This window comes from Arvicola amphibius, chromosome 12 (assembly GCF_903992535.2).
Source record: "Arvicola amphibius chromosome 12, mArvAmp1.2, whole genome shotgun sequence".
Classification (NCBI taxonomy): Eukaryota; Metazoa; Chordata; class Mammalia; order Rodentia; family Cricetidae; genus Arvicola; species Arvicola amphibius.
In genome coordinates this window covers 83,954,351-84,077,322 of record NC_052058.2, presented here as the reverse complement: position 1 = coordinate 84,077,322, position 122,972 = coordinate 83,954,351, and the positions used below count along the sequence as shown (strand labels likewise).

General features: G+C 49.6%; 3 protein-coding genes across 9 annotated transcripts; all 3 read left to right on the top strand.

The window, feature by feature from the left end:
- Positions 1-18,847: 18,847 nt before the first annotated feature.
- On the top strand, positions 18,848-37,826 carry Tmem9 (transmembrane protein 9). Of its 5 annotated transcripts, none has more exons than XM_038350004.2 (6): positions 18,848-18,868; positions 19,318-19,419; positions 20,422-20,513; positions 26,565-26,673; positions 29,749-29,880; positions 36,848-37,826. In XM_038350004.2, exons 2-6 carry the CDS (start codon positions 19,354-19,356, stop codon positions 36,998-37,000), a joined length of 552 nt encoding a protein of 183 aa, XP_038205932.1. In that variant the 5' UTR covers positions 18,848-18,868; positions 19,318-19,353; the 3' UTR covers positions 37,001-37,826. The 5 variants fall into 5 exon arrangements, with proteins under 5 accessions (XP_038205932.1, XP_038205930.1, XP_038205929.1 ...); XM_038350002.2 differs by having other exon boundaries at positions 18,862-18,897; XM_038350001.2 differs by lacking the exon at positions 18,848-18,868 and adding an exon at positions 18,883-18,897 and having other exon boundaries at positions 19,318-19,428.
- Positions 37,827-53,645: 15,819 nt separating this feature from the next.
- On the top strand, positions 53,646-54,218 carry Ascl5 (achaete-scute family bHLH transcription factor 5). Its single transcript, XM_038348485.1, has one exon. It carries the CDS (start codon positions 53,646-53,648, stop codon positions 54,216-54,218), a length of 573 nt encoding a protein of 190 aa, XP_038204413.1.
- A 1,547-nt stretch (positions 54,219-55,765) lies between these two features.
- On the top strand, positions 55,766-120,855 carry Cacna1s (calcium voltage-gated channel subunit alpha1 S). Of its 3 annotated transcripts, none has more exons than XM_038348672.1 (44): positions 55,766-55,917; positions 57,351-57,456; positions 70,696-70,835; positions 72,409-72,551; positions 72,684-72,836; positions 75,742-75,947; positions 77,143-77,246; positions 78,826-78,971; positions 79,646-79,727; positions 81,417-81,577; positions 85,443-85,668; positions 86,429-86,636; positions 87,711-87,831; positions 89,080-89,194; positions 90,614-90,707; positions 91,367-91,436; positions 93,323-93,455; positions 94,372-94,501; positions 95,046-95,105; positions 97,164-97,270; positions 97,708-97,795; positions 97,985-98,092; positions 100,364-100,416; positions 100,618-100,764; positions 101,195-101,396; positions 101,812-101,970; positions 103,641-103,751; positions 104,266-104,349; positions 107,379-107,435; positions 108,261-108,389; positions 108,603-108,668; positions 109,203-109,294; positions 109,797-109,956; positions 110,862-110,989; positions 113,605-113,701; positions 114,317-114,419; positions 115,196-115,297; positions 115,575-115,699; positions 117,363-117,491; positions 118,184-118,434; positions 119,552-119,637; positions 120,063-120,154; positions 120,385-120,537; positions 120,682-120,855. In XM_038348672.1, the coding sequence occupies exons 1-44, from the start codon at positions 55,766-55,768 to the stop codon at positions 120,853-120,855; spliced, it is 5,553 nt and encodes a 1,850-aa protein (XP_038204600.1). The 3 variants fall into 3 exon arrangements, with proteins under 3 accessions (XP_038204600.1, XP_038204599.1, XP_038204601.1); XM_038348671.1 differs by having other exon boundaries at positions 120,063-120,164; positions 120,389-120,537; XM_038348673.1 differs by lacking the exon at positions 107,379-107,435.
- The last annotated feature ends 2,117 nt before the right edge of the window (positions 120,856-122,972 follow it).

Sequence of the window (122,972 nt, the reverse complement as noted above, 5' to 3'; positions counted from 1 at the left end):
CCACCTCTTGTCTCCACAGGCTCATGGCCGTCTCCTCATGCAAAGTATATTCAGTCCAACTCATAAACACACACAGTCCTTTTGTGAGATTTATTTTTAAATGTGCTTGTGTATGTCGATGGGATGTATGCCATTTGTGTGCAGGTGCCTGCAGAGGCCAGAAGAGGGCGTTGGATCTCCCAGAGCTAGAGTTACAGGTTGTCACGGGCTACCCAACATGGGTGCTGGGATCCAAACTTGGATCCTCTGGAAGAGCAGCAAGTGCTCCTACCAGCTGCGCTATCTCTCCAGCCCTTTCTGTCCCCGTTGCCTCTAACAAGTTCTAATATTGTTCAAATGTGTAAGTCAAGAGTCTTTTTTAAGACTCAGGCAATCTCTTAACTGTGATCCTTTATAATATCAAAAACAAGTTACACACTTCAAATATATAATGGCACACAGTAAAATTCTCATTCTGAAAGGAATTACAAGAAAATTACAAGAAATATCAGAATAAAGAAAAAAAAACAATTCAGTAAGGCAAACATGAAATTCCACCTATTATCCAGGGCTCCCGATAGAATAATCATCTAGATTACAAAAGGCCAGGCATAGTGGACTGATGTAGGAGTGTTTCTATCTGCTCTTTCATTGGTTAATTAATAAAGAAACTGCTTGGCCTGATAGGTTAGAACATAGGTGGGTGGAGTAGACAGAACAGAATGCTGGGAAGGGAAGTGAGTCAGATGCAATGAAGCTCCAACCCAAGATGGATGTAGGCTAGAATCTTCCCGGTAAGCCACCCCTCATGGTGCTATACACATTACTAAATATGGGTTAATCAAAATGTGAGAGTTAGCCAGTAAGAGGCTGAAGCTAATGGGCCAAGCAGTGTTTAAAAGGATACAATTTGTGTGTTGTTATTTCGGGGCATAAGCTAGCCAGGCAGCCGGGAGCCAGGCGGGAATGCAGCCCGCAGCTCATCACTATAGTGGACACACCTTTAATTCCAGCACTCAGGAGGCAGAGGCAGATGGAGCTCTGTAAGTTCAAGACCAGCCTAGTCTACATAGTAAGTTCCAGGCCAGCCAGGGCTACAAAGTGAGACCTCGGATAGCCCTACCCTTGCAACTCTCTGCCCACACACACATATCCTATTTCTTCGGCCAGCTGCACTTCATGTCTACAGCTTTCTTTAGCAGATATCCCAGGGTTCTTTCATCTCCAACATCCTGGCATCTCCATTCTAACTTAAGCTACATCTTCCTAGCCCCATACAATGTCTCCTCAGGGCCTTCTTGCATGGAACCTTGGCAAAAAAAAAAAAAAAAAAAAAAAAAAAAAAAAAAAAAAAAAAAAAAAAAAAACCACCCACAACTCCCTTGCTCTTCTATTCATCATGACTATAAACCTAGTACCACATGGACGTGCCTAAGCTCAAGACTCAGCCTGACCCCTTGGATCTTAGTAGCATTGGCCTCTGTGTTCCTTTCATACTGACTGTGGGAAAAAGATTCCCCGGCGTGGCTGTTTTGGGGTCAGTAATGCCTTCAGTAGTCTTCAGTTTAGGCTCTGTCCTTTCAAATAACTTTGGCTTTCAGAAGGAGTCTTCAACACATGGGGTTCTGTCTTTTGAAGAGCTTTCCTGATGTCTCAAAGCAGCTCGGAAAGGGTCTCAAGAATGGTGCTAGTCTCCTTAACAAGTATAGCTTCTACCTCAGCGTCAGCCATCTCTGCAATGTCAGATTCCACCCTCTCCCCTCCAAAGGGCACATGCTTCATATCTGCCTGCTGTTCCTACTGCTTTCTCACCGCAGACCTGTGTAAGCACAGTGAGGGATAAGAGTTCCTCTGCCCAACGCACTAGCTGATTACTTTAAAGCTCTGCCTCAGTCAAAGTCTCAGGACACAGGCAGAATGTACCCAGATTCTTTACCACACAAATGGCCTGTGACTCAGTTCTTAACAATCCCATTCCCTTCTGAAACCCCATGTTCACACTGTCAACATTTCTTCCAACACTGTGGCTTTCTAAACTACCGTCAGAAAGGCCTGTTAAGTTCAGCTTATGGCATTCTAGGGCTTTTCGAGCTCCAAGTTCCAAACTTTTTCACATTCTTCCCATTAACCAGTTCGAGCCTGGTCAGATTTATTCCAGCAACAACCTCACTCCTGTTAGTAGCTACTTTTCTTGTTGCTGGAGCAGAGCATCTGACTAATTTAGAAGAAACCAAAGGGGGGGGGGCTTACTTTGGCTCACAGTTTGAGGGTGTGCATCCGTCATGGCATCAGGGATGACACACGAAGTTACATTGTATCTGCAGCCGGGAAGCAGAAAAGCTGAAGGCTAGTGATCAGCTTGCCTTCTCCCAGACTCAGGGCCACAGAATGGTGCTACCCACGGTTACTATGGGTTTCTCCACCTCAATCAGTTTAGAGAATCCCTCTCAGACATGTTGAAGGTTTGTTTCCTGTGATTCCAGATCCTGTCAAGATCAATGTTAGCCATCATAACTACCTAAGAGTCTTTGGGGTATTAGAAACCTAGTCCACCTGAGTCCTGGTCTGGACTCTAACAGATCCAAGAGGGGTCTGGGATCTACAGTGGCAGGTGTTATGAATGTGTAAGACTTAGAGAAGTATAGATACCAACAGAGGTCACTGAACCAGAAGCATGCTTAAGGAAGAAATAAAGGAAGAAATTAAAGACTTCCTAAAATTCAATGAAAATGACCACACAACATACCAAAATTTATGGGACACAATGAAAGCAGTGTTAAGAGGAAAGTTCATAGCACTAAACGCCTACATAAAGAAGCTGGAAAAATCCCACACTAGTGAGTTAACAGAACACCTGAAAACTCTAGAACAAACAGGAGCAAACTCACCCAGGAGGACTAGACAGCAGAAAATAATCAAATTGAAAGGTGAAATCAACATAATAGAAACAACAACAACAACACCAAAAAATACAAAGAATCAATAAAACAAAGAGTTGGTTCTTTGAGGAAAATCAACAAAATAGACAAACCTTTTACAAACAACCAAAAAGTAGAGAGAGAATATCCAAATTATCAAAATCAGAAATGAAAGGGGGACATAACAACAAACACAGAGGAAATCCAAAGAATCATCAGGGAATACTTCAAAAACCTGTACTCCACAAAATTAGAAAATGTAAAGGAAATGGACAATTTTCTGGATAAATATCACTTACCAAAATTAAATCAAGACCAGATAAGAAAATTAAATAGACCTATAACTGCTAAAGAAATAGAAACAATCATCAATAGTCTCCTAACCAAAGAAAAAAACAAAAACAAAAACCCAGGATCATATGGTTTCAGGACAAAATTCTACAATATTTTCAAAGAAGAACTAATACCAATACTCCTCACATTGTTCCATACAATAGAAACAGAAAGAACATTGCCAAACTCTTTTTACAAGGCTATGATTACCCTGATAACCAATCCACACAAAGACATTACTAAGAAGGAGAATTACAGACCAATCTCACTCATGAACACTGATGCAAAAATACTAAATAAAATACTGGCAAACCGAATCCAAGAACACATCAGAAAAATCATACACCATGACCAAGTAGGCCTCATCTCAGAGATGCAGGGATGGTTCAACATACAAAAATCTGTCAATGGCCGGGCGGTGGTGGCGCATGCCTTTAATCCCAGCACTTGGGAGGCAGAGGCGGGCGGATCTCTGTGAGTTCGAGGCCAGCCTGGTCTACAAGAGCTAGTTCCAGGACAGGCTCTAAAAAAGCTGCAGAGAAACCCTGTCTCAAAAAACCAAAAAAAAAAAAAAAAAGAAAAGAAAAAGAAAAAAAAATCTGTCAATGTAATCCATCATATAAACAAACTGGGGGGAAAAACCATGTGATTATCTCATTAGATGCTGAAAATGTCCTCAACAAAATACAACATCCCTTCATGATAAACGTCTTAGAGACATCAGGAATACAAAGAACATATCTAAACATAATAAAGGTAAAAGACCCCAACCCTAGTCTCCATCTTAAGATGTTTTTGTGATCAACTAGGCCAGGTAAAAACAGGAAATCTATGAGCGGCAGAAGCAGCCAGCTGTACCTGCCAAGGGGGCAAAACAGGATATCTGTGGGTAGCAGGAGCAGTCTTGAGAAAAACACCCAGTCCTTTGTGTATCAAAGCTCAGGAGGCACAAACTGGCTGAAAACTGGCTTAATTTAGACTTGTTTTCGTTCTTAAGGTTCTGACAACTTGGTAATAGCTTTAAGTGCACAATCTACACAATTAATACAGGTTATATATGAACTATAAGGTATGCTGAACCAGAGAATACTGATGGTATACTGTCAATAGTCTTACCAGTTAGTGCTGTGAACCATTTCTACCAAAAGGAAATGCACTTGTTTCTATCCTGTTAGACTTGTTTTCGTCCTGTTAGACTTGTTTTCCTCCTGATGTTGATCCTCCCCATATGTTAATTTGAGTTGACCAATGATATTGCTGTTGCTATGTTTCCCTGTTATGTAACCCTGAGACCCTATAAATGCTTGCTGGAAAAATACTAAGGGGGCTCAGTCTCACTGGAGTATTAAGTTCCCCGTTGGTGCCTTGGACATTAAAGAATCCTCTTGCTGTTTGTATCCATTGGCATGGATTATTGAGTCTGAGGGATCCTTCCCTGAACCCTAGGAATTAGGGTCTTTCAAAGGTAATATACAGCAAACCAACAGTCAACATCAAATTAAATGGAGAGAAACTCAAAACAATCCCACTGAAATCAGCAACAAGACAAAGTTGCTCCATATCTATTCAATATAGTACTTGAGATCCTAGCTAGAGCAATAAGACAACAAAAGGAGATCAGCGGATACAAAATTGGAAAAGAAGTCAAACTCTCAGTATTTGCTGATGATATGATAATTTACATAAGCGACCACAAAAATTCTACCAAGGAACTAATACAATTCATAAACACCTTCAGTAATATAGCAGGATACAAGATTAACTTGAAAACAATCAGTAGCCCTTTTTTAGACAGATGATAAACGGGCTGAAAAAAATCAGAGAATCAACACCCTTCACATAGCTACAATAGCAAAAAATATCTTGGAGTAACTGTAACCAAACAAGGGGAAGATCTGTATGACCAGGACTTTAAATCTTTGAAGAAAGAAATTGAAGAAGACACCAGAAAATGGGAAGATCTCCCATGCTCTTGAGTAGGTAGGATTAACATAGTAAAAATTGCAATCTTACCAAAAGCAATCTACCAGTTCAGTGCAATGTCCATCAAAATCCAAGCAAAATTCTTCTCAGAACTCAAAAAAAAAAACAATATTCAACTTCATATGGAAAAGCAAAAAAACTAGGATAGTCAAAATAATTCTGTACAAAAAAGGAACTTCTGGAGGCATCACAGTCCCTGACTTCAAACTCTACTACAGAGCTACAGTACTGAAAACAACCTGGTACTGGCATAAAACCAGACAGGAGGACCAATGGAACTGAATTGAAGACCCAGATATTAAACCATATACCTACAAACACCTGATTTTTGACAAAGAAGCAAAAAATATAAAATAAAAAAGAAAGCATATTTAACAAATGGTGCTAGCATAACTGGATATCAACATGTAGAAGAATGAAAATAGATCTATATCTATCACCATGCAAAAAAAACTCAAGTCCAAATTGATCAAAGATTGCAACATAAAGCCAACCACGCTGAACTTTATAGAAGAGGAAGTGGGAAGTACATTTGAACACATTGGCACAGAAGACCCCTTCCTAAATATAACCCCAGTAGCACAGACACTGAGAGAAACAATTAATAAATGGGACCTTTTGAAACTGAAAAGCTTCTATAAACAAAGGACACGGTCAACAAGACAAAACAGCAGCCTACAGAATGGGAAAAGATCTTCACCAACCCCACATCGGACAGAGGGCTGATCTCCAAAATATACAGAGAACTCAAGAAATTAGTCATCAAAAGAACAAATAATCCAATTTTAAAAAATGGGATACAGACCTAAACAGAGAACTCTCAACAGATAAATCTAAAATGGCCAAAAGATACTTAAGGAAATACTCAACATCCTTAGCCATCAGAGAAATGCAAATCAAAACAACTCTGAGATTTCATCCTACACCTGTAAGAATGACCAAGATCAAAAACACTGATGACAGCTTATGCTGGAGAGGATGTGGGGAAAGGGAACACTCCTCCATTGCTGGTGGGAGTACAAACTGGTATAAATGCTTTGGAAATCAGTATGGCAATTTCTCAGAAAATTAGTAAACAACCTACCTCAAGATCAATCAATACAACTTTTGGGTATATATTCAAAGTATGCTCAATCATACTACAAGGATATGTGCTCATCTATGTTCATAGCAGCATTATTTGTCATAGCCAGAACCTGGAAACAACATAAATGCCCCTTGACTGAAGAATGGATAAAGACAATGTAATATGTTTACACAATGGAGTACTACACAAGAGAAAAAAATAATATCTTGAAATTTGCAGGCAATGGATGGAGCTAGAAAACATCATATTGAGGGAGGTAACCCAGACCCAGAAAAACAAATATAATATGTACTCAGTCGTAAGTGACTTTTAGACATAAAGAAAAAACAGCCTACAATTCACAGTCCCAGAGAACTTAGACAACAAAGAGGACCCTAAGAGAGACATACATGGATCTAATCTACATGGGAAGTAGAAAAAGACAAGGTCTCCTGAGTAAATTGGGAGTGTGGGGATCATGAGAGAGGGGAGAAGGGGAGGGGAGAAGAAGGGGAGGAAGTGGAGAAAAATACATAGTTCAACAAAAAATTTTAAAAAGTAAATTAATAAAAGATAAGAACTTTTAAAAAAAGAGAGAGAAGCATGCTCTTGGACATGAAACTGACATCTTGAGCCCAGTGACCTGGCTGTTTATCCCACTACTGTCCCCTTACCAGGAAAAACTTGAGTGCACAGTGACAACCTGCACTGATGTGGAAGACTAATCATTAGGTTCCTCCATGTATCTAGCTACTAGGACTAGCGAACTCTCCCTGCAGCCCCTTGATATTTAGGGTAGAGCCCTCCAAATTCCAGGCTCTATTTCTTTAAAAAACCAATTCCATTCTTATTTTTTTAGCTGTGTATCGGAAGGCATATGTGCACATGAGTGCAGGTATCCATGGAGACCAGAAGAGCTGGATCTCCTGGAACTGGATTACAGATGGTTGTGAGAGCAACCTGGTATGCTCAAACGAGTCCTCGGTGCACAGTTTTAACTGCTGTGCCATCTCTGCAGCCCCCAGACTCTTTTTGTTTCTTTGCAGTGATAGGGAGCAAACCCAGGACCTCATTCATATAGACTAAGCCTTGTAAAGGAAGCTGTATTGCAGCCCATTCTCTTCTTTGGGGTATCCATTAAATAAATAAATAAATAAATAAATAAATAAATAAATAAATAAATAGTTTCTTTTAAAAACACAGAAAAATAAAGCAGCTAATGTCTACCAGACACTGTGTGTTTGGTCTCTCACTCATGCTGGGACATTTAGAGGAGGATTTGACCAGACTGGATAAGACACCAATTATAAGTACTTGTTTCATCAAGTCATGTGTCTTCCAGACTGATGTTCATGTGTCAGGGAAACTGTAGGAAACCCTTCCTTACGTAGCCCCTCCTGCCTGTCCCTCCCAAGGACGGCAAGCCAGTTCCTTATCCAGGCTGAACCAGCTGCAGTTGGCTATGATTAACGGCCTCTATTAGCAGCAAGCTGTAAACTGATCAGGTACACAGTGCCCATGAAGATCTCACCTCCCCAAATCCCTTACCACCTAGTGACTTCTCTAACTCCCGAGGCCCCTGCCTCTCCCAGCTTGAGAAACATGGTCTAGGGAATGGCTTTATACTAGAAGAGTTCAAAATGTTTTGGAAGTAGAAAACAATCTATGGGGGAATGTCCAAAATCCTATAATTGATTTCAGTGAGGGTGGCCCTTTAGGCAGCAGGGTGAATGTCCAAGCCAGGGAAGACGATTTGTAACAGTCTCAATAAAAAAATAAATAAATAAAATTTAAAAAGTCAGAGCTACCTAGCTACCTGGACTTGGGCAAATCACCTCCCACATCTGGGCCTCATTTTCCCTGTTCAGTGAGTGATTGGCTCAAGACAGTTCCCAGACTCCTGCTGAGGTCAGCAGAGTCAACAATGGCTCTGGTCACCAGGATCCTTATGAGAATTACTATCCAGGCCTCAGTCTCTGCAATGTGAGCAGAGAGTCTACCTGACCACTCACTCCACCTGCCTGAGCAATTAGTCCAGTTTTCTTCTGGCCAATTACAACCGACTTTCAAACCAAACCACAATTTCTTAGGGTAGCATCCAGAGAAGGGTGTGAGACCCTCAGTCCAGGGAAACCCATAACTTTCTAAAGACCATCTCCCCGCTTTATCCCACAGGGTAAGGTGATTCCTATGGATCAGCTTAACGCATTTGAACAGACAAGAAGACAGCCCCATAGAGACACCTTGGAGGGCTAGTGGCAGCTTGGAGAGATTAGGATCAGTAAGTCTGGGTCAGCCTCTGTTTTCTCAATGCTCCCCAGAACGCGAGCTGAAAGCCTTTAAAGCCAAGAGACCTAGCCAGCTATGAATGCAATCTGAGGTAGGTAATCTCTGCGTGTGAAGTGATTATGTGTAAAAACAGCGGCTTAGTGTGTCCGTGCTGCTATGTCTCCTGGGATCAGCAGGACCCAGCCTCCTACCCCGCCCCCAGGACGCAGAGCGGTGACCTCTGAGCGCAGTGCTCAGCCGCCAGCGCACTCAGCAGTAAGCGTCCAGCCAGCTTTCCACAGCCACCTTCTGGGCAGGGACGCTGAGTGCTGAGGTCCTGACCTGGGGCCCCTCGCAACCCCACAGCAGGAAAACACAAGGCTCTGCAACCATCCCTTCTCAGAAACCCTCCCAGGCTCTGGGAAAGGCCAGGGCCAGCAGGCAGGAGGCTGCAGGGCAGACGCCCGGGAGATGTGTCACATTTTTCTCCGGGTTAATTACCTCAGCCTGGGAATCTGAGCTGTATCTGTCTCGGGCACAACAAGCCTTGTCACCTGGTGGGAGAATCTTAATCTTTCTCAGGTGACAGTTGCTGGCCTGGGACAGAAATGTCCTTATTCTGGGGGCGCCACCTGTCCCACCAGGCTGCAAAAGTCTAGATCTGAGGTGGAGTATCTCTGAATACGGTGACCGGGATTGGACAGACGGAATGTCAGGTCACCCGTAGGCGGGGCTAGGATGGGACTTGGCCTAAACGGAATTCCCCCCACTGGAGAGCCCCACCCTCTGCCCTTTTCGTCTACACGGGCAGCTATTTAACCTTTCCATTTTTGCAGTGGCTTGTGAATCTGGGTGTCTAGCAGAGTTTGACACATAGTAGGCACCCGATACCTGTTTGTTGAATGTGTAAGTCCTTTAGTTTGTCTGTCTCCTAGGGAAGTGCTGTTCCCAGACTAGTAGGTATTTCATCACGCAGTTATGACCTGTCACGTGTGCTGCTAAGCATCCAGATGGGCGTGTTTATTACTTTGAAAGAGAAGTTAGACGAGATCGACACTATTTCTAACCGACATAGTAACTTAAGCAGGTAATAGTGGAGCCTATGACACCAGCTAGTTGGAATTTTGAGATAGTAAGATTGCTTGAACCCAGGATTTTGGAGCTAGCCTGGGCAATATAGTGAGACTCATCTATTAAAAACAAACACAAATAAAACAACCGTCTTTCAAGTGGGAGAGAAAAGGGTGGAGACTTGAGGGGGCAGGGGGGACACTTGTTTCTTCTGCTACTAATAACAGTTTCTGTTGGCAACTTGGGAGATGACCTTGGGCCTACCAAGGTGCCCTGACCTGAGACCACGTCCAGTGCATGCAACTGTCTCTCTTCTAGACTTTGCTCTCTAAGCAGGGTGGGGGAGGCAACCATCACTGCAGATATACCCCTGTGGAATGCCGTGAGTGAGTGCTCTCGCCCGCCATCTTTGTGCCTAGTTCCTTGGCCATTTCTTAGGTGATATGAATTTCACCCTTCAGAGTTTAACTATTCAGTTACTATTGCAAAGAACTGGAACCCCCGACTGTGGGGGTCACAACCACTCGTCCCCGCATTAGACAATCTGGTAAACTTCTTCCCAGAACTAAAACCGAAAGAATTCTGTGTCTCCTTTAGGCACCGTGTACGACAAATTCTATCCCTCTTCCATAGGACATCTCTCCCAATGGGTCAAGATGGTTGTCATTCAAGATTCTCATAAGGGGTCAAGGCTCTCATTGCGCTGGCCAGTGTTGTATAGGGCATTCTTGTATGTGTTCTTCACAGCATGTGTCCCTAAGTGGAACGCAGCACCCAACTATGTGGGTGAATTCCTTAATTCAGATCCAGTTCTCAACATGTGGGTTGAGTTCCCCTTGCAGAGGGGGGTCAAACAACCCCTTTACAGGGGTCACCCAAGACCATTGGGAAACACAGATGTTTACATTACAGCTTACAACAGCAGCAAAATTACAGTTAGGAAGTAACAATGAAAATAATGTTGTGGTCGGGGGTCGCCACAACAGGAGGAACTGTTTTAAAGGGGAGCAGCGTTAAGAGGGTTGAGAACCACTAATCTAGATAGAATTTTTTAATTTAAAATAGAGTTACTAGGCTCTTGGCTTTATTAAGTAAGCCCGAGGTCAAATGTGCTTGTTCGTTTGCTCATTCACATTGCGCTGTGCTACCCACTAGCGCAGCCTCAATTACTCATCTCTCATAACTTGTATAAGTGGGAAACACACTCAGCCTTCGCTTCAGCCACGCAGGATTTGGGGGGGGGTGTCCAATTTTCCTTTCTCCTGTATTCTTCTTTTTTAATATTTATTTATTTGTTTGTTTATTTATTATGTATGCAATATTCTGTCTGTGTGTATGTCTGCACGCCAGAAGAGGGCACCAGACCCCACTACAGATGGTTGTGAGCCACCATGTGGTTGCTGGGAATTGAACTCAGGACCTTTGGAAGAGCAGGCAACGCTCTTAACCACTGAGCCATCTCTCCAGCCCTCCTGTATTCTTCTTATCTGTCCTTATTATGGTTTAGATAAGAAATGTCCCCAACAGGCTTATGTGGTAAGTGCTCCAGTTCCCAGCCTGGCTGGAGGTCAGCAGGAGCCGAGCAGGGAAGGTGGTAGCCAGTGCCCAGCCCTCAGCCCTGCTTTCGGTTCACTCTCCACGCACGTCAACAATCTTCTCCTCTACACAGCCGCTCCGCTGCGACATTTTACTTCACCACGGGCCACACTTGGTGGGACTCAGGACCGAGGCATTGGGACCTCTGAAATCATGAGCTAAAACTGACCTTTTCCACTTTTACATATTTATGTCACATGTTCTTGACAGCGATGTCCCGTCTGAGTAGCACAGAAAGCTGGTACCATGGCCATTCCTGTAGCTTTGCTTGAGGATGTCTTTCAGACGCCATTTGAACTTACTTGGATTTACTCAGAAATGCAGACTAGAGAAGTCCTAGAACGTTGTTGAATATAGTTTAATTGGCGGTTCCAGTGGAAGTTCCGAAGGCAGAATCAAGCCAGAGTGTGGCCAGCGGAGATGGCTCATGCGGCTGGAGGGATGACTCAGCAGTCAAGAGGCTTGCTGCTCTCCCAGAGGACTTGGTTTGATTCCCAGCACCTGCAGAGTAGGTTCACAGCCATCTGTAACTCCAGTTGCCGAGACTCCAGTGCCTTCTACTAGCCTCCAAGGGCACTGTAGACACATAGTGTACAGGCATACATGCAGGCAAAACACACATACACATAATGAACAGGCATACACGCAGGCAAAACACACATACACATAAAATAAAAATAAATAAAGTGGCCTTTGACGATGGGAAAAGCTCATGAGGGTTTGGACCACATGAATTAATTAATCCAATCCATATATTAATAAATAAGTCTCAAGCAGGGTTTTGTTAGAAAAGTTAGCTCATGTACTCCCTCCTTCGCTCCCTCCCTTCCTCGCTCCCTCCCTCCCTCCCTCCCTCCCTCCCTCTCTCCCTCCTTCCCTCCTTCCTTCTCTCCCTCCCTCCTCTCTTCCTGACCATAAGGAGAACAGTTTCAGTCTGTCACACACACCCTGACACGGCATTCAGTGTCACCACAGTTCCCAAAATGATGGAATCAAGAACTCAAGCACTTAAGCCTTTGCAATTGTGCGCCAACGTCAGCACTTCTTCCTTTAAGTCAGCTTTTTCCTCTCAGAGGCTCTGTCACTGGAAAGGAAGCCAGGCCAGCACATGCATTTTATTGTATGTTTGTTATGTCTCCATGAAGAAAAGTTAAAGAAAAAACAAAACATGAGGGGCTGGAGAGATGGCTCAGAAGTTAAGAGCACTGGCTGCTCTTCCAGAGATTCTGCCTTCAATTCCCAGCACCCACAGGATGGCTCACAACCATCTAAAACATGTATAATGGGATTTCAGTGCCCTCTTCTGGCCTGCAGGTGTGCTTGCAGGCAGACTGGCCTGCAGGTGTGCTTGCAGGCAGAACACTGCAGACATAAAAATAAATAAGTAAATTTTAAAAAACAAAACAAAAACCCATGACCCCTGACTTGGTTTTCTGTGCCGCCTTCAATGACTGAGCAGCAAAGAGTTGGGGCTGCGTTAAGCATTAAGGTGTGTGGTAAATATGCAAACTTTCATATCGTTTCCACATCCGTTTTAAATAGAAGACGGCTGTTCACACACCAGAAGCAGGGCTCAGTGAGCCCCTCAGACAGTTTCTAATTTTCTTCAAACCAAGTTCCTCAGGGTCCCATCCAGACACCTGCCTTGTACCACCACCTACTGGTGGCCACTTCCCTATAGGACATCTACGTGTGATCTACTGGCTTACTTTGATGGCTGTGAGACCCTGCATGTGTACTGTGCAAACACACCACAGTGGCTGCCTCCTAAGAAATCCTAGAATTCCTGTCTGCTTGCTTCTAAACCATCAGTTAAAACTCGGTAGAAGACATGTTTGAATCATGGACTAAAGGTGCTGGCCACAGCACACTTGTGCCCCACCCCCTCCCTGCTTGCCCATGCTTCCGACTTTCCATGTGTATGTGCAAGGGGTGTCTCTACAAACACTATTTTATATTCCCTTCAGTCTGGAAGGAGTATGTCTGAAAACTTCCCTGTCTGGTCTCTGACAGTGGGTGGTCCTGAGGTGGACCCCTGCTAGGATTCTCTGTTTGATTGGATTCTTTGGTTCCCGTTATCAGCTAAGGTAGAAAAATTTAAAGAATTTCATTCAAAACAAGGCGTAGCTAATATAGAGATATTAGTCATTTGCCCATACAAATTGTATTTTTATAAGACATGCCAACAGCTGTCTGAACAGCCAATCCCCCTATTAAATCATGTGTTAGTTGATCCCTGTTGACACCGTGCACCTGTGATCTTCCAACAGCAAGGACCCAGCTAGAGTTCACGTGTAAACACATCAAGGCTAAATTAAAATTAAAAAAAAAAAAAATAGAATCCTAGCATAGTGGCACACGCCTTTAATCCCAGCACGCGACCTCTGAGGTAGGCAGATCTCTGTGAGTTCAAGGTCAGCCTGATCTGCATAAGCAAGTTCCAGGACAGCCAAGGCTATATAGTGAGACCCTGTCTTAAAAAACAAACAAAAAACTCAAAAATAAATATATGCGTGCATACATATACACATACAGTTAATAAAAAAACTATAGGAAAACACTACGGTGATGTAATAATATACCTTAAGAAATTTATAATGTGTTCACCACACTGAAATATCTAAAAAGTTTTAAAGCAAAATACGTGTGTGGAATTTACTTTAAGGGTTTCCCACACTAATTTACGCATCCCCACATGGGCTGCATCCAACCTACAATAACACTCCTTGATCATATTTCTTGGAGCATGTTTTCTAAAAGGCACTTTGAAAACCGCTACCATGCAGTAGTCTCAGAAAGGCCATAGATCATCCTCTTCCATAGGACACACAAGCTTTCTCAGTCAGCAGCCTGGGGACCTTTGTGAGTCTCTAGAGACTCTCAGGGAAATCACAGCTGAAAACTTTACTTCCCTAGAAAGAAGGGACTTGTCCTTTTCTGTCTCTTTCCCTCCAAGCACACAAAGGAGTTTTTCTTAGGTTGGATGCATCACAAGGGACTAAACGCAGAAGCAAATATGGGAAGCCAGCTCTCCATGCAACCAGATGTTATGGGGCAACAACAATAACAAAACTGTAAACCAACGCTACTCTTGTTCCTCAGATTATTACAAATGTGCAATTTGAAATATTTGTGATTTTTCTGTTTTAGTTTTGATAGTGAAAATAAAGCTAGAACCTTCACAAACTGTCTTTGGAGTCCTAAATAATTTTAAAGAGTGTAAGAGGATGTGAGACCGTGATGTTTAAAAACTACTGTTCTAAACAGCTCTCCACTGAGAGAAACTGAGGCTCTGTGGGTAGTGATCCCGCAGGAGCCCCTTCACGTAGAAACAGACTTTGTGAATCTGATTCCATGGACTCAGTATAACAGCACTCTCGCCTACTGCCATGAGCTAATATGCAAACCAAAAATCAAAATAAATTGGAACCGCAAAGTAAGCAGTTGTCTCACACTTCTATACTCTACACCCATGTGCACATGTGCAGAGGTGGGAGCTGAGCCAAAAAAATACAACGGAAAAGGAAACATTGACCTAAGGCCATGAGCATCATGATGTCTGGTGCATGATTGCAAGGAGAGTGCACAGCTGAAATGCACGTGTGTGTGTGTGTGTGTGTGTGTGTGTGTTATGTACGACTCTGTGTATGCATACACAATAGACTGGAGGGACCACATCATTTATTAAACTTTGGGCAGAATTTATCCCAAGATTTCATAATTTGGATGATTATTTCTTTTGTAAAGATCACTTTAGTGGCTGGGTGGTGGTGATGCACACCTTTAATCCCAGCACTTGGGAGGCAGAGGCAGGCGGATCTCTGTGAGTTCGAGGCCAGCCTGGTCTATAAGAGCTAGTTCCAGGACGGGCTCTGAAGCAACACGGAGAAACTCTGTCTCAAAAAACAAAACAAAACAAAAAAGTAAGGTTTTAACTTTAACACAGTAAAACTAGTATAACAAAAACAGTTATCAAATAAGAATTACAGTTACACTATCCAGTCCATTTGTATTTGGCAAAATTGGAGAAAATACTCTATTATCGATTATATCTTTGTGAGTCTAACATTTTATACTTAATTTCTTTTATCATAACTAAGGAAAACTGTAGTGTGAAAGCGGCAGGGCTGCGTCCTGCCACCCGGCCGCCGGCTAGCTTTACACCCGAAATAATTACACGGAAACTGTATTCTTTTAAACACTGTCTGGCCCATAGTTTTAGCCTCTTATTGGTTAATTCTCACATCTTCCTTTAACCCATATTTAGTAATCTGGGTAGCACCACGAGGTGTGGCTTACCAGGAGAGATCTTAACCTGCGTCCATCTCGGAGAGGAGCAGCATGGAGACTCCCTATGGAGACTGCCTGAAGCGTCTCCCCAACTCTACTTCCTTGTTCCCACAATTCTGTTCTGTCTACTCCACCTACCTAATTTTCTGTCTCTTAAAGGGCCAAGGCAGTTTTCTTTATTAATTAACCAATGAAAGAAACATAGACAGATAACTCTCCTCCATCAGAAAACTTTGAGTCTGATTATTTAGTGTTAAACTCCATCAAAGACCCCAGAAGGGTCTAATATTACCTAATGATAAGGACATCTATAACAATGGTCCATGATGGATGCTAGATGCTACATTTATCTAATTATTCTTTATAAATAAAAAATCGGGAGTCAGATACTGGGATAAGAACCTGAATGATCAGAGAAGTGGCAGAAAAGTGACCAGAGACCTCCTATCCCTGTTCTTCCGTTCAAAAGGACTGAGATCCTAAGCCCTACCTACTACTTCCTGTCTCTCTATCTGTCCTCAGTCCTCCAAAACCTCTATGGTTAATTTTGGTGAGCTAGGAGCTCCACCCTCTGATTCAAAGCAAATTTTATTGTCAGAATGTGATCAAAATATCACACAACAAGCAGAACACTGCTACAGCTAAAGAACTTTAATTTATGCTAGGTATCCATCTTAGAGCCCACCAGCCATTTGTCACTGACGCCAGTCCCTGGAAGGTAAGTTCTCTGTAACCCTGACTCAGTGACCCCCACCCAAAACTGTATAGCCTTGACATGACTATCTGCTGGTTATGATATGACTAATTCCTGTTTTTGTTTCTGTAACTTGCTACTCAGATACCCAAAGGTTGTTTCGAGTTGCCTTAACCACTTACCTTGGCAGAACAGAACAGTTTTTACTTGCTTATGTAGATACTGAGGGTCTTCTTGTGGTTTTTCCCTTTAAAAGTCCTTCCCCATATCCCTCCTGCATGACAACCTCAAATTTTGCTCAGAGATTGTTTGTCCTATTAGCAGTTAGTCAATAAATCTTTTAATTATAATTGGATTGAATCTATGGTCTTTTCCCAAGGGTCACAAACTCCTTAACAACATCTCTGCCCTTCTATCTCAGTGTTCCAGTTTCTCAGATGCTTGATAAATCCTGCTTTGGTTAGAGACAATACATCTACTTAGGATATCTGAGCGTGGGGCACCATCCATATCAAGGATGGCCCCCATGCACCCGACCTGCCATCAGTGGGCAGAATGGCAACTTCATATAACAGGTGGATCAGAGACTACTATGTCCCCAGTTATTGACCTTTTGACATCACACAAATGGCTGGCATCCATCTGTTGGGCTTTACTCTGTATTTGTGTTGGATGATGCTGTGGTGTGGCTCAGGTGAGGTTGTTAACGTCATCTTTGGGAGGTCATCATCTCCTAGGAGCCTGAGACCATGGGGCACTGGACAGATGAGCTTTTCTGGGTACTGGAGGGAAAGTAAGGGCATATAGCTGATGCCGGTGAGAGACCCACAGTTCAGAGGCGATGACAGCCATCAGGTCCCTACACAACAGTAGGGGCAGGGGTGGGAAGAACACAGACCCTCTGTTCTAGCATGGATTCCAAACTTAGCTTATACTGGCAAACTTATGCGAGGTTGTTAGGGTGGAAACAGGTGCAAGAAGACCCGTGCTGAGACATTTACTTTCTTCCTGCAAGCATTTCCACCTGTTTGCACCACCCTGCACCTTACCTCCTCTGCCTTTACTGTTGCTGTGGTAACAAAATGCCAACACAACTGTTGTTCATCTCTGCAGGTCTTAAGTCCGGCATGTATGACAGTGAACTAAAATCAAGGTATATATCTATGGGGCTTCTAGACATCTACAGAAGACCACTCTTTGCTTTTTCTAAAGCACCCACATCCCTTTTCTTGAAACTCTTTCCTCTGCCTTCAAAGGCAGCAACAGACCACCAGACACACAGCCACATTTTTCTTGACCACAGTCAGGAACAAAACTCCCCTCTTAAGGCCTCACCTGATTAGATTGGACTGGCCTGAACAGTCCAATATACTCTCTCAATATACTCTCTCAATCCTAACGGCCTCAATTCGTATCACATCTGCAAAGTCCTTTTGCTAGATAAGATAACACAGCACAGGCAGTAGCACGCGGACCTTTGATAGCGGTGCTGGTATTCTTATCACACTCCGCCAGCTCAGAGAGCCCCTTGCCATCTTCAAAGCTTCGCCAACAGCCTGGGCTCCCCTGGCTCTTGGTCTAAGTTTTCACTAGCTTTTGTATTCTTTTCTTAACAAAGCTCTTGTATCCTAAATTGTATCCTAAATTGTAACAGCTGGGTGACCACTTTCTTTGTAATACATATCAAGTTCTACAAGAGCATTGTCAAGGTTTGCCTTCCCCCTCCCCTAAACAGCCTCAGTGTCTAGTACCTGACACAATAGTGCTCCAATAACATGCCAGGGAAACTCTTCTGTGGCACATGGATTTTAATACTAAATTACACTTTGTCCGTATGACTATTCCTCCCTCTGGGAACCCCAGTCCATCAAAGCTGAAGGGATTCTTAGCGAAAGAAAGAGTAGGTGTAACACAGGTACTGAGTTCCATGAAGGTCTGAGGCCAAAGCTCAGATGTCTTCTCCGCAGTGGCCCTGGGCTCAGATGACTCCGCTTTCCTTCACAGTTTGTAAGAAGCTCACATCTGTCCTTCTGCAGCCTGCAACCTACCCCTCTCCCAGCCCAAGTCTTGTACACTTTGCCTCAATTTGCCAAGCCTTGTATACTTTGCCTCAATTTGCCAACCCTTTCGAAGCAGTGTAGAATAATGAGGCACAGCCCCCTCCAGCCCCAAACCTATTACTAATCCTGTTTCAGTCCCTCAGGTTGTCTTTGCGTGCAGGAATAGGGATTGTCCCTTGAATTCCCTGTTAATATATATATATATATATATATATATATATATATATATACATATATATATATGGCTATTTAAATATTTTCAGACTGTGAATAAACACAATCGTACTTGATCTTGTTTTTAAATCGTTATTGCTGTGACTAGTTTCATTTCTAAGTTGCTTTCGCTAAAACAGGAAGAGAGTATAGCACTAGGAAGAACAAAGGCTTTGGGAGGAGTTGGCAGGACCCACCGGGATGGTTCTCTGTAGGAAAGGTAGAAGGTAGACAGTCCCTTTTCTTGTTAGGTCTTGGTAGAGAAATGCCTTCCTCTCCCTAGAGTGGGAGCCTCCCGGACCAAGCGAAGGTGGGTCTTGTTGTCTTGGCAACTAGTGAGGTTGCGTTGAGGGGCAGCTCTGGCAGCCAATAGAAACTGGAGGGGTGGGACCTGCTGGTATGTGGCGGCTGCGGCGGAGCGTGCAGGTTGGTGGACCGGGCATTGGGGGAGGGGTGCGGGGGGTCGCAGGGACCCTGGGGGTTCCCAGCTGCCCCAAATCCTTAGGCAGGGTGTGCGGTGCCCTTGGCGGTCTGAATCGGGGCTTCTCGTTGGGCCCTATGGTCGCTACGGGGGCAGTGGAAGCAGAGAGGTGGGAGGAGGAGAGGCGAGGGTCGGAGCAGGGCCTGGTTGACAGGATCTGGGGGCTCCGGGCGGCTGTAACCCCAGAAGACTCCCTCTGCTAGCACACGGGAAGCTTCTGAGAGCCGGACTTTAGAGCTGGCTCAGGAATCCTGGAACTCGGCCCCCTTCCCTAGTCCAGCAAAGCTGTAATGGGGCCAAGGGTGCTGGCTGTCTTGTGACCACCTTCCCTTCTTCCGACTCCATGTTTCTTTTTAATCCCCCAGGCATCTAGTCTTGCTGGCTCAACAAGCCTGATAAACATGAAGCTGCTGTGTCTGGTGGCTGCGGTGGGGTGCTTGTTGGTACCCCCAGCTCAAGCCAACAAGGTGAGGGAGGTGAGCCAGCAGCATCTCGTTGCTTTAGCCCCAGGCCTGCGGGACTGCCACCAAGGTAGCCGCAGCGCCACCCTTGCCCCTCACCCACCCGAAGACCATACTTGAAAGCTCCTACCTGGGGCGAGCTGCAGGCCTTCCTAAGGATGTAGGGAGCACTGGGTTCGAGGCATACTGCCGTAGGTTTCAGACCAAACTGGCCCTGGGAGGAATGCCCCACCAGCAAGAAAGTTTGTTTAGAGAAGTTTCCCAAGTTCTCCATGTCTTCCTTTGCCCTAAGTAAAAACAGCTGTGGCAGAATCTGCCGCTCAGTTTGGGGATAATCAAATCACATAATGTAAAATGCTCTGAGTGTAAAGGCATGCAGAGACGGGAGCTTTTGCTTCAAACCTGACCCAGCTTCGTGCTGGTCTTCTGAGACTGCTCCCGTTCCTTAGGGTAGGGGACCAGCAGTGGGGGTTAGATTCTGAGGCTCACTAAGACCCTGAAGTGAGCATGAGTGGCCTGCCTTGCTTCTTTCCTTTAAGGAATTCCTGGAGGGGGCCTTCTCACGGTAACACCCCGTCTTTTTTTATTCACCTGTTCCCCAGTCTAACCCAGGGAGTTAAGATAGAATTGGGAGAAAATCTGGCCACCTACCCGACCATACAGAAAACCCACAAGTGTGTGGGCCCCAGAGTTGAAGCCTGTCCTTGGCTTGCTGTGTGCCTTGCACACAAGCATACCACTCCCTGAATGGCAGCCTCAGGCAGCTTCTGTTTCTTTTGCTACCAGAGAGGTTCCTATCCTGAGGACCCTGTGATGGGACAGCCTTCCTCTAGATCCAGTCCTCAGTGAGCTGGGGATGGGAAAATTCAAAAGCAGACATACCTCACAGAACAGGACACAACACAAAAATTTGCTAGCATGGCTAGAATCTGAACCCAGGCAGGCATCTTTCCTGCTATTTTACTTTCTTTTTCTTTTCTTTTCTTTTTTTTTTCTTTTAAATTCCAGAGCTCTGAAGATATCCGGTGCAAATGTATCTGTCCACCATATAGAAACATCAGTGGGCACATTTACAACCAGAATGTGTCTCAGAAGGACTGGTAAGACATTGCAAATGACTGGCTCCAGCGCCTGGTTGAAATTGCCAGGGCTTACTAGACTTCCTAGTCTAGAGATAAATTACCCGTTTCTGTGGAGAGCCTACGAAGTCATATTTTGTCCTTAACTATTTGATAACAAAAACCAGGTATCTTGAATTCCAGTTAAGGGAGTCGAATTTCGTAATTTGGGGCATGAAGAAGGGTAAGAGAGAATGGGAGAGGTAGAGGTATGTAGTGTGTACCATTCGGTGCTTTCGCAAAGCTGTTACCTGTATTCTGTGCTAGTTTGATAGCAACCTTCTAAGGTAAGTGGAGTAGATTATTGTTCCCATTTTGCCATTGCATAGACTTATATCTAAACAAAGATCTTACATTATGTTCCTTGTGTCTCTGGTCTTGAATTCATTTCTTATCCCCTTACTTTAAAAAAGCACAAATAACCAAGAATTCATTCAGGTAGAGAAAACCAGTGAAAAGAGGTATAGATACAGTGTTCTAGAAGCTATTATCTCCCTAAAAAGGGAGAGACTGGGACATTCAGTGGATATTCAAGAGAGGGAGAACGGCTGCCATGCCCAGGGGAAGGAGTGTTTGGGGTTGGAACCGAGAAGGCTTGGGATGGTCACATAGTATAGAGGGAAGGATTGGGGTGGTCGCACAGTGTAGAGGGAAGGATTGGGGTGGTCACATAGTGTAGAGGGAAGGATTAGAACCTGTAGTGATGAGGCGAGCAGGCCTGCTTTTTGTCCCTCCGGGCTCCCACATGCCTAGCTTAGCCCCGGAAATAATAACACAGAAACTGTATTCATTTAAACACTGCCTGGCCCATTATTTCTAGCCGCATATTGGCTAACTCTCACATCTTGATTAACCCATTTCCATTAAATCTGTGTAGCACCACGAGGCTGTGGCTTACAGGAAAAGATCCGGAGATTCATGGCATCTGCCTGACTCTGCTTCTTTCTCCCAGCATTCTGTTCAGTCTACTCCACCTATCTAAATCCTGCCCTATCAAAAAGCCAAGGCAGTTTCTTTATTAACCAATGAAAGTAACACATAGACAGATGACCCTCCTACATCAGGAACCAGAAAGGCTTAGGATGGTCACATACATAGTGTAGAGGTAAGGCCAGTGGATGAAAGAGCTTCAGGGAAATAGACCTCAGTGTGAGTGAAGGAAACATTCCCAGTACTGGTAGTTTTAGGGTGGGATGCTTCATCCTTGAAGTCATCAGACACATGTGGGGTAAGGTCAAGACATAGGCATTGAATGGGGTGGGTCAAGGCTGCCGCCACGTGGACATCAACCATTGTTAGGTGAGTCTTGAGAAAATACACAGTCCTGGACTATCCTGCCAGGATTTTGACTCAGCAGATATGGTAGTGTCTGTCAGAAGAGTAACCTTCACTTAGAGTCCTTGAGGTGCCCATGATGCCATTGTCCAGAGCACTCCTGAGAGTTTCCAGACAGGAGCAGCTAGATTCTCTGAGATGTCGTCTGTGTGGATGGATGGACTCTGCTTCTACCTTTCTGAACCCAGCCTAGATTTGCCATTTGTTAACCATGTTTCAGGTTGCTTAATCCCCACTGTGCTTTGATGTACTTTTTAAATTTTTATTTATGTGTTTATATGAGTGGATGTGTTTGCTACTTGTATGTCTGGTCACTGTGTGCATGCAGTTCCTGTGAAGGCCAAAAGAGGGCATCAGATCCCTTGGAAGGAATGTTATAGGAAGTTTTGAGCAGTGGTGCTGGGATCAAACCCAGGTCCTCTAGAAGAGAAGAGCAGGCAGTGCTCTTAACCACTGAGCCCTCTCTCCAGCCTCATATTGATTTCCTTGAGAGTAATGTGTGGCAATATTTTGAGTGTGAAGAGTGTGTGTTTATGTGAATTTATATAGCCCTTAGAGTGATACCTGAACATACTAAGTGCTATATAAATGTTAGCTGATGTTAATAATAATAAAATAATAATAAAATAAATAAAATAATAATAATAATAATAATAATAATAATAAACATCCCTTCCTAGAGTTAGTCAAATGTATGCTGTAGCCCTGAAAAATGTAGCCCCCTTCTGAAGCACTAGTCTAATTTTTGTGCTTCTGTTAACCTGGTGTTACTAAAATAATGGAGGTCTGGGAGGGACCCCAATAGTTTCCTGCCATCAACAAAGATACTACACTGACCCCACTTCCTTCACGCATGCAAATTCTGCTACTGCAAATTTTAGCAACATTGTCTTGGGGTTTTAAGGTGTCCTGGAAACCCAAGCTTGCTTGCCCAGAGAATGAGGTCCAGCCTAAACCTTTCCAGCTGTAGTTTATCCTCCCCTTTAGGGGCAGACTCCGGAGCTGTCTGCTGAGCAGTCTCGCGTGAAGGACCTTAGGTCAGAGCAGTTCCATGACAGATGTTAGGATGTTAGGTAGAAGCTGAAGCTTGGCCGTGAGACCCCAGGGTTTTAGGGCCTGAGAGCAATCACATATTTACTCAGCATCCCTTGGTGGAGTGTGGATTGACATTGTTCCTGGCACCTTAGTGGTAGGGCTAGAACTAGAGATCTCTTTGAGTTTTCAGGTCCTGTGTCTCATGGGTTCCCTGCTGGTGTTTAGACTGAGGCCAGCACCCAGTGTCACAGCTGTGTGTATTCCTGTGTTGCTGGCATTATGCCATGTAGTGTTGAAAGTCTATAATCACAGGCATGTAAAAAGGCCCTCTTGGCTTTGTTAAATGTTGCAGCAACAAGTCCCAAGGTTAGCTTGTTAAAGTAGGATCCTTCTACACACACGATCTGTTCGGGAAACACAAGCTTTGTGAGGTGTGAAATCAGAACCGCACTGACAGAGAGGCTCTGCAAACCCTTCTTTACCTACCACCTGCCTCCTACGTGGGATTTCTAGTGCTACCCAATAGGGCGCAGCTGGAAAGACACAATCAAGCTTAGCTACTATAATCGATGAAGAAACTGAGGCCAGAGAGGTTAAGAGACTACAGTCTAAGTAGAAGGGTGGAGAATTACACCCAGCTTGTCTTCCTCTTTCCCTTTCTTCCCCCAGTGTTCCCTACCCAGCCCCCAGAAGGTAAATGAAAGTCTTTCTTAGGAAAACAAAAAGTATGTAGGATTTCAGTGGCTCTCTAGGGAACCAGAAAGGACAGAGACATTTCACCTTCTTATTCTGTTCCCCGTCCCCTCCTGCAGCCTCTTTCCCTGGTACAAAGATCCCAAATCGAAGAGCAAAAGACCGTGGACTCCCAGGGGCTTTCGCAGAGCTCATGGCAGCCATAGAGCAGTAGCCCTGCTGACCCAGAGTCCCGTGTAACTCAGGAAGGAAGGCCCAAAAGCTTAATTTGCTGGAGAAGGGAAGGCAGGAATGAGAGATTCATGTTTGTTTGTTTGTTTGTTTGCTTTAGTTTTTATAGACAGTCTCACATAGCTCAGGACAGCCTTGAACTCAAGATGCCCTGGCCCTCATTTCTGAGCACTGGGATTACAGGTGTGCACCACTGAGTCTGGCTCATGGTGACCAATGGTCTTGTCTGTCTGCGGGCGATGCCCAGAGAAAGCAATGTGCAGGGCCTAGAAGTGGTACCCTGAAGTACAGCAAAGAGGCACCTGAGTGTTAGAGCTGTTACCCAGAGGTGGAACCAGGATCCTCGGAGGTCTAGAGAACTAATGGGGGCTGCATACTGGACTTGAGGAGAAGCAGAGACTCTGAAAGGACCTTCCGTTCTTCCGTCACTGAATGGTCTTGCATACCCTTGGTGCCTCCCAGAAACCCAGCCTGACAGCTTGGACTATCAGGCCTGATTGTATTCAGGAAGCCATGCATGACTTCTGCAGAATTTTCATTCATTAGTGCTAGAGGAATCTTTCTTTCTTTTAAGTTTTTTTTTAAAAACATTTATTTATTTATTATGTATACAATATTCTGTCTGTGTGTATGCCTGCAGGCCAGAAGAGGGCACCATACCCCATTACAGATGGTTGTGAGCCACCATGTGGTTGCTGGGAATTGAACTCAGAACCTTTGGAAGAGCAGGCAATGCTCTTAACCTCTGAGCCATCTCTCCAGCCCCTAGAGGAACCTTTCTAAAGCGACTTGGGTCTCCATGTTTTAACCCCAATGTCCCACACGAAAGGACAGGGGACACAGTGGCAGGCAGACTAACTACCCACTATACCATGATGCCTGGTTCACCTCTTTGAACCTCAGAGGAGCTTATTTTCTTCCCAGTGATAGTAGTTTTCCTTTGGGGTCTTTTGGTTAGAAATCTGCGGATCCCAGGAATCTGGGAATGAGACCCAACTGCACAGACTGGCTCAAGGCCAGCTGAGACTGAGTCAACCACAGGTGGTGGCCAGAGCCTCACAAGCGTGGTGGGGCTGTCACCTTTGCTGTCCTGGGATTGTTTCCCTCATTTCAATGCAAAACTTGCCTACATTGCTCAGGAGTGCTGCTGGTGACAGTGGATGCTGGGGGCTCACCCTCAGCATGTGATGGGTTTGACACTCACTCGTTGAGCCCTGGCTAGCACCATGCTCAACACAAGGGATATGGAGACGTGTAGATAGAACTTCTGTTTTCATGGGACTTCAGCATCCGGGTGGAATAGTACAGATCAAGGGTTAGGAGCTGTGTGCTGGGGATGAGGTCGGGGAATTGACAGTACGAATGGGAGGTCAGGCCTTAGGGCTGAAACATCTGTGTGGAGAAGGATATGCATGAACCACACAGACCACGCTTCGTGTGACTCTTCTGAGAACAGTCACAGGTCAGCCTGGCTCTAAGGTGGGATGGGGAGAGTGGCAGATTGGGCTGCGGGTAGGGCCTGAGAGAGGCTGTGAAGCCCTGATGGAACAGTTTGTTTGCCTAGGCCTTGGATGAGCTAGGGAGGCACCAGTTGGTTTTAAGTTGAGGATGATGTGACAGGAGACCCATTTTGGTATGGTCACTTGGTACTATCACTTGGCTGTTGGAGAAGGGAGCTTGCTTGTTGGTTCCCAGCCGCCCCGCTAGCTTAGACCTGAAATAATCACATAGAAACTGTATTAATTAAATCACTGCTTGGCCCATTAGCTTTAGCATTTTATTGGCTAATCTCTTACATATTAAATTTACCCATTTCTATTAATCTGTGTATCGCCATGCAACAGTGACTTACCCGCTAAAATTCCCAGCCTCTGTCTCTGGCAGCTTTATTGCTTCTCTTGGACTCCGCCTCCTTTCTCCCAGCATTCAGTTTAGTTTTCCCCGCCTAGTTCTGTTCTTCCCTGTCATAGGCTCAAAGCAATTCTTTATTCGTTAACCAATAAAAGCAACACACAGACAGAGGGGCCTTTCATACCACTTGGCCACCATGGGAAGGTAGTTCTAGGCAGGGCCGAAGAGCTGAACTTTGCCAGGGGAAGATCATGAGCACTTCATCTGAGGTGTGCCAGTGGGAGGGAACAAAGAAGATGGATTTTAGACATTTTAGGAAGAAAATCATGGGTATGTGGTGGCTTTGCAGGTGAAGAATAAGTATTGTCGCAGAGGACTCCCAGGTTTGACTTGGCTGGCAGAAGAGGTGCTGCAAGTTTCTTGTCTGCTATCCCTGTCTCGGAAGTGTGTGTCCCATAGCCAGTGTGCAAGACTGAGGACCGGGGGCAGAGTGCACAGATGTGCATTTATGGCTCCTCTGGGGCAGTCAGGTGGTGATCACAGCCATCAGTGGACCTAAGGAGTACAGTCATGATAGCATAGAAGGCCTGGTCAGAGATTCAGATTCAGATTGAGTGCAACCTGCTGGAACAGATGCAGCCTTCAGGGAAACCAGCACAAGAGGAGAAGGCGGCTGAGGGTGGGGCTTTAGGACCACTGAGGCACATGGTGCTAGCACAGAGATTTGCAGGACAGTGGCCAGGAAGGAGGCTGTTGGCTGGGAAAGAGCTTCTGCCCTTCCTGGCAGTGCCTACCTATGGGCTTTTCTACCTCTTTAGCACCCTGTCACCTGCTTGCTGGACCCCAAGGCGTGAGAACAGTCAGCAGCCCTGTCTGTTTGTGTTTCAGCAACTGCCTGCATGTGGTGGAGCCCATGCCAGTGCCTGGCCACGATGTGGAAGCCTACTGTCTGCTCTGCGAGTGCAGGTACGAGGAACGGAGCACCACCACCATCAAGGTACTGCCGGGGTTTGGGGACCGCATACATGTGCCCCGTCCCATGCATGACTTTTGTTAACATTCCAAAGCCAATATGCAGACGTGGGGCCCCATTCCTTCCTACACCTTTGGGTGGGCCTGAGAGATGGGCTTCTTGACATCTCTGCAATGGCTCCTGTGTGGTAAGAAATGAGAACTCATCGCCGCTTGAGACTCCATATTTCCTCTAGAGAGAGGACGCTGGTCCGTCTCTGGGTGCCTGACTGTCTGGGTTTGATGCACCGGTGCTGGGAGTTGAAGTGGACTCCTAGGGAGCTTGCAGGTGATTGAAGATGACGTCACCCTCCTGGAGACAGCCTCCGTGACCACGTGAGGCACTGGACGTCACACTCTAGTTTTCTGCTTTTTCCTGAACCTCGTCCTTGTTAACCATCTGGGTGAATTGAAGACAGAAGTGATAGATACGGCCACCACCCGGGGAATGAAGAAGGGTGCCACAAAGCCCTTGTCCATCCTTCTGCCGCTAGGCAGGACTCATCAGACCTTGTCTAGAGATCACAAAGCCAGCCCTCTTAGGCTTGTCCTCTGACAAGTCAGGAAATAGCATCAGAAATAACTCATCTAGTTCAAAGAAACCAAATCCTCCCTTGGGCTCTTGCTTTTGTGGAGCGTTTAAAAGGAAGATAGTCTTCACACAGCCTCCTACCTGTCTTTTCTGGATGGAACTCCCTATACTGCCCCCCCCCCCATCATTTATATAGCAAATGTCTCTCTGCCCTCCCCTGGCCTTGTCAGCCTGTGCAGATTGCACCGTGTTCACCCTCCTGTCTGGGACAGCCTCTCCTGAGCCAACTCCCTGGTTCTGAACTTCCTTTATAGGTGCTACCTTCTAGAGACCATCTAGATGCCCAGTTCAGAGCCCAGTGTCACCTCCTCCCTGCATGGAACCATATGAGCACAAACTCCCAACCCCTCTCATTTCTCTCTACCTAGGAGCCCCAAGCACTTGCGTCGTCTGCCTTCTCCTTGCCCCATCTTGGGTAGGCAGCAGTTCAGAGTGTCTACCTTGTTAAAGGGGCCTGAACACAGCAACTGCTGCCCCAGTTCAGGAGAAACTGAATCCAGTTGAACTTGGCTTTTGATGAAGCTGAGAATCAAGCTGAAGAGTCTAAGATTTGCCATTTTCTATGTATCCATATGTGTGTGGAGGTCAGGGTAAACTTTGGGTGTCTGCCTCAGTGACTTTCTGCCTTGTCTTTTGAGACAGAACCCGGATCTTACCAATTCAGCTGATGAACTGGCCAGCAAGCCCCGTCTCTCCTCCCCAGCACAGTGCACGTAGGCACACACCATCACACCTGGTTTTTGTTTGTTTAAATGCCGGTTCTGGGGAATTAAACTCATGTCCTCAAGCATACGCCTCAAGCACTTGACTGACTGAGCCGTCTTCCCAGCCCCCATTGTGGGTTGGTTGGTTTTCAAACCCCATTTTTACAGTCAGGGACATCACTGGGATCAGAAACCAGCAATGACTAGGCCTTTTAGCAGGGAGAAAAGGCATTTGAGGTGGAGTCAGCAAAGCCAGGTCCGAGTTTCATCTCTACCATTGACTTGTGGTCCTGGGTGAGTTCTTTGGCCTTGTTCCCGTATGGTGATCACAGCCACTCGGGGCCACTTCAGGCTGAAGGTGCTTCTGTGGTCCTAATAGCTGAAGGATCAGTGACTCAGTAGAGAGCATGAGAGCTGCATGTCATGTAGGGGCCACTAAAATGCATCAAATACCCATACTTCACATTGAATTCTTAGTCTGATTGAATCTGCCCTTTAATTTTTTTTTTTTTTTTTTTTGGTTTTTCGAGACAGGGTTTCTCTGTGGCTTTGGAGCCTGTCCTGGAACTAGCTCTTGTAGACCAGGCTGGTCTCGAACTCACAGAGATCCGCCTGCCTCTGCCTCCCGAGTGCTGGGATTAAAGACGTGCGCCACCACCGCCCGGCCTGCCCTTTAATTTTTTTAAAATATTTATTTATTTATTATGCATACAATATTCTGTCTATGTGTATGTCCTCAGGCCAGAAGAGGGCACCAGACCCCATTACAGATGGCTGTGAGCCACCATGTGGTTGCCGGGAATTGAGCTCAGGACCTTTGGAAGAGCAGACAATGTTCTTAACCTCTGAGCCATCTCTCCAGCCCCTGCCCTTTAGTTTTTTAAATTCAATTTTTTTAAATCTTAAGCCTGATGGTGGTGGCGCCCACCTTTAATGCCAACATTCTAGAGGCAGAAGCAGGCCAGCCTGGTCTACAGAATGAGTTCCAGGACAGCTAGAGCTACACAGTCAAAACACTGTCTCAGGAAACAAAAACAAAATTATGTTTTGGGGTACACATAGCACTCATTTGGAGGTCATAGAACCACTTGTGAGAGTCAGTTCTTTCCACCATGTAGGTCCCAGAGACCAAACTCAGTCACCCAGCTTGGTGGCAGGCACCTTTATCTGCTAAGCCATCTTGCTGGCCTGGATCTATCCTTTCCGTAAGACACAGTTACTCTAACTTAGGAGGCTCCATATGTGAGAGGTGGGTTAAGTAGTCACCTTAAGATGTCTTTCCCATCCTCAGCCCTCAGGATGCAGCCTCTTGCTGTCCTCCCATCCCTGCATAATGATGCTCTATGCATGGACCAGCACACCCTCTCAGGACACAGGCTGCCCCATTCCTATCTCGCCCAGCCTGAGATCCTCTGCTCTGGCTTTCTGAGCTGGTCCTTGTTCTAGCTTCTCATGAGTCTACTCCTTTATATAGATTCTTGTATAGCCGGCTGACCCTTGCTTCTCACTTCGGAGCTTCTTGGGTGTCCAGCAGCAGTCTGCTGCTCCTGTCATCATGGTACCTGCTGGAATGTTCCTTGTAATAGAACAGTCTTGGGCTAGCATAGAGCCTGTGGCGTGGGCCATTTCTCCTTCCTTCCAGGCCCGTATCACTTTGTAGTACCAGTGTCTAACTTGATGGTCACCCACAGCCAACATGAATGTAAGACTAGAAATGGGGTCCTGCTCGGATGCTGGACCACAGAGTAAGGCTGATCTCTCTTAGGTCATCATTGTCATCTACCTGTCTGTGGTGGGGGCGCTCTTACTCTACATGGCCTTCCTGATGCTGGTGGACCCCTTGATTCGAAAGCCAGACGCTTACACTGAGCAGCTGCACAACGAAGAGGAAAATGAGGTAACCATGGCCCTGGGCTCCCAGCACGTAGGTTGCTAGGCTAAGCCCTAAAGTAGGGATGCCCCTCCTCCCCGCCCCTGTCATATTCAGGTTGTTTTTCCTGCTCCATTTCCCCGTGTTTCACTAAGTTACAACAGCAAATCACCCTTTGCCCTTCCAGATCTGGATGGTGCCCTGAACTTGCCTGGCACCTGGTCAGTACATGGTGTCACTAGGCTGGGGTGAAGAGGGTGGTCCACCCGGGGCCTGTGGCATGTAGGTACATGTGCTCTGCTGCCTACTCCGATTGGTGACAAGTATATGGGGGACTTGGAGGCGGTAGGTTTATTCTTTTGTTCAGGTATTCTACAAACATCTGTCAAGTGCTTGCTCACTTCAAAGCTTGGCCCTGAGGGCTGAAGGCAGAGGCAGCATTTCAGAAGCTGGAAGGGCTAGGTGGGTGATACTCCAGCACCTCTGGGTACAAATGCAGAATTTGGATGTCTGCAGTGGTGGCAAGCAGAGCTGGCCGGGAAGTCCAGCCAGATTAGCGAAGGTAAATGCCAGAATAGAGGGTCGTAAAGGGTTTTGACTTTCTATGGTAAGGAAACGGGAACCACTGCACCAGATTGCCTATATACCTGCCCCAGGGAAAGTGTCCCTGTGCTCTGCCCCTGCAGCCTCATTGCTGGAAGATACTACACTCTGTCAGAGAGTGGGGATTTGGTACAGGAACCTAGGCGTGTCCAAATGAGCACACGGTGGGAACGTGCCTCAGCCATGTCTGCTGATACCTGGGAGAGTTCCTCACAGAAACTGGAAGGTGACTGGCTAGCTTAAAGAAGAAAGAAAAGGCGGAACGTGCCTGCTGCCTTCAGATGCTTGCAGAGAAGAGGCTCGGCCCAGGGAATGGCAGAGCCTGCAGATCGGAGTGGGTGATTTAACAGGACCATGCCAGTCCTTACACAGTTGAGTGAGAGAGAGGAGCTGTGGATCAGTAGAGGTGACCAGGCCTAGGCCAAGCTGCACTAGGCAACGGCAGTTTTAGAGATTTTAAAGTTCTGGATTGGAGACAAGAAAAGGCAAGTTCAAATCCAGAGTGCGGACCCTGAGACTGTGGGTCTATGTGCAGCTTCCCAGGTGGTAGGGTCTGGACCAGACCAGACCACGAGGATAAGGATGAGGATGAGGACAGTAAGTAGGCACTGGGAACTTGCCACTCCCACCAGCCTTCTGCTGGCATGGATTTGACCAAAGGTGGAGCAGAGGTGAGGAGTCTCACCTCCCTGGAGGTGGGACTAGGGAGGTGGCGGGGCTAGGGAGGTGGTGGCCCTGACAGTTGGGTGGTCTGTGCTTGGGAGGAAAGCTTGTTTGCCTACCCAGTTATTAATGTAGAGTAATAGCAGCTCTGATAGGAGAGAGCATCACTAATAAACATGGGGCGATTAGGGGTAATGTGGTAATTGCAGTCCTGGCCGGGGAATAATTGAGAGATGCAGCTGATGATTACACAGCTTGCGCCATGATTCCCTAGGAATGTGTGGCTCTTGGGCATGGCCTTGCTATGTCTCCTGCCATCCCAGGTATGGAGCCAGGGAAGGGTAGTTTGCCGTCTCTACGTCTGAGCCTAGGCTTCCCCTCGTCCAAGAGACCTAGGTGCTCCTCCCTTGGAGCCTGTCTGTGGAGAGCCCTGAGGATGTGGTCAGGTCCCAGGAACAGGACCTGAATCACAGTAGAGTCTTCTGCCTGCAGGTCTGGCCTGGTGGGCAGGAATCTCTAAGGAGGGTTGCTACCTAGCCATAAGGGGCTGCGGAGAACTGTCACTGCAGACTGAAGGCAGAGTTTATGAACTCATTTCCCATCTGTAGAGGACAGGCAGGTGGACACCCCTCGCCTCCCACCCAAGGCTTCTAAGGGTCATAGAACATTGTATTTCGTTTCTTGGCAACTCTGACCTGAAGTCAACTTGCTCTGGTTGGTCCAACTCATGGGGGTTGGAGTGGGATGGGTGTGCAGGATCAGTTTCAGGATGAGCACCCTCAAAGTGGGCCAGGAAATATAGTGTTCTTATTACATGTCATCCCTGCTCCATCCCCTGCCTTCCTGTCATTCCGCATAGTGTCCAGGCCCCTGCTCCATCCCCTGCCTTCCTGTCATTCCGCATAGTGTCCAGGCCCCTGCTCCATCCCCTGCCTTCCTGTCATCTGCATAGTGTCCAGGCCTCTGCCCCATCCCCTGCCTTCCTATCATCCCGCATAGTGTCCAGGCCTAGGAGCCTCTGGCTCAGCAGCTCTCATCCTCTCCTGCTGTGTTCTGAAATCCTGCAAGCGGTACTGTGCTGAGATCTACTAAGACTTTTGGCCTGTCCACTGGCTTCAGCCCCAAGATAGCCAAAACCAGTTGACTGGGCCAGGGCCACAAAGGCAGGCAAGGCAGTTAAGATGATCTTGTGGGGTGACAGTCTTTGGTGAAACTAGGTACTTTGGAAAAATCCTCTTTAAGGTTTTAGCAAAAGAGGCCATCTTTAGTAAAAGAGGTCCCTGTTAGGAGGGAAGGTTTCCAGCAGAGTGGGGCTTTGCCTACAACTCAGAAGACTGATGGGAGAGAGGGAGTACTACGCCTTGTCAGGGAGGATGGTGGGCCCTGAGCTGGAAATGGCCATGGGTGCCCGGGCGGGGATGGTGAGGGAAGTCTGTCATCTCCGCGGTCAGTGCACATGAGGAAGGTCCCCATGGTCACCTTCTGAGGGACTACAGCCATGGCTCTGGGCTGATTCCTGGCCCAGACAGTGTTTTCCTTAAGGAGAAGGCCTCTCCTGATCCAGAGAAAGAAAAAGTAGAAAAAAGAGAAAATTGAAGTGAGCCCTGGAGGTTCCTTGAGCTTATACAGCCAGTGACTTTGGAAAGAACAGTGTCCTGGCCTCAGGGACTTCCCTTCCCCTCTCCCAGGAGCCTGGGGCCCAAGCAGAGGTGAGATTTGATAGCCAGAGTGTTTGTCAAGATTGGGGACTCCTTGGTCCTATCACCCCACTGATTGTAGGAGCTGGAAGCCTGGCAAAGAAAGGGAGGCGTCCCCCCACAGGGCACCTCGGTCCGCAGGAGATAAAAGCCTGCTGTGTTCCCTTTGAAAGCGCTGGCAGAGCCTCAGTGGGCCTGGCTGCTGGGCGCTGCCTCCCTGGATTCCAGCGGCATTAGGCCTAATCCCTGGGCTCAGACGCCCTTTGAAAGGAGGAAGCCAGTATGTTTGTGGGGACAGAAACAGCAACAGAGCTGTTTTAGATGTACAGAAGGCCCCCTTTGAAGAGAGAGAAGGAAGGGTTTCTCTGAGGCGCTAGCTGTCTCCGCCACTCTCCCCTGAGCTCTGACAGGGTCTTCAAAGTTCTCACCCCAGTGGGGGCCGTGGAGAGAGTCAGTTCTAAGATCTGTGGGAGGGGGTGTACGTGGAAGCCAGAAAAACAAGGATGGTGGGAACTAAGGGTGTGGAGATCTAGACGAAGAGGAAGCCAGGGCTCCCAAAGAATGGCCTGTCTTCCTGTTCGAGGATGGTTGTGCAGTGGGAGCTGAGAACCCTGGGCCCCCCGGGGTCTAGAAGATACTGGTACAGCCTGCTCAGATGGTCCCTCCCTCTGATAACAGACTAGGAAAGTGTGCCATTCAGTGGACTCTTCTAGAACGTCTTTTGGTTGGGTAGTCCTTGTGGGGTCCCAGCTCTGCCACTCCCTGTCCTTGCTACAGATCTCAGGGCGTAGTTTCCTAAACCTGGAGTAGACACAGTAGCTCTTACCCCGACGTCAGTGCTGGGATCTGGCCCTGGACGCTTTGCCGGGCCCTGGAACGCTCTCACCCCGTCACTTGCAGCCATGAGTCTTTGAGCTGACTCCAGGCTGAGTTGTGCCTGGCCCTTTGGTTGTCCATATGATTTCCGCTTGGGGAAAGCCAGCCAAGGACAGACGCTACTGAGTCCTAAGACAGTAAATACGGGGATAATACAGATATGTGTGCAAGTTGAAACAGGGTCCTATGCAATCATGCGACCTCGGGTGACAAAGGTGATTCCTCCTTCAGAGTCTCAGTTGCTTTGTGTGTAAGACGGAGGTGGCATTAACTGTTTGCCAGCAGGTGAGCCTAGGAGTAAGCCCTGTGAAGTGCCTGGGAAAGATCCTGGTATATGATGGCCTGTGCTTGTCAGGGTCTCGTTGGCCTGGTTACCTGGGGACCTTTAGGGAATCATTTCTATCCATGTGCCACTGTGGGAGGGGCTCCATCCACCTGCCCCTAACTGTCCCCTGCCTCCCTGCATTCCTCAGACCCAGCCCTGCAGGGAGAAGGGTTAGAGGTGATGCCTTCCTTGCGTTGCCCCCCACCCACCTACTCCCACCCACCTGCCAACTCTACTGCTGAACAGGCAGGGGTGAGGCCCTCATGGGTCTTCTTGGGAACAGATGTGGATGCTCTAATATCTTTTGATCAGACTATTAGCCATGGGGACACGGAGCCTCTCAATAGCAGTTTTCTGCCACTTGGGAATTGTTGGCTAAGACTTCGTATGCACACTCACAAGTGGAGCTGTGGTAAAGCCACAGTGAGTCGTGTAACACGCTCCATCCATGCCCTGCTCTAGCTCTCCCCTGGCTCCCATTTCCTCAGACAGCCCAAGAGCGGTGCTACTGCCTCCCACCCACTCCGCTCTGCCCCAGATGCCCGTGGTCCTGCCCTCCCAACTTCACATCCCGACACTCAGTTGCCAGAGGCCTCCGGAGCAACGCTGGTCCTAGAATGAACAAGATAGGACTGGGGAGGAAAGCAGCCTCTCAGGCCCCCAGTGCTGGCTTGGGGTCCTGGTAGGCCAGCTGTTTCCTAGACTGCTCGTCCCTCATTGCCTACCCCAATCCCACATCCGTGCTAAGACCATTCCGAGCCAAGCTGTGTTCCTATGGCCACTCAGGCAGTGCAGGCAGCCTGGAGAGGAGCAGAGTCAGAAGTTAGCCATGGTGACTCTTCAGAAGCAGCCCAGCTGACAGAAGTCTGCCTGCTTTAACCCCTTTCCCTGCCCCATTTGCTGGCAGGTCCCCTCGAATGCTGGTGGATCCCTGAACCAGCGTTTGAGATTCCTCACACTGACCTGGAATGTCACTTTCTCCAGGTGCTTACCAAGTTTCTGCATTCATTGTGTGACTGCACGGCCTCAGTGCCCACCCTGTATGTAGAGAATTGGTTCTGAGAGGTGACTCACCTAAGGTTATATGTCCGGTAGGGGTCCAAGCCAGTTTTGTTTAAGTCAACACCCCTGTGCTGCACTCCCAGAGAGAAGGCCCCTTGAGCCCCCTTCTGTGCTTGCCAGTTCACTTGACATGTGGGTCTCGCTGTGACATGCACCTCCGCTAGTCACGTATGGTATTCAAGCACATTAGGTCACTTAGGGGGGTCTGTGAAACATTATTAGGGGTTTTGTTTGGGTTTGCTTTTTGGTTTTGGTGTGTTGCTAGAAATTGTACCTGCAACCTCACAGATGCTCAGCAAGTGCTTTATTTACTACCCAGACCTATCCCTAGTTCTTTAAACATGGGTTTATCCTGAGACAGCATCTCACTAAGTTGTCCCTACCGGCCGTAAACTTGCTAGCCTCCTGCTTCCGCTTCCTAGGTAGCTGGGATTATAGGTCTGGACCTTACCTGGCCTGCCAGTGATGCCCCGTGCAGGGTCTTGGTCAGGAGTTCCCAGGGGACTATCTCTAAGTCACTTAGAAACAAGTGAGCTCAAGACAAATCACCCAGCAGTGTGCTTCAAGGATAAGACGGTTCCAGCCCCCTTGCCAGCCACCTCTCCCTCTGCAGTGCCAGATCGTCTATACCTTCCTGCTCCGCCCTGCTCTCCAGCCTGGCAACCGTGTGGCGACAGAAGCTATGCCAGCTTGGGGCATTAGAAGCAAAGTTGCATTTACTGGGCGGCTCTGGGCTTAGAGGGGTGCACTAATCCTTTAAGAGATATGTGGCAGGAGATGAGAGGCGGGGAGAGCTAAAGAGGAAATCCCCATGGGCTGTGGGCCTGGCCCTCGGCTCTAATTCTCCCCCAAAGATCAGCTTCGGGTCCTGCAGGAAATGCATGGGCTCTGGAGCTTCAGAGGCAGAGGAGTAGTAATTATGGGAAGATTGACGACAGCAGTGAAGTGGGTCTGGGAGCAAAGGGGAAGGGGGAACAGGGAGACAGGCTAAGGAAGAGCAGGGCTGCCAGGCAGGCCATGGTCACAGCAGCCCTGGCATGGGAACACTGGTCTTGAGCCCCAAATTTCCACCCCTACCAGGCTCTGAATGTTGACCCATCTTCTCTTTTCCAGGGGGAGCAAGTTTGGTGTGTTTGCATATGTGCATGCATGTATGTGTGTCTTTTTGTGTCTGTCCATCCGTCCAACTATCATCTCCAAGAGATCCTGCAGCTGCAATCTGTGCTGTCTTCATAATGGGTCCCTCCCCTACCTGGAAAAGAGGGAGCAATCTCTGGGTAGCCAGGTCCTGGTCCCTGGCCTTCCCATGTTCCCTAGGCAGTAGGACAAGTAGAGGAGTTACATAGCCTAGTACCAGCCCTGTGCATTTGGGCACATAGCATTGAAACCTTGGCCTGTATAAGTGAGGTCTTGAAACCAATACCAAGTACTTCTTTTGAGACTTTGGAGTAAGCCTGTGGGGTTAAGATGGGACCTAGACTTGAGCCAGCCCTGCTGGGACAGCTAGAGCCCCAGAAAATGCTCCTTCTGATTCTTGAAGACACTCAAACTTTTCTGGTCTCACACACACACACACACACACACACACACACACACACTGTCAAGGTCTGCAGATAACAAGGGATGGCCCTTGTGAAGCCCACAGCACTTGTGAAACTCAGACTTTAGAGTGCTCATGGGGCACTTGGTTCTTTACCAGCCTTTAAAGATCCAGGCTTGGCCCCATCCCTCCTCATGCCAGAACACTTCCTTTCTCTTTCCACTGCAGGATGCACGCTCCATGGCAGCAGCAGCTGCATCCATTGGAGGACCCCGAGCAAACACTGTCCTGGAGCGAGTGGAAGGCGCTCAGCAGCGATGGAAGCTGCAGGTGCAGGAGCAGAGGAAGACAGTCTTCGACCGGCACAAGATGCTCAGTTAGATGTATCAGGGAGCCAGATCATGGCTGCCAGCTTCTGGGGCTGGACAGAGCAAGTGACCAGTTCCCTTCCCTCATTCCAGTCTCCCTGGGTCTTCCCTACAAAAGCCCCTGGCATCTGCCCTTCTTCCTCTCTAGCAGTACACTCGACTGTTATGACTAGGGAGTGTGGCTGGGTCTCTGGTCTCTAGTATCTCTCCAGGTCTCTGGGGTTGAGAGGTGGGAAGGCAAGACAGAAGGAACAGAGACGTATGACATGACCACAAGACTGGGTAGAATTCATCCCTCCTTGTTCTGTCTTCTCCGCTTCTCCCAGCTCTTCAGCTTAGGGAATCTTTCTGCCCTTTGGGAGATAGAACTGTCATTAAGAACTCTGGATACCCAGGGTGCTGTAGTCCTCATTCCTACTTCCTCCGGTGCCAGTACTTTAGCTCCTACTTGGCCTGGACCCAGCCTCAGGAACTGTTCTGGTGCCACTGAGCCCATGGTGGTCTCCAGAACCCACCTGGAAGCCTCCTTCCCTCTCCTTGGCTCCTGGTCCACCAATACATGGCAGTGCCCAGGCATGCCAGCATACTCAGCGACTGTCACCTTCCTCACGTCTCAGGAGGCCATGCAGCCTCCCATCTCTTTCCAGTGACTGCAGCTGCTGAGCCATCAAGTTGAACCATATGACAGGGAGCTGAGCAGAAGGGGACTGGAATACCATGGCTCCTGTCCTGGGATGGCCTCTTGTCTCTGGATTTCATTGTACCATGCATGGAGAGAAATGTTTGTCTTTCTGTTGTCTGTAAATCAAGGAAGCCATTAAATTGTTTTATTTCTCAAATACTCTAGATTTCAAAGGAGATGAGGAGTCGTAGAATGTATGTTGCAAGTGATCTGGTTGGGTGTGCTGTCCCCTATAGGGGACAGAGCATTGACGTAGGTGGGTTCAGGCAGAGGCAGGGTAGACTCTGTCACCTGCTAGGGTACTGCCTGTACATGTGCACACCACGAGGAGCCCCACAAGGAGACATGGTGAACTGGCCCCTGGAAGTTATGTTTGCTCCATCTTTGAAACATCACAGTACCTGCCTGATGACACTCATACCTTACCGGCACACTGAACGGTGTTCCTTGCAAAATATCCTCAAGTGAAACCCAGATAGGGGAAGGACTAAGAGGGTGGTCAAGAAAAGGGTGCCTGCTGGGCATTGGTGGTGCACACCTTTAATCCCAGCACTCAGGAGGCAGAGGCAGGCGGATCTCTGTGAGTTCGAGGCCAGCCTGGTCTGTAAGAGCTAGTTCCAGGACAGGCTCCAAAGCTACACAGAGAAACCCTGTGTCAAAAAAAAAAAAAAAAAAAAAAAAAAAAAAAAAAAAAACAAAAACAAAAACAAAAAACCAAAAAAAAATTAAGAAAAGTGTGAAAAAGTCAGCGGCTTCCAGAGTGGTCACTCAGTAGAGCCCATTGCTGGGTCAGCCCAGCCTTGAATGGGCTTGGTGAGAGGAGTCAAAGACGGAAACCCAAAGGCAGCACCAGTAAGGAGCAGTCTTTTGGATTGGAGCTGCTGTCCTTCAGGGTTTTCCCTATGCATGGAGATGTCTATGAAGCCTTTGGTTCTGACAAAGGGCTGAAGACGAGCACAGCTTAAGTTGGAGTTTCAGTTTGCAAAGACCTCTGATGTTTTGTGCTGAATCCTCAGGGATGGGAAGGGGTGGGGCATGCAGATGGGGCTTCTAGAAGGTACAGAGAGTGGATATGGAATCAGTAAGCTGATTATGGGATCCTGAGCAGGCATCCTTAACTGGCATGTAGTCCCACATGGGGCTGACAGGAGGGACATGATCATGAACACAAGACTGGCTCAGGCCCAGTGCTGATTACATTCCTGCTGCTCGTTCGCCCCTCCTAGGGCTCATCGCTGATTAGGAATCTTCAGAATGTGATGTGCTTACTTCATAAGAGAAGCCGATGGCTGCATTTATTTGCCAGTAACTCATCTGGAGTCTGGAATTGCTAGACCTCCCCTTTGCAGCCCCTCTGCTGGGGAGGGACCATGAGTGCTGATTGTGAGTCCTGGGTAAATCCTGCAGACATCTGCCCAGACTCTGGTGGTTTTAGGGATTTGGTGTGAAGCAAACTCCTGATGCTAGCTAGAGATCAGCCTCAGCTTAAGTCCAAAATAGGAAAATTTATAAGATTAGAAACGTGTCCACTGCATAAGGTTTCAATGTAACCAAACATCTAATTGTATCAGAATTTCATTAAAAACAAAGCTGATTTGCAGACATGGATTCCAGAGGAGAGACTGTGTAACCAAAATGGGAAAGCACCTGAAACAGCATTCTCTGTTGTATCTCATATGGTGGGAAATGACCACAGCTTTAATGTCCTATTCAGAAATGGTCCCATCAAACCCACCAGCATGCCGCTGTGCAGTGCCTTCATCCCACCTGGAAGACCAGCTGGACGGGTTCCACCTTGGAGACTGGAGCCGTTGAAGGGAGGGGAGATGGAGGCTAGTTGTTTCCTGTGGTCTAGCACCGCCTTCCTCCCGTGACCAGCAGCATCGACGACATTGCTTGCGCTCCTGTTTCCTGGCACTGTCCCTCACACACCTGCCAGCAAAACCAACCCAGTCCAGCCTAACTGCTCTGATCCCCTCCTGAGTTACTCAGTGCTTTGCTGTAGGAGACTGAATGGGATGATTTCAGGTTCATGGTATCTCCTGCAGAGCCATTCATCCTGGCTTAAGGCCACTAGCCTGTATTTTCCCTTCAGAACCAGGTCGTTAGGTGTGATCTGATATCATATATATACATACATATATATATATATATATATATATATATATACAGATATATATATATATATCTGTAAAATACCCTTCTGTTCATCCTCCTCTTGTCCAACTTAGCCATGGTCAGCTCATAGCCAGCCTACCCTTCCCATAGTGGTTCCTGGACCCTCACTGTCTCTTTTTTTTTTTTATATTTATTTATTTATTATGTATACAATATTCTGTCTGCATGTATGCCTGCAGGCCAGAAGAAGGCAGCAGACCTCATTACAGATGGTTGTGAGCCACCATGTGGTTGCTGGGAATTGAACTCAGGACCTTTGGAAGAGCAGGCAATGCTCTTAACCACTGAGCCATCTCTCCAGCCCCTCACTGTCTCTTTATCCTACCTTCTATCCTGCCTCTTTCATAGGATCCAGGTCCAGCTATGGCCATAGTGGAGTCCCCGCCCTGTAAATGCCTGCTGTTGTCCCTCTCCAGTCTGCCTGCTGGAGGCTGACCTCAGCCTTCCCCTGAAACAGTTCCCAGTGGACTCACGGGTTGCTGTGCAGTCGCCAGTGCAGATGTCCTGCTCATAGCCTGTCTGCTCCCGTCTGCTCCCTCTGACACCCTGATCTCTCTCCTTCACAGAGTTCTCTGCCTGGCTTCACCGACAGTGCCCTTACGCCTCCTCTCTCTGTCCCTTCCTCAGTATTGCTATTTCCCAGACCTCTGTCCTCAGCCATCTTGGCTCCATCTCCAGTTTAGGTCAGAAGTCCTCTGCTCAGAAGTTTCTTTACTTAGAGTCGCCTGTGTTTGTCACAGAATCTGACCCTGACATCTGCCTGGCCCCAGGCTCCTGGCTTGTCTTTCTGGCTATCAGATAGAACAGCCCTCTAGGCCCCGAAGTGCCTGTTCAAAACCAGCATGCTTATGACTAAACTTACCTTTGTCCCAAATATACTACTTCACTTTCTTTATCTTAACCAGTGGTGCCACTATCCACCAAGCCAGTAACCCAGGGGTTGACAGTTCTTAATGAAGCCCTGGTATCCAAACAACCCAAACCACCAAATGCTTCTAGCATCTGCCCCACCCCTATCCCTGCCCTGGGTCAAGCTCATCTTCTCATTCACTGATCATCCCTGTTAGAAATCACCAGAGTTTGTTCGTAATCCATTCATATTACTTTCCTGCTTCAAAACTCCCAGGGTGACAGGGTAGGTACCTGAGTTCCTTATGGAGGCCACTGTCTGCCTGTCCCTCTAGCCTCTGATCCAGAATAGTTGGCATGAGCTACTGGGTTGGGTCCATGCAAATCCTTGGCAGAGGGGGCACTAAGATAGGCCCTACAGAAAGACACTTTTCCTATGGGTGTCAGGACTTGGGTCTCAGCAGGCCACTGATCCTGAGCTGCTCTGGGGGTCTTATTCTACCAGGAGGCCTGGACAAGAGCTGACACGAGCTTCCCATCAGCTCCCAACTCACTAGTCCTGTTTCACAGGGCTGGGGGAGCTGAGCTGGAAGGAGTGACCTATGGGATAGAAGAACCCCCAAACCGGAGCTTGCTGTCAAAGCTCTGGGAGCCAGTAGGCAGAGTGGGCAATAAGCCCCAGTGGAACCCATAGGCAGTCCCCCATCCCTCGAAGCCAGTCCCCATGTCTGTGGGTAGTGCCACAGGGTCTAACCTATGATCAGGGCTTATCAAAGGTTGGCACTGTCAGATGAGCCGGGCAGAAGTCTCCCTATGAGATCATTCCTTCCCTTGAAAAGCACTGGATGAGATTAGAGCATAAACACATGCCAACGGCTGGCTACAGGGCCCTCCACTGTTCACTAAACAAGCAGCATTGAACTGAATTTCAAAGTCTACATGTTGGACCAGTGAGGTGGCTCCTTACTTGTTGTCAAGCCTGATGACCCGAGTTCAACCCCCAGGTCCCACATAGTGAAGGGAGAGAACTTACTTCCACAAGTTGCCCTTTGACCTCCACACATGTTCCATGACACACATATGCCTACACATATACATACACCCATAAATAAGTGTCTCTGTAGGGCCTATCTAGTGTCCCCTCTGCCAAACATACACATACATATATACATACATAAATGAAACTTTAAAAGCTCTACACTTACTAATCTATGTGTATATGCATGAAATTATTAAACAATAAAAAGCATCACATTGGGTCCCATGAATACCCACAAATAGCTGACATTATGGATAAGGAATAATAAAAATTTAATATATTTTATTGTTATTTTATAGAACATACCATTTCAGGACTTTCTGTCCTGGAGCAAATCTTTAAAAAAGAAAAAAAAAATCAGAAAACTCTTCCTGCCTTACTTTCTTCACTGAGGTGGGAATCTCAACTATGTCTGCCCTGGTGGTAAGAGCTCGGTTGTTGGTGCAAAGACCCTGAGGCCAAGCCTTCTGGATAGGCCTGCTCAACAAGACCTCCTGACAGTGTTACCAGAAACTCCGGGCCCTCAGGCCATCTTGACCAACCTTCAGCTAGCTTAGACCACCCCCACTGAGGCTTGATTCAGAGTTTCCCAGGGCTGATACCCTCTCCCAGACATAAAATCTGGGGTCAGGCAGGCCCAAGGGTGCTAAGATCCTCTGATAACTAACTGCCTGCAGGGACACAGAAGGTCAACTCTGGTCCTGCCCTGCTGCTGCTACTCATTGTGTGGCCACAGGCAAGGCCAACCTAACCTCCTCACTGACCCCCATTTTTCTAGCTGACTCCAGAGCCTACTAAACTCGCCTGTGGTTTCTGGAAAGGTCAGTTCACAGGAGGGAGGTGATTTGAGACAAGCCTGGAGCCATGCCTTTTCCTCAGCTGTTCACACATTTTATTGAGTATTCCAAAGAAATAATTAGTGCGCACACTCGATAGCTGTATAGATATTGATATTAAGAGCAGGTTGGTAGGAGCATGGGAGTGAGCGTATGTCATAGTTGGTATTACGCTCGTGACACAAAGGATGCTGGGAATGAACATCAGACATGGTGGACGCAGCCTTTGCTAACAACTCAAGTTTGAAACGGTTGACATCTGGTCCCTTTGGAGCTGACGCCTGTCAGTGACTTGCGTTCTTTAGGTTTCTCCTAATTCAGGAAATGTGGGATGAAAAGGACCAGCAGAGGGTTTCTCAATGTTGGACTTCTAGTGTGGTCCAAGGGCTGTTCAGACCAGGCCTGGATGGAATTGCACTAGACCCTAGGCCTTCCCCAACATCACTGGGCACTGTGGAGTGATGGCTGCATGCATGGATGCAGAGCCAGGTTCCAAAGCCCAGTTGGACTCTTCCTAGCAGTCTTGGGCAGGTCAAGCAGCCTTTCCCTCTTCAACTGAAAACTGGTAGTGCCATTTCACTGGGTACTCTAGGAGGAAAACGAGTATTGTGTACACCTGCGCACATGTGCACATGAACATACGCATGCAGCAGGCCCGGGACGTAGTCGGCGTGCTTGTCATCTATTATTCTCAACATAAGTCTGTGCAGTGGGAAGAAGGGTTCCCCATGAACTTCCTGCTGGGAAGGGTCCTTGCTGTCTCTGCAGCCCCTGCCTAGGCTCCCATCTTAGAGAAACAGCATGGTGTGAGGGGTGAGGAGGCTACTGCAGAAACAGGGGTCCCCCAGATGCTCTGCTGCCTTCCCGAGCCAGATCTGTGCCGCATGTGTGTCCACAGACAAACTCTTTATCTTTGGGACACTTCCCTGAAGGAGTCCCAAGGACAGAGTCCAGGTAAACTTCTCGGGCTCTGCTGCACCGGCTTCGGGTTGTTCTACAGATGTGCCACCCTCTCTGCACTCTGCAGTCCTTTCTAGTCATGCAAAGCCAAAGTCACCCCCAATCCCACTAGCCTTGGAACCGTCCTGGAGAGCCAAGGCAGCTCTATAAGCCTCAGATCAGCCCAGAAGGGTCTGGCACTCAAACAGCCCAACCTTAGCCTTGGAAACCGCTAGAGCATCATCTCCATTAGGCAAATGTACACCCCCTTCTGCTCCAAGACCCTGTGTGCATGCTTGCAATGTTCTTCCTAAGCCTGACCTCTGGGCCACACTTGTGTCCCCTTGTCCTTCAGACAGGCAGTTGCTGGGAGGACTACACAGAGCTCTTCCTAGTCTCTGGCCCAGTCTCTCCCCCAGGCAGCCAATCACAGCAGGCCAGGAGTGGCCCTTCCCCTACTCAGGAGCCCCCTCCTCTCCCCCTCCCTTTATGGGTGTGTCGCACACACTGAAGCTTCATCAGGTGAAGTGTACCTTGTTCCTAGCGCAGTGGCAGTGCAGCTGGGCCAGAGGCCAAGGGAGATGCAGAGAGGCACACAGGCAGCTTGGAGTTTCTTCAGCCACCTGGAGTCCCGGGAAGCCCTGGCCAGGGACAGCAGTGTGTGAGGATCAAACCCCAGGCAAGTAGTTGATAACGGGGGTGTGTTTCGTCCTGAAATAGAGTTGGAGGAGGGAGGCTGGTGTTTACTTAGAGCTTAGTCGCCCCCTTTCAGCTCACCTACCCAAAGGAGAAGAAATAGAGCCATAGAGCCGGGACACCTGCTGGTGGGGTTGCAGCACCCACCTCTTGTTGGGGGAGTAGAAGGTGGGGTTAGCTGTGCTGCCAAGGACAGTGCCACCAGCCGGTGTCTGTCCATGGACCTACCCCACCAGAGCCTGCTAGATTTGGTTTAATGCCTGCCTAGCGTTCCCTGGAGATGGTCATGGGTCTTCTGTGTGGAGATCGCCTGGGAGAGACTTTCTTGGACAGAGCTAAAATGTGAAGGATGAAAGAGGAGAGAACCTTGGCTTGGGTTTGAACTTGAGAGCTGGCCCTAGGAGGTGCGGGGCAGCAGGTGGGGGCGGGGCTTTTTGAGCAGACTTGCGAGAACTGCAGTCCCAACTTCATCACTCAGCAGCTGTGCAGCCTGGGGTCCTTTGCTTCTCTGCATCTCTCCTAGCACCTGTCAACAGGGTCAGTCGTTGCTGTCGCCCGGCTCGGCTGTGAAAATGAAATGAGTGTTTAGCATTTAGGGCAGGGGGAATGTGAGGGGAATATTTTGCAGCTTCTAACACTGAGGCTTACTAGAGCGGTAGAGTGGGGTAAAAGGCTACTCGGAAGGGAACTGGAGGGGATTAAATAAGTTGCTAGCACAAGGTAGATGTCCAGCAAGTAGCCACCCTTCTCTGTGATAGGAGCCAGTGTGGTGTTGTTTAACATACATGTGTCCTCCCACTGGCACCTGTGCCTTTGTCCAAAGACAGATATTGCATGGTGAGTTTTATCTGTTCAGGGCCCTGAACCTCTGCATCTCTGCTCTACTGCAGGCATTAGGCATTGATGTGACTCTCAAGAGTGCCTGCTTGCCGTATCCACATTCAGCTTGGTAGCATCTACTCAGGAAGAACACATTCCCCTTCATCTCTGGCTACTTTCTGGGTGCCTCCAACCTGTCAGGAGCAGGGGTGGGTAGTACGGGGTGGAGTGGTGCATGGGGAAGCATTGAGCCTTCTCTAGAGAGAGAGAGAGAGAGCAAAATGCAAAAATGTGCAGCAAAGTCAATGGACATGCAAGAGTTCCCCACCAGTGTCCCAAACAGACTATAAGGAGAGACCAACAGACAAAGGCTTTGGGGACAGAAAAAGAATAGAAACAGGAGAGGGAATAGAAGGTTCCATGGACAAAGAGATGCTCGAACAGGTCCCAGCAGGAGGAGGAGGGGTGGGCAAAGAAGGGAGTGGCTGATGTCCCCGGAAGGGAACATCCCATGAACACAGGCTTGGAAGAGAGGATCCAAGGCCAACAGAGCGAAAAGAACAGAGCAGCATTGTGGTATAGCTAAGGGATGATGGGAGTTGTGGTGAGGGCAAGATGAGGGAAGGGGGTGATAGCACCCACTGAGAATCCTATGCTAAGCAAGGGACTCAGGATCCCAGGGAGTGTCAGTTGTCTCCCTCTGGGGGCACCGTGACCAAAGCAGTATTTTAGACAGATGAATACGGGCATCCAGAGCCTGGACACCAGTCACTGCCCCATCAATAGTAATGGAATGTTACTGAGCACTTAGCCAGGCCCCTCTCAGAAGCTTGGTCCTCCTAAACCTTCCCCCTAGCAAGTTCTGGGGCTAGCCCTATCCAGAAGAGGCACAGAAGAGACCGGATGCAACTCCCAAAGCTGGGAAATAAACATCGGGGTTCTAAGGCACATCCAGCCAGCCTCCAGAACTCTCGGTCCCAAGGAAGGTAAGAAGAGATGAGGAGGTAAAGGAGGCAGATGAGTGAATTCAGCGGCAGCCTGGGTGAAGGAGGTGGTGAGAATCTCCGTCACCGTGAAGGGGACAGAGTGATGGCAGCTGGGAAATAAGAGGCAGTCTACCCAGGTTTCAGGTCCTAGTTCGACCAACCCATCTTCCTCCCGCGGAGGGCCTGGAGACATCATAGTTCTACCCTCACACGAGGCTGACCACCAGCAGGGAGTGTCCCAAGTGCTCAATCATGTTTGTGTGGTCCCTCCTTTCAGGCCTACAACCATTTAGCTCTGGTGCATGGAGTGACTTCCACCTGTCTGTTTTGAGTCTGTTAACTCTCCTGGGACCCTCAGTCATTTTCTCTGTGGTCCCTATGGATTTTCCCGGGTGAAATCCTGCAGGGTGAGCCTTTGTGGAAGTGGACATGGGGATTCATTTTTCCTCTGTCCCCTGGGTTGGCAATGAGGTGGACCCTACAATTCTGCTTTCTATGTGAGCTCAGCAGGACTCCCCCAGGGCATGTCTGTTCTCATTGCCCCAGGCCTCAGCCCATGGCTCCAGCTGTTCTACTCCAAGAGCCGTTCCTAAAATTTCTGGAACCACAGTGCATTTCCTCAGCAGAACTGCCTGCTTTGCCCTGACCATACTTTGAGATTAGTGTGATGGAACCCAAAGCCTTCATGAACATCGGGGGTGGTGGGGCACAGCGCTAGGTGTTCCTGGAAGTCAGATCCCCGACTCCTGGTCACACTATACCAGCACCACCCTGCCTAGCACTCTGATACCCACCCCACTGGACTTGCTGGAGTCCTCAGAGGGAATTTCTATTTCTGAGAGGAAAGAAGGGGACAGTTTTATCTTAGAATAAGAGTTAACTTTGTAACAAGAGTCCAGATGTCCTGGCTCCTGCATCATAGCCTCTTCCTCCATTTTGGGGGTATGGGTGAGGCAGGGTGGGCAGGGCGAGTGCTGTGTATGGAATGCCCGTTCAGTCTTCCAGATCTCAGACTCGCTCGCTCTCTTGGACTGTCAAGATCCATTCCTGGACAGGCTCATGACTGGCTTGTCCCAATGCACAGGCCAGGTTCCCTCGACCCCCAACCAAGATTTAATCACTAGAGTGACCATGGGAGAGTCACTTCCTCTCTAAATCTGCTTTCCTACCTGATGAGACAGTATCTGTCCTGTAGTGAGAATGAGTGGTGTTTACACACATGTGAGTATGTATTGTGTGGAATAGGGACCAGCATGGAACACCCTGGGCTCCCAGACTTAGCTGTTATTATCTAAACTGGACGTGCTTCAAATTCTAAGTTGTTGCTGGCTCAGGAGATCATTGCTTCTTGGGTCAATCTATCAGGTCCCCTGATAATCCATTTTAGAGCAAATGTTTCCAAAGCTCCCTTGCGGACTTGAAAAGACATTTGAAAACGGGTCCCAAACTAATGAGAAGATGATGCCTGATTGAGGGCTGCTGTGATGGATGGCAATCGTAGAAGTTAACAATGGTCTCTCTTTGATATTAGGCCAGAACTTTAGTTCATAAAATGGTTTAGCCAGCTTACTAGCTAGTTCCTGGGTACATCAGACACACAATACTGTCCTCACATCCCAGAAGCTAGGAGCAGGGCTGGGATGTACACACAGGACGTTCCCCTTTCCACCATGTGGGACCTCTCTTGGGTGGGATTGGTTTGTCTCTGTCCTGTAGTGAGCGGGGTTTACTCAGGGACCCACCTACCCCAATACAAACCCCAACCCTGTCTATACCAACCATGTGACCTCATGCAAGGGACTTAACTACTCTGTGCTCCAGTGTCCTCATCTGCGACTAGGGGTGTTATCAGTCCTGACATCGAAGGCGTGGATTAGCTCTCTGGCCCGGTAAGAACAGTGCCTGTTACACTCCCATGGGGTCCTGCCCTACCCTGATGCTGAGAACAGCAATCTAGGTCATTCTCAACTGCACCCAGCCCACAAAGGGCTCTAGGAAAGAGTTCAGAGGACATTTGTTGACAGGCAGGAGATCACACCTGTGCATACTTTTGGTTAAAATCAGGTGACTTCCGTGACCCTTCTCATTCAGACATTTGAGGGGTCAACTGGGACTTAACATGCAGAATTTTCCTTTTATGGGTTGTTCAGACAGATGTGATTCTGAGAGCTGCTAGATGCGGCATCAGGGTGCTTGCCCGCTGCAATGTAGGTAGTGGGGACTGCCACCTTGGGCTTTTTTCATCACCACACACAGGGTTTCTAGAGATCTCAGGCGCTCTACACTGGGTCACCTGCCTTATTCATCAGAGCTTGGTTCTTAGCAGCTGCCACATGGCCCGTGTATATTACCCTCCCCTACAGTAACCACAGAGGTAAACGGCATTGGTCTCATTTCGCAGAGGAGAACATTGAGACTTGTAGAAATCAGGGCTAAGACTGCTTGACCGGAGACAGGAGCTGCCAGTTGGATACTCAACACTAGGGTTCCCTGCCTGAGGCTGCCTTTTCCCATGACTCTCCTCCCCAGTCCTGGGGCTGAGAAGGCAGAAGCCCAATGCCCTTCCTGTAGAATGAGAAACGCTCTACGATCATCTTCCTGTGACTTCTCAGCAGCACCAACGCTGAAGGTTTAGGAGTGACTAGGCCCCTCACCCAAGTCCCGCTGCTAATAGTTTCCTTAATAAAACGACTCTTATTAAAGCTTAGGGGCCCCGTCCAGTCAAGATGACCCTCATACATCAATGCTAGACCCCAGTAAACTGCAACCAAGCTTCAGGACCACGAGCAAGACTCTCATCCTCAGTCAATTCCTCTTCGGTGAGCAAGTGATGCCCTAGGTCCTTTCAGGTGCGAGGATTACGAGAGCTAAGGAAGCAGGCTTCTAGACAAAGCAGTAAGCACCAAAGTGAAGCTGGCTGCAAAAATGGAACTGGGGAGCCGTCAGGGATTCCCAACCCTGAAGCAAGAGGGACAGTATGGAAGGAACATGGTGGCCTAGTAGAGGACTCACTTCATTCTGGGCAGACCAAGGGCAAGTGGGACTGATTTGGGCTGCTGAGTCATGTCAACCCAGAGGACACAGCATTACTTTCCAGTCCATCTAAGGTACAAGTGAGTTCACAGTCATGGGACGTGACTCCTGGTCTCTTAGGCTTGGGACGTGACTCCTGGTCTCTTAGGCTTGGGACGTGACTCCTGGTCTCTTAGGCTTAGGATGTGAGTGGTTACCATATCCCGTGTAGCACGAAACATTCCAAAATGGCTGCTCGTGTTGATGCATATTTGGATGCATTTAATATGTACTTGTGAGAGTGGCCAGGTTATCCTTCTAAAATATGTATAGGCATATTAAACATACCACTCAAGGGGAGCTATGATATTTTTTTCTTCCTCCTTTTATCCCTCCTCCTCCTCCTTCTTCCCTTTTCTGTGTTAAAGTATGTATTCTGGATATTTAAGGCAGACTTTCCCAGACTTAAGAATTTCGTTAAGTGTTTGTAGTTCATTTTCAATTTCCAAATTCAACAAAACAGGTTTCTTTACTGCAGGGCTACCTAGGGCCCCATGGATCACCAAGGAGGGGAATGCAGACTGTGTGACTGTGGAGCGCTTTGGTAAAAGTCTAGTGACTACTTTGCCCAGGGATGGGGGAGACGATGCTGAAAGCCAGTGACCTTCTGGTTTAGGGCAGTTGAGTGGAGAGGAGGCTTGGGAAGTGTTCTCATTGCGCCCAGGAAGCACCGTACACTGAACACTGGCTAGGGATCTCTCAGAGCCATAGGAAAAGCAGTGGAGTTGTGAAGAGCTTGCATCCCACGAACCCTCTTCCAGAGCCGTGGCTTGTCTCTGAAGAGGGTTGTTCTGCTCTCTTCTGACCTCAGACCCAAACTCCAACCCCAGTGAAGACAGCAAGAAAAGCAAGACAACTAGGGGCAATACGTGCAGAGGAGGCTACTCTGGACCCCTTTATCTAGTAAGGTGCCTAATAGTAACACCACGCTCAATTTATTTTTATTCAAATCAGATAACAAAGCACCTATATAGGCAATAAAAGTTTTGTGATGTTTTTGCCAAACAAACTCAAGGAAAATATAGTAGAGTTAACAGAAATCCACGCAGCTCTTCCTTGCTGGTCCTAGAACCCTCAGTCTCCAGGAGGGGCTGTGAGAGGAAGTTAGAACTTCTTCACAGGGTCAGGACCTGAGTTTTGCTCAACCGCCACTTGCATTTCTTCTCATCACCACGCTGTGGCGCTGTTGACAGTCACTTCTACTGAGTCTGATCCTCATAGATCTTTGAGGCTTGTTTGTGTGGGTTGTTGTTTTCCTTTCTTTTTTCCCCTAAACTCGTGCAAAGGGGTTTCTCATCATGTTCTCAGGGGTGAGTTCATGAGGTTTGGCTCCAAGAATTCCATGCCCCATCACTAGCAAAACATCTCCCCAAGAGTGACCAAAGTGACCCCTCTTAGCAGAAGCTAAATACTAGGTTTATAACTTTAATCTACAGTGGGGCATCCCTCCGACAGGAAATCTAACTTAATAAGATCCTTTGTTGTGTCAGTGTGAACCTTTCTGATCCCCTGCGGGATGCCGAGTCACCAAGAGAACTACCACAGAAGAGCAGGAAGCTGATTATGGCAGAAGCATTTATTAGTTCATGATTCCTAACCACAGTGCCTTGGACAAGTGACTTACCCTTCATGCACCTCTATTTTCTCACCTGCAAAAATAAGTAATATTAACCACCTCCCAAGAATGGTGAGCACTCAAAAACATGTAAGAGGAGCACTTAGAACAGCGCCTTCCACATCGTAAGTCAGCTGAAGCCAGCATGATTTCATAGCAAGCCTGCTGACTGGAGCGGCCTTACCTGCAGAAGGCTCTTAGTAAGCTCCGTTGGCCATCAGGCCATGTAATGGTCACAGGCGATGCTGGGTCTCAGTTTCTAATGTGGAGTAAGAATTGCTATGGGAAGACACCGTCCACGACAGTTGCCTCCTCACCGTGCTCCCTGGCAGCTTCTCTGTCTTTTTCCAACAGTAGAGAAAGAACTGACCCAGAACTGCACGGGCCCAAGTGAGGCTTCTCATGTGAGTCACTTTTCTGAATAGCTTTATGAAAGAACAAATGTCGGTGCATGGACTACTTATTTTACAAATAAAGTCTGAATGTTACATCAACACGAGAGGTTGTGTTCTTAAACCTTCATTAATATAAATAAAATCCCTCCATCTAGCAGATCAAATATAAACAATCAAGTCTAGATCCCAAATTTTCAAAGAAACAGAATATTACTGGCAATTTATCTTGAACAATCTTTATGTGCCCTTTAAAAGAAAAGGCCTAGCCCCACCCACTGAGGCTCACAACCTGAGTAAAGTCTCAGTCCTGACAGCCCAGGCTGGGAACTGGAAAGCTCGGGCAGTGTGGGTAGAAGCCGTATTTGAACTCTCTCATGGGCTCAAACTCTCTCATGGGCTCAAACTCTGCTTTGCTGGCAAAGCAGAGTTATCACGGCCCCACAACTGAAGTGTTAGCCAAGGTGTGAATCAGGACCAAGCAAAGGATGTCTGGAGATTACCCTAACAAAGCCAAGCATCTGTCAGAGAAGAAATGTTTTCTAGAGTGTTCCTCTATGACCAGTGGGGAACTCTGGGGATGCTGTTCACAACAGCGGGGAGATATGAGTTTTGGTTCCAATGTCTTATACATCAGTTTCCACTCGAGAGCAAGCGTGAGTCTCTGTGAGGCTTTGGGGCCTGGTTAGTTCATTGTTCTCAGTCAGCATGGAGGAAAACGCAAACTGCGGATAGACTCGAGGCCTGCAAAAAGGGCAAAAGTGGGAGGGCACAGAAGACACCCAGTAACCTGAGATTGACACCAGTTCTCACCAGGGAGAGGACTGGCTCTTTTCTGTCACACGGAGAAGGTGTGACCACTACCAAGGCCTCAGGATACCCATCACCCTCAATGCAGCCTGCTGACTCAGCCATTCAGTAAACACTAAGCATCTTCCTCAAATGACAGAGAGACAAGTGGTACAAGGACTTCAGCACATTGTGGACACACACGAGAGCAGGGAACAGGATCAGAGAGGCTGCCTAGAAAAAAAAAAAAAGAAGATATAACTTGAATTTGATAAGCACAGCTGATGAAAGCTGGTGGCTCTTAAACCCATCGCAGACCGATTATTTCCAAAATAACAGCTTTCTAAAACCTGGGAAGGGCTACCTGTAATTACAGCCCGCCCTGGCAAACCCAGTTTTTGGCCTAATCCTCTTTCTTGGTTATTCATCCAGGATTTATAGAACATCTATTACATGCCAAGGACGGGGCTTGGCTACAAGAAAAAGAAGACACCCTGTTCAGTGCCATGGAGGAGAAAACCAAGAGGGTGGGAGATGGTATATCCTCGACCTAATGTGATTTGGGGCAGGGAAGGAGCAGGTGGCAGTCTCTTTGACAGGCAATTTTGAAAGTGCTAACAACACTTGAGCCTTTGTCTTTCATTCACCAGAGAGACTTCTGTGATAACTTGAGGTAGCTGCTGCCACTCCTTCTGCTAGATCGATAGGCTTCTTTAAGATATTTTATGATTTTTTTTTATCCTGCTTCCATGTGTGGGTGTGTGCACGTGAGCACAGGTGCCCATGGAGGCAAAGGGTAGTGGATCCTCTGTGGCTGGAACTACAGACAGTATGAGGCCCTGCTATGACCGCTGGAAACCCAGTCCTCTGCAGGAGCAATGCCTGCTCTTGAACACAGAGCCATCTCTCTAGCCCCCCGCCCAGGAGGCTTTTCTTCTGCCATTTTTAGATGTAAGGCCCTGGAAAGTATCAGTAATAAGATGGTCTGTATTCTCAAAGGACATGGCATTGATGGCCACCGATATCAGCCAGGCCAGGTACGGGATGCTCCGGTTTATGTGTTTTCTCTTTTGGTTCTCTTCTCTTAGGAACTGTCAAGGGTGTTTTCTGTCTCTCCAAATACAGAAATCTGACTCAAGGATGCCACCTGACCATTGAGGGGTGAATGCAAGATTTGATCTCTAAACAGCATCTCTCCAAAGATGCACTCTCTTCCCTCCTGATCGTTTCTGGAGTTAGGAGTGCCATAAGGGCCTTTCCTTATTAATATGTTCACTCTTCTTTGCTTTTAGCGAAATTCTGGGACCTCTTCTTCAGAGTTGATGCACTCCCTGCCCTCACCCCTTCCCCACAGCGTGGCGATCCTGCAACAAGAACCAGTGAAGAACTAGAACAGGGCACTGGAGGAACTGGTCGTGGAGGCTCGCAGCTAGTGCCAGGGGCAGGTGCTGGGCTGCAGGAAGGGGCAAGATTTGCAGATCCCTAGGGCCAGGGAAGCCGACAAGAGTCCTCAGATTACTCAACACATGGCACCGCAAGCAAGAATGGCGGCAGGAACCTGCTGAGCAAGGCGCCGCGCTTGTCCAGAGCTATGACTCTCTTTAACAAGTCCATGCCAACCTAAAAGAGCAAAATGAAGCCTTAGCAACTCGCGACACCCCAGAGCTGCTAGCGATGTGACTTGTCGCCGTAGTCAGGACAACACAGAGCCCAAGCAGAAGTCATTCGGTGAGGGCTTCACTTTGGGTCCAGCTCCACTGGACGCAATGAACAGTAACTTCTGCCGGGCCCTTGTGGACTGCGGGGCTCCCAGCGGCATGCAGCTGGGTGTCGTGGCCCCTGCAGGACAGACGCCGCTGGCAGCCACCGAGCCCCTGGGCAACGTGCCCTTCTTACTGTACCCGGGCCCCGCCGAGCCGCCTTACTACGACGCCTACGCTGGGGTGTTCCCCTACGTGCCCTTCCCCGGCGCCTTTGGGGTCTACGACTACCCGTTCGAGCCCGCCTTCATACAGAAGCGTAATGAACGTGAGCGGCAGCGCGTAAAGTGCGTGAATGAGGGCTACGCGCGCCTCCGCGGCCACCTCCCCGGAGCCCTGGCGGAGAAGCGGCTCAGCAAGGTGGAGACCCTGCGCGCCGCCATCCGTTACATTAAATACCTGCAGGAGCTGCTGAGAGCCGCCCCCGACGGCGGCGATCCATCCGCTGCCTCCTCCCCGCCACCCGTCCGCACCGGCCAGGGCAACTCGCCGCAGCCCCCCTTCCGGGTGACGGAGTCCAGAGGGTCCTCCCCCTTCTCTCCCTCGCCTTTCTTGGAGTCGGAGGAACCCAGCCTTTGACCAGGCCAGAGGCCTCGACTTGTTCCTCTAGGAAACAGTATAGGGGTTTCTGGGTCATCTGTGCCGGGCAGGATAGTGATGTTCAAGGTCTGTGCTCCCATCTCCACCCACTTGGGCCAAATGTGCAGGCCCCGAGTAGAAAGTGCGAGATGCGGATCCCAAGAGGTGGTGAGTGCGGTGAGGAGCGGAGCCCTGGACAGCTCCCGGACCTGACTGCTGCTTGGCCTCAGCATGACTCTGGTGTCCCCTACAGCAACAAGTCCCCTGAAAGCCAGCCGCACTTTGACTATTATGTGTCATGCCTGGGTCTTCCACAAGATGGCCTCAAATACTAGCGGGGAACTTGATGGTCTCTAGAGAGAAGGAATTCCAGAGAGAGGGAGGCCTGGCAGCTGTTGTCAGTTCAGCACCCTGGAACTGACAGACTTGAGAGAAGGGTGTGTGTGTGGGGTGTGTGTGTGTGTGTGTGTGTGTGTGTGTGTGTGTGTCACACACTTCTATCACTGGTGCTAGTTAAAGACTTTCTTGACCACAAATGATCACCTCCCTTCTCCCACCTTTCGTTAGAGTCTTCTGGTCTATTTCCAGGTTAAGGACTTTCATCCCTCCCCAGCCCCCGAGACTTGTAAGCTTCTAGGGTCCGTTGACACTGTGTTTACATCAAGAACTAAAATAAAAGGACTGTTGAGTTTTGTGATTCCTGAATTATTGTCTCTGCCCACCCTCCACCTAGTTTGTCTTCTCCATTTGATTCCCCCCGCCCAGAATACTTGCTGCAAAAGGTGTGTGGGGTATTTGCTAGCTTGTGCAGTCAGCTAATATTTCCAGACAGCTTAATATATACTGAGACTTCATGCTAGGGGGTCAGGGCTCCATAGAGAAAGCACACAGACCTTGTAAAATGAGGGACATGAGGGGCGGGGGCCATGTGAGAGCCATCCATGCGCATTCAACGTTGCCTGGGAGTCTTTCACTTCAGCGGGCTCCATTTCTGACAGGAGAAGGCATGGTGGTCCTGGACTCATCCTGACGGATCCTGAGATTATAACGGATGGAGATATGCTGAGCTAGGCCACCATCCAGCACCTTCTCTGAATAGAGCCATGGAGCTGGGGTGGGGAGAAATTTAATCTCTGCATGAGGGACCTGTCTGATTTGTGGCTCCACCCACAGGCTCCTCTTCCTGAACCCTGTTGCCCAGCTCCAAAGATTTCCTATCTCCCACTGCCCCTGCCCCATCTCAGGCCTGGGTGTAAGTCATCCCTTTATACCCAGTCCTTGCTCTCCTTGGGGGCAGTTTGAGATGTCACTGGCTGGACTAGAAGGAATGACAGCTGCCTGGCCTTAGGAGTTTGGGCTGGGCAGCACGGGCTAATTTTACTCGCTGGGAGCAGAGAGAGTAATCCTCCCACCCCCACTCCCGCCCTGATTGCCTCAGCAGGACAGGCTCAGTCAGGCCCAGTCCCCAAGGTGGGGGCATTGGGGACACAGGGAGGAGAGGGCCGTGGACTGGGGGAACAAGGGAAAGGAGGGGTGCCAGGGAAGCCATGGAGCCTTCCTCACAACAAGATGAGGGTCTGAAGAAGAAACAGTCCAAGAAACCTGTTCCTGAGATTCTGCCGAGGCCTCCCAGGGCCTTGTTCTGCTTGACTCTCCAGAACCCCCTAAGGAAGGCCTGCATCAGCATTGTGGAGTGGAAGTATCCTTTTTAGGACCCGAGGAAGTGGGGGTGGGGAGGGGGTGGGAGGCAGGGGAGTGTATGGGTCATCTTAGACCTTAGATGTTTAGCATCCGGGTGGCTGGGCTTTTGGAAGGGGGTTAACCCACTACCTCAGACCGGCATAAGGAATAAGGCAGGAAGGAAGGTCTCTACCACAATGGAAAGAGGAGCTTCCTGGGTCATAGGCGACAGCCAGAGAGAGCAACTGATCATCTTGGGAAGGGCCTGTGCTCATGGGAGCTATGTCTAAGCGTGTCCAAGTCTCTATCATCAAGGGGGTAGCACTCAAGGTTTTGAATAAGAAGATGAAAGAAGTAGAAGCTCTCGAGGACATCCTCCATGGGGGTGGGTAGGAGAGAGTGACAGTCCAGGGACAATTTCCACTGGCTCAGGTCTCAGTCACAAATGGAACTGGTGAAGCAGAGTCGAGGGAAGGCTTACTTAGTGGTTCCTGGATTCTGGAGAGCACACTTGGGTGTTTTCGCCCAGAAGCAGTGCCCCGAGACAGGGCCTGGATGTCTCCCTGGGTTCGCACAAGTTCTGGAAGAAGAATGATGAGAATATCCGGGTTATTTGGGGAAAGGAGGGCCTGCCGAGAGGAGGCCTGTGCTGAGCGGGTTCTGAGAGTCGGGAATATCTGAGATATTTTTGACATATTCTGGAAGAGTGGGATGCCATCAGCTGTTCCTGGGGGAAATGGAGGATGGGGGCTAACTGGGAGGGTGCGGGAGATATGAAGACACAGAGAGACGGTGCGACTGGGGTTAGGCCTCACTCCTGTAACTGCACTGTGTCAGACCGTGTCACCTCTAGACCCCTCCCTCCTTGCCTGTCTCCCCTGACAGCACAGCTTCCTCTGGCAGGCTTTCCCCATTCTCCATTCTGTACTCCGCTGAGCCCACTCCACCCATAGATCCATTCTGTGCCAGCCCCGTCCCCTGTCTCTACACTGAAAGTGCTGGGAAGCCAATGGGATTCACCCAAAGCTATCTACATCACACGCCTCCACTCTCTGCCCCAAACGATACACCAAGGATGCTGTCTCGGTTTCCCTCCCTCATAGCTAGAAAGACTGGGTTCCAGAGCATTCGTTTGAAAATGACTGCTGGGGGCAGGGATGTATCTGGGAGGGGGATGTAGGAGTGCAAGCCCACGCACACGAGTGTGTGCACAACGCTCTGAAAACATGGCTTTCCTCCCCATTTCCCATCTTTTCCAGTCCTATTGAACATACATCAACCCCAAGCCTCCCTGGCCATTTTGGGAGAGAAGCCCCCATAAATCATTGCGTGGCCTGACTATCTCTTAGCATTACAGTAATAAATTTGTAGACCGGCCTTCAGCAGGCTCTTCTCCTCAACCCTATACATCCCACTGACGACTCGGGGAGCTCTCCTTAACCCTGGCGCCAGACCCTTCGAGACCATCATCTTGCTCACCATCTTTGCCAACTGTGTGGCCCTGGCAGTGTACCTACCCATGCCTGAAGATGACAACAACACTCTGAACCTTGGTTTGGTAAGGAAGCCTTCCCTTCCTTCCTCTTGCATTCCTCAGCCCTGGACCGGGAGTCATCCTAGGGTCTGGGAGTCATCCTAGGGGCTGGGAGTCATCCTAGGGGCTGGGAGTCACCCTAGGGGCTGGGAATCACTCTAGGGGCTGGGAGTCACCCTAGGGGCTGGGAGTCACCCTAGGGGCTGGGAGTCACCCTAGGGGCTGGGAGTCACCCTAGGGTCTGGGAGTCACCCTAGGGTCTGGGAGTCACCCTAGGGGCTGGGAGTCACCCTAGGGACTGGGAGTCACTCTAGGGACTGGGAGTCACCCTAGGGGCTGGGAGTCACCCTAAGGGCTAGGAGTCACCCTAGGGGTTAGGAGTCACCCTAGGGGCTGGGAGTCACCTTAAAGACTGGGAGCCACCCCAGGCTTTGCTCTGGTGGAGAATGCTGGTGCCTTGGTTCCCTGGCAACACAGACCAATGTCCTCACACTGCCAAGTTTCTCAATGGCCCTGCAGTTTTATCAGATTGAACTTGTTCAGCTCAGTTCCACGACACCCATCAGTTAGTGATCACCTGGCCAAGCACCCAACGGGCCAAACTCACGGAGTTTTTCCCAAGAACTCCCCAAAGTAGTACCAGTTAACAGATGTGGAAGCTAGGCCACAGCAGTGTGAGCCAGGGATGCTGAACACTAACCTCCTCTTGGATAGAATCCTGAGTGTTGCTCCCACTGAGCTTGCCTACTAGGGGTATATGATATAGAAATCTGCAGAAAGGGCATTACAGACCTGAGGTGTCACTCTCTCCTACCTGTCACCAGCAGCACGGAAGGTTCTGTTTTCAATGTTGAATTATTGAATCTCCATAAAAATCTCCATGGTATAATATTAGATTCTCTGAAAATAAATTGCTGAATAAATACAACAAAACCCACCCTTGATAACCCAAAGAATTGGAATTTAGGTACATCATGTAGGATAATCCCCATATAAGCTTCTAATAGGGCCTCATACCCTGGTCTTTCTGACTTTGGAACTTGTTCTTATATTTATTTTTAAAATATTTTTATTTTCAAATTTAAAAAATTTTATTTTCAAATTATGTGTACGCATGTGGGCATTTACAAGTGTCCTCAGAGGCCATAAGATGATATTGGATCCCCTGGAACCAGAGTTGTTAACGTAGTTATGAGCTGGGTGCTGGGAACTCAACTCATGTCCCCTGCAAGAACAGTACTCACGTTTAATCACGGAGCTGTCTCTCCAGCCCCTGAATCTTCCCCTTCTATTGACTGTCTCCCGAAGGTGCTAAACAGAACAAGGACTTCTAAAGAAGTCCACTTCTAGAGAAACAAAGAATAGCCTGGGGATGGGACTCAATGCTGGGATACTTGCTTAGCATCCAGAAGGCCTAGGGTTCCACTCTGGTACCACAAAAACTGTTGGTAACCAACAGGACAATGGAGTTTCATTCTCCAGGGTTTTCCCCTGTCCTGGAACCACAGGGCTTGGAGACAGGAGGCCCATCTGCATGTATCCAGAGCCAGAAAGAAAAGGGTGTGTCTCTGCCTCTCCTCAGGCTGGTTTCCATGGTAATCTATTCTGAATTGAGGAGAAGTTGGGTGCTAAATGTATGCTTGCTAGGAATGGAAATAACTGAGTTCCTAGGACAGAGCAAGAGTCATTGCTCTGTCATGCTACCAGGGAGGCTGCCGTGTGCAGCCAGGGCCTTCTACAAGAGAAGCTCAATTATCCACATCCATGGATTTAGGGAGAGTTCTTGGTCCACCCCACACTTTGTGACTTCATGATTTGGTTCCAGGTGCACTTTACAACGATGAATGCTTTTGGTGCTGTGTGCTTATGATCCTACCACTGGGAAGGTGGAGGTGCCAGGATCCCTGGGGCTCATTGGTCAGCTATCCTAGCTGAATCGGTGAGCCCTAGTTCCTAGTGAGAGGCTCTGTTACAAAACAACAAGGTGGCCAGCTCCTGGGGAATGATACCCTAGGTTGTCCTTCGGTCACTAAATGCATGTACACACACGTACACATGCCCCTACACACACATGAGCATGTGTACATACCCACATGGACACACACACACACACGCACACACACACACACACACACACACACACACACACACACACACACGAAGCTAACTGCTTTTTACAAACGACTGCCTTCTTTTAAGACATTAAACCACACCTTAGGGATTGGCGATCTTCCATCTTGTCAGATAATCCTGTGGTGTTTCCCTTTGGTCTGTGGGCTGAAACTGCAGCTCTTTAGTCAAGTCTAGAGCTCAGAGATACACCATAGTAAGTATGCTGGACGGGAGCAAGCTGGCCAGCATCACCTGGCAAGTCAGCACACCCTGGGACACTGACCACCTGGGAATAACTCTAATCTGAACCCTCTATTATGAAGTCCAAAGAGATTAGGCCACACCAAAGTCTGCCTGAGGCCCCCTTACCACCACTTGTTCCCAACACCCAGAAGATGACAAGGAGAGGGGACAGAGCAGATTAGGCATTTATCTCTCTCTCTCTCTCTCTCTCTCTCTCTTGTTATTTTGCCTACTTGGAAGCCTACAGAAAATTAATAAGATTCCAGTTGTCTACAATAATATTTAGCTTTTAAAAGGGGAGAGTCTAGGATGAAATCTGAATTAACTTTCTTGTTTATTTCATGAATATATATTTAGTACCTATTATAGGCCTGGAAAATCTCCATAGATGTCATTGTGAACCAAGAGTTCACAATCTTCACAGAGCTCAATTAATTTAGTCATTTAAACAAATAATTACAATGTAACCAGTTAAATATGTGCTTTAAAATGAAAATAGGGTCATGTGAGATCTGAAAAAGAGAATCTAAACTAGTCTTGGGGTCAAAGAGGCTCCCCAAAAGATAGAATATTTAACCCAAAGCCTGGAGGATGTGGGTAGGACCAGCCTTGTAGCTATGTATCTGTTCAGAGCTCCATTCCTCTTGGAATGAATGCTTTTGGCCATGGCTTTGAAGTTTAACTTCACCTTTGAATTTATGTTTTGAAAGTAGAGTCCGCTGGAAGAGTGACCCATACTCTGGGAGCTTGGAGATTCAATCCCCACACTCTCTCAAATTCTGCCATCTTCTGACTCAAAACACAGGCTTAGATTCTTCCCTCCCTGGGGTCCTGGGCCCCCTGGGAGTGGGGAAGGCCTTATTAGAACACAAATCCTTATATGTCTCAGAGGTGGGCATGATTGTGGATGTCCCTACCTTGTGCTGGCCATGCCATAGCCCATGCAGTGGGCGGCTCTGCAGGGCTGAAGTCTAAGGCCCACCCCACCTAGGGACATCGTGTCTCCTGGAGTGGAGGTCTAAAGGCTTCTTATGTTTTGTCTGTTCACCATGGTTCGCAGTAACAGGTTTGTGTGATGGGGAAGTGCCTGCCCCCTTCTTCATATCTGGCTTGGTCACAGGATGGTAAATGTTGGGAGGAGAGGATGTGGAAGAGAGATTAGCAGGCGTTTGCAAAGGTCTAACCTTACCCATACAATAGTCAATTGGCAGTTATTGCTATGGCAGCTTGAGAAAGATGATGTGGAAAAAGCAATTTTGTTTGTTTGTTTGTTTTAGCACCTTTATGAGCAGAGATTCCTACCTTTTGAACAAAATACCTTCCATTTTCATATGAATGGAGTCCTTCCCATCCCTGAGCGATACAGCCAGTGCTTGGTAAAGGGTGGGGTGAGGGTATGCCTTCATAGTGCTCTGGGAAGGGCTCAGCAGAAAGGGGGTTTGGGTTGGAGCTACATGGGCAAAGGGATGGATGCAAGCTTAGGGTAGCATTTTAAAAAATTCATTTGTCTTTATTTCATGTGCATTAGTATTTTGTCTGCATTTATGTCTGCGTGGGATCCCCTGGAACTGGAGTTACAAACAGTTGTGAGCAGCCATGTGAGTGCTGCGAATTGAACCCAGGTCCTCTGGAAGAGCAGCCAGTGCTCTTAACCACTGAGCCATCTCTCCAGTCCATCAAGTAGCATTTTACAAAGCTTTCCAGGCCACCACAAGAGGCGTGGACTGGGGTGAAGTGGGAGCTCGGAAAGGTACACAGAGCTGTCCCACAGAGATGAATAAGAGCGTGACGTTGAGAAAGGTTAATGAAGTGGGCTGGATGGGACTTGGTGACTAACTGAAGGACGGTTTAGAGACAGAGCTAAGAGAAAACAAGGATGTCACTGGGATTTCAGTGTCACTCAGCAAGACAGCTTGGGGAGTAAGGTAAGTTCAGACTCAGCCATGTGGACACCCTGGACAGTTGGGTTCTTCGGGCTTGAGTATTTGGTGACAGAGCTCTCTTGCTGTGGCGTGTGCCAGACCAGCTAGGATGTGGGGCAGGCAAAAGTGGCTTCCTGCCCATGCCTTGTACAAGCCACGTATGAGAACTGGACCCATGATAATGACTGGGTGCCCTGGCACTTGTCTGAGGGTATGGGCTGCTCCCTCCAAATCCCTCTAGCATTCCATGGGAGCATCAGATCTGTATTTGGGTCTGGGGTACCCTTCTGGTTCTGCCTGTTCTACGTCAGCAGGGAAGCCACGGGTCCTCTCCGAACAGAAGAAGAAACTGAGGCCCAGATAGGGCAAGGAGTTATGGCAATACACAGGAGTAGCAATGCAAAGGGTAGCAAGATGAGGACCAGACTGTTAGTACCGCCTTATGACCCAGTGGTGGATGGGGGTCTGGGCTCTAAAATCAGCCACACTGGAGGAGTGCTGTAACACGGTGGTTAGGGCAATGAATCTGGACCAAAATGGATGCTCTTGAGTCCTAGCTCCCTTCATGGAGATGTGCTCTTGGACCTGTGTAAACTCCATGTTCTACCAGCATCTCTGTTTGTGGTGAGGTAACCTGGTATAGTTGTGAGATGTTTCTGTGTGAATGAGGGTCTTTTAGGTTCTTGTGCCTTGTACTTTGACCTTAGGAGCTTCGTGTTGAGTGTCCCCCCTGTTCTTCAGAGTGGGTGACCCAGCCAGGCAGCCCCTGGCCACTAGATAGATCCCAAGGTTGTGCCAAATGATTATGTCAGATAAAAGAAAATCCTTCCTTCTGTTGGAGAACTGTAGTTGAGTGTTAATGTTTGATCAGCATGGGTCAGTCCTAAGTTCGAGCCCCAGTAATGGGGAAAAATCCCTCTTCACCCAAGTTGCCCTCTGTCCTTGCTCTCTTTGGCCCCTCATCTCTCTTTGAGGCCCCAGTGTGTCTGAACAGCCTTCCTGGTTCCCTATCATCACCATGGGCAAAAGCAACACTGAGTGTTTGCCAAGGGCTCACACTCTGTCCAGTGTGATTCAGACACAAAGAGGCTAAACCACCTCCTGGCCCAACTGGCTCATTGACAGGCCTGTGCCCTTTGCAAACCATTCAGCATGGGGGAGAGAGACAGGGGAGGAAGCAATCAGAGCTGCTTACTGTAGTCCTACTTCTCTTGACTCCCGGAGTTGCTGCTCAGGCTAGAAAAGGTGCTCAGAGTGTCCACTCTACCCTCTGGGTCTGACTTGCCCAGGAGAGAAGCCTGGCTATGGCTTCACACAAGTGGAGGTGGCAGACTGTCAGAGAAGTAAGAAGATGGGCAAACACATCCACCTGCAGCTGGGAAACAAGATTGGAGCCCAGGGCCTGCATCCCAGTCCAGCCCCAGACTCTTTTGTCCTCCCCCAAAACCCAAGACTTCAATTGAACTCAAAGGAACTTTTGGGAGGGCCACCACTCTAGTCTTGGCTGACCTTAGGGGACCCATGAGAATCTCAGGGTTGATCAGCATCCCTAATTAATGATTAGAAGCAGATTTCTTTGGCTATAATCTCTTCTTTTGCCCTCAAATCATGACTTTCACAAAGTGAGCTGTACTGATTTACATACAGGAGGAACACATGACAACAGTTAACGCAGCCCACAAGACAGCAAGCAGGGAGTGAGGCAGGTTCATAGAGCACTGAAGGAAGAGTTTAGTGACCGTGGAAAAAGGCTACAGCAGGACCAGTGGGGTGTGCACTGCCTACCGGGAAGAAAACTTACCCCGGAAGCTGTTTCTCCTCTGGGAAGAGCCCATCTCTGCAGGACTTAATAGTGAGAAGCACAGGAGCTCCCCTCAAGGCAGTGGTCTTCAAAGGAGGGACAGGAGGAGGACTTCTACCCATCAAGGGACATTTGCAATGTCTAGATCATGTAGTGTGGGCAAGGATGCAGGTACCGGTGCAGGACAATTGGAATTGCCTAGCTCCAGTGTCGGTTAGGATTGAGGTTGACAGACCCTGCCTTAGACAGTTAAATAACTTTTAAAATATTCTGTTGGCAAGGTGGCTCAGTGGGTAAGGATGTCTGCTGCCAAACCTGATGACCTCAGTAAGAGTTGCCAGGACCCACATGGTGAAAGGAGAGAACCAGTTCCCACCGGTTGTCCTCTGACCTCCACACTCCTACAATGGCACACTTGCCCTCCTCCAGCAAACAAACAAATGTCAACCAAATCATAATAAAATTACATCCTGACATTGCAAGAGTTCTGGCAGCCTGCTCCCAAGCTCTAGATGACTTTTCCTAACAGCCATAGGAGACATAACCTGCTGCGTGGGCCGCTATGAGCTGCTCTCCAGACTGCCGCCCATCCAGCCCCTCCTTGGCTCCAGAGCAGCCAGCCCTAAGCCATCATAGGACACTCTGATGTCCTCTGCCACATTCCTGGGGTTCGGGTTGCCTCCCAGTGTCCTCCACAAGGCTGGAGGCTAAGCCTCTGGCAGCCAGGGCATTTGTCCTTTTATAGGGTCCAGAACGTCCTGCTGATGCCTGCGGACAGTGGCCCACTCTGCCTCACCATCCGGGGAAGCTGGGCCTTCGGCAGGGCCCCACTCTGGCCTTGCTTTCAGAGCATAGCAGATCAGAGGAACTATGGGCTGCCCGACTGGGTCATCCATTCTGAGGAATACAGGGACCCTCGATGTGAAGCTTCTAATGTTGATGTACAAGAGAGCCCCCAATAAGGATCTGGGAAAATAAAAGTTTCCTGGCTTTTGCCCCACCCCCGAGCTTGCCCTGGGTTCAGCTCCCTTTCCAGACATTCTGCTTCTTACCGAATTAGTCCCCTGACCCATGAACCAAATGGGACTGAACAGCAAAAGCCTGTGGTATGTGCCACACCCTGCAGCCTTTCAGGGGACACTAGGTGTAAGGCCAGGAGCATTCATTCCTGAACTCAGTCTCTGTTGCCCCACCTGTGAGCAGGGGCCAGCACTTCCCCTTTTAGAACTGCTAACCCTCTGTGAAGTGACCTCACATACAGCCTGGTACATAGGTACGACGCAACAAAAGTTCATTTCTTTGTCCCCTGCTTTTCCAGCACCGATGGCCCACAGCCAAAGTCATACTGTGTCCAGGACTGCAGGGCGGGTGGGGTTGTGGGCAGGGTCCAGCAAATGCCTGTGGATGCCTCTCCCTCTCCAGTGTGGGCTGCTGGTTGAGACTGTGAACTTTTGACTTAGACGCTCTACACACGTACTTCAGTTCTGCTGCTTGGCTGTGTGCTTCTAGAAGGTTGTTCACCCGTTCTGTGTGTTGGTTTACTTATCCCTAGAGTGGTCGCGAGAGTGCTTAGTGGGCAGGGGCTCCATTCATGTGTGTGGCTAGAACAGGTCCTGGCAGGTAAGTGGATGCTTAATAAGGCTTAGTTGTTATTCTCGTTATCCCCCAAGAAGATCCATCCCCAGTCCTCCTAGATGAGGCCTTCTGTTTTCCCTACCTCCTCTCCTGCCATTCAGCCTGTCTCCAGAGCTAGACACTCAGAACGTGTCTGCACACGTGGCCTGAGAAAGCTAGTATAGAGCAGCAGCTGGACAAAGACGCCTTCCCCAACCACCTAGAGATGTAGGGTAACCTGAGTGATCCACCCAGACCATGTTCATTTGATCAGGGGTTCGGCACACTAAATATAGCAACTTTGCTCACTCCTCAACTGGTCGTTCTCCAAACCCTCCAGAATGAAGCGTCAGGGAGATTCCAGGTCCAGAGAGCGGACAGGGGCTGAGCAGCAGCCCAGCAGGCTGGCTCACCAGAGGAAGGTGGGCAAGGACTGGGGGTGGGGCAAGGGACCCGTGCTCTCTGAGAAGCTCTCTTCTCCTTCTATTCTTGCTTCTCTCATATAGGAAAGAGGAAACATGGCGCCTGCATCAGAACTCAGGCCCAGTTCACATTGTCTTGTTTGTCTCTTATTGGAGAACCTCCCCTTGAGTTCTGAGTCCTCTCCCTGCTTCCCTTGAACCTGGAGTACAGAAAGCTCTGACTGTAATTGTTCTTAGTGATTGTGGTCACCTGGCCTCCTGTCTGTCCGGAGTTGTGCCTTTTCCACTGCTAAGGTCATAGGGGCCGCAGCGTTCTGTACTATTGTTGGGATGTGAACCTGGGCAAAGCTGAATGGACCCCTCTTTCAGGAGTCCTAGGACCTTCAGGCACTATCTTATCTTGGGGACACTGTGAACCCCACCCTATGGACTTCTTACCTCAGGGTAACTCTCCAGCCTTAAGAATCAAAAGCAGGGGACTAGGCCACAGACTTATCCAATAATGAGGAGGCCATTCCTACTGTCTGCTCCCAGAAACAAGAAAGATGGTGAAGCCAGGAGACAGGCAGCCTTTGCAACTGGAAAGGGTCTTGTGTTGTGCCTGCCACCAAGCACCTGCGGGGAGGACTAGGTGGCAAGGGATGCGTGGAGATACCCAGCTGACTCCCGCTGCACCCCTCAGCCCAAGTTCTAGCATCCACCAAGTCCCCATCAATTCTCTTGACCCCTCCCATCAAGTGAACCCCATGAGTCTAGTACCTCTGGCTCCTGTATGCTTCGTGTCTGTGCAGACCGCAGGCCTGGGCCCTAAGGGAGGAACCTTCCTCTACCTCCTGCTACATCTCAGCTTCTCCCAGGAAGTGACACTGCAGTTCTTTCAGATTATTCTGCAAACTCTAGAGCCCTCCATGGGGAACATGGAAGACCCGTAGCAGGAATGCAGACCAGGTCACGATGCTTGGGGCACAGCAGAGGAAGGAGAGATGGGGACAGCTGGCCCCGTGGCCCAGACAGAGAGGCTGTACTGGGAAAGTCCCTTTGCAGAGGAATCTGGCCAGCTGCCACCATCTTCTCTCAAAGTCCTAGGCATGCCTGGGTGGGGTCACAGGAGATGAGGACAGAGGCAGAACCAGTGATGTGCATTGTGAACCCTGGTCTCTTCAGCCCAGGACTTTGGGGATGCTGCATTCCAGTGTAACAACGTACAGACACAAGGCCTGTGCTCTTACTGAAACACCAGGTGCAGCCCTTAAAGCTCTTAGAGGCCTGTTTGTGGGAGGACCCCTTGTATTGGGTACCTGGTGATGAAGGCCTTTGTAGATGGAGTCGTCAGAGCTTTTACCTCACAGGCAGCTTCCTAATCTTCCCATGAGTCCAGGAGGGCAGGGAGGCAAAGAGTCTACGCCAGGGTCAAAGACTATCTCCCCTCATCTGGTGTCAGGGTCTGATCTGCTCTATTGTGTGGGGTCACTCTGCTTGTGCCACGTGGGACTTGCTATGTGACTGACAAGCCCACGTTTGTCATCTGGCTGTACTCAGAAACAAAGAACCGCTAAGCTAAGCTAAGCTGAGCATTGCTGTGGGGTTTTCACAGAGCTTCCTTGATGAGACGTTGAGCTCATCTTGCCTCAGTGGTAGCAGCCATTGGCAGGCCCACCCAAGCCCGTGGCTTGTCTCTTAGGCAGAAGGGCCCAGCACTGTGAACAAACCCACACGCACACGCACATGGTAGGCACCTTTGCAGATACAGGTGACATAGCAGGAAATGGAAGAAACAGACCTATACTCACGTCAGGAGACAGTTAAGTGGATGAGCAGGCAGCTGGCCGGTTAAGTCTTAAAGTCTGCTAAAACAAAATAATGTGTCTTCAGTGAAGAACTGGGAGGTAGGGAGGGTAACACAGAAGGGACCAATCATAGGCTGGAGTCAGAGAGAAGGAAGACAGTGAGCCCTAGGGAAGAGTATTCCAGGCAGAAGCAATTCTTTCTACTAGATATAAAGAGAAAGTTGGCCCCAGGAGGGGGTAGGAGTGTGTAGTCTTCAAAACCTGCTGTTCCCTGCTCCTAGTACTCACCCTAAGATGCCCTAGCATTTTCCCCAAATCCTGTTCCCATAGGGCCAAAACCACTGGCTCAGTCAGTATCCACGGGAAGATGACATGAGCTCCAGGGGAGAACAGAGCCCCGGGCAATAGAAGACACCCCAGGGACAGTCAGAGGCGTCCTATGAGCCTAGATGAGCAAAGGCTCAGTGGCTGGGTCCCCTGGAGAATCTGAAAGCCATCCCTCTGGCGGGACAACAGTGAGGCCAGCAGTCAAGGTCAGCAGGGGTCATTTCACAAGGGACCCTCTTCTCTTTGGGTTTACCTGACAAACCACATGGCCCTAGGAGACCAGGAGGGATGGAGTAACCAGAGCAGAGAGGGGCTAGGAGGAAAAGGAGCATCAAAGGCAGCAAGGGATGGCAGATTAGAGAGTGTAAGACAGGCCGGGGGCAGTGCCAAAGGAAACGAGATGGATGTCAGGCATTAGAGACAGATCCAAGCCCAGAGAGACCCCTGTCTTGAGTCAATGGTCACTATTGGTCAGTGCTGGACCTTGTGAGAAAGAGCAGGTTCAAGCAAAGAGAGGTTCAGGCTCAAACATGTTGAGTTCCTCATTGGATAGAAACATACCTTGGTGAACCACTCACTGATGTCCCCACCCAGCATCTCTGTGAAGACCAAGAGAGCACCACAGATGACATGGTGCAAGTAGTGGAACCCTCCACAAAGAGCCAGGCGTATAGAAGACCTGTGAACAGTGGGTCACCACCTCTTACAGGATGTCATTTAATCCTCAGAACAGCTCTTTGGAGAGTGGGGGGGGGGGTCAATTTGTTTTATTTGACATGTATGGGTGTTTAGCCTGCACATATTTAGGTGCATTGTGTGTGCACAGTGGCCGTGGAGGCCCGAAGAAAGCGTTAGATCCCCTGGAACTGCAGATGATTGTTGAGACAAAATGTGGGTGCTAGGGTTGAACTGGGGTCCTCTGGAAGAGCAGCCCGTGCTCTTAACCACCACAAGGAAGCCGGGGTTCCTAGACAGACCTGAGCAAAGAAATAGCTAGTGAGAATGTGCACCCTGTCTCCCACCTCCCACCCTTGACAACAGACTCCCCGCAGACAAAGATGGAAATTATTTAGGAAGGCTATGGCTTTGATTACAGGACACCAGCCAGGCCGGCTGTGCCTAGGGGTTTAGTCTAAAACGTAACGAATACCTGGGGAGTGTATAGCCCTTGTTCTACTGTGGACAGCACATGGGCTGGAGAGGCATGGGGTCAGCACAGTGTAGCACTGATAACACTGTCCCTATGGTGCAAGATCCCTGGTCCATGTCTACACAGCAAGGGGCATGCTGTGTCCACTCTGGCATTAGGCTACAGAGTGATAAACAGAGAGAGTTGGATCTTGGAGCTCGTGGGCTATGAACCCCAAGTGACCCCCATCTGAGGCTCACAGCCCCTACAAGCTTGCTTTGTGGCCAAGAGACAGATAGACAGACGGCAGGTGCAGGCAGCTCTCTGGTATATGCGGCTGGCTGCCTGGCTTGTGAGCACGGCAACTATTTTGGGTCCTGTTTTCCTTTCCCTCAACAGAAGTTCTCCTGTCTGTCCCGTGGAGATTGAATCAATCTGAAAATTTACATGCTGATTTAACCTCCCTCTCCTTGCGTATACCTTTTCCTGAGAGATGGACTTTTCTTCTGGACACTTACCACACAGAAGGAAGACCACCCCGTTGAGTCCAGGAGACTCTCCACAGAGGCTTCGCCCCATTCCTCTCAGCAGGGATGGTATCCAGATTGCCCCTGGCAGCTCTCTTATTTGGAGAGCCTGGAGGAGCAGAGCTATTGGAAGCCACCAAGCCAGGGCTCAGATAGCTGCAAGAAGAGCAGTCTCAGCCTGGAGTCCAGCCAGGAGGAGACAGTTCTCTCAGTTAGAAATAGCTCTTTCCTGGGCCCTGAGTAGGGAAAGGGTGACCTGGATGGGCTCAGGATGACCCAGAGGATCAGGCTATTGGATAGGGCATAGAGAAGACAGCAAGGCCAACTTCAGGGTGAGGCTGAGCTGAAACCTCAGTCCCTTACCCACAGAGCATCCTTTTACACGGGGCTCTCCGCTCCCTCATCACCGTGCCTGGCGAAGCTGCCACGGACAGCTGTAGTGATGTGAAAGGGGAAATGCAGGAGAGTGAACACCAGCAAAGGGCCCTTACCAGCAGGAGAGGGTCGCTCGCTTGGGGTGCTGAGGCCACCCTACCTTTAGTCATCGAGTGGTGGAAGAAGGAAAACACCCACCCCAGAAATCACCAGGGGATCTGTCCTAGTTAGGGTCTCTAGTGCTGGGATGAGACACTGCCACCAAAAGTCACCTGGAGAAGAAAGCATGTCCTTCACCTTACAGCTGTTGGGCCATGCTCTATCCCTGTGGGAAGTCAAATGAAGGCCCTTAGGGTGGGAACCTGGAGGTGGGAACTGACGCAGAAGTCATGGAGGAACACTGCTTACCGACTCGCTCCTCGTGGCTTGCTCAGCCTACTGTCTTAGACAACTTAGGCCTACCTGCTTACAGTTGGCACCACCCACAGTTTCATCAATCAAGAAAATGCCTGAAAATGCCTACAGGCCAATCTCATGAGACCTTTTTTTTTTTTTTAACTGAGAGTCCTTTTCCCCAAATGATTCTAGCTTGTGTCAAGTTGACAAAAAAAATAGCTAGCATTGGATCATTGATTTATTCATCCAGGTCTAGGGCCTGGAAGAAAGGTGGGAAACGGGCAGAGGGTCTACCACGTGGTGGAGTTTATATTCTGATGATGAAAGAGTTAAGAATGCAATAAAAATGTATATGCAGTACTTTAGCCAGGTACTAAGGAGACAACATGAAGCTTGGAAGAAGAGCTGAAGGGTTAGAAGTGGCTTGCATTGCACTTGGTGGCCCAGGAAGACCTGTGGTAGAGAGTTGAGGGAGTAAGGGGTGGGAAGGAGCCTCTAGGGTCGGCAGAGGCTGGTGGTTGGAGGACAGATGGGGCTTGAGCGAGGGGGCACTGAGAGTGTAAAGCACAAAGGCGTGACTGTGTTTGCCACCGCCTCCTCCCCTCCAGGAGAAACTAGAATACTTCTTCCTCATCGTCTTCTCCATTGAGGCTGCCATGAAGATTATAGCCTACGGCTTCCTGTTCCATCAGGACGCTTACCTGCGTAGTGGCTGGAACGTGCTGGACTTCATCATCGTCTTTCTGGGGTAAGAGCTGGCTGGGGACTGTGGCCTGGAGTCTGATCTTCCCTGAAGACTCGGCCCGTAGACACTACCAGCAGCCTAAAGGCAAGATGGAACCTCAGCTTTGTGCTGACCACCCCGGGGTGTGGTGAATATTGGTGGGAAATGAACCAGTGACCCCAACACCTACCTGCAGGTCACAAACCACTTCCCCAGATGTACGTTCCCTCATCTCCCCCAGCACATGCAAGAGGCAGCAATGCATGGCTGCAGTGGCCACCTTTGCCATGTGTACATTGGTTCCACAGACTATGGTGTTATTCAAGTGCACAAACATGGACATCTAGTAGCCTACATTAGTGTACTGGGGTGACCATCAGATTCTGCAGCTGGGGGTTTATGCAATGGAGATTTGTTACAGTTGGTTCTGGAGACAGAAGTCCAAAGTCCAGCGTGGGTAGGCCTGGTTTCACCGGGCCTCTCTTCCTTGGCTAAAGTGGCCACTCTCTCACTGTGTCTTTATGTGATCTCTCTATGAGCACGCACCCTGGATGTCTTTTTGTACACATAGATTTTCCCCTTATAAGTATAGCCATCAAATTGGATTGCAGTCCACGCTGATGACCTCATTTTAATAGCCCTATTCCAGAGTTCCGTTCTGAGTTACTGGGTGTTGGAATTTCAACAAATGAGCATGTGTTAGCCTGTGACGTCACTTCTATTAACTGTTGCCTAATTAGAACAGTTGCAATTATTGACGACCTACCATGCGTTTTAACATAAAACATTCTTCAACACCTTTTCTGTTCTCTCCATCTCATGGAGGAAGAGACTGAGATACAGAGAACTGAGCAACCTGTCCAAGGTCGCACCACGAGCAGGATGCAAAGCAGGGCTCCACGTGCTGCACAGTCAGCCACTGTGCTGTCCTGAAGCCCAGCACTATTGTGTCGGTCGTCTGCTGGTCTATCGGTGCTCATTTCACCACAAGGAAAACCGCAGCATCCTCAGACTCAGCCTGGGCCCTTGTGAGGTGCTCTGGTTAGAAGCCATGTCAGAGGAAGAGAGAATCTAGAAAGCAGTGCCATTGTTCCGCAGAGCGCCATTGTTTCATGATGAACTCTGGGGTCATTGTCGCATAATGTTCCTAAGAGGAGGGTTGAATGGACTTCGAAGCTCTGAAGGGGGAGGAGGGGAGCAGAAGGCCCACATCCAGCATTGGCTGGAAGGCCAGTGCCAGGGAGAACAGGAGAGAACTCCACTCCCTGACCAGGGTCACCAGTGAGTGAGGGGCCAGTCTGCAGCTCACTGTGATGCTCTCAGCCTCAGGACCAAGGACTGTGCCCATGGTAATCTTGCATCTCAGCCTGACACTTCCCTTTTTGTATCCAGTTCTGTTCATCACCCACAGCTCAAAGGTGAACTTGGCCTCGGATTCCTTGGAAATAAAACTCTTCAGCGCTGACAGTTGGGATCTACATTTGCCCAATCCCTCCACCCCATCCCAGGTCCTTCATATAGGAATCAGGGTCCCAGAGCACTGGGACTCGGGCTCCTCTGATTGCTGACCACCTTCTCTCCATCTTTCCCCCTCCAGGGTCTTCACTGTGATTCTGGAACAAGTTAACATTATTCAAACCAACACAGCCCCCCTGAGCAGCAAAGGAGCCGGTTTGGATGTGAAGGCCCTGCGAGCTTTCCGTGTGCTCAGACCCCTCCGGCTGGTGTCAGGGGTGCCCAGTGGGTGACAGTATCTCTTCTGCCAAACCCTCCTTTGCCTCTTCTGACCTGGGTGTCCCACTGTTTATAGAGGGGAGGGCCTAAGACTGTGGGTGGGTGACTCTCTTTCCCCCTCCTTGCTGTCTGTGGCAGGCCTTCAGGTCGTCCTCAACTCCATCTTCAAGGCCATGCTCCCTCTGTTCCACATTGCTCTGCTCGTGCTCTTCATGGTCATCATCTACGCCATCATTGGGCTGGAGCTCTTCAAGGGCAAGATGCACAAGACTTGCTACTTCATTGGGACGGGTGAGCCATAGAGGACTTGGGGGGTGGAGGCCCCTGTTCAGCTCCATCACAGTTGAACTCCCACAGCGGGGTGGGGCCATCACAGGTAGGAAAGAAGCTCTGGGCCCAAGTCAGCTCCCCTTCTCACTGCCCACTGTAGTAGGAGGCATCTCCTGCCTGGGTTCATCAGAGTGGGATAAGGCCAGCCCCACCGGGGTCAGAGGTCAGAGGCCGGCCTTGGCTATAGTTTGCTCTGCTCCACCCTATCCAATTCAGTGTCTTCCAGGCTTCTTGAGCCAGTTCGGGATTGAAGCATAGGTCTGGGTGGAGCCTGGATTTCTCTGCATACTTTCCTTGTGGCCATGGTATGCTTTGGTCTGAACTGTCCCTCAGATTAGGCCTGCAGGGTATGGACTGAATGAAACTCAAAGGGGACGTTTTCTGTGTTGTCAGAAAACCCATGCCGACTCCAGGTCCTAGAGTCTAGGAAGTCTTCCCTCCCTAAAGGAGCAGATCTCACTTTTTGACTTCAGGATCCCTTCACATCCTCACAAGGCAATTAAGACCCCAAAAGTGTGACTTATATAAGTCTGGCCCACTGATAATCATGTGGAAATTGGAACAAATATCAGGATATCAATTAATTTCTTTTTTTTTTTTTTTTTTTTTTTTTTTTTTTCGAGGCAGGGTTTCCCTGTAGTTTCTAGAGCCTGTCCTGGATCTAGCTCTTGTAGACCAGGCTGGCCTCGAACTCAGAGATCTGCCTGCCTCTGCCTCCCGAGTGCTGGGATTAAAGGCATGCGCCACCACCGCCCGGCATCAATTAATTTCTAAGAGCAGCAACAAGCTGACGACATGAGAACAGGAACATATTTTTGTAAGCGTGACTGCACTCTCCCAAACAAAATCTATTCAGTGAGAAGAGGGACAGGCTTTGCATCTGTTTTAAGGCTCCTCAGTGCCTGGCTTATGCAGGTGGGCTGGAGCTGCTGGACAACTCCACTCTCCATTGAGAGAATGGGAGGCCAAGCGGCATCTTGACATCACTATGCAGACAGTTTTGAGGAGGCAGATGCCTCAGAAGGCTCTCTGGTTCTCGCCCTGAGCAATCTACAGGAACTCAGCCTTGTCCTTAGCTCAGACTCTTCTGAGAATGGCTTTTAGCAGGGTCTTAGGGTAGAGAGGAAGATACAGGAGGATGGCCCTCTGCCAGATCTTGGGCATTCGGCTCACCAGAGCATCCCCATACTCAGTGTTTCTTGGGGAGAAGCTATTTGCTTCCCCAGTTCCATGGGCAACCAGGGTCCATTCATGCAGGGTCAACCCTAGCTTCTAAGAGTGAGCTCTGACAAGGCTACAACAGGCAGCTTCCAGTCCGCTCCCACAGCCCTTCTCCCACCGTCGGAAGGGTCCACACCCTGCAGCCAGTATTGGCATCTTCCATCAGCAGGACATCTGACATCAGCACCGTCAGGCAGATAGCAGGGACTGTCTTGCATGAGCTCTGGGGCAAACGTGGAGGTGCCAAGCCATCCATGATGCTGAGCAGCAACATTCAAATGCTCCTCTCAGATCAGAGCCACCAACTTCATAGAGCCAGGGACCCCAAGCTAACCATCACTGTCCTGCCTTCCTGCCTTCAGAGCTCTGAGCTGACATTGTAAGTGTGGTCAGGCAAGGGCATTGTGTTCCAAGGATAACTCCATCTCAGAACACAGCAGGATGCTGTAAAACCGGAGATAAAAGTGTTCTAGATTTCAGTGGCCAGGGACATAGTTCAGTGGGTAAAGTGCTTACTACGCAAGCTTGAGGACTTGAGTTTGGGTCACTATAACTTATGTAAAAAGCCAGGTGCTGTAGCACTGAGGGTAGAGACAGGCAGGGCCTGGAGGCTTGCTGGCCAGCCACTGTAGACACGATAGCGTTTCAGCCAGAGACCCTGACTCAAGAAATAAAGTGCATATCAGCTGAGAAGAAACCTAATGTGGACCTTTGGTCTACACACACACACACACACACACACACACACGGACGGACGGATGGACGGACGGACGAACAGACAGACGGATGGACATATTCACAGAGGGAGAGAGGGGGGAGGGGGGGAGGGGGGGAGAGAGGGAGGGAGAAAGAGAGAGAGAGAGAGAGAGAGAGAGAGAGAGAGAGAGAGAGAGAGAGAGAGAGAGAGAGAGAGAGAGAATTCCTTAGAGGACACACAGAGGGTGATCTGAAGTCTGGTAGCATCATCCCTAGATGGACCTGGCCCTGTGTGCGCTGTGACAGGCACAGCTAACCTAGTACTGTTGGAACAGCTCCACTCGGACTCCCCAGACTGAATCTGAGGTCAGAGCATGGGAGCCCCTGTCCCCAGCCCACCCCAGCTGGACAGTGCCCTCCTCTTTAGATCTCAGAAGGTGCAAAGACCCCTCTGATCACTCCTTAGCATGAGCTGAGCTTCAAGGGACAGTTCATCTTCGGAGTGGTTCTTCCAAAGTTCTTTTAGTTCTTCTAAAACGTAACTGCTGTCACCTGTGTGTGCCAACTGCCAGTCTCGGCCCTGTCCCTCTTCTTCTCTGTTACTTACTCTATTCTTTCTTTCTTTCTTTCTTTCTTTCTTTCTTTCTTTCTTTCTTTCTTTCTTTTTCCTTCCTTCCTTTCTTCTTTATTTCTTTCTTCCTTTTTCTTTCTTTTTTCCTTCCTTCCTTCTTTCCTTTTTTTTTTCCAAGACAGCCCTGGTTATCCTGTAACTCACTTTGTAGGCCAGGCTGGCCTCAGGCTCACTGAGATCCACCTGCCTCTGCCTCCCAAGTGCTGGGATTAAAGGTGTGCGCCACCACTGCCTGGCCCTCTGTTCTTTCAAATGACCCTTGAGCAGCTTGCCTCCTTCATTGTCCACTTGCCTAACGCTACTGCCTTCTGCCTCCAGACATTGTGGCCACAGTAGAGAATGAGAAGCCATCACCCTGTGCTAGAACTGGCTCTGGGCGCCCCTGCACCATCAATGGCAGTGAATGCCGAGGAGGTTGGCCAGGACCCAACCATGGCATCACCCACTTCGACAACTTTGGCTTCTCCATGCTCACCGTGTACCAATGCATCTCCATGGAGGGGTGGACCGATGTCCTATACTGGGTGGGTCTGAGCTTCCAAACCAACCCTGCCTTCTAAAGGCTTTCTAGGGGAGCAGGAAGGTAGGGCTTATAAGCCCACCCCAAAGGCCAGTCACTGCTCAGTGCCATTGGTCCTGTCTTGCTCTCCCTGGGCATCCAGCAGGTGTATGATCTCTTTTTAATGCCTAGAGATTGTCTAGTATTTTCTGACGCAGATCTTATGGTTTAAGGTCTGCAAGTCCCAGGAAGTGGGTGAGGGATGGATACTAGGAGCCCTATGAGTTCTAGTCTCAATGCCTGAATTTTCTCCAGAATGCCAGTGACTCTTTCCTGGTGCCCTGTGTCTCGGACACTTGAGGGATGAGGGCCCCTTCGGGTCTTCCTCTTTGCCATTGGGTGAGATGACTTTCCTATGTAAATATCACCATGTATCAGTCTTCTCTATAAAGATAATATCCCACTCACACCTTAGAGCTGGAGAGAAAACCAACAAAATTGTTAACATTGCCTGGCATGTAACCACCATTGCAGAAGCTTTCCTATTAGAGAAAACTCTTTGTTAGATTTTTTTAGTCCCGTGCATTTCTTATTTAATGCGTTGGAGCACAGCAGACAGCATCACTCCCATTTTACAGGCAAGGAGACTGAGGCTCGGAGAGGTTGTGTAACTGTAACCATGAGTCTAATGAGCAAATGAGCCAAGACTCAAGCCCTCACCCCTCTGGCTCTGTTCCAGAACTCTCAAGCACAATGTGGTGCTGCCTGTAGGGCTGGAATTGTAAAACTGTCAAATGCTTTGCAAATATAAAGGATTAGTATGAACATTTCTCGCAGGCTCACATTAGGGAAGCGGAATGATTAAATTTGTCAAAGGAATGTCACACGTGCTATTTCTCCTCTGCTGCACATCCCGGAGGAGAGCATGTACCATATCCTCACGAGAGAGACAAGAAACTGTTCAGAGATGTCAGGACACTTGGCTTAAGGTCCCAGAGGACTGTCACTTTGAAAAGCTTTGGCTGTACAGAAATGGGCTATATTTGGGGTCCGAGGGGCAGGTTAGAGGCTCTCTTGCCAGGTACACAGTCAGCAAGGGTCCCTTGGGAAGACCATTTGGCCCGGATCTTGGGCTACTTATGGAGTCTGGGTGGACAGAATGGGAGATGGGAATTAGCCTTCAAGTCAGAGTGCTGATCTCACATTTTTGTCTGGATCAGGTCAACGATGCCATCGGGAATGAGTGGCCCTGGATCTATTTTGTCACCCTCATTCTGTTGGGTTCCTTCTTCATTCTCAACCTGGTACTGGGTGTCCTGAGCGGGTAAGAAAGTAATGACCGTGGGGGGGGGGCAGGAAGGAGCGACCCAGACCCTCAGTGACCCCCCAGCTCATCTCTGAGCCCCACTGGGCCATGTGCACGTCTTCCTTCTTAGCTAGGAAGGCAGAGGATGCATTCTTCAAGCTAGCACGTTTCTCCCAGTTTTGCTTCCTCTTTCCTCCACACACTCCTGTGTGAGCCTGTGAGCCCCAGATCCAGCCCTGGGTGTGTGTCAGACACGGTTTCTAGTCAAGCACCCACTAGCGGTAGCTTGTCGCTCTCATCCCTGTACTACTTACTACCTAGAGGCTCTGGGACCCTGCCTAATTCCCTACCCTCTTAGAACCTCAGTGTTCATATCTGTCAAATAATCATGTCAGGACCTGTTTCCTAGGGCTGCCATGAAGTGTGTTTAAAGTGCTTAGGACAGAGTCCAGCACACATGAACCCCTCCATTAATAGGGTCCACCCCAGACATGGTACTGGGGTTAGCTGCAGTCTCAGCCCCCTTATGGGCTGACGTCACCTCACTCCAGAATCCCGACCGCCCCCAACAGCCTATAAACAGAGCTCAGGGGTCTGTGAGGTTGGTTAGAGAAAACCCATCTTGACTTTCTATTGCATTAACTGAAATATGTGCTTCCTTTAATAATGAATGCAGGCAACTAACCACAGGGGCATTAGCAGCGCCTGTGGGTTCTCTAATGGAAATCGTGTCACCTGTCGGTTGTTGCACTCCTGTCTACACTCATTAGTGCTTGTGAAAGGGCTACCTCCACTAGACCGGCAACAGTGGTGCCTGCGTCCTCCATTGGCATTTGTTACATTTCTGCAGTTGTCTTTCACTCCGATCAGTTCCTCTCTAATCCTGGGTTCTTACTTTGTGCACTTTGTGACATTGTTCTGAGGAGTGATCCATAGGTGGGCTTCACTGGGCGGGTTACAATGTATACGATGGTCAAGAGCACCCAGGTGGATACCACACTGCCGGGGTGAGGTGAGGTGACTGTCCTACAGGCAGACCCCCTTCGGCCAACTGGGTTTAGATCCCTGCTAACTGAGCTGGTGTCTCTCCTAATGCACTCAGAGTTCTGCTCGGTGTCCTAGTGCTGCCCTCTATTGGTCATATGATGCCTTGCAACCCCCCCTCAGGTTCTTCATGGTGACGGCCAGTTTCCTCTTGTGGGCAAGATGATTTTCTCAGGCCTTAAGTCTGTAATCAGAAATCGTTTAAGGATAGCTTAAAAGACCAAGGAGTATGGCAAATTTGAGGCTTTCTGGATGGTTCTGTTGGAATAATGGAATGTTCTGTCAACCTTTGACATCTAAGAATAAACGGAAGGAGAAAATGAGATCACCTGGGAAGGAATGGGAGGCCTGTAATAGAGCTTGGGAGTGTGCCTGGAGGTGGGGCTAGGCAAAGGAGAGACAGGGGACACTTTGAGGGTCCCTGGCCCAGAGGCAGTGCCCCAGACCAGAAGAGGACACGTCCAGCTCAGATGTGTCCTGTGTTACGGAAGCTCAGTGGGCCCTGCCGCCTTTACCTCTCTCCCCTTCTCCTACCTCCCTGGTTTTGTGTTAGGGAATTCACCAAGGAGCGAGAGAAGGCCAAGTCTAGGGGAACCTTCCAAAAACTCCGGGAGAAGCAGCAGCTGGAGGAAGACCTTCGTGGCTACATGAGCTGGATCACACAGGGCGAGGTCATGGACGTGGAGGACCTGAGAGAAGGTTGGGACCCAGAGCCACGGCCAGCATCCCCCTGCCTGATATTGATCAGCATTCCCCAGTAACTCTCTGGAGAGTAGCCCCCAAAAACCCAGTGTCTTCGGGTTACTATTGCTGTGATGAAACACATGACCAAAAACAACCTGGGGAGGAAAGGGTTTGTGTCACTCACAGTTCCATGATGCAGAGCTCATAGAGGGGTCACCACCAGCCCAGAGATGAGCTCACCTACAATGGACTGGCCCACCCGCATCAGCCACTAATTAAGAAAATGCTCTACAGGCTTGCCTACCGCCCAGTCTTACGGAGGCAGTATACCAACTGAGGTTCCCTCCTCTCATATGATTCCACCCTGGGTCAAGTTGACATACAATTAGTCAGCACAGTCAGAGACCCACTGAGAATGCATAATGCTTGCTTTCAGAGTGTCACCAGTGCCTTGCATCATGCCTCAAGATGATAGAACCCAAGTGCATCCTGGGCTCTCCCCAAATCATCCTGGTGCCTGCCCACGGGTGGCCACATGCCCTGCAGATGGGATTCTTCAGTTCATAGGAAGTCCCAGCAGGAGCCAGGCCCACCAAGAGCCCATTGTCATAGATGTTCTATGCCTAACTAAGACTGTCTGTTCCCAAGAGACCCTGAAGGCTGCTAACTATATCTGTTCTGTCCCCCAGGCAAGCTCTCTTTGGATGAAGGGGGCTCAGACACAGAGAGCTTGTATGAAATCGAGGGCTTGAACAAAATCATCCAGTTCATGTGAGTACCTGACCTGGGGCCAGAATCCGGCAACCTCTCCTGTTGGTGCTTGAGTCCTTAGAAAGGCATATCTAAGAAAACAGGGCCAGTTCTTGCTCTGAGGACTCAGCAGTGTCTAGACACCCAGGGAATGAGCAATCAGGGAGGATCCTGAGAGGGTGACCTATTTCTACACCACTCAAGGTAAAACAGAAGACAGTCAGGACCTTCGGCTAACCCCTCTGAGGGGATGCCGCTGGGTTGGGAACTTGCAAGAGGAAGGAGGGAAGCTGTGTGGGTGGCATTGCAGGAAGGAAGTGGTCCTAGCTAAGAGTCAGGAAAGAGAGGATACTCTGAGCTCTTATCTTTGTTTTGAGAGAAAGGCTATGTTATTTTTCAAATTCATACATAATTATGACTTTTGAAAGACCCAGCAATAGAGAAAAACCCAAAGGAAAAAAAATGAAAGTCCCTGCTGCCCTTCTAAGAAGTTACCATGGTAACAGGTGTGTATTCTACTAAGATCTTTCTGTGCTTTCATCTTTCACACACACACACACACACTCACACTCACACACACACACACTCACACATGCACCAGGATGTTTTGTTCTTGTTTTTCTTTTTATATAATAGGGTTATTCGTGTTAATTGCTGTCACCATAAAGACTAAAACAGTAACCGGTATATAGGGGATTTTGAAGAATATTTACTTCATTGAGTAGTTTGCTTAGTAAATTAGTCATTTACTCATTCATTAAGTATATGAATACACACTATATTGTTATGCATTTTTTCTTTAAACTTTTCCACTGAGGTCAATTTTCACACTTGTGTGTACACGTACATATATAAAGACATACACTTTTAAATATATTTTTATTCATTTATTTTATGTATATGGAGATTTTGATTGCAAGTATGTCTGTGCACCTTGTGCACACATCATGTTCACAAAGGCCAGAAGAGGAGGTCAGATCCCCTGGAACTGGAGTTACAGGTGGTTGTAAGACACCATGTGTGTACTGGCAATTAAACTGGATTCTCTAGAAAAACAACCAGATCTCTTAACTGCTGAGCTATTTTTCCAGCACCACACCCGCTCCCCCCCCCCGCCTCCTCCACACTCACTCACATGCTCACATGTTCACACTCACATGTTCACACTCACATGCTCATAAGCTCACACACATTTTTATCAACACAACCTTGCCTATTAAATGTTCCATGGTATAGACACACCATTTTATATTTAACCAAATTCTCCTGGTAAAGTATGGGCTGTTCTGGGCAGAATTCTAGAAGCAGAATTGCTGAGCCAACGGTAGATAAGCCCAAGCTTTAGTAAATGATGTGAGGTCGCACCTTTCCCACGCAACCATCTGGAAATCCTCCCTGAGTTAGTAAAACTTCCGTTAAAAATGGGTAGAATTGGCAGCGCAGTCTCCTTTAGTGGAAATTAAAATGCACGGTGCTCCTCGCTTATATCTATATCAGGTGCCATGCTAAGCATTTTGCTTGCATTGTCTCATTTAATTGCCTGGGAGATCATTGTTCTTATTCTCATTTGAAAGGAAAAACTTTGTTAATAAGAAGCCCGGTTTAAATTGACCCAGCTCTACAGCCCATACCCTTCATTTCTCTTGTATGCTCAGAGAGGAGAGTACGTATGGCTGAAAGTAATGGTTCCCAATCTCCTGTCTCCTGCAGTCGACACTGGAGGCAGTGGAACCGCATCTTCCGCTGGAAGTGTCACGACCTGGTGAAATCCAAGGTCTTCTATTGGCTGGTGATCCTGATCGTTGCCCTCAACACCCTGTCTATTGCCTCAGAGCACCACAACCAGCCCCTCTGGCTGACTCATTTGCAAGGTGAGTCAGCTGGAATGGAGCCAGGATTGAGCACTCGGGCTGAGAAGCTTAAAGCCGTCAAGGGTTCTGTAGGGTGTGCTGAAGCCAATGAAGTTGACAACACCTTCTAGAAATTACATCCTACTCGTGTGGGACCACTGGCCCAACTCCCTCTCACGGTGGGAGAGTAGAGACACCAAAAGACAAGGTGGCATCCGCACCATCCCACCCACCACATCATTTTCTGATCTGGGGCAGTGCCAATGATACACAACTTTCAGATGTTTCCTCAGATATCTAGGCAGATTGTTCAGTTATATACCATTGCGTGTAAGACTGTCAATAACTGAGAGTTCTAAGCATCCAAGTTCAAATACTGTTAAATATAGTAACCAACTATGCAGTGAGTGAGATACATGTATATGTATAAATAGTTAATTCATTGCTCATGACTTCAAGGAGCATACTTAGTCATAGGACAAATCAGATGGTAACTGTTTCCAGTCCATCCAGGGAAGACAATGAAGGAGCAGAGATGAGATGGTAAGAGAAGATCCTGCTGCTGCACACATCGAAAGGATACAGAGATAATGATGGAGGATTCCCATTGGCTAATAAACAAACTGCCTTGGCTTTTTGACAGGGCAAGATTTAGATAGGTGCAGTAGACAGAACAGGAAAAAGGAAGTGAGGTAGATGGCTCAGACAATTGCCCCGCCTCTCTTCTCTGGAGCAGACTGCCATGCCTCTCCTCAGGGAGAGAGACGCGATGGAGCCAACCGCCAGATCAAACATGCTGAATCTTTCCCGGTAAGACACCACTCGTGGTGTTACACAGATTATTAAATATGGGTTAAAAAAAGAGATGTGAGAATTAGCTAATAAGAGGCTGAAATTAATGGGCCAGGCAGTGTTTAAAAGAATACAGTTTCCGTGTAATTATTTCAGGTTTTAAGCAAGGCGTGCAGGAGACAGGCGGGATGAAAAGCAGGCCTGCCCGCAGCCCCAATCACTACCAGATAAAGCCTAGCTGGTCCAAGGTCGGCATGGATTTCTGCATATGCCATGAGTGCAAACATGTGGAATAGTCTGGTGAATCAAGGGAGCCACAGAACTTCATACGTGACAGACCACAGGTGTTCATAGGGGTCCTCGTATACTGTCATGCTGCATTAGGAGATTAGCTTTGGGTACAGGGAAGTCAATGAAAAGTTATAAGTCTAAACATATTATGATCAGATTTGAGTCTCTGAATGACTAGCCTTGGCAGAAGATGGATGGGTCAGCCTCATCCTTTCGGTGGATGCCCCACTGTGTTCAGAGCTCTGGACTGTGACCAAGAACCAGATAAGAAAAAGAAGAACCAGTCCCACAGCGAGGTACTCTTCCCGCTACAAACACCAATGTGGCATGGGTTATAATAATGCCTCAAGGGATGACAACCTTTTCTCGTTGCTATGACAACTGCCTAAAAAGCAACACAAGGAAGGAAGAGTTCCTTCTGGCTTGCCCCCTAAAGAGGGATCCAGTCCATGACCAGGAGAGCATGGAAGCAGAAGCCTGGGGTGGATGGTAGCATCCTGCCTACAGTCAGGAAACAAGAGAGATAGGAAGTAGAGCCATAAACTTCATGGCCTGCTCCCAATGACCGAGTTCTTCCAGCGAAGCTCCACCTCTTAAAGATTTGACATAAAATAGTGTCCCCAGATGAGGACCAATAGTTCAAACATATGAATCTGTGGAGGAACATTGCACATTCAAACTGTAATAAATAACAAAGAGGTCTTTGAGTGGCAGAGGCAGGGAGCTCATGAACTCCCTCGTGGAGATATTTTAGCTAACCCCTCAGGGGTGGTAGCTGACTTCTTCATGCCTATGCAGGGACCATAGACAGGACCCTGGGCCTGGGTAAGGTGGGGAGCAAAAGGCAGCACACTTGCTTAGAGCCAGGGCCTGGAAAGGCTGCTTCTATGTATGGGGATCTAAAACACATTGAGAAAGGCAAGGAGTCTGGAAGTTCCCTCTGCTGGGGGTCCTGGGAGGGAAGAAACATGTCACAAGGGAAAAATTAACTTCAGCCTATATGCAACCTGTGTCCTTTAGATTCGTGCAGCCTTGTCATCTCCTCTTGTAACCTTTCTTTTACCATCTTACCATCTTTCATTGCCTTCCATGGATGGACTGGAAACAACATCTGTCTTGTCCTACAACTTATCGGGGTATGAGGTCCAGCTTGCAGCACCTTTCACAGAGCAGGGATAGTAAACCAAGACAGACCCATACAAACTAATCAAAGACAAATGGGAGCCCTGGGGGAGCCCTTCAGAAGTGGGCACAAGTGTCCTTTTTTGCAATGTCCTCAAGCCAAGGCATATGAATCCCTGGGGGAAAGAACATCTCCAGTGATGAGCTCCCGCAGGAGAAAAATCACAACTCAAATAAGGAACAGAGTTGCTCTGGGGAAGAGTCACCAGCCTGATGCACGCAAGTGAGCTGAGCAGGAACATGGCCTCATGAAACACGACAGAAGAGATGGAAGTTCAAATGAATGGAGTGGAGGCTACAGTTTCAACGAGTAAAAAGCAAAGCTGCCGTTCAGATGCGTGCACACACCCATTTGCTCATTCATTCATTCATTGCAGTCTTCTTGAGAGCCGCTTAACTGTGCCACACATTGTCAGGCAGCGTTAGTAAACCCACGTGAAGATGGAACCCTACCCAGAAGAGGTGAATTTGTGATTCCTAGACCGAGCAGACAAATAGATGGCGGTGGTCCTACTTTCCAAGATGGCAAAGATAGTCAGTAGCTAGGTAGTTTTGGCAAGCATGGGATGACAGGCAACATCCACCCTTATGGTGCTGGGCATATTGAGTTTGAGGTACCTTTGAGACAATCGAATGGTAGTGTCAAATAAGCTGGTGGAAAAATGGAGTCTGGGTCACCATGGAGAGGCTGGGTCTTGGAAGAATGAAAGGTGGGAATTGTGGTAGAGCAGCGCTGGCACTGCCGTCACAGATCATGACCAGATGGTCAGGGGATAGTGCAGGGCTCAAGACCAGCAGCCAGTGACTTGGTGAAGAATGTGTGGCAGAGAGGACTGGAGAAGACAGGGGAGTAAGTTTGAGGAAACCCTACAGAATGTGGTGTTACAGAAGCCAGGGTTCTGGAGGAGAGAGTATCTGAAAGAGCAAGCAGATGGTGACAGGATTGTGGGAGAGCAAGTACATGAATGTCTGTGTCTGCTGGGTTTGGAAACATGGAATTGACCCTGGAGCTGGATAACTGAACCCGAAGAGACCATTTGAAAGGAAGAAGAGAAGTAGCTAAGAAAGACTAACAGATACTGATAGTGGGCGTCCCAGATGGGGCCGGGCCAAGCACGGGAGAGCAGATTGCCTTTCATCAGGCCCACCCTCTCTCTACCAGGAATACAGACTGTGTTTAATGAGTTAGAGGGGACCTTCATGAATTTATACAGCTTTTCCCCTGTTAACTAGGATTAACCTCCCGGAAATACAGATTTAGGTTCTTTTGATGGGCAAAATCCACCAGGTTTTCCTAGGGGAGTTGTTGTTATTATTATTTTACATTTCTAATTGATTAATGAATTGATTGATTTGTTGGTTGGTTTTGTGGATGGGGGGCAGAAAACAATTCTGTCCTCTCCTTCCACCATATGGCTTCTGGGTATCAAACTCAGGTCATGAGCTTAGTGGCAAGCCGCATACCAGCCCTTTTGCTGGCCCCTTCCTAGGACCTAAAAATTAAAAATGGGTCAAGTGCCTTGGTAAGGCATGTGTGCTGGTAGAGGCTCACCTGGGGCAGAGGCTAGGAGGAGGAGCAAGAGGGAAGGAAGCCATGTTCGGGCCCTGCTGCCCTCTGCAGATGTCGCCAACCGCGTGCTGCTGGCTCTCTTCACCATCGAGATGCTGCTGAAGATGTACGGGCTGGGCCTGCGCCAGTACTTCATGTCCATCTTCAACCGCTTCGACTGCTTTGTGGTGTGCAGCGGCATCCTGGAGATCTTATTGGTGGAGTCGGGAGCCATGACACCGCTGGGCATCTCCGTGCTCCGCTGCATCCGGCTCCTGAGGCTCTTCAAGATCACCAAGTGAGTGCAGGCAGCCGGGACCCTGAGAGGCCCAGGCTGCAGGGGCTGACAAAGTCAGGTCTTGGTCTCACTATTACCTATGTCAGGATAGGGGAAAGGGAAGAGTTGGACAGAGGAAGAAAGGAGGAAAGGGGAAGCCCTGGAAGATGGGAGGAAGAGACAGAGAAATGTGGGAGGGGTAGGGAAAAGAAAGAAAGGGGATACGGGGGAGGGGACCATGCAGAGAGGGGAAAGGGCTTTTCATTTGTGCTTCTTCCCCTCTGTGGGGATTTGTCAAGCCCCCCCCATAGGTTCTTGAAACTGTAGAGTGCTGCGCCTTAAATACACCATGCCTTTCCCTGAACAGTTAACAACAGTACAAAATTACAATTATAATATCTTGTAACAATTTATGTGACTATGATCTTTCTCTGAAAATGTACCAGGGCACTGCATTTACAGGATTTAGTGCTGTCCTCCACCGTCTCCAGGCAGCTGAAATCACAGACGAAGGGGTCTAGGGTGTTCTTAAGCATTTGCCCAGTGCCGACATGAGCACAGGTCTTTACTCTTCCGGTGTAAATAGTGAGGAAGGAAGTTCTTTCTTAGCCCTGCCGAGGAGTGTGCAAGGAGCATGCACCCCAAGGCTAGGGATTCAGCCACAGGAAGTCCTTTGTTGTCATGTCCCCAGTCTTGTGCCATAGCCACCAGCCCTCCCAAGCATGGGAGAACCAGGGAGAAGGCCCCGCCCAGTCCCCTCCTTGCTGTCCCTCTTCCTCAGGTACTGGACATCCCTGAGCAACCTGGTGGCGTCGCTGCTCAACTCCATCCGCTCCATTGCCTCTCTGCTGCTGCTGCTCTTCCTCTTCATCATCATCTTTGCCCTGCTGGGCATGCAGCTCTTCGGGGGCCGATACGACTTCGAAGACACAGAAGTACGACGCAGCAACTTCGACAACTTCCCCCAGGCCCTCATCAGTGTCTTCCAGGTAGGTGCTCTGTCTGCGAAGACCTCGCTCTGGGAGGTTCCTGAATCCTGCTTCAGTATCTGGGAAAACATCGCCTAGGCCAGGAAGCCTTTCTTGACCTGTTGGTGGAGTTCAATACCCTTCTCATTTCCTATCGCCTGGACCTTGGGCCATTGCAGTCCTGTTCGGTTTGTCTCTTTCCCTGGAGCTCTGGCTAATGGCGCCTAGTTTGTTGGTTTCTCTTGGTCCCTGGTGCCTGGCAGAGTGTGATAGCAGCTGGTGTAAATAAATACTTGGGGGTAGATTGGATGTCGAAGGTGCGCTGCTCACATCTCTAGAGCAAAGTCAGACGAGCTGAAGGCGTCCTCTGCAATCTGAGAAAGCCCAGGCATCTGAGACCCCTCTCTCATACGAGAGGCACAAAGGCTGCCTGTTTCCAAAAAGCCACTCAAGGGATCATGGCTGGGGTTCAGAAAGTGACCTTCAGATCCACAGCCTCCCAGAGGAGCTTTCTTAGTGTTGAGCATAGACATGTTCCTTTTCATGTCACCAATATCTCACAAGTCACCATGCCATACCGGCAGGAGTGGTAAGCGACCATCAGTCCCGCAGACGGCTTCATGGCTTCATCCTGCCTTTCTTCTATTCACTACCTCACCGGCTGACCAGGGATGGTGCTTTCAAGGGACTTGACATTGCTACTATTTTTGGAAGCCGGGGTAACAAAGGCCTGGCTGAGTGCAGTCCACTTCAGCCTGGGGATTAAGAACAGAGTAGAGGCCCTATGATCAAACTTGGCCCTCGAGAGGCTTGATAAGACTTTTTCCAACCACCCCGAGCAGCCAGCCCTTCAGTCTTGGGCTCCTCTCCTGAGCCCACTCACTCCTCCCCCAAGCCCACTCGCTCCACCCCCGAGCCCACTCGCTCCTCTCCCAGCCCACTGGCTTCTCCCCTGAGCCCACTCTCACCCTGATAGAATTGTAGAGAGCTGAGGTGGAGCAATGAGGGCAGCAGGGAGTGGTCACCTGGAGGGTGGGGACTGGGAGAGCTGACTCTGGGTGATGTGTCCTCTCACCTCGCGCTCCCTCCGCCTAGGTCCTGACAGGGGAAGACTGGAACTCGGTGATGTACAATGGGATCATGGCCTACGGAGGCCCGTCCTACCCCGGCGTGCTCGTCTGCATTTATTTCATCATCCTTTTCGTCTGTGGCAACTGTATCCACTCGGGGCCACGGTGCAAAGAAGAACTTGGGGGAGTTGGCTTAGCAGGGAGGATCAGGGGTCCCCATGTGTCAGGAAGGCGGTCCCTCTGGTTCCCAGGTTCGTGGAGTGAGGAATGGGACACAGTAAAGGTAAACACGCAGCAACAATATAATCCTTTCCACCAGAAATGTCGGAGAGCAGCGGGGATGATTAGCCGTGAGGTTGGTGAGAGCCTGAGGCAAGTGGGAAGAAACCCAGGGCTTAGCAGAGACTCAATGGAGATGGTGGGGCAGCCCGGTCCAGCAGCTCAGAGGCAGGCAGGGAGGAGCCAAGGTGTCCTCCAACCTGAAGGAGAAAATTTTTATTTGGTTTATACTTTCATATTATGGTCTGTCATGAAGGGAAGTCGGGGCAGGAACTCAAGGAAGAACCTGGAATCAGGAACTGAAGCAGGAACCATGGGGCGGCGGCTCTCAACCTTCCTAATGCTGCAACCCTTTAAAATACAGTTCTTCAAACTGTGGTCACCCCCCAACCATAAAATTACTTTCATTGCTACTTCATAACTGTAACTTTGCTACTGGTATGAGTTGTAAGGTAAACATCTGCATTTTCTGATGGTCTTAGGCGACCCCTGTGAAAAGGTCGTTCAGTCTCCCAAAAGGGTTGCAACCCAAAGATGGAGGATATCTGGGAGGGATGCTCCTCACTGGCTCTATCCCTCTGGCTTGTTCAGCTACCTTCTTGCTATAACCTAGGACCACCTGTTCAGGGTGGGGCGGGTCCTTCTACAATTAGCAGTTTAAATAGAGAAAGTTCCTAAATTGAGGTTCCCTCTTCCCTGGTGTGTCAGGTTGACAGCGGAAGCCGACACAAAGCTATGGCCAGGGATCAGTCTGAGCTCTGGGACCAGGAATATTAAGCTAGGATAGGTCAAAAGGTGAGCTAAACAGAGAGATGCTAATGGCACTCGAAGGGTCCTAATGCCATGCTGTGGAATCTGACACCGTGGTGAGTGGGCAGGGATGAAATCAATGCCCCTTGCTTTGCCTCACTCCCCGGGATCCCTGTCAGGCAGCTGGGATCTGTTCTGGCAGACATAGAATAAAACTGCAAAGCTCTGATGGATTCAGGTCCCATCAGCAGTCAAGCTTCCCTGAGGACTTGCCTATGCTCCTGGGCCTGTACCCTCCCACCGAGTGCAGCTCTGGTGAGAAACGGCCTCCCACCACAACTCAAGGCTCCTTAGCTGGCCTTCAGACATCCTGCTCAACGTCTTCCTGGCTATCGCTGTGGACAACCTGGCAGAGGCAGAAAGCCTGACTTCTGCCCAGAAGGCCAAAGCTGAGGAGAGGAAGCGCAGGAAGATGTCCAAGTGAGTGCCGCACCCTCTAGGAGAGAGCTGGACGGACTCTGGCTGTGACCTTTAGGCTCTAGGCCTGGTCCCTCACCCTTGAGCTGGATGAGCAGGGGCCACATGGCACCTCCTCTTGGGGGCAGGCTTCTCCAAGCAGGACATTCAGGTCTTCAGAATTTACGCCAAGAATTTTTTGGGCAAAACTAGAGGCAGATTGGTCTTCTAGACAGGCCTCAAGGAATGCAATGATCAAGCCTGGTGGGTTCTGAGACTTTCCCCCTCACGGTCCTGCTATTCAGTGATTGTACCCTTGGAGGGGGTCATTTATGTTTGGAGCCTTGGGCTTCTGTGAAGTAGGGGTTGACTTCCCAGCTCTCTGCTGATCTGTCCCTCTATGATTGGTCATGTCGCTCTGTGCCTGGTGCTTCTGGGAGTAAATAGGTTTTTTTCTTAAATATTTATTTATTTATTATGTATACAACATTCTGCCTCCATGTATACCTGCACGCCAGAAGAGGACACCAGATTTCATTACAGATGGTTGTGAGAAACCATGTGGTTGCTGGGAATTGAACCCAGGTCCACTGGAAAAGTAGCCAGTGCTCTTAACCACTGAGCCATCCATTTCTCCAGCCCCCGTGGCATTTTTTTTTTTTTGGATAATGTTTCCCAAATTCAAACTGCGAATGAACCATTGGAGGTTTTATGCAATATAGAGTCCATGTCAACCGGTCTGAACCAGGTGGGATGGATGAAGGCTTGAATTTTCAGCCAGTTTCCAGACAATGCTAATGCAACTGGGTTTTGGAGGATCACAATTTGGGTAACTGAACTTCAGTCTGGAGCCTGCTTCCTTTAACGCACATACCTGCAGGAATGGGATGCTCATTTCTTTTTTTTTTTTTTTTTTTTTTGGTTTTTCGAGACAGGGTTTCTCTGTGGCTTTGGAGCCTGTCCTGGAACTAGCTCTTGTAGACCAGGCTGGTCTCGAACTCACAGAGATCCGCCTGCCTCTGCCTCCCGAGTGCTGGGATTAAAGGCGTGCGCCACCACTGCCCGGCGGATGCTCATTTCTTAAAGGCTAGATGGAAAGAGCTGGGGAAGAGAGACCAACGAAGACCCCAGGCATTTCTAGGCTTGGAACTTAGACAGACAGGCCATAATTCCATTCTGAATCCTACATGAAACAGGTACAAAGCCACTCCCCACTCATTCTCTAGAACGAACACTGAGAGTCTTGCTTGAGTAGAAGTTCACACCTTCTACCGCAGAGAGAAGGCTTGCCCAGGCCTACTGCCCTTCCCATTTGGTGGCCATTGCTGCTCTTTCCCCCATAGATCCCCCTGAGCCGCTGGTGTGAAATCTTCCTAAGGGTGTTGTCAGCCCCAAACCATTCTTACAGTTTCTGCCTTGGATGTCCTTGCTTTTTCACTTCAGGGGGCTCCCAGACAAGTCTGAAGAAGAGAAGGCGACAATGGCTAAGAAGCTGGAGCAGAAATTCAAGGGTGAAGGCATCCCCACCACGGCCAAGGTGAGGGCTCGTGCAGGGACTTGTATAGGCTGGCTGGAGAGCCTCTGAGAGTCCCCTGGCTCCTCAGGTTACTCAGGGCACTTTGGGGATAGGAAGGAGACACAGGGTAGTGGGGGGCAGCATCCCTTGCTCTGGGAGGAGAGCCAACATCTACGTCTCTTCCGGGGACTCCTGTGTGGACAGGCACAGGCCCTTCAGCCTGGGAGCCAGACTTCCTTGGAGTCCTGTGCAGAACAAGAAGGCAGCTCACCTGCCTACCCACAGTTTTACCAAGAGCCTGGCTTTCCACTCCTGCCAGCCCCACCCTGTATGTTCCAGCCGGGCCTGGCTCACCGTCGTGGAGAGTGAGGAAAGGTAGTCGTGAGCCAGGGTCCCAGGCGCAGAGAGGTCGGACAGGTTGGACTGGAAAGCTGTTCTCCTGTAGAGCCAAGGGAAGACAGTGAAGACGGTCTCAGACCGGCTAGAGCCTTTGTGTGTCCAACACGGGCTTGGTCAAGTCGTATACCTTGTTGGACCTGACTTCTTATCTGTAAGCCATAATGACCCGGCTCCCATCCACTTCTCAGGTTATAGGAAGCACTCAGGAATCTGAACAACGCCCTCTAGCGCAAACCCAGTAAGTTCAAACATCTCACCACCTCCACTCTTCCTTTCTACAGCTGAAAATTGACGAGTTCGAATCTAACGTCAATGAAGTGAAAGACCCCTACCCTTCGGCTGACTTCCCAGGTAAGGATGCCAGAGCCTGGGCTGAAGCGGGATGCTGTTGAAGGGGCAACATGCTGATGCTGAATTCTCTATTTGGATGTGTTCTGTGCATCTCCTACTTGGATCAGTCCATGTGGAGGCCAGAACCCTGGAGATGTCCCTTCTCCACCCAGTCTTGCCAAGAAGCAACCTGCAAGCTTGCCTCTCCCTGCAATATACACAGCAAAAATAATATTCCACACATGCTTTCATTTACTTTTATTGAGTTCCAGCTATCTGCTCTGTGCAAACGAGCACAGGACTGACAGACACACAAGTTCTCCCTGCCCACGGGGTTCTATCCAAAGAAGGGACATTTCATTCATATGTTGATGGGGTAGATCACTCCCTACCCTGGATCTCAAATAAAACCATGACTGTCAGACTGCCGCCGTGTGAAAATCCACAAGAGCAACATGGAAAGGAAGGCAGATAAAGCAGAGCATCCCCTGAGTGCATAGAGCCACCGGCTGCTGTGTGGACCCTGCTCATCTGGACCAAGGGCATGATGTATGACAGAAGCAGAGCCAAGCTGGATTAGCACCATACAGCCTCTTGGGAAAACCAGGGGCACAAGTGCTGTCAGGCTCTGTTAGCTCACTCTGGGGGTCCTTCTTACCGTGGAACCGGCTGGTTAGCTTGAGTGTCTCTCAGCTCCGATTGGCCTTTCTGTGCTGGGAATGGCAGCATTTGGTACCCAGTTGGCCTTCCACAAATCAAACAAATGATCACAGGAAATGATTTTCCAAAACAAAGTTTGGAAGGCAAGGCTGGCCAAATTTCTTCAAATATCTAGCAGGAGTAAATATTGAGACCACGTCATGTGGAGTTGTGTCAACTCATGGTTAGCCTCTGTTGGGTGTGCGTGGCTGGGTGACCGCTGTGGGAAATCTTATGTTAGGGGAAGGGGAAGGGGCTAGAGAGAAATGAGAGCAGGGTGTGGAGAATGTGTGGGCTGGAGAGAGGACTGACCAAGACCCTGAATACATTTATATCTAACCTCTTTCCAAAAATAAGTTGAAGCAACTTTTGACAAAAGTTCTGTGCAGTCTGGGCCCTAATGCACAGCCCTGTGATCCCAGCTCCTCTAGGGGCGGAGGCGTGGGGAGCCAGGTCAGCGGTAGGGTGGTGAGACCTTGGGTTCAATTCCCAGTGCAAACACAGACTGAGGAATAAAGAATTGAGCGGAGCTGCAAAGATGCAAACGCTAAGGATGAACCCTCTCTGCAATAACAGCCATGGCAGGCCAAGCAGATGTGAGCGCCATGCTGGGGAAGGGGTGGGGGCTCTTAGGATGGAGAGGAGTGGGGATGCGATTTGGGTGGGTTGAGGAAGCCACAGGTCTCTGCCACGGAGAGAATGGAATCAGGTGCTGTTGGCACACCTGAGGGTCTTGGCCAGGTTGCTAAGGTGGGGAGGAGGAGCTGTCGGTGGAGAGACCCAGGCAGAACACAGCTTTAGGTGTGTGCTCAGAATGTGCTCAGAGTTCCTTTTCCTCCTCTCTGCCTTCTGCTTTGCCTCGCTGACCACAAACCTGGCCAAAGCTCAAGAGATCCTGGTCCATTCTGCCCACGCTAGAAATTCTTCACTGTTTTTAGAATCCTAACCCAGGATTAAAGGCATGTACTACCATGCCCAGCCAGATTCCTCAATCTTGTTTGTGGCCCTACTTGCAGAAGGTTTGGGGGACTTCTGAGCTATATTGTACTCTATATACCAAAAGGAGAAGGCCCAGGCCGTACCTTGCTAATACCCCAAACTGGCCTTTGCTTAGCAACTTCAGAGGCTCCTGGGAGGACTCTGAGCACAGAAGCCAAGGGCCTGGCAAGGTTTGGAAATATCCCTTCTCTCATTCCCTCTCCCCACAGGCGACGATGAGGAAGATGAGCCTGAGATCCCAGTAAGCCCCCGACCACGCCCTCTGGCCGAGCTGCAGCTGAAAGAGAAAGCAGTGCCCATTCCAGAGGCCAGCTCCTTCTTCATCTTCAGCCCCACCAATAAGTAGGTAGCGCTGAGACATCCAAGGGGTGCTGAGGAGGCTCTGAGACAGTGGCTCCCCTCCCCAAAGAGATCCACTCTGGGTTCTCCCCATCTTCGGTACCTTATGCGCAGCTCACTCCTTTAGGTTATCACAGTGAGCTGGGGTGTAGCTTCATAACAGAGTTTGCCTAACATGCACGAGGCTCTGGTTTCAATGCCCAGCACATCCCAAAAATAAAATAAATGAACAAAACGCTAGTATTTCCGGGAGAAGTAGTGCTTTTAAGTTGTTTTTTTAAATTTTTATTTATTATGTATGCAGTGTTCTGTATGCATGCATGTACACCTGCAGGCCAGAAGAGGGCACCATATATCATTGTGAATGGTTGTGAACCACCATATGGTTGCTGAGAACTGAACTCAGGACCTCTGAAGAGCAGCCAGGGCTCTTAACCTCTGAGCCATCTCTCCAGTCCCTGCTTTTAAGTTTTTCATCAGTAATTTACACCTACGAGGGACTGTCATTGCTAGTTCTTTTCTAAGGGCAGTTTTAGACAGGGCAAGGAGACGAGGTATGGAGAGAGTGGGAGTACTTATTAGTATTATAACCTTCCGTTTCGGAATAAGCAGACTTCATGGAGTTTCTTCTGCCCCAGGGAAGAAGATCGGCCTGCCCTGTTCTTGGCTGGGGAATCCTCATGGTGGTGGGCACTGGTAGAGGGGACAAGTGATGAAAGAGCTCAGTTGGGAGATGTGACTAAGGCTGAAGGAGCAAAGTGGGAGCCAAGTCCTGCTTGTTCAGCCAGGGGCTCGTGTGGGTGCTCCCTGGCTGGGCGGGGACAGCAAGTGGAGTCAGCGTCCCTGTATGGGACAGAAGCTAGTGAGGCCTGGACTTCCAGCATCTCACAGCTCGCGTCCTCCCACCCCACCTCACCAGGATCCGTGTCCTTTGCCACCGCATTGTCAACGCCACCTGGTTCACCAACTTTATCCTGCTCTTCATCCTGCTCAGCAGTGCTGCGCTGGCCGCTGAGGACCCCATTCGAGCTGACTCCATGAGGAACCAGGTGACGGCAGCCCCTTCAACTGGTTCGGCACCCCCACCCCACTCTGGGGTCCAAGTTCAATTGTATTCTCTATGTGGCCAGAGGCATCAGAGTCTCTTAAAGTTTCCGGAGGGCTGGAACTGGCCACTGCCATTCTCAACAGTGCTACCATAGCAGAAACACGTTAGGCTCTGCCTGCCTGCCCTGAGTAGAGACGGTGCTGGCGGTTATGATGGCAGTCAAGATGGTAATGATGGTGGTGGGATCGATAGTGTCGATGATAATGGTGGTAATGATTGTAGTGATGTTAGCGGTGGCGGTGATATTAATGGTAATAATAGTGGTGTTCATAGCGATGATGGTGGTGGGTGTTGGTGTTGATAATGGTGATGATGTTGATGTGATGATGTAGTAATGTTGATGGCAATGGAGATGGTGGTGGTGGTGGTGACAGTGGTGGTGGTGACAGTGGTGGTGGTGATAGGTATGCTGGTGAGGATGGCTGTGGTGGGGCCATTGTTTTCCCAGTTCTCTCACCGGCTACCTCCCTTTGTCCCACCTCCAGATCCTTGAGTATTTTGATTATGTGTTCACTGCTGTTTTCACCGTGGAGATTGTCCTTAAGGTGAGTGAAGACTGCAGCGAAGACATCTCTGGGGATGAAGTGTCTCTGAGATGTGGGGCTCCAACCTATACACAATGGCTCGCTTGGGGACACTGCTAAGGAGGGGAGGGAAGTAAGATTGAGATGAATGATGGTAGGAAAGACTAGTCAGGTCCAGGAGGCCACACAGGGCTCCAGCTCCTAAGCAAAGGGGAGCGAGGCAAGGGAGCAGGTGACTGAGTGGAAGGTCAGAGACGAGAAATATACCCAGCTGTGGGGATGAGAAATATACCCAGCTGTGGGGATGAGAAATATACCCAGCTGTGGGGATGAGAAATATACCCAGCTGTGGGGATGAGAAATATACCCAGCTGTGGGGATGAGAAATATACCCAGCTGTGGGGATGAGAAATATACCCAGCTGTGGGGATGAGAAATATATCCAGCTGTGGAGACGAGAAATATACCCAGCTGTGGGGATGAGAAATATACCCAGATGTGGGGATGAGAAATATACCCAGCTGTGGAGATGAGAAATATACCCAGCTGTGGGGATGAGAAATATACCCAGCTGTGGGGATGAGAAATATACCCAGCTGTGGGGATGAGAAATATACCCAGCTGTGGGGATGAGAAATATACCCAGCTGTGGGGATGAGAAATATACCCAGATGTGGAGACGAGAGATACACAGCTGTGGAGACTAGAGATATACCCACTGTGGAGACGAGAAATATACCCAGCTGTGGAGACAAGAAATATACCCAGCTGTGGAGACAAGAAATATACCCACTGTGGAGACGAGAGATATACTCACTGTGGAGATGAGAAAAATGCCCAGCTGTGGAGACGAGAGATACCCTGCTGTGGCCACCACCAGTCAGAAAAGCACAGGTCTTCCACATGGAAGACACGATTAACCTAATAGCCACCTGGAAGGTGCGATTTGCCCACAGCCCCTCTCTCCAACCACCAGGCAAGTTCTTGTCCTCCTAGAGTTCTCAAAGAAGTGACCATTGGGAGTGTCCTAGTGAGAGTTCAGTAGACTTGTAGACTCCAGGCTAGCTTAACTGTATCTTGGTCACATGCTATGGAGTCTAGCTGTTTAGAGAAGCAGAGCAGGTCTGGAAATGCCTTCTACTTTCGGACGGAGCTCCAAATGCCGCACCCTGCTCTGCTGCATAAGAGCAAAGGTTTTTGCAAATCAGGAATTCCAAGCTTTTGAAAATTTGTTCAAAGTTTACCCTCACTTGGGCTGGAGATGTGGCTCCATCAAGCAAACTTGTCTAACATTCATTAAAGCTGGCTTGCATTCTCAGCTCTTCGGAACAGCGGGGCTGGTGGTGTGTGCCTGCAATCTGCTCAGTCAAGAGGGGAAGGCAGGAGGAGCCGAAGCTTAAGGTCACCTAGGGTTACATATCGAAAAAAGGATCCTGGGTTACCAACCAAGACAGAAAGCAATTCTCTCATCTAAAGGAAGAACCATTGCCCTGGTTTGAGTTTCTATAGCACAGCCCTGTGTGCCTGTTCCTGAGGTGGGCACACCGGGTTCAGGTTATCACAGTAATGGGCTCTGATGAGCAGGGGGAGGCTCCATCTCCGACTGGAACCCATAACCACAGGCCTTTGTCTTCTGGTAGAAGAGGAGAGGGTGACTGGATGTAAGGAGCAGAGCAGAGAGAGGAGTGTTCCCCTTCCGGTGCTCCCACCACTGACAGTGGAGCCGAGGGAGAAGGCAGCTGCCCAAGACTCAAGGAGGACTTCGGGGTGAGGTGTAACAATTAGACCTGTGCCAGCCAGGGAGTCCCCAGAGGAGGGACAGCCAGGCTTCCCACTCCTGTGAAGGAGAAACCAAGGCGCATGAACACATCTGGAGGAAAGAGCTCCTCCCACTCTGAGGACAGATACCGGCTCTGGAAGTGTCCAGGGTTTATCTGAAGCAGACAACAGGGAGTGCTCTTGGGCTACAGCAGGGAGTTGAGTGATGTGACACCCCCTGAGACAGTGGGCACTCTCCAGAACAGATGCCTCCAGATGTTGTCTCTCTCTCTCTCTCTCCCTCACTCTCTCTCTTTCTAGATGACCACCTATGGAGCCTTCCTGCACAAAGGTTCCTTCTGCCGCAACTACTTCAACATCCTGGACCTGCTGGTGGTGGCCGTGTCCCTCATTTCCATGGGGCTCGAGTAAGCGGTGGCAGGGCCCAGTCCCAGCACGAGGTTGCCCTGTGTCTGGACCTCAGAGCAGGGCTCCAAGCCCTGTGCATGTGTTAGGGCTGTAGTTAGGAACATCCATGGGTCATCCCCAGCTGGGCTAACGTGGCAATGCTAAATGTTCAGAGCTTTGTATTTGAGACCAGGGGTGGGGTGGGGTGAGCAAAGAGAAGGCAGCCAGACCTCCAGAGTGGGGACCACGGGCCCAGGCTTGAGTCATTTCTAGTCAAATAGAAGAGACAAAATCTATGTTCACAGAGAAGTGAGCCAATGAAACTGTCCCCCACGCTCAGGGGACAGCTTTACCCTGGGGTCAGGGAGGCCTCATGTGGAAAGCTCCAGGTAGGAGGTGACCAAGCCTCTGGCTGCCACACACACCTCTAGGCCCCACAGCAATCTCCTTCCTGCAGGTCCAGCGCCATCTCTGTGGTGAAGATATTGAGAGTTCTGAGGGTGTTGCGACCACTGCGAGCCATCAACAGAGCCAAAGGGTTGAAGGTGAGAGAAACGGGGAAGGGTCTGCATCTTGGCCGTCCATGGGGGTGAGGATGAGGCAGGCCAGCCAGCTTTCCCCACGGGCCTCGTTGTACTAGGAGGCAGAGTCTTGCATTCCTAGGGTTCCCTGAGCAGGATGGTGGGGTGCAGTGGGACAGCTCCGGTGCCCACCTACCGCCCCTGCCTTTCTAGCACGTGGTACAGTGCGTGTTTGTTGCCATCCGCACCATCGGGAACATCGTGCTGGTCACCACCCTCCTCCAGTTCATATTTGCCTGCATCGGAGTCCAGCTCTTCAAGGTGAGGCCCTGACTGGCCAGCGGCCCTTCCCCGGCCAACTTGAAGGATGTGACAAAAGCCAGCCACTTCTTCTCAAACAAGAGAACCCCCAAATCATGAAAGCAAGTGACCCCGACTCTATGGTGTCAAAATTAGGGAAACATCCTGAGCCTGTTTGCCAGGCGATGCCTGCTGCTAGTCTCTGATTCTCTGAACACCCTTGCCGTTGTATCTGCTGTTACCCACCAGCCCTATAGTTACCGTTCCTCTCACCAACGTTCCAGCCTCCACCTACTATCGGGGCTGCCTACAGCACCCTGGCTCAGCTGCAAACAGGCTGTGCAATCCACGGTCCTGGCTGTGATGTCTGGCATCATCCACTCTGCCCAGGAGCCTCTACAGAGGCCGTCTCCACCTCTCATCCACAGTTCACCTTATCTTACTGACTCTTCCCTGGGAGAACGCAGCTCTTCAGTTTCTCTCAAGGGATGTCCTTCCATGGAATTTCGATTTCTAGATGCCTCTGGCTCTTATGCCTCCTTTAGGGCACTGAAGTTGATAGTAGAGTGTTCGATTTGTGCTACTTCCTAGCATGACTCCATTTGCGATTCCATGACCTCAGGCAGCCTTAGACATGCAAAGGGTCACTTCACTATGGCTCATTCAACCAGTATGGAAGAATCGCTTCCTCTGTAGATGGGCCAGAGCCTTGGCTCAAAGGCAAATCCACAATCCTTCTTGAGGACGTGGTACAGGCTTGGAGGAAAGTGGTCAGTATCTGGCCTCTCAAGGTCCCTCGAGAGGAGGGCTCCTGTTGACCACTGCCCTGAAGGAGCCAAAATGCTTATAATACCTGGACATCCTATCAGCCAGCTTGACATGGCAGAGAGACGCCCTCTTCCCCCAAGTCTCCTCCTCCATTAGACTCCCCCAGGGAAGGGTCTTGTGTATTGCTTAGCTCTTACCCAGGCATCCAGTCCAGGCCTGGCAGGCAGGAATCCACCATCACATACCATGAAGCAACCAATGAGGATCCACCTTTTCTTTGACTCTTATGTGCTCTCCATGCAAGAGCAATGACCCTTCGACATGCCATATCTGCCCTCCAGTCTCAGCCAAAGCCCTCTGGGTCTGTGCACCCAGCAGCTAGAAGCCTTTCTGGTACAACCGGCCTTTTACATCACATTTTACTCTTGGAACATGTCACATATACGGCACAGGATGCCCAAGAGTCTGGCGTAGCTTTCTGGGTAAAATTATGTGGGTTCTGGTTTCTAGTACCCAGAACCCTGCTCAGTACCAGTGAGGTCTCTTACTCCACCTCCACCCTCTGCTCTAGCAATCTTAAAGGAGTGACCTGAAGAAATGACAGAGTTGGGGCTGAAGATATGGCTCAGAGGTTAAGAGCGCTGCTTGCTCTTCCAAAGGTCCTGAGTTCAATTCCCAGCAACCACATGGTGGCTCACAACCATCTGTAATGAGATCTGATGCCCTCTTCTGGCCCACAGGCAGGCAAACCACTGTATACTTAATAAATACCACTGTATACTTAATAAATAAATAAATCTTTAAAAAAAAAAGAAATGACAGAGTCCTTGAAGGTGGCAGAGCAGTTGGGCCCCTTGATGGAGGCATGCCTCTCTCAGGGCCTTCCAAGGAACTGGACTAGAATTCACAGATTCCAAACCTAACTTAGTCTCAGGATGACTTGCATCCAACTTTTTGTTCAAACCAAACCTTTTGCAGGTGTTCAGTATGTGATAAAGACTAATGGAAAATGTGTTCTAGCTGTAGTCAGTTTCAGGGAGATGGGGCCTCATCTGGGATGTGCTAGGGACCCCATCTAATGCTGAGGACACATTTAAATTTGTCAGAGCCCTACTGGAAGGGTCCATCTGTTGGCTCTTAGCAGCCTTGGACTGCCCACAGGCAGGAGAAAGGCAAGGGTGAGGACAGCTCTTCCCTTGTGGAGTGTGAACTGTGAGGGAGATTTCTTCAGAGGGTGATAGATGGGAGCCTCAGTGGCCACCTCTGTCAAAGGATCTGGGCTGGGTGTGCTTACATCCTCAGGTCCACCCTTGGCCATTCCACAAATGCCCACCTAAGGTGGCAGCCAGGCTAGGTGGGAGGCAGCTGGGGAGCATGAAAATGGATTGATGATGGCTTTGCCCTCAGAGTAAGAGAGGAAAAGCCTCCTTCTTCCCTTCTCCCTCCAACCAAGCACCCACAGAGCCCACTCTCTACCCTGTTCCTGACCATGTCTCCATCCCTCCTTTTCCCTCCTGGATGCAGGGGAAGTTCTACAGCTGCAATGACTTATCCAAGATGACTGAAGAGGAGTGCAGGTATACCAGGCTTTGCCAGCTGAGGGGTGTGGGATGCTCAGATGAGGAACATGGTGTCCTTCAGGATGGGAACTGGGGTAGCTGTGGGGAGGGAATGCCCAGCCGTGTCCTTCCTTTCTGTCCTCCTTCTCTGGCGTTTCTGACACACTTACCCCAGGGGAGGTGGGTGGGGCTATGGAGTGACTGGCCTCCCTGTGCCAGGGGCTATTACTACATCTACAAGGATGGAGACCCCACACAGATAGAGCTGAGTCCCCGCCAGTGGATACACAATGACTTCCACTTCGACAATGTGCTCTCAGCTATGATGTCGCTCTTCACAGTCTCCACCTTCGAGGGCTGGCCTCAGTGAGTAAGGCCTGGGGTCTGGGTCCTTGATGGGTAAGTTAGGGTGGGATCAAGAAATCAGCAGCCCCCATTGGATCATAGCAGCCTGTGGCTGTGCTCGGCAAACCCACTGACTCATGTCACTCCTTAGTGTGCCTGACCAGAGGACTCTGACAAAACATGCCCAATCCCCTGGCAAAAGCAAGCCTCTCTCCACACAGGGAAGTCTGAATGGTTGACTGAGGATAGTTAAGATGCCCCATGGAGTGGCAGAATTGTGGCAGGGTGGGTTCTAGCCTTCTCTTAACCAGTTCTGCCTTCTCTCTCATTCCTTGGCCGTTCAGAAAGTCTCATGGCCCATGAGATAACACCCACCTTCCTGGCCCGGATCTCAGTCTCATCATCCCAGTCCTCATTATGCCATTATCCTCTCCTCTCTGCCCACCTCAAGGCTACTGTACAAGGCCATAGACTCCAATGAGGAGGACACGGGCCCCATCTACAACAACCGAGTAGAGATGGCAATCTTCTTCATCATCTACATCATCCTCATTGCCTTCTTCATGATGAACATCTTTGTGGGCTTTGTCATTGTCACCTTCCAGGAGCAGGGGGAGACTGAGTATAAGAACTGTGAGCTGGACAAGAATCAGGTACCGAGCCACCCGCTGGAGATGGGAAGCAGAGTCCCACAGGCCCATGGGGAGAGACCCCACGGAGGCCCAGTGCTAGTCTGTGTACCCCGTTTGCCTCCAACCCGACGCAGTTCACACTGGTGGAGGGAGGGCTTTATGGAACTTGCCTGTTGTCCCCAGAGGAAGCCTTTCAGAACCTCTGCCCTGGGGTTGCAGCCATGATCAGAATGGGCCAGGATCACTCGAGGGGAACCCAAGATGCCCAGTGGAATTCAATTTGTATGTCATCCAGAGTTCCTCAGCCCGTAGTGCCTGGCCACAGCTGTTCCTGCACCGCACACCAAGCTTCCTACAACTCCATGATGATAGATAGATACAGGGATGGAGAAAGGAACCTCTTGGTGCTGACCTGTCCTGTCTTGTTCGATCCTAGCGCCAATGTGTACAGTATGCCCTGAAGGCCCGCCCACTGAGGTGTTACATCCCCAAAAACCCATACCAGTATCAGGTGTGGTACGTCGTCACCTCCTCCTACTTCGAATATCTGATGTTTGCCCTCATCATGCTCAACACTATCTGCCTAGGCATGCAGGTAAGGAGCTGAGGGACTGACCAGACTAAGACCTCGGGCCTGGGCAGGGCAGGGACACAAAGGCGTTCCCATTTCATCCCAGTAGGTATCTCCAGAACACCCGCTGCATGCCAGCTGCAGGATACAGGACTGACCTGATCCCAGCCTTGTCCTTTATGGTTTATTTGTTAAGGAGCTAATTCAAGCATCCGACTAGATGGGACAGCAATTCTGCAAACAGGAGATGGATGCTGCAGGCAAGGAGGACACGCAGGGAGCAGAACACACATGTCCTCTGTTTTCCCTTCACCGTTGCAAGACTGGATGGCTGGGTTGTTTGGAAACTTGGCTCTGACCCCCCCCCCACCCCCCAAAAAAAATAGATTTAGGACTCACAAAGCAGGAAACCCTCTTGGGAGAGAGGCCACCTCTCATTGATTGTATCATCGTCAGTAACATTGCTATTAAATTAAACATCTGGTCCCTTAAGCCCTATGTAATAACACCTTCACAGCTAGGCTTCCTGCTCCTAGGAGCCCAAGGCATACTAAATATACATTAGTTGCTTTTCTCCTAAGAGAGACCAAACATCTCACATAAAGCACTTAAGCAGGGAGAGGGTTATTTGGGCTTGTGATCGGAGGGGACACAATACAGACTGTAATGGTGAGGAAAGGCACAGTGGCAGGCAGCTACATGATGGTGGGAACATGTGGCAGCTGCTACCATCTCGACAGAACAGGAAACAGAGACAGAGTGGGAAGCAAGGCTTAGATATAACCTCAAGGCCCCACCCCCCAGTGACCTGCTTCCTCCCAAAGGACCACAGTCTGGGGACCAAGTGTTCAAATACACAGGCCTGTGGGAGATGTTTCACATTAAAGGACCACACACTGTAGGCTCATGGAGTCCTGGGAGGAGACTCACTGAGCTACATGCTCTGGTCATGTAGAAGAATATAAGCAACAGTTTCTTTGGGACCAAGTCGGGCAGCAACTGTAGGCAGCACCACTGAGGGGTGGGGCAATCAGAAAACCATTCTCATCCACCTGGAAAGGTTCTGTAGAAGATGTTAGAAATTCATCAACTTTTAAAAATAAAGCGAGTTACAGGACAGGCTCCAAAAAAAAAGCTATAAAGAAATCCTGTCTCAAAAAAAAAGAAAAAAAAGAGCAAGCGTCTCAGGTGGTCCATAGACTGTTAGACTGTTGACTGAAGCATCTCTCATCCCCATCACTGGGATAGCAGACATATAAGATACAGGAAACTTAACTAACTTTGTGTCCCCTTAGACAATGTGATATCAACCTCAGAACACACGGGGTCTTCTCTTTAGTCCTCTACCATAATGACTATGCAAAGCCCTGCCCAGAAGACAGACTGCCAATTCTGGTCACCCAGGACAATGTGTAAATAATATCTGGCCTTGAAGCCTGCAGGCATACTTTGTGGGACTGTGCTTGTTGAACTCAACAGTCTCCTCTGCCATTGCCTCTTACGGGGTGAAATAGGCCTGAAGGATATACTTAAGATCTGGTAGAATCAGGGGATTACTAATCTCCCAGTTTGCTGAGAAGTGGGCCTAAGGACAGACAGTAGGAGCCGCCCGTGGAGGGGAGGCATCTGGGATCGTGAGCTGCAGCTGGTAAGTCTGGCCCTCCTGGCCCAGCTCTCCCATATTGCTTCTCCAGCATTACAACCAGTCGGAACAGATGAACCACATCTCGGACATTCTCAACGTAGCCTTCACCATCATCTTCACCCTGGAGATGATCCTCAAGCTCATAGCGTTCAAGCCCAGGGTGAGTGACTGTGGCCTGGGAGGAGAGACCTCGACCGCCTTCTACTGACAGCCCTTCTGCCTAGACGCGACTGCTCTCAGATGCTGGGCACTGCATCTGTGGATCTGTCCACATCCCCTGCCTCCCTTTCTGCCTCCGAAGCATGGGCTCTGGACTAGGATCTTGCTTTGTCTCTTTGGGTCTTGACTCCACTTCCACAGTCTCATCCTAGTCTGATCCAGTTCTGTGCTGTCAAGCTCTGGCAGGAGTTTTAAGGGGGGCTGTGGGGGTGAAAGAAATTCCCATGTAGACTAAGCTCCCAACCACCCCCCTGCCACTGATGCTCTAGGGGAAAAGAATTAAAAATTAGAAGCCAGGAAGAGAGGAGAGCTGGGATGCTAGAACCCTGGCCTGTCCAGCACCTTGGTGGGTGCCCCTCACTACCACCACCATACCTCTCCCCCATCCCTGGAAACAGTCAGAGCTGCTTCCATCCACAGCTCAGTCCTTACTCATCCATGGCCTTCCTTCCAAGGGCTATTTTGGAGATCCTTGGAATGTGTTTGACTTCCTGATCGTCATTGGCAGCATCATCGATGTCATCCTGAGTGAGATTGATGTGAGTATGGGGTGGGCGGAGCCCTCACTGGGGTAGGGCTCTTGTTCAGTCTGCAGACATTTATGGAGCCCCCATGCCAAGTGCAACATGACACCCTGGGCGTTAGAACGGCAGAAGGACAAGCCTTCTGCCTTTGAGGAGCTGTATCCTCTAGAGCAGACTGTTGCCTGGGGTACCAGAAGGATTCGAGTAGGCCCACACAGCAGACATCAAGAACTATAGTGGCAAGCAGAGGTCATCTGTGGCTGGGCTGGGGAAAGTGTAGGAGGTGGCAGTGGAGTTGAAGAGGGTAGCAAACCCCAGGCAGGGAAACTTCTGGAGAAATGTGGGAGAGGACGTGAAGAGGTCAGACATGCTGGGATGTCTCATAGATCCATGAGGACATGTAGAGGAGCTAAAGGGGCTGGGCAAGGCTGGGAGCCTGGGAACTTCATGAGCCCACTCGCTTTATAAGAAGTCACTGGAGGTTTTGAACCAATCATGAAAGGGCTTAGATCTCTAGTTCTGAGATGTTAATCTAAAGGACTGAAAAGGCGGCTCTTCTATAAGGATTTGGTCTTTTATGCCAGATATTAAACACTTACTGAATATATGTGCCTTGTATACCTCTGGGTGCTGGAGGCACACACAGCCGGGAAAAAATTGTAGGGGGTAGCAGACAATAACCAAATCTATCACATGATAGGATGCATGACAATAAATACAAGTGGGTGAGGATGGTGCATGGAAGGAAACGAGAGGGTGGTATCTCGAGCATATTGGAACGGAGATCTGAATAGAACAAGGGAGTCAGCCATGCAGCTATGGGGGGGCACTTTTGTAGAGCAAAAGGAGACTATGTCAAGGGGCTGTAGGAGGAGCCTGTCTGCTGAATGCAGAGAATAGCAGAAGGCCCTTGAAGCTGGAATGGAGAAAAACAGAGATCAAAAGCTGGGGTCAGATCTCCAAGGCCATCGTTACACCTTGGATTCTATTCTGAGATAGTGAAGAGCTCTTTGGAAGGTGAAATATGGTCAGACCACGGTGGCTGCCGAGTTGAGCCTGTGCACAGAGGGACCAGGGCTGACCCAGGGACAGCAGCCAGGAGGGGCTTGCAGCAGTCCATATGGCAGAGGACAGAGCAGGGTTTTGGCTGCAAGAATGGTAAGAGGTGGTTCAACTTGGGATATATTTTGGATGCTGAGCAAACAGAGACAGGAGTCTGGAAGAGGAGATCCAAAGATCAGGGACAGAAAGGAAAAGACAGTGTCCTCTTGGGTTGTCATTGAGCCACACCCTGGAGCAAGGCAAGGGCAGAGGAAGACAAGAAGGGTATTCATCGGCCTGGGCTACTCTAGCTGGGGAACAGGGAGCTTGTACCCAAGGGGTAGCTTTTTCGAGGCAGGAGATTCATCATAGGTGGGGCCTCCTTCTGAATGTCCTACCTGCTGGTCCAAAGCACCAAGTCGATGGGAAAGACAGATATCAACCCTGGAAATGCCTGAAAGGGGAGCTCAGCTGAGAAAAGCCTGAGTCTGTGAGGAAGGGGCTCTGGGGGACGTGGCACCTTCTGGGGACTTGGCTACCACACCGACTGTCTGTTACACTAGGGGAGGATCCTGGGAACCCTGTTCACCTCGTCACAAATGGTGACAGACAGCTCCATCTGCTCAGGCCTGATGGGGATGGGCTCTGGGCAAAAGCGGGGGTGGGGGTGGGGAGAGAGACAGAGAGAGAACGTGTAGTGTATATGTGCTGTGTGTTTTCATGCATGCTGTTTGCAGGGGAAACATGTCCTGTGGTCTGAGAGCCACCCTTGTCACAGACAGCCTGAAGAGAGAACTCAAAACAGCCAGAATAAAGAGCCCCAATTGAAGTAGTTACTTCTCAAAGTCTGAGGCCCATGCGCCAGAGACCGTTCTGAGAAGGGGGTCATGGCCCTCCCTTGGTTTTCAGAAGTGGAAAATTTCCCTTGCCAGGAATATGTGTTTGGGTCGTGTTAAGATTGATTTACATTCCTTACATACAACCTTGGGAAAGTCCTTGCCTGTGAGTTAGAACCGCAATACCAGCCCCACCCTGCCCTGCTCACACGCACCTACTGGTTGTTTAAAATGTAGCTGACGGCATTGAGCAGCTAGTTCCTAGCTTTATTCAATTTTCATTGTGATTTAAATGGCCACTCATGGTGAGTGGCTACTGGACAGACTATCCAAGTTAAGAACAGAGTCCCATGAGATTCTCTGGTGTGCCCTGAAATCTCTGAAACCAGGTCCGTTCCATAGTGACGGCTCTGCTGGCCTGCTGGGCCCCCGCAGGGGCATATGTCCGGTATAATTCTCTAGATGAATCTGACACGCAGCCAGGACTGAGGCCAGTGGTACAGGGAGCATGAGTGCTAGGGCCAGTCTGCCTGCAGTCGCACGGAAGCTCAGAGATAGCTTCTTTCATTAACCCGGGGCTCCCAAGACGGGCCCCTCCTCAAATGTAGCCAGGGAAAAGATAGCCACTCCTGTATACCCAGCCATTGAGAAGTCAGGCCACTGAGATATGAGCCTTGATCCTGGTCCCAGCCCTGAATCGAGGGACCCCACGTGGGAGGAGGAGTCTCCAGTTTCCTCCAACTCCACCCACTTTGCCCCTGGAAGCTGGACCCCTGTGAGGGCATCCACCCTGGTTACAGCAGATAGGGGCATCTATTTATAATGATGAAAAGGTATTTCTCAGTGTGTCCTTAGTAAAGATGTTCCCTGTACCACATAACCCAGACCAGGAAGAACCCAATCCCTTGCCCTCCATAGATGAGATGGGACCTGTCTGTCCACTCTCCCCTCCCCTCTTATTCCTCTTGCCTCGTGGTTCCCATAGAGCTTGGTCCTCGCTCCCACCTACTCTCTGCCCCAACTGCAGCCACGTGAGGTCTCATCCCTTGCCTGTCTTTTTCTCTCTTTAACTCTCCTTGTGTCTGTCCTTTCTGACAACTCTCTTCACCTCCCTCCCATGTGTTTCTCTTCCCTTTCCTCCCCTCCCCTCGTCTCTTTTCTCCACAGACTTTCCTGGCCTCCAGCGGGGGACTATATTGCCTGGGTGGAGGCTGCGGGAACGTTGTAATTTCAGGCCGCATGAGCCTGTTTGTCCTGCCCCTGCAGCTTGCATGCTGAGCTGGCTGCATGGATCGCATGGGGTGCCCTCAGAAATCGGGGTTCCTTTCGCTAGATCAGGCTCAGTGAGGGTTGGAGTTTGGGTAGAGGTGGGGGCTCGGTGGTAGAATATGCATGGATGTAGTGGCTACCTTAGAGCCCTGAGCAATGGATGGAGGATTTTCCCATACACTCTCTATAGATGAGGGCACAGGACCTCCATGACAGTTTAGTGGGCACAGGGAACAGGGTCCAAACTGGCATACAGGGAGCAGGATTAAGGTTGGCACAAGGGCAGGAGCTTGCCCAACTTACAATATTCAAGAGTAGGGCTGGGCAAGAGGGGAGTGAGCACCCTGAGCGTATGGCAAACAGCTTGGTAAAGCTATTGGATGCTTCTGGAAGACTTTATGGACCACCAGATACTTAGCTTAGTGCTGGTTTATAGAGAAGGAGAGATGAGCAGGAAGCCAGCTGTGGGCCTCGCTGCAGCCTCACCCCAGAAAGAATCCCTGCTCTGCTCCCAAGCACGGGCTTACTGCATAACTTGGACCCTCTTGAGACACAAACACCAGAGCCCTGCATCTCAAAATGGTCCAAGGCTATTGGACAGTAGGGATTGTGAAGTGGGGCTGGAAATCTTCCACTATGGATTACTCTCTCACACACACACACCACAACACACACATACACACAACACAACGCGCACGCGTGCACTGCATCTCCTGCCTGCCCAGCCCCTTACCCATGAGTGCCAGCCCCAGACTGACCTTTGGGGCTGCTGCCCCACAGGACCCAGATGAGAGCGCCCGCATCTCCAGCGCCTTCTTCCGCCTGTTCCGGGTCATGCGACTGATCAAGCTACTGAGCCGGGCAGAGGGTGTGCGCACCCTGCTATGGACATTCATCAAGTCCTTCCAGGTACGAGTGCCCAGCCCAACAGGCCAAGCCCAGGGACCCAGGAAACTGACTCAGGGATGCCACTAGCCCAAAGTGGGATCCCGGGGTTCCAGAGCCAGGCAGGTCCCTGGTGAGCCGAGGGAGGACGGGCTACAGGGCTCAGGGCTGTGGTTCTGTGGGCGGCAGAGCAGACAGGTGAAACACTTGGCTGATGCTCTGTCCTCTTCTGCACAGGCCCTGCCATACGTGGCTTTGCTCATTGTCATGCTCTTCTTCATCTATGCCGTCATCGGGATGCAGGTGAGAGGCAGGTGGGCCCACGGCAAAGGATGAGTGTTAGCCAAGCTAGAAGGTGTCTCTGTGGACCCAGAAACGTCACCAAACATGCAGCTGAATACTACCTTTCCCCGTCTTCCACAGCAGCCAAGGGGTCATCTCTAAACTGAGAGAGGAGGTAGAACTGAGCCCCAGATGCTCCAGTGTTATGAGCCAGGGTGTAGCAGGAGAGACTCTAGCACGAGGTGCACTTCAGGGACCAGATCTGGTCTCTAAAGCCTTAGCTGGAGGCTTTGCCCCAGAACCCCTCCCCATAGCTTCACTAACTTAGTGCTTGCTGTAGAGAAATTGTCTAACCCCCCCCCCCTCTTTGGTTCAGTTTGATAGCAAGAATGTTATGTGATCCAGGAAAGAATCCAATGTGTTTGGCTTCGGATCTGATGTGGCCTGAAGTGGAAGGCATTGGGGAGAAATTAGGGAGAGGGTAGGAGCAAGTGAAGCAGAAGAAGTGGTGGGAGTTGAAGAGACACTTGTATCCTGGTTCTCTGTGCTTTGCAGATGTTCGGGAAGATAGCCATGGTGGACGGGACGCAAATAAATCGGAACAACAACTTCCAGACTTTTCCTCAAGCTGTGTTGCTGCTCTTCAGGCACGAGTGCCTGGCTTTGCTGGGTTCCCCTCTGTGCTCCAGGCAGCGGTGGCCCTGCAGTAAAGGGTCTCCTGCCTAGCTTGGTGCCCTATTGTCACCATTGTAAAAATCTTGCATTGATGTTTGACACTGAATTCAACCGGGTAGAATGTTGCCTATTTCACCCTGCTAAAGCAGAGTTCGGAGGTCAAATGTCTCTCTCAAAAAGTGATGAGGCCTCAGTGACCCTTGACATTGGTCTATGACACTCACTTTTGCTATGGTTGTAGTCGTGCATAAAAGCTACCCCTACTCCAAAAAAGGTCTCTTCTGTAGCTCAACTCTACTTTAGCCCTGCATAAAGGTGGAACAGAGAGATTGCAGAGAAGAGGGGACATTATGACACCCAAGCTTATAGGAATCCTACCCGTGGGAGCAGCCCAGTTCTGTTCGTGACACCGGGCTGATGTTCCTAAGGACCAAGCAGACATGCATAGGCCAACAGTGCCCCTCCTCTGTTCAGGTGTGCCACAGGGGAAGCCTGGCAAGAGATCCTGTTGGCCTGCAGCTACGGGAAGCTGTGTGACCCAGAGTCAGACTATGCCCCGGGGGAGGAGTATACGTGCGGCACCAACTTCGCCTACTACTACTTCATCAGCTTCTACATGCTCTGTGCCTTCCTGGTGAGACGGAAGTCTGCAGGTTCCGGCCAGGGCAGGGATGGAGGGGTGAGGTGGGGCGGATATCTTAGGAACACTGGAAACTCTGGTTAGACTGTCCCTTATTCTGATCCTTTGGGGCGTCTGTGTCTTGTGAGATCTTCTCTCCTGCTCCAAGTGGACTGTGAGGCATTTTCACTCTGTGCTCAGCGTGCTTACTATATATAGTATACACGTTATATATACAGTTTCAATACGGAGGACTGTGCCGAGGCCAGTTCTCAGAGGGAAGAGGCTTCCAGTAGAGACGTTTAACCCTAACTATTCCTCAGCACAGAAAGGTGCTGTGTTAGAGGGACAACCGACAATATGGAAATGAGCCAATAGGTTCTGGTTAGGGTCAGAAATGGCATGGTGTCACTTGGGGGCGGCAGGGCTATCACTTAGGAATGGCACCCTCTTGGCTCCCTCATACTGGTGCTCTCCTTTTTCTTCTCTATATTCACCCCAAACATTTGAATGTCTAATGTTTGCCAGGCGCAGGGCCAGGTGAGGGGGTAGGAACATAAACAAGACCTAGCCCTGGCCCTCATGGAATGAGTCTGTGGGTGAGCAAGTCTGGTAATTCAAGGGACCCCCAATGTAGATGGAAAAAAGCTGGTGTGGTGAGAGGGGCATGGGCCAGGCCCAGAAGAGGCTGAATAGCTCTGGAGATCAGAGTAGCCCCCAGGGAGGTACCCTGCCTTGGTTTTAGCCGATGGTCACCAGTACCTGAGCAACGCACATGCTGGACAAGAACAGAGTTCAGTCCCAATTGCATGTGGAATGGGGAAGGAATAAGGGAGGAACCCCATGCCTAGTCTGCCCTGGTTCCCCACCCTGAAATCAGTCACTGCCTGCCTGGGCTGTAGGAATCCTTCTTTTTGCAGATCATCAACCTCTTCGTGGCTGTCATCATGGACAATTTTGACTACCTCACAAGGGACTGGTCCATTCTGGGCCCTCACCACCTGGATGAGTTCAAGGCCATCTGGGCCGAGTATGATCCGGAAGCTAAGTGAGTCTTCGTGGGTGTGCTGGGTGCTTATCAAACTGCCCACCCTTCCTGGTATTCTCAGGAGTCTCTCTGTTCTCCTTTAATCTACCCAAGGTTCCAGGGAGATTCAGCATATCTCAGAGGTGGACGGGATCCCTCAAAGGAGGAACACCCTGACTCTGGGAAGCGCTCACTGGTTTCTAGTTGGACACTTAGTACTCAGGAGTGAGGAGTGAGCTCTCAGTCCCTCCCCAGGCACTCGGGCCTGGCTGCTCACTCTGGGCTCTGCTCCCTGGCTGTAGCAGAGATTGATTACAGTGCAGAGTCCCAAGTCCCACTCAGACTGTCTGAGTTAGAGTCCTCATTACCCTTAGCCTGGTCCTTGGGCCATCTGCCTGCACTTTAAAGCTTGGGGACACTTCTGCTTGGTCCTCTGGTCATTGTAGTCTCACAAATGAGCAAATGGAGGTGCAGAGAAATTAAGTGATGGCACCAAAATTCAAGGCAAGTTTGTCCAGAGTCCTTGACAGCTGCACTCTAAAGTGTTTTCAATGGGAACATTAAAAACTACAGTGGGAAAGATGGCTGGAGAGATCCCTCAACCATCTCAGCGGTTAAGAGCACTGGCTGCTCTTCCAGAGGACCCAAGTTTGACTCCCAGTGGCCATGTCAAATGACCAAAACTACTTGTAACTCTAACTCAGACAGATAGACATATACACAATGAATTTTCTTCTCTCTTACTCTCTCTCTCTCTCTCTCTCTCTCTCTTTCCTTTATATGTTTTGTTTTGTTTGTTGTTTTTTGAGACAGGGTTTCTCTGTAGCTTTAGAGCCTGTCCTGGAACTCACTCTGTAGACCAGGCTGACCTTGAACTCACAGAGATCCACCTGCCTCTGCCTCCTGAGTCCTGGGGTTAAAGGTGTGTGCCACCACTGCCTGGATCACAACTAATTTTCTTAATCTACTTGCTTCTATCACTACCACACAGTACTGACTTGGGCCTTGGAGCTGGGATATGGCTCAGTGATAGATACTTGCCTGTCATGTGAGAGACCCTGAGCTCAATCCCAAGCACTAGTTACCAATATTGGTATGCGTGTGTTTGTGTGCATGTGCATGTGTATGTATGTTTGTATGTGTGTGTGTTTGTGTGCATGTGTGTTTGTATGTGTGTGTATGTGTGTGTATGTATATGTGTGTGTTTGTGTGCATGTGTGTTTGTGTGTGTGTTTGCATGTATGTATGTGTGTGTGTGTGTATATATACTCAGCACCTAGGATACAGATAATGTAGAGGCCTCTGCAAATGCCACGGCCAGTAGAGTAATGATACGGGGAAACAAGAAGGAAATCCAGCTCAGCACGACTAAGTAGCTGGTATCGGTTCTAACTTTAGAGTCTGACACCAGGCAGTTTATTTTAGCCATATTTAAATACAGTACAATTTGAAAAAAAAAGTTTCCTAGTGTGACATAATCCCATGTGCACCAGGAGGCATAATTACATCAAAACTCTTCTCAGAGTACATGTCACTTCTTCCACGAAGACGGGTTCTGTAGACAGGCTGCATGTGCTGTCTTAGGGGCCTAGGGAAGGATCCGGGCAGGTCATACAGATAGCGCAGAAGTCAGCTGGGTTATTGCCTACTTCTAGTCTTGTTTGTGGGAATTTAGGGGAGACCCCTGCCCTAAATATATAATAATATATAATAATAATAATAGATAATGCAAAAGCCATCTGGATTATTAGCTTCAGTCCTGGTCGTGAGAGTTTGGGGGAGCCAGGTATGGCCTGCCGTACAGATAGCACAGGGGTTACCTGTCATCTCCATTCCTAGCCTTCTGGGCAGAAAACAGGTTATACATATTTTTCTTTGAAAGGCCAACCCTGTGTGTTTAACATCCCTGGCTTTCCTAGTGCTTCTCTGTTAGCACAAGGACCTCTGTGCTCCCCACAAGAGAAAAATGTCTCCTTTCTTTCGCAGCCAGCTCTAAGGCTGGGGAAGTTCATAAAACATCCCAAATGCATGCTCTCAAGGTAGCGCTCCTCTATTGCCAGCGCCTTGGTACTGTATTCACCTGACCTCCCTGGTCGCTCTGTTTGGGCCTCTTCCTGAGATCACGGTTGCACTGCCATTGTGTTCCCAGGTCTGGAGGACTCCCTGAAGTGGGCTGCCACTCCCTTGATTTATTAACACAACCCCAGAGCTCCTCTTCCAGCTTGACCAAAACTAAAGAAGGTCTTAGCATGAAGGGAATGAAATCCAGGTCTCCTGTGCTAGAGGGTAACTCCCTGAAAGAAAGCTTGTGTCTCCAAAATGGAGAGCCAGCCCCATTCTGTGGTGGGCACCCATGAACCCAAACCTCCTCTCTTCTTTCAAAAGGCTATGGGGGGGAATCTGAGAAAAGTGGGGGAAGGTCATGGCAGGAGTGAATATGGTCAAATTGTATGCAATTTATGAAGAACTACTAAAATATATTTAGAATAATATACTAGGCTAGTAGAACTTATAAAGAAGGGTTAAAACTAGGAAATGTTTCCTGCCCCCCTGGCTTCCTTTCCTCTCTTTCCACTCCAGAGCAGGAAGCCCTGGGTGACATTCCTGGATATGATAGCTTATGTGTCCTCCCATAGGGGCAGAATCAAGCACCTGGATGTGGTGACCCTGCTGAGGAGGATCCAGCCCCCTCTGGGCTTTGGGAAGTTCTGCCCACACAGGGTAGCATGTAAGGTAACTTGCGAGTCTGAGCAGCTGTGGCTCGGGGAAGGAAGCTCAACAGGTGGGGCTGGGTGGCTAGAGAGAGCCCCATAGAAGGAGACATTGTACAACAATGACTTCCTGAGTTGCTATGTCAGTCATAGATGGGCCATCACTGCAACAAATACCCGAGACAAATAACTTAGAGAGAGGACAGGTTATTTGAGCCCTGGTTTGGGGATTCCAGTCCATAGATGAGGCAAATTCATTGCACTTAGTCCTCTGGTAGGAGGGAGTGGTGCAAGTGCATCATGGTAGGAGCCATGGTGGAACAAACTCACTCATTTCATGGCCAAGACCCAAAAAGAAAAGGAGCCCTGCCCCCCCCCAGGTCCACTTCTCACAGTTTATACCAAGCAGCACCACCCTAGTGTGCAAACCTTTAACACATGGGCCATGGCAAACATTCCAGGCCCTACAGCACTTTCCAAGTCCGTCCCTGCTGACCTCAGGTCTCATGAATGCATCCTAGTCAGCCCGCATTGCAGTCCTTACAGCCACCCCTTCCCAGCCCACACTGGCTGAGGAGAACCTGAGGAACTGGGCCTGGTCCCAGTGCATCTGCAAACCCAACCTCTCCCTACACAGAGGCTGGTGGGCATGAACATGCCCCTCAACAGCGATGGCACAGTCACCTTCAACGCCACACTCTTCGCCCTAGTACGCACAGCCCTCAAGATCAAGACGGAAGGTGAGGGACTTCTCGTGAATGCCCTTTCTCCTCGAGGTGAATTCTGAAACAAAATCCCAGGAAAGTGGGCAGAAGCAGAGGAAGGCCAGGCCACAATCACCAATTCCTCACACCCTGCAGGCCTTACAGGGAATCTGCGAATGCTCGAGAGGACAAGATCACTAAGGTTCTGTCCTGTATTCCGCAGCTGTGTCAGGGCCCGAGGCATGACTGTGCTCACTCAGGGCTGGGGTCCCCTCCCCCAGTTCTAGGTGGGGCAGAGGTAGCATCAGTATTGGGCAGCTGTGAGGGCCCACCCTTGACTCCACTAATCCTGTCAGCCCCTAACCCAGGAATACAGACACGGGAAGAAGTGGGGCTGAGGGTTCCGGTGTCTTTGGGACTATCCTCCTATCTGGGTCAATGAAGTCTGAGGCAGCCATGGGCAGACAAGAGGGAAGCCAGGACTCAAGAAGGAGCAAGTTAGAGCAGCAGGAGGATTACTTGGGGACCGTGGGACAGACAGGGGTCTGTAAAGATTTGATGTTTTGACAGAGAGAAAGGGAGATGATGACCTACAATATTAACCAGTCTGATCACTGCTAGCCACAACCTACGGGCCATAAGCACAGGACCCAAGGGTTGGGATGCCCCTCCCTCATCCCATTGCCAGGGTAGAGGACAGCAGCTACCAAAAAAGAACACTGAGCCACTGTGTGCTAAATGAATGGTAGCTTGCTCAAGGTTTTGTCAAGTTCTGTCACTTTAGGGCCACTCCCACCTTTCCCATGTCCCAGGCAACTTCGAACAAGCCAATGAGGAGCTGAGAGCAATCATCAAAAAGATATGGAAGAGAACCAGCATGAAGCTCCTGGACCAAGTCATCCCTCCAATAGGAGGTGGGTGCTGCCTGGGGAGACCAGAGTCCAGGGCACATAAGGAAAGGACGAGAAGCTTCTGTAAGAAGTCCCTTAGCAATCTGACACCTAGACACTGTTAATACCATAGGCAGATGCCATGAGCACCTATCAGGGCACCAACTAAGGGTGAAAGGTGCCCATTCACCACCCCAGCAGAATGGACTGAGTGCCTGGGCCTGCTGCACCCCCACCTCCCCTTCGGAGTCCAGTGTGAGACCCCCACTGGCCTCACCCCACCCCCCTTGGCTGTCTACAGATGACGAGGTGACAGTGGGGAAGTTCTACGCCACATTCCTCATCCAGGAACACTTCCGGAAGTTCATGAAGCGCCAGGAGGAGTATTATGGGTATCGACCCAAAAAGGATACGGTTCAGATACAGGTAAGCCCAACCTCGGTGGGTTCCAAGGGATGCTATGTTGAACCAAGTCCCTCTCTGGGTCCCTCATCAATGGTCAGAGATAGAAGCAAAGAGAAGGGAAGCTGGAGGAACTAAATGAGAAGATAGTTCAGGTTGGTCCATGAAGGAAGGTGCTTAGGACTCAGAAGATCCAGGAGCTCCTGACCTCTGAGAGACCTCTAGTAAGAGCAGTGGTCTCCAAAGACAGCAGGCCCTGCCCCACTCTGGGGTCTGCTCCACTAAGTATGAGAAGAAATGTTTAGAACTGTATGTTTTATATCATAGGGATTTTGATTGCTTTTTTCTGTGCTCATTGTAATGCATGTGATTTAAAAATTCAAAAGCCAACATGTAGGGCTGGAGAGATGGGTCAGCGGTTAACAGCACTTGCTGCTCCAACAGAGGACCCAAGTTCAGTTCCCTGCACCCTTATGGTCATTAGCAACCACATGTGACTCCAGTCCCAGAAGATCTGGTGCCCTCTTCTGTCCTCTTTGGGCACTGCACACACATGCACACAGACATAACATGCAGGCAAAACAGCCATACACATAAAGTTAAAAAGATAAATATTTAAAAACAAAATGTATACACATTTGGGCTATATGTCCAATAACATATTTGAATCGCCCTCGTGGTTCTGAAATAATTTTATGCTTTTAAACAATTTCTTTGTGAGCCATCTGAGAATAGTTCTCATCTCACATAACACTCCATCAGCTCATAAGGCTTTAGTGTGAATTTCCAGAAAACGTGGTATTGCCCCACATAATTCTCCTACAGTACAACCACTGAAACTAGGAATGTAGTGTTGATACACAGCTGTCATCTGCCCCTCACCTCGTTCAGGTTTAACTGGTGCCCGAATGATGTCCTTTTCAGGGAAAGTGTCCAACTCAGAATCACACACCTTGCATGCACAGCACCTTGGCCTCTTGCTTTTTGGAATTACTTGGCAGTCTTTCCCTAACGTGGCCTTGACCCTTTGAGGACACGGCTGTGCTATCCCTCTGGTTGGGTTGTCTGATGTTTCCTCACACTAGATAGAAAATGTACATTTTGTGCTGGGCAGTGGTAGTGCATGCCTTTAATCCCAGCACTAGGGAGGCAGAGGCAGGCGGATCTCTGAGTTTGAGGCCAGCCTAGTCTACAAGAGCTAGTTCCAGGGCAGGCTCCAAAGCTACAGAGAAACCCTGTCTTGAAAAACAAACAAACAAACAAACAAAAAATAAAACAAACAAAACAAAAAAACAAGAAAAAGAAAATGTGTGTTTTAGGTGAGAATGTCAAGACAAGATGTGTGCTCTTCAAAATTATTTGGCGACACTCATTTTTATGTGTTCTATTAGTTGTGATATGAAGTTTCATTGACTAAAAAACACATCATTAAAGAGAGGCTTGGGTGGGAGGGGTCTCTACCCACAAGATTACAGAAAACCCCTTAGAGATGTTTCAGAATGCAGACTGCCTCCTCCAGGTCAGAGCAGGACCACAGGACCTCATAGTCCTGTGATATTGCTCCAAGATGGAGAACAGGTTTCAGGAAAGGTGTAGGTGCAGGAATTCAAAAGAAGTGGGGCCGGGAAGGCATCTCTGATCTCCACCCCTGGACCACAAGGTCATCCTGTCACTTCACCATCCCTAGGCTGGATTACGGACCATAGAGGAAGAGGCAGCTCCTGAGATCCACCGTGCCATCTCAGGAGATCTGACAGCAGAGGAGGAACTGGAGAGAGCCATGGTGGAGGCTGCCATGGAGGAGGGGATATTCCGGGTGAGTGAGGGCCATGACCCTCTTCTGCGGCACCAACATAGAAAGCAGCAGTAGAGAGAAGGGCCAGAAGCCAGGCTGCACTGAACATGGGGGCTGAAGATACCACCTACACCGTGCCACTCACATCTCTTGGGACCCAGAATCGATGACCCAAAAGTATTAACGATGATACACCCTTTCGACAGCTTCCACAAATCCTCATCTAATTCCATCTCCCAAGGGTCCGTTTCAACTCAGGCTAGTGCCTGATTCTGAGTTCTGTGGAGAGCTGTAACCCATTGGGTCTTGAAGACTCTTCCTGGATACCCCTTTAAACTCTATGGGGTTTTCCCAAAATGGTCTCCCAAAGAGATGACATGCGATGTCCCCCGCCACTTGATTAGAGGGGAGCTGGAACACAGCTCTGCACACTCCTAGTTCAGTGTGCCATGTTTCCATGTGTGCATTACCTGGTGGTTCCTTAGGTGTGTCCCATCTGTCCATCAAATGTAGACCTTGCCGAGGGCGGGGACTATGTTCCAGCGTCACCTTTCAGTCCATTCTCTTCCGGCCTTATCGAGTCATCTTCCAATCCCATTGCTTTCTCCTAGCTCCATCACCCCAAGGTGACAGCTCACCCCACCCTCCATGCACCCCTTATCCTCGTATCCAGCCACTGCTTTCAGTATTCCCACTCTCCCCTTTGCCTCTAGAGGACTGGAGGCTTGTTTGGTCAAGTGGACAACTTCCTGGAAAGGACCAACTCCCTGCCCCCTGTCATGGCCAACCAAAGGCCCCTCCAATTTGCTGAGATGGAGATGGAGGAGCTGGAGTCACCCGTCTTCTTGGAGGACTTCCATCATAACTCAGGCACCCATCCTCTTGCTCGTGCCAATACCAACAATGCCAATGCCAATGTTGCCTATGGCAACAGCAACCATAGAAACAGCCCAGTCTTTTCCAGGTAACAGTGGTAACTTCCAGCTGTGGGTGTGCGAGTTCTGAGTTAGACTTGAGAGGGAAGGAGGCACCATGTCATTTGTAGAATGTCCTTTGTTTGCTGTGTGCCCTTGGGGACCACTCTGCACCCCTAACACAAGAGGCAAACCTGAAGGGGTGGCTTTGGCCAGCAGGGGGCAGCCTCTTGACAGTGTTGGCCTCAAACCTGAGCCCGCCTTTCTGTGGTTCCCGGTGGGGAGGTCCTGAAATGTGTTGGTCACACAGTAATGCTTAACAAAGGGCCTCCAGCAGTAGCACACACTGTAAGGAATTCTGGATGATAAGGTCAGTTGCTGGATTTGGGTAGTTCCAATCCATTAGTCGCAGGCTGTGATTTTAAGTGCCATAAAATACGACCGGATGGGAGCAAAGCCACTTAGCCATCATAATACAGGGACTGGGTTCCCTGTAGGGCTTCTGCTCTGGATGGGCCAGCTGAGTGACAGTCTCTTTGGGCAGGAAGGGCAGATGCCAACTGAGCAGCTCCCTTCCCTGGGCAGGACTGCCCACAGTTCACTCCAGTCCAAAGAGGCCTATATGTAGCCAGAATGCTTGAAAGGTACTCATGTCTTGGGGTCACCATGGTGCTAGCTAGCCTGGAAACACAGGAGCGTCAGACGTGAGCTCTGCTGTTGGGGTGTGTGTTATGTGGTATGATTGGGACCAATTAGGACCAACTAGATGTACTGGGAATATAGAAGGGTTACTGATCACCATGGGCTGGCCCAGAACAAATCTCAGTTTCAATTGCACATGAGAGATATCCGGGAGCTTTCAGAACTGCCAGAACCATGGAGAGTCACAGACAACGGTCTTCCAGGCTTGCCAGGTGAGCCCACGTGCAGTCAGGGTTGAGAACTAGCATCCTAAGGGTACTGAAACAACACAGAATGTGAGAAGGGTGGGGGATCATTGAACAAGAGTGGAGGCAGCCATGAGTCTGACTTGCTCCCCGAGAGCCAAGGTCAGATAGAGTCAAGCCCTGGCAGAATCAGCCCCGGCGTGAAGGCCACTTGCAGTCTACCAGGATGTTTGCTGGGGCCTCGGTAAATGGGTTCCAGACTGCTCTGCTTCCATTTCAGCGTCTGCTATGAAAGGGAGTTCCGGGAAGAGGCAGACACACCTGCTACCAAAGAAGGACCCTTCAGTCAGCCCTGCAGGGGCTCTGGTCAGTCCCTTTCATGACTAAGAAGCAGGGCCTTCTCCTGGGGGGAGGGAGTTGAGGGTGCCCCTTAGAGCCTGGAAGAGCCGCTTAGAACTTTTGTGACGAGATGGGTGTTAGCTGAGCTCTGGGAGGGGGAGCGTCATCACCAGTCTGAGGAAGACTCCAGAATGCTGGAGTACTTCCTTGCTCTCCAACACACTTGCACGTAGCCATGCTGAAGACAAGCTCGCTGGGGAGCCCTCAGCCTCTCCCAGACAGTAAGAACAATGCAAGGCAAGCTGGGCCAGTTCTGGCTGACCTGGAGTTGGTCAGCCTTCAACGTATGTCTACCTTCTACACCACCTTCTCAAGCTGGCCGAGAAAGACTCTGACGACTTGGCCCATCAGGAGTCAGCGGCCCCATTGACCTTGTCTTGCCCTGTCCACAGGCCCTCACGGCAAATCCCATGTGCACAAACGGAAAGGACTGATGACCCAGAGAGAGATGCCTGGAGGCCAGGTGCCTCCTTTCCCAGGCCAGGTAACAAAGGAAAAGCCCTGGGAGGAAGCGCCATCTAGACCCCGCCTGGCCTGGTGCTAGGACTGGGGCTCTGGCAGGGGCCTTGTAGGAAGCAGTCCATCCATCACAGAAGGATGCTGTGTTCCTGCATCCCCCCCACCCCCCGTGGATGAGCTGTGAGCTCCAGTGTATCAGTTGGCACTAGTGTATCTGTTTGGGGGGATCTTTGATTTTCTGTGTGTTTAAAACAGCTCCCCCAGGCAGAGCCTCCTGTGCAGGAGGAGAATAACGGCTCCTTGCCAAGGTTTCTGGGAGCACCCCACAGTGGGAACTTTGAGGAGAGCGTCCCCAGGAACTCAACTCACAGGTGCAAGGCTCCAGCTACTGCTTTCCTGATCCAGGAGGTGAGGCGGGGCTGGGACGGAGCTGCAGACCACACCAAAGGGTGGCCTGTGACAGTCTCTCATGGGGAGAGGGTGACCAACAGTAGAGGGCCCCAGAAGTCAAGTCTCCTGGAAGATCCACCCAATCTCCTCTCCTCCCTACAGGCTCTGGTTCGAGGACGGCTAGACTCCTTAGCAGCAGATGCTAACTTTGTCATGGCAACAGGCCAGGCCCTGGCGGATGCCTGCCAGATGGAGCTAGAGGAAGTAGAGGTGGCAGCAACAGAGCTACTGAACCGAGAATCCCCAGAGGGCAGAGCCATGCCCTGGGAGGCTTGAACCTCAGGTCCTCCCTGGGCAGCCTGATCCAGCATGGGACTTCAAAAAGATACTTATTCCTCCCAGGTGTGAGGCCCACACAGAATGATACGAGCTTAGAGCTGCCATGACCAAGGGCCAGAAGGTGCTGGAATGGAGAAGGGCTAGCCCAGCCCAGCAGCCTGCCTTCCCTCAGTAGCCAGCTATGCACACTGAGCAGCCGTGGTCAGGAACCACCTCAAGCAGGCTGGAGGCTGTGGATGGGCGGGTTGGGCCCTTCTCCTCACCAGCGAGAAGCAGCATTTATCTGGCAGCGTTTCTGATGTCATTCACAAAGGCCTGATCCGTGCCAGGGTCCGTCCGTCACAAAGTCACTCCAACCAGCTGGACATTAAAGTCTCCAGGCCTGACACTGGCACCTGGCTTCTGCTTGTCTTGTTGTTGTTGTTTGTTTTTGTTTTTGTTTTAGAACATTTTTGAAACGTTCTGCACTCTACCTATTTCCTCAGAGATCCTGGGCCTTGCAGAAGAGTCCCAGGCCGTCTTCACTTTCCCTCTCATGGCATCAGAAGCAAAGCCACACCCTGGTTACACCACGGCCAACCTTTGTCGAAGCTGTGACCCTGTGACTCTGGCTATAGTCCATTGCCAGCGCCAAGGCCAGTCTCCGCGGCTGTGGTTTATGGCTATGGTTATCACGGGTTTGTGTTTCCATGGCTCCTCTTCCACACCACCCAGCAATAACGAACAGCTGCTGTCTACCAACCAAATGCCTCGCGCGCACCCTTTCCAACTACCGTCTCCTGTCGAGGGCTTCCCACGGATTTACAGGGCACTTTCACACAAAACCACTCACCTCTCACCAGAGTCACATTCAAGAGGAGGGAACGGAAGCGCAGCAAAGATAACAAGGCATACCTGTAGCTAAAGCTGGGACTGCCTTGCTGTGCCTTTTCCCCTCCACAGGGCACTCTTTCCTTCTGCCCATGCCTTCATTAACTGTGGGCCAAGTGCCTGCTCCTGTGGCTGTTGCTATGGTAACAAGGCTGACCTGCTGTGCAGCCTCCTGTGAACACCCCCAGTGGGCTTCTGAGTTCCTGGGGCCTGCCCTGGGATGGTGACACTTGGTGACCTGTGCATCCGGGCCCCAGCTAGGCCCCACAGCTTCCTGGAGCCCTGTCAGTGAAGCAGTTCCACACCCCCCCACACACACACACCTTTCCTTGAACCTCAGCTCCGATAGTTTGCCTTGTCCACCTCACCCACAAACAGAAGCCACCGGAAGGCCCTCTCCCCTCAGTCCCTCTAACCACACTGTCTACCTATGCCCCTTCTTCTTGACTTAGTAAAAGCTGGGTCTTTGCTCCAAGCAAATCCCTTTTCCTTCCCAGCCATTCCACCTTCTCCCTGTCTTTGCACTGGGTCCTGTTTGTGTCATCTTCCAAGTGTGGCTCAGATCTACCAGACACCACCCTCTCGTGGGTGAGACTGCTGCTCACCCACAAGTGGCCATGCTTACCTCTGAGCTTCAGTGTAACCGTCTCTCTAGAATCCTCCTGAGCCCTCTAGCTCACTGACCTCTAACCATCCTCCAAACCTCGGTTTTGCTGCCATTTCCCTGGACACTGCTAAGCTCTTTAGAACCTGGCTCCTAAGGGTAGACAACCACCTTCCCCCATTCCAAAGGGAACTACATCCCTGCTGTAACTTCATTTTATCCCAGCCAGAGGCTAAGTTCCCTGAAAGCTGTAGCTGTTCCTGCCTTGTTCACAGCGCTCTTTATCATTCACCAGTGGCCCAGAAGCTGCTTGTTAGGCGGGTGATACAGAGAGCCAAGAAGTGTAGACCCTACCTGCTTTGCGTCACCAGCTCAGCCACCTTGGCTATCCATCTAAACTGGGGACAGGTGAGAGGAAAAAAACCTGTCTTATCAGGTATGGTGGCTCTGCCTTTAGTCCCAGCACTTGGCAGGCAGAAGCAGGTGTCTCTCCGTGAGTTCAAGCCCAGCCTTGAGTGGGTTTCAGAACAGTCAGGGCTACATAGTAAGATTCTGTCTCAAAAAAAGAAAAAAACGAACACACAAACATACGAAAATCCTCTGCCTCCAAATGTGCCAGGCTGGATTCCCCACTGCAGCC

Excerpts from the sequence above, each read along its gene's own strand:
- Ascl5 (XM_038348485.1), top strand. The coding sequence starts at position 53,646 with ATGAACAGTAACTTCTGCCGGGCCCTTGTGGACTGCGGGGCTCCCAGC.
- Tmem9 (XM_038350002.2), top strand. The coding sequence starts at position 18,871 with ATGTGGCGGCTGCGGCGGAGCGTGCAG. Across the intron at positions 18,898-19,317 it reads GGCTGCGGCGGAGCGTGCAG|GCATCTAGTCTTGCTGGCTC; the intron begins GTTGGTGGACCG and ends TTAATCCCCCAG. Across the intron at positions 19,420-20,421 it reads CCCCAGCTCAAGCCAACAAG|AGCTCTGAAGATATCCGGTG; the intron begins GTGAGGGAGGTG and ends TTTAAATTCCAG.
- Cacna1s (XM_038348671.1), top strand. The coding sequence starts at position 55,766 with ATGGAGCCTTCCTCACAACAAGATGAGGGTCTGAAGAAGAAACAGTCC. Across the intron at positions 103,752-104,265 it reads TCATAGCGTTCAAGCCCAGG|GGCTATTTTGGAGATCCTTG; the intron begins GTGAGTGACTGT and ends CTTCCTTCCAAG. Across the intron at positions 107,436-108,260 it reads GTGGAGGCTGCGGGAACGTT|GACCCAGATGAGAGCGCCCG; the intron begins GTAATTTCAGGC and ends GCTGCCCCACAG.